At 43.9% G+C, this 144,179-nt stretch overlaps 4 protein-coding genes and 1 non-coding gene across 10 annotated transcripts in view; 3 read left to right on the top strand and 2 right to left on the bottom strand.

Moving 5' to 3' along the window:
• Window positions 1–3,978, top strand: part of pitx3 (paired-like homeodomain 3) — a 14,061-nt gene extending 10,083 nt beyond the window's left edge. The window contains exons 3-4 of the mRNA XM_060924712.1: window positions 570–775; window positions 3,412–3,978. Of these exons, the coding sequence (XP_060780695.1) occupies window positions 570–775; window positions 3,412–3,978 (773 nt within the window). The remainder of the gene's footprint in view (window positions 1–569; window positions 776–3,411) is intronic.
• Window positions 3,979–50,184: 46,206 nt separating this feature from the next.
• On the top strand, window positions 50,185–57,642 carry LOC132888649 (pancreatic triacylglycerol lipase-like). Its single transcript, XM_060924711.1, has 12 exons — window positions 50,185–50,239; window positions 50,429–50,583; window positions 51,140–51,262; window positions 51,405–51,539; window positions 52,496–52,604; window positions 52,688–52,807; window positions 53,580–53,699; window positions 53,828–53,946; window positions 54,667–54,799; window positions 56,826–56,937; window positions 57,106–57,273; window positions 57,576–57,642. Exons 1-12 carry the CDS (start codon window positions 50,185–50,187, stop codon window positions 57,640–57,642), a joined length of 1,416 nt encoding a protein of 471 aa, XP_060780694.1.
• Window positions 57,643–60,144: 2,502 nt separating this feature from the next.
• LOC132889824 (U1 spliceosomal RNA) lies at window positions 60,145–60,308 on the bottom strand. Its single transcript, XR_009655103.1, has one exon. It is a non-coding gene; the product is annotated as a U1 spliceosomal RNA (small nuclear RNA).
• A 6,331-nt stretch (window positions 60,309–66,639) lies between these two features.
• On the top strand, window positions 66,640–75,752 carry gins1 (GINS complex subunit 1 (Psf1 homolog)). 2 transcript variants are annotated; one of them, XM_060925859.1, is made up of 7 exons: window positions 66,640–66,745; window positions 71,643–71,707; window positions 71,845–71,943; window positions 72,018–72,108; window positions 75,026–75,142; window positions 75,262–75,336; window positions 75,429–75,752. In XM_060925859.1, the coding sequence occupies exons 2-7, from the start codon at window positions 71,673–71,675 to the stop codon at window positions 75,495–75,497; spliced, it is 486 nt and encodes a 161-aa protein (XP_060781842.1). In that variant the 5' UTR covers window positions 66,640–66,745; window positions 71,643–71,672; the 3' UTR covers window positions 75,498–75,752. The 2 variants fall into 2 exon arrangements, with proteins under 2 accessions (XP_060781842.1, XP_060781841.1); XM_060925858.1 differs by lacking the exon at window positions 66,640–66,745 and adding an exon at window positions 67,321–67,537.
• ninl (ninein-like) lies at window positions 74,953–138,171 on the bottom strand. Of its 5 annotated transcripts, none has more exons than XM_060925852.1 (28): window positions 137,983–138,171; window positions 135,298–135,509; window positions 134,870–134,966; window positions 134,147–134,319; window positions 113,045–113,138; window positions 106,882–107,072; window positions 102,054–102,209; window positions 100,803–100,970; window positions 99,936–100,072; window positions 99,125–99,265; window positions 98,876–99,050; window positions 97,405–97,515; window positions 96,960–97,046; window positions 96,498–96,645; window positions 96,291–96,350; window positions 95,844–95,965; window positions 95,331–95,689; window positions 91,076–92,704; window positions 90,490–90,594; window positions 89,850–89,919; window positions 89,475–89,759; window positions 88,608–88,721; window positions 88,373–88,519; window positions 88,119–88,268; window positions 86,955–87,080; window positions 80,081–80,290; window positions 76,585–76,698; window positions 74,953–76,483 (listed from the first exon to the last, which is right to left on the bottom strand). In XM_060925852.1, the coding sequence occupies exons 2-28, from the start codon at window positions 135,478–135,480 to the stop codon at window positions 76,292–76,294; spliced, it is 5,544 nt and encodes a 1,847-aa protein (XP_060781835.1). In that variant the 5' UTR covers window positions 135,481–135,509; window positions 137,983–138,171; the 3' UTR covers window positions 74,953–76,291. The 5 variants fall into 5 exon arrangements, with proteins under 5 accessions (XP_060781835.1, XP_060781837.1, XP_060781838.1 ...); XM_060925854.1 differs by having other exon boundaries at window positions 89,475–89,669; XM_060925855.1 differs by lacking the exon at window positions 86,955–87,080.
• Window positions 138,172–144,179: the final 6,008 nt, after the last annotated feature.

The following is a 144,179-nucleotide window of genomic DNA, read 5'->3' as shown; positions in this document are numbered from 1 at the left end:
GGTTGAAAAAGATGTGTGTGTGTGTGTCTAGGACTTTAAAATTATGTTTAGTAAAAACTTGTGAAAATTGTGGTTGTGAGTTGTCTGGAACAGATTTTTTTTCTATTTAAATTATATTGAAACGTTTCTATCTACAATAATGTACAAAAGTCATGCTGATTTATAGAGAACTCTGGTTGTGCTGGAAAGCTTGCTGATTTAGAAATGCTCCTGCAGTTAAGCCCATGCCAAACAGCTCCAAACCTGCCCTGTCACTAATGCCTGATCCAGGGATTATGTGGCCAGCTAATTTAGCTCCTTCTGTGAGGTCTTCAATTTGCAGAACTGCTCTGGTGAGGGAGGATTTTCCCCAGACATAACAAATGCTGTTTGGTCTTGCTGTTTACTTAGTTTTGTGTCACTATTTATTTCTTTGTGGGTAACTTTTCATGAAAAGCAATTTTCCCATGCACCTATTTTTATGCAGAAATTAATTTGTCTGGGGGCATTTATATAATTTTTTTTTTCAATAAGCAAATGGTGCACAGACAAGCTGAATTTCAGTATTTATTTATTTTTTTTAATTGCAGACACGGAGAAATCCCATCAGAATCAGACAGATGAATCAAACCCTGAGGACGGCTCTTTGAAGAAGAAGCAACGCAGGCAGAGGACGCATTTCACCAGCCAGCAACTACAGGAACTGGAGGCCACTTTCCAAAGAAACCGTTACCCAGACATGAGCACACGAGAGGAAATTGCCGTATGGACAAATCTCACAGAAGCAAGAGTGAGGGTATGTGATTAGTGACACTCTGAGCTGCAGAAACTGAGCACCACTCACTAACATTTACAACTGTTTGATGATGTAAAGAGGAAATTGTTTGTACCTTGTGATTAGAGATGTAGTGTATATTTACTCAGCAACTACTAGACCACTGAGAGAAGATTTGGAGGATTTTAGTCTAAATGCTTACTCTAGACTTGTCTGATATAGAGTCAATGATATGGAAGCACTCTTGTTTCACAATTTAGAATTTGCTAATTACGTATTAGTTAAATTTTGCAATGTTAAATTTTACACCATATACATTTACATACAATTACAAAATGATAAAACGCCAAAGTGATCAAGTATCAGTTCAGAGACAATGGTTCAGTTTATCAGAAATCACTATAGTAATAACACAATGTGTGATCTAATATAAACAGCATACAACATACAATTATGAGACACATATTACTCATATACAAATTCAGTGCTATTTCTCACAAATCTCAGCCAAGACTTTTAGTTATTGCAGCGTAGTAGAGAATAAAGCAGGTGGGCTGCTCGCCTGATGGATGACAGCACATTCACTGGCTTCATGCCTGCCTGACATCTAAAGGATCAAATTCATGCTGGACAGAGGAAAGGTCACATAGCATACATAGCATCTTGGCTATTTTGAAAGAACAACAGGGCTGGCGCTGTCCCTGTCCTAATGTCTATCAGTGGCCTCCTAAATGCTGTATGTATTCCATTAATCCTAGCAGGACATTCGCTCCTGCAACATATTCTGCATACTTCTTCTGTCATGTTGATTTATGCAATTGAATGACTATGTGTTCCTAATGCACTCTCCAAACCTAAATCATGACCCTGACCTGAAGCCAAGCTGACCCGGGCTACATTTAAAGCCATGCTGGACAAAGAGTTTTTTTTTTTTTTAATTTTTTTTTTTTTAGGAAAATCTCTGTCATGTTACTATTACTGCTCAATGGCTATTTTATGGAAGGCTTCATCATCATATAGTATTAAAAATAGCTGAACTGTACTATATAAAGATTGTTTTTCATGATCTTGCAGTTTCTTGCTATGTTTTAAGCTCCTGGTTATAAGAATATAGAAAATGATTGTTATGATAAATAGCTTTATGCAAATATAGTGTTGATTCAGTGAATCATGAAACAGCTGAGAATCTAAATTAAGACCAGAGAAACCCTAGCAATCATTTGATATTCAGTTATTTCTGTGAAGTCTTAAACACCATTGATATCATTGCAAACATGTTTCAAAGAGTGGGGGATTTCACATCCCTTAAAATAAAGTAGTAGAGTAATGAAAGTATGTGGTAGATTATGCTATTTGCTGTCCAAATGAGCTTCTCATTATTATGGCAAGACTTCCATAATGCCATTCAGACAAGGATTAAAGCATCATTTAAACAGATGTCAGTCACAGGCAATAGTTCACTTTTCTACTTGCTCTTTGTTGTATCTGACAGATCAAAGATAAAGCTGTAATGTCATCAATAGGCCGTCTATTAGCGAGAATTAGATGGATTTCCAAATACAGTATTCACTGTTTTATTATGAATAACAAATGGAGTTTTACCCATTAAATTTTCTCTGCAATCCAGCTCAATGTATGCTTAAGAAAACAGATTTTGAGGAGCTAAATTCAATATTATCCTTTAAAATTAGCAATTAAAACTTTAATCCACCTACAACCTCTAAAAATAGGACTTTAAATTTGACTAATGTACAGAGAGAGCTCTCCCGACATTTCTCTCAGACGTAGCTCATAATAGGGGGATAATTTAGTTTAATTAATCAGCCTTAATGTGGTTTGAAATGGCCTAATCGAACTTGTCCTTCTTTTACTTTTGTAATTTTCTTCTGAAATACAAAAAAAAGAAAATATTTCATCATTGATGTACTTATTCTTAGGATTGCCAGATCTACAGTTTTACTGTGGAACTGGGATTTTTTTTTGTCTTCCTGTTGCACATTAATTTTTGTGTCCATGATACAGGAGTTGAACATTTTACATGCATTAATTATATTAATGTAATTACAAGTGAAATAAACAAGGTGGGGTGTTTGAATGCAGTGCAGAAATGCACAGGCTGTTACACTTGTATGTGTATTTATGATTAGAACACAGTGAATTAACAGATGAAGTGGTGTATTACTATAAACCCATTGTAACCATGGCCATATGAAATTAAAATAGGAGGCTGCTTTTTAGTAAATGTGCTTGTTGTGTGAAAGAGAATTGTCTTTGTCATTCTGGTGTTCTTTATTTATGAAATATGACAATAGAAGACCATTTTAGGACCTTCATTTAAAAAAAAAAGGCCAGAAAGATTTTGATACAGTTTCACTGAAAACCAAATGAATCATATGTAACATAATATGTTACATTTAAAATATGCATTATAATTGGTGATGGTAATAATGATGATAATAATACAGGGTTTGCAAGGGTCAGGGCTGTGTTTTGGGCTGGTTTTTGGTTTTGTTATACATACCTTGCAAGAAAAAATGCAATGTACATTAAACAAGTCAATTTATTGATTTTGTATATATTTGATATTGTGAAACTAAAAACTGACTGTATATACCTTGTTCTTCTGACATTTTTTCTTTCTTTGTCTCTTAATGCAGGTATGGTTTAAAAACCGTCGTGCCAAGTGGAGAAAGAGAGAAAGGAACCAGCAGGCTGAGCTGTGTAAGAATGGCTTTGGTGCCCAGTTTAATGGACTCATGCAGCCATATGATGATATGTACTCTGGCTACTCATACAACAACTGGGCCACCAAGAGCTTGGCTAGCAGCCCCCTATCAGCCAAAAGCTTCCCTTTCTTTAACTCTATGAATGTTAGTCCCCTGTCTTCGCAGCCAATGTTCTCCCCACCCAACTCCATCCCCTCCATGAACATGGCCTCCTCCATGGTGCCCTCAGCCGTGACAGGGGTGCCGGGATCAGGCCTGAATAATCTGGGCAACTTGAACAATCTGAACAGCCCTACGCTCAACACAGTGGCAGTGTCAGCGGCCACCTGCCCCTACGCCACCACGGCCAGCCCCTACATGTACAGAGACACTTGTAACTCCAGCCTGGCTAGTCTCCGGCTCAAAGCCAAACAACACACCAATTTTGCGTACCCGGCTGTGCAAAACCCTGTATCTAACTTAAGCCCGTGTCAGTATGCAGTAGATCGGCCTGTATGAATCTCTTCTGCTCACATGAGAAAATCCCCATCCTGTCCTTAAACCCACTACTGATCTAATCTGCCATTTCATTCTAAGGCATCAACCAGCAATATGGACTGGCTACAAACATGCAACTTTTGAAAATGAGTGCGACCATAGGAATAAGGTTCATGAGGAAATTAAAGAGAAATGAACTCAAAATGGACCATGACTCAAAGGACTTGATAATGACACTTGGCTTTTGAACTGACCAAGTGGATCTCTAAACTTTTCTCTCCAGCATGACTAGAGTGAATGACAAAGAAGAAGATAGAATGCTTTTTACTGCATTGGTAGAAAAGCCTCACAAGGAAAAGTGTCCAAAAATTCATTCGCCACAAGCCCACACATGTCTGCAACACAGACAAAAGGATGTACATAATGGATTTCTGTTTTGTATGTGACAAAAATATCTATGAAATGTAGTATTTTAAAGAATGATTTAAGCATGTTCCTCAAGAGCAGAACCTGGATAAATGTGGATTTTAAAGGAATTTTAATCTTTGTTGTGAATTCCATTCACCTAGAATAAGAGGTTGTGTCAAAGGTTGCTGTCAGACAGAAGAAGTAGCAATGCGTAGTTTGAAAGACAAATAAGTTCAAGAGTAAATAAGTTCCAGCTCTGATGAAAGATAGACCAGTCAAGGGTTTTACAAAAGACAAGTAACTAAAAAGCCATTGAATATAGTTTTGTGTGGTGTTCTAAAAAGGGAGTCTATGACTGTAAAATAATGTATGTAAGAGTGCAGTTGTTGAAAAAAAATCTTTTTTTTTTTTTTTTGGTGTAGCCTGATTTGTCTCATTAAAATGAAAATAAAGAATTATTTGTTTTAATGAGTAACACCCTGAAAAAATATAGAGTTCAGTGGACCTATTAGCACTCTAAATGATTGCCGTCACATTAGGACAAAATCTGAGAGAGTGTTCTCTCCTTGTACTTGTCAGTCAATAGCAACGTTCCTTAAGTTCCATTACAACATCATACAGCATGGAACAAGGGCGAAATAGACTGGGAGATGGAAAGATATAGATGTTCCCAGTGACTCGTCACTGATCTGTTTGACCTACACGCTTGTAGAGACCTCCCGTAACTGCAAGCGGAACTTTATCATGAATACCCCATAATAGGAGGGTGGAGGGGATTCTTGGTGCTGCGCCTTGTTTCTCCGAGAGAACACAGCCAACATTACGTAAGCACCTAAGAGGCATTAGTTCAGAGTGCCACAGGGTCCAATCTCCCAGCCAACTCTGAACTAAACCTGAGAACCTTCAGCTGTCCACAGAAGCAGTTTGTGATTTCAGAACTTTAAATTCAGTTTCTCCATTTGTTGACAGGGAATACTTTTACAGAGAATACTTTTTGTTGGGAAAATTGTAGCTATATTATTCTATTGAATTGGAATATTGTTAATCATCAAACAAGATCTGTAATTATGCTCTGTGCATATACTAAAACCAAAACAACAACTCCTTACAAAATAGAAAGAGTGGATGTCAATTTATGTTTCTTTCTGCTATTTGATGTGTTATTTCTCTCAATGGTGTCTTATATTAAAAACAAAAGCACACCACACAACAATATTAGTTCAATATTAGCTCATCTTTAAGCTTTTCTGCATACTGAGTAATCATGTGAAAGTCACTTTTCCTACAAAATAACACTTATACCAGAATCACAACGGAATAACACAGAAGATGGGATCAAACACAATGGGGCCCAATATAATTAACAGTGACTAGTGTGTGCCATTGATAACACACTGAGTAGTGGAAATAAAATGACAACATTTTTATCCTCTCAGCAGTAACGGGAGCTCAAGAAGTCAAACTAATTTGTAGGGGGAAAAATGCAGCGTGTGTGTGTGTGTGTGTGTGTGTGTGTGTGTGTGTGTCTGTGTGTGAGAGAGAGAGAGAGAGAAAGAGAGAGAGAGAGAGAGATCTGTATTCTTAGACAAGGCTTGGTCACACTGATGATCCTCTCTCAGCACTCTGAATCAATATCTCACTGAAGTGTAAATATCCTTTCGTCTTCGATGTTTACTTCACACAGCAGACTGTGAACTAGAAAGAAAATGCATTTACAGTAGTCATGACCCCTGGCCCAAAAATCCCTGTGAACTGGTAAGAAGAGTAACGATCACCTCAGAGGTTTGAGTCACCTGTACAGCTATATTTATTTTTAAATTGGGCCAATGAGTATTACTTGTTTGGTAAATTATGTTTGGGAATTAACAGACTCATGCTGTATAGAAATAGTATATAATTTAAATGTTACCTGACAAATTATTTTAATTATATTATATAAAAAACATTATATGCAATCAGGCCCTGCACTAATGTTTATTATTTTCTATCCTTTATTGTTATCTTTATTTGTTTAACTTGCTTGTCTGAAAGAGGCAGATTAGGACGGGTACCATTAAAACTTACTCAAGGTTAAGTTACTTTAATTATAATAACACAATACTTTGATAATTTTAAATAACAGTTCACACACACACACACACACACACACACACACACACACACACACACACACACACACACACACACACACACATCTAGCTCAAAAAGACTACAAGAAGAGAATATTATGAAACTTATCACATGAAGTCTTGCAATCATGGAATAATGAAAACCTTTTATTAACAACTCCTAATCAAAAGTCAGATCTTACATAACACACTCAAAAAGATATGGGTGCTTCATATGAAGAGCTCGTGCCCTAATTCACTAATTGCATGCATAGTTGAAGGTTTCAGCCTAATTACATTTTTTTAATCAATGTTACAGTGAAATTGTGTCATGCACCCGGCACTAAGACAAAATTAATATGAAAATTTAGATAAAAGTTATTGAAGTCTGAACAGAGTGTCTTAATCATGATAATTAGTACTAATATATATATATATATATATATATATATATATATATATATATATATATATATATATATATATATAAACACTGTGGAGTGTGGAAATGCAATTTCTTTTTATACTAAGTTCTAAATGAGGATTAAAGAAATTAAAGTCTGCCAGGATGGTTCTCTAGAGTTATTACCAAGACAAATTGATCAAAGACAGATGAAACTGTCGGTTTCATCTGTCTTCAATCAATCACGCTCATGCAAACAGTTCATAAAACACCTATTATACTGAGCCACGGCTGTGTGTTTCCATCTATTTTTGATCAATCTGTCTTGTTAATAATTATAGACAGACGCTTTGGCTGACTTTAATTCATTTAATCATCAATTAGAACAGAATGGAAAAATAAAAAACTTTTCCTGCACAGCGTTTTAACATTTTTATTTTTAGCACTAAGTAGCATAATTATAAGACCATACCTCATAAACAATAAGTAACTTAAACATCATGTATGGACATTGTGCACGTAGTCTAGAATTTCTTCTATGTAAATCTGTCTTGCTCCCATTACCTCAGATCTCCTCTCGAAGGCCTTGGTCAGATCTCCTGGGACCATCCTCTGATTGTAACGCACTGGCAGGATTAAAATTCCAGAGGCAAAATCCCAAGGCAGAATGGATCTGTTTGAGCCAACAGGCTGCTGTATCTTGCTTGTACACACTCATAGAAAAAAAAATCAACCAACCAAGCAACCAACCAACCAAACTAACTCTTATGATAAATGTATAATTTTACTTTGCATTACAATGCTGAATGTACACTGCCGAATAAATAATCAAAAGCAGGCCTACAGTAGCATTCACAATATACAAATATTATACAGATATATAAATACATACGTACATGCATTTGCCTTGGTAGTTAATGTTAACTCTGATAGCCTAAAACTCAAGGCTTATGGTCAAATTCTCTGGGACTGAGCTTATTTATGATGGACTGAGGTGAAGTGAAAAACTGTCCTGTGGTCTCACAAATTGAAATTTGAAATTCTTTTTGGAAATCATGGACACTGCGTTCTCCAGGCTTAAGAGGAGAGGGGACATCAGCGTACAGTTCAAAAGCCAGCATCTGTGATGGTATAGGGGTGCATTAGTGCACATGGCATGGGTAGCTTACACATCTGGGAAGGCATCATTAATGCTGAATGATATATGCAGGTTTTGCAGCAACATGCTGCCATCCAGATGATATGATTTCAGGGAAGGCCTTCCTTCTTTCAGCAAGACAATGCCAAAATGCTTTCTGCACATATTACAACTGCATGGCTCTGGAATAAAATAGCCTGGCCGCTAAACTGGCCTGCCTGCAGTCCAGACCTGTTACCCATTGAAAAAAAGTGGTGCATTATAAAGCACAAAATATGACAAAGGAGACCCTGATCTGTTGAACAACTGGAATTGTATATCAGGCAAGAATGGGACAACATTTCACTTTCAAAACTACAGCAGTTGGGCTCGTCAGTTCCCAAACATTTACAGAGTGTTGTTAAAAGTAGAGGTGATGCAACACAATGGTAAACATGTCCCTGTCCCAACTTTTTTGAAATGTGTTGCTGGCACTAAATTCAAAATGAGCATATATTTTTCAAAAAACAAAAATTTCTCAGTTTCAACATTTGATATGTTGTCTTTGTACTATTTTCAATTAGAAACAGGGTTTCCATGACTTGCAAATCATTGCATTTTGTTTTTATTTACATTTTACACAGTGTCCCAACTTTTTTTGGAATTGGGGTTGTACATAAATTGCTTCCATACAGTATATCACCTCTGTGTTACAGTGACACATCAGTAATGCCTAGAATACCCTATGCAGGACTGCTCAGTGTAGCTTGGTGACGTTTATCCTGACCTGGGGAGAGGTCTGTTCTCAGCAGTGGTTCTCAAAGTGGAGCCTGAGGACACCCAGGGTTCTTTTAAGCACTGTCAGGGGGTCTGTGATTTTTAAGTTTATTTACAGTGATGGAAATCATAACTCACTGTTAGCAAAGTTATTATATTTATTACTGAGTTATTATAATTACAAGCCTTTTTGGCTTTTGGCTGGTCCCTTGAATTTAATACTTCAGTAACTCAAAAACATGTACTGTCGGCCTATAAATTATGTCATCTTGGGCGTAATGTGTTCACTGGATGAAAAATTCAGGAATAAAAAGATGCATTGCTTCAGTAAATAGAGAGAATAAGATTGCATACATTTAAATAATGTTCATGAAATAAATTTGTGCTTGGAGTCAGTGGAATATATATTTTACAGTTAAAGGGGTACATGGGTACAAAATGTTTAATATTTAATTACAAACCTGGTGTGCTTGTACCTCATTGTAAAGTGCTCTCCATGTGTTTCCCTCGATTTAAAGGAAATATCTGTGCAGGCATTTCCACACTCGACTTGGGTTATTCTCAAACAGGATTAGCCTGAACTTCAAAAGTCCCCACTGACTTCAGGATCAGCAGTACATGGCCATGTACAAAATGCAAGCAAACAGAAGTTTATGCATATTTCCCCCCATATATTAATAATGTTAATGATTAACTCCATGTTATGAGACAGCCTCATAAGAAATGGCTTCCCTGATCAAAATGTCCCTGTGCATTGCTCTAAAACCCTTTGCTGCTATCTGCTGTAGATAAAGTGTACTGCAGTTAGCAACCAAAGATGCCAAGGAGTTGGTCCTTTCCTGCAACTTCTCGACGACTGTGTGTGTGTGTGTGTGTGTGTGTGTGTAGTACTGTACAAAAGTCTTAGGCACCTGTGGCAGCAGGGGCGTGGCCAAGCGTCAGTCTGTGAATGGAGGGCGGAGTCAGGGAAGGTAAGTGGTGGAATCACTACACCTGATGGGAATTAACCTGTGTTTGTGTGTCTTCCCCAGTGACCACGCTCTTTAAAAGGAGAGGGAGAGAGAGAGAGCAGAGAAAGGGAGCTCTCTCCCCAACCAGAACACTTGTGTGTGTGCGGCTAGGAGAGTGTGAAAGACAAGCTGAAAAGCTAAAAATAAAAGAGTTTTTGAGAACTCAGTTCTGGCCTACCGTGCTTCTGTGCTCCACCCACCTGGTCAGATACTACAGTGGTGCCGAAACCCAGAACGGAGTGCAGAAGGGAACGGCCACATGGAGTCCTCCCCCTTCAAGGACCTGGTTCATGCCCTCGCCATGGCCCAACAGAGCCAGCACCAGGCGCTGATCGCCCTCTGGAAGGAGCAGGAACAACGGTTCGAAGCCCTGGTGCTGGTGCAACAGGAAGATCGCCAGGCGTTCTGGCACCTGCTCGTGTTGGCGGGGTCCATGATCACCACCACCGCGGACCCTCCCCACCTCACCCTAACGAAGATGGGTCCACATGATGACCCCGAAGCCTTCCTTGCTCTTTTTGAGCAGGCAACAGAGGCGTGGGGTTGGCCGGTGGAACAGCACATGGTGTGCCTCCTCCCCCTGCTAACGGGCGAGGCGCAGCTGGCCATGCTACAGCTCCCTGCCGACAGCCAGTTGGTCTATGTGGACCTCCACAGGGCCATCCTCCAACGTGTGGGTCGCACCCCGGAACAGCAGCAGCAGCGCTTCTGTGCACTGCGCCTGGAGAAGGTCGGCCGGCCGTTCGCGTTTGGCCAGGAACTCTGGGACGCCTGCCGGTGGTGGCTGAGAGCCGACAACCATGATGCCGAGGGAATCATCGATCTGGTGGCGCTGGAACAATTCATCGCCCGACTTCCGGAAGGAACAGCGGAGTGGGTCCAGTGCCATCGCCTGGCGTCGCTGGATCAGGCCATCGAGCTGGCGGAGGACCATATGGCGGCCATTCTGATGGCAGGACAGTGTGTCTCCCCTTCTCCCCTCTCTTCTCTCTCTCTCTCTCTCTCCCTCTGTTCCTTGTCCTCGCCCCATTCCCTCACCGAGGAGGCGGGGGCCGGCTCCACCCCAGCCGGCCCGCCACACCCACGTTGCCCCACCATTTCCTACTTCCTTGTCTGTGTCTTTCCCCCCTCAGGTGAGTGATCTCCGGAACACCGGTGCAGGGAGAGAGTCTGGGCTGGTATGCTGGTGCTGTGGGGAACTGGGGCACCTCCAGCATCAGTGCTCGGCGATGGAGGTGGGCGCGGTGGTCCGGATCCCCGACGCGCCGGGGACCACCCTCGATCGAGCCGGAGCATATCACATACTGGTGAGTATCCAAGGGGATACGTATCAGGCTTTGGTGGACTCCGGCTGTAATCAGACCTCAATCCACCAAAGCCTGGTGCAAGACGAGGCATTGGGGAGAGCACGATTGGTGAAGGTGTTGTGTGTGCACGAGGATGTTCACAACTACCCTTTAGTGTCGGTCCACATTCTATTTCGAGGGGAAAAACTTAGAGTAAAGGTGGCGGTTAATCCTCACCTTACCCACTTGATAATTTGGGGGACTGATTGGCCAGGATTTCGGGAATTAATGACACATTTAGTGAAGAGTGAGGCCTGCCATAGTTCAGCGGGGGGAGGTTCCGGAGTGGCACTGGTGGGAACAGCTGTCACAGAGCCATCTACGTCATCACCGCATCAGAGTGAGGATCAGCATGCTCCTCCTCCCTCTCTTGGGGATTCCCTCGCGGATTTCCCATTAGAGCAATCGCAAGACAAGACTCTGTGGCATGCGTTTGACCAAGTGAGAGTAATCGATGGTCAAACTCTCCAGCCAAACGCCACCCCATCCTTCCCCTATTTTTCCATTATTAAGGATAGATTATGTCGAGTGACGCAGGACACTCAGACCAAAGAACAAATAACACAGCTTTTAATCCCAAAGAGCCGCCGGGAATTTATATTCCAGGCGGTTCACTTTAATCCCATGGCCAGACACTTGGGGCAGGATAAGACACTAGCCTGAATAATGGACTGGTTCTATTGGCCAGGGATTTGCGACAATGTCCGTAGGTGGTGAACGGCATGCCGCGAATGCCAGTTAGTAAATCCTGCAGCCATTCCAAAAGCACCTATGTGCCCTCTGCCATTAATTGAGACCCCATTTGAAAGAATTGGGATGGATCTCGTTGGGCCATTAGATCGGTCAACATGAGGATATCGCTTTATTTTAGTTCTGGTGGACTATGCAACGTGATATCCGGAAACAGTGCCTCTTCGCAGTATCTCAGCACGTAGTATTCCAGAAGCACTCTTCCGTGTCATCTCCTGAGTTAGAATCCCCAAAGAGATTCTGACTGATCAAGGCACTACGTTTATGTCACGCACACTGCACGAACTGTATGGGTTACTGGGAATTAAGCCTATCCACACCAACGTTTATCACCCACAAACAGATGGCTTAGTCAAACAGTTTAATTGCACCATCAAAAACATAATTAGAAAATTTGTAAGCAAAGACACATGCAACTGGGATAAATGGCTCGAGCCCCTGTTATTTGCAGTGCAAGAGGTCCTGCAAGCCTCCACGGGGTTCTCCCCCCCGAATTGAATTATTATATGGGTGTAAGCCGTGTGGCATTCTGGATGTGCTACAGAAAAATTGGGAGGAGAGACCTTCAACCAGTAAAAACGAAATTCAATACGTTATCGACCTGCGCTCCAAACTCCACATACTCACGCACCTAACCCAGGAGAATTTGTGGCAGGCCCAAGAACATCAAGTCCATGTGTACGACAGGGGCACGTGCCTACTTGGATGACATTATTATTTACAGTACTGACAGGCTGTGGCACTTAGAACCAGGGCTTTGAACCGGAATTTTTTTCCTATTGGTTCGTTCCGAACAGAAACGGAATTTTAACGTTTCCGGTTTTGGGTTCCACCATTAAATAGACGTTCCCGAACCGGTTAGAACAAAAAAATTTCATTCCCGGAACGGTTAATTACGTTCCCTGTCAGCTGTTTAACAAATGGCTATAAAATTATGTCTCTGTCTCATCCAGCTTAAGCCAAATGTAGGCTAATTCTATTACAACCTTCATTAAATAAGACAAGAAATAATTCAAAACAATTATTATTTCAAATGTTGGCGATTTGGATTCTCAGTATGTCTTCCCATCTACACAAACAGAAAAAGTGCCAAAAATGAAAGAGAATTCGTTTAGTGTGTTACCAAAGGCTAGTCAGGCCCTATGGAGGGCTACCGCATGACGTCACCGGGCCGCGAGATTTTGTTAGGCGCCATATTGGAAGGCCAAGTACACATCTATGCAAGTACATACATACATAAAACAAACTACACCTGAAATGTAGCCAGGGCCGGTTCTGCCCTAATCTGGACCCGGGTGCAACATCGCGCAACCCCCCCCCCCCCCAAAAAAAAAACACCAGTCTAAATCAGGACAACCATCACATAACTATAACTATAAACATTTTATATCAACTATTTTAACTAAATGGGCTATAATCAATAAGCCTGCAGGCAGCCACGGCGGGCTGCCTCAGAAAAGTAACCATTCTGTTAGGGTTTTGCTGGGATTCGAACCTGGTTCGTTGGTGTGATAATCCAGCAAACCCCCACTAGGCCACCAGGGGGATGACTCAAATGCAGAGGCGTGAGGCGGAAGTAGAAAAAGAATCAAAAGGTTTATTTAAACTATATACACTATATACAGGGCAAAACAAAAGACAAAAAAAAAAAACAAAGAGTAAAATCCAAAAGAAAAGCAAAGTGCAAAAAATACAAAAGCTAAGAAGATCAAAAAACACAGTACAAAGGAAACTGGAGATAAACATAACAGCACAAAGACTCCGTGACAAGAGGACTGAACTCAGGGGTATAAATAGACAAACTAATTAAGGACACAGGTGAAGATAATTAGGCAATTAACACAAACACAAAACACAGGAACAGTGGCGGCCTCTAGAGGCCAAAATAAACACGACATGAAAAGGAAATAACAGCGGCCTCTAGAGGCCAAAACAGTCCTAGTCCTAACAGGACCCCCCCCTCTAGGAGCGTCTCCTGACGTTCCCAGGGCGATCCGGATGGGCCGAATGGAAGTCCCGACATAGTTCTTTATCAAGGACATCCCGAGCAGGAACCCAGCAGCGCTCCTCAGGACCATAGCCCTCCCAGTCCACCAGATATTGCAACCCGCCGCGGACCCGGCGGGAGTCAAGCAGGCGATTCACAGTGAACACAGTCTGCCCCTGGAAGATGCGGGGGGGTGGGGGGTTCCTAGGGGCAGGGGCATACGTAGACGTCAGTACGGGCCGTAACAGGGAAACATGGAAAGTGGGGTTGATCCTCAGAGTCCGGGGCAACTGGAGCCGGTAGGAGACAGGGTTCACCCTGCGCACCACCTTGAAGGGGCCAATGTAGCGAGGAGCAAGCTTGCGGTTCTCCACCCGCAGTGGAAGGTCCTTAGTGGACAGCCAAACACGCTGCCCAGGGCGGAAAGCGTGTGCAGGTCTTCTATGGCGGTTGGCCTGAGTCTGGTTGGTTCTGGAGGTCTGTATGAGGGTCTTCCTGACCTTGCTCCAGGTCTTGCGACACCGTCTCACATATTGGTTGACCGAGGGCACCCCCGCGTCCTCCTCCTGGTCCGGGAACAGAGGTGGCTGGAACCCGAATTGGCACTGGAATGGCGACAGCTTGGTGGCCGATGACTGCAGGGTGTTGTGGGCGTACTCCGCCCATGGCAGCCAGGTGCTCCACGATGTCGGGTTATCCATAGCCAGGCCTCGCAGGGTGGTTTCCAGGTCCTGGTTGAGCCTCTCCGTCTGACCATTGGACTGTGGGTGAAACCCAGAGGAGAGGCTGGCAGTGGCTCCGATGACCTTGCAGAACCCGTGCCACACTCGGGAGGAGAACTGGGGCCCTCGGTCTGAGACGATGTCCTGTGGAAGACCAAAGACTCGGAAGACATGATTAAACAAAAGTTTCGCAGTTTCAAGAGCAGAGGGGAGTTTGCACAGTGGTATGAAGCGGCAGGCCTTGGAGAATCTGTCAACTAAGACCAAAATGACCATGTTACCTTGTGACTCAGGGAGACCCGTGATAAAGTCGACTGCCACGTGGGACCAGGGACGCCGGGGAATGGTCAGAGGATGCAGGAGACCCTGGGGACGCTGTCGTGGGTTCTTGGTTCTGGTGCAAACCTCACAGGACAGGACAAATGACCTTACTTCCTTCTCCATGTTAGGCCACCAGAAGCGTCTTTTCAGGAAGTCCAGGGTCCTCCGAGCTCCCGGGTGGGCGGTGAGAGGGGAAGAGTGACCCCACTGGAGAACCTTAGCCCGGGCTTGATGTGGGACGTACAAGAGGCCTGGTGGCCCCGTCCCAGGACCGGGGTCCTGGCGTTGGGCTCGTCGGACAGCCTCCTCAATACCCCAGCGGACAGGGGCCACAATCCGGGACACAGGGATAATAGGCCCGACTTCATTTTCCCTGTTAGTGGCAGAGAACAGTCTGGACAGTGCGTCAGGTTTGGTGTTCTTGGAGCCGGGGCGGTATGAGAGGGTGAAGTCAAACCGACTGAAAAACAGGGCCCACCTAGCCTGTCGAGGGTTCAGTCTCTTGGCTTGCTGGAGGTACTCCAGGTTCTTGTGGTCAGTCCAAACCAGGAATGAATGTTGTGCTCCCTCCAGCCAGTGCCTCCACTCCTCAAGGGCCAGTTTGACCGCTAGCAATTCTCGATCCCCCACATCGTACCGGGACTCAGCAGGACTCAGGCGGTGGGAGAAGTAAGCGCAGGGGTGCAGCTTTCCTTCCGAACGTTGAGAGAGCACCGCGCCGACACCACTGTCCGAGGCGTCCACCTCCACGATGAATGGTTGGGAGGTGTCCGGGAGAACCAGAATGGGTGCCGTGCAGAAGCGGTCCTTGAGGTCTTTGAACGCCTTTTCTGCCTGAGGAGACCAGCCATAAGATCCACCTGTCCCTTTGGTGAGGTCTGACATGGGTGCTGCCACAGAACTGAAGTTCCTGATGAACTTGCGGTAGAAGTTAGCGAATCCTAAGAACCGCTGAACCTCCTTAACGGACTTGGGAGTAGGCCAATCCCGGACGGCCAGGGTCTTGGCAGGGTCCATTTGGAGTTGGCCTGTCCGTACAATAAATCCCAGAAAGGAGACCTCGGGAACATGAAATTCGCATTTCTGGGCCTTGGCGAACAGATTGTTCTGTAGCAGCCTCTGGAGAACCTGGCGGACATGGTGGCGGTGCTCCTGCACGGTCTTGGAAAAGATAAGGATGTCGTCGAGGTAGACAAAAACGTATAGGTTAATCATGTCCCTTAAGACGTCGTTGATTAGGGCCTGAAAAACAGCTGGTGCGTTGGTGAGTCCGAAGGGCATCACCTGGTATTCGTAGTGCCCAGACGGGGTGTTAAAGGCAGTCTTCCACTCGTCTCCCTGTCGGATACGGATGAGGTGGTATGCGTTCCGTAGGTCCAACTTGGTGAAGACGGTGGCGCCTTGGAGCAGGTCGAAAGCTGTGGACATCAGCGGAAGGGGATATCGGTTGCGCACAGTGATCTTATTCAGGCCCCTGTAATCAATACATGGTCGGAGCCCCCCATCCTTCTTGCCGACAAAGAAGAAGCCGGCTCCAGCAGGTGAAGTGGAGGGTCGAATAAACCCAGAGACCAGGGCATCTTTGAGGTATTCCTCCATGGCCTTGCGTTCTGGCTGAGAGAGTGAAAACAGTCTGCCACGAGGAGGGGTAGTCCCAGGGAGCAAGTCGATGGCACAGTCGTAGGCCCGGTGCGGAGGAAGAACGGCGGCCCTGCTCTTGCTGAATACCTCCTTGAGATCCCAGTACTCTGTGGGAACTTGAGATAACTCGGTGAGATCAGGGGGCTCGGCAGGAGACACAGGAGAGCTAGAGAGCAGACAAGAGGCATGGCATGCAGGGCCCCATTCCACAACCTGGCTTGTTACCCAGTCTATGCGAGGGTTGTGGCGAGTAAGCCAAGGAAGGCCTAGAATAACTGGGAACTCAGGTGAAGGAATCAGGTGCAGGGATATTTCTTCCTTGTGACCTTGAGACTGGAGGAAAACTGGAGAAGTAACTTGGGTGACTCTTCCATCACCTAACGCTTGGCCATCGAGGGCAGACACAGACAGTGGGACTTCAAGAGGTGCAGTCGGAATATTGATGCTTTGGGCGAAGTGAATATCCATAAAGTTCCCAGCCGCCCCTGAGTCTATCAAAGCTTGACAAGAGTGGACAGACTCACCCCAGGAGATGGAGACCGGGATGTAGATTCCTTGGCCAGGGAGTCCGGGAGAGAGGGTAGGCCCCGTCACAACCCTCCCTCGGCTGGACGGGGCGGTCCTTTTCCCAAGAGTTCGGGACATGATGCTCGGAAGTGACCAGGCTTGCCACAGTAGATGCAGCACTTGTCCCTCCTTCTGCGCTCCCTCTCAGATGCGGAGAGGCGAGTACGACCCACTTGCATGGGTTCTGGACAGTCACTGAAGGAGGTAGACGGTCTCCAGGTAGAGGTAGGGAGGCTGGGGGGGCTCAAGGCTTGGTGGCGTTCTCTCATCCTGTTGTCCAGACGAATAGCATGTGAGATGAGGGTTTCGAGGTCACTTGGGCATCCAATAGAGGCCAGACCGTCCTTGATGGGGTCAGACAGACCATGGTGGAAGGCTGACACCAGGGCAGTCTCGTTCCATCCACTTACTGCTGCGAGTGTTCGGAACGAGATGGCGTAATCTGCGACGCTTCCTCCTTGCCGGATGGACATGAGCTTTCGGGCTGCGTCGGTACTGATGTCTGCCTGATCGAAGACCCGAAGCATCTCTTCAGAAAACAGCTGGAAATCAAAGCACTCAGGTCCCTGTCTTTGCCAGATAGCAGTAGCCCAGGCTCGCGCCTTACCAGCTAATAAGGTGATCACAAAGGCAATCTTGCGGCGATCCGTAGTGTAGGTGGTAGGCTGAAGCTCAAAGGTGAGTTGACACTGGGTAAGGAACTCTCGGCACTCACTGTGCTTGCCGTCATACCTCTGTGGTGCAGGAAGGCTGGGTTCGCGAGGTGAAGAAGGCAGCATTGCAGGAGGCACTGGAGCAGGAGCTGGATCAGGAGCAGGAACTGGATCAGGAGCAGGAGATGCAGGCAGAGATGTCAGCTGTGCCAGGGTTTTCCCAATTTGCTGAAGCAGTTCCTCGTGGCGAGCGAGGGCCTCACGTTGGCTGGTGAGCGTACGTCCATGAGCGTCCATGGTCACTCCGAAGCGTGTCAAAGCTGCCATAATTCCCTGAAGGTTGGCCGGGTAGACAGTTGAAGCAGCCTCTGCTGAGTCGGTCATGACGGAGTCTTTCTGTTAGGGTTTTGCTGGGATTCGAACCTGGTTCGTTGGTGTGATAATCCAGCAAACCCCCACTAGGCCACCAGGGGGATGACTCAAATGCAGAGGCGTGAGGCGGAAGTAGAAAAAGAATCAAAAGGTTTATTTAAACTATATACACTATATACAGGGCAAAACAAAAGACAAAAAAAAAAACAAAGAGTAAAATCCAAAAGAAAAGCAAAGTGCAAAAAATACAAAAGCTAAGAAGATCAAAAAACACAGTACAAAGGAAACTGGAGATAAACATAACAGCACAAAGACTCCGTGACAAGAGGACTGAACTCAGGGGTATAAATAGACAAACTAATTAAGGACACAGGTGAAGATAATTAGGCAATTAACACAAACACAAAACACAGGAACAGTGGCGGCCTCTAGAGGCCAAAATAAACACGACATGAAAAGGAAATAACAGCGGCCTCTAGAGGCCAAAACAGTCCTAGTCCTAACACATTCAATGACAACTGAAAGCCTGCAGCCACGGCGGGCTGCCTCAGAAAAGTAACCATTCAATGACACAACTGAAAGCCTGCAGCCACGGCGGGCTGCCTTAAAATGTAACCATTTGTCCTACCTTAAAACTCGTTTTGCATTTTCTGCCTCCTTTTTTGTATTTTCGACCCTCCGTTTATTTTCTTTCCTTTTCTGAAAACCCGATTTGTGTCCAGACATTTTGTTCTGCTACCAACGAACTAACTCGTCAGGTCTCGTCTCTCGAGCCCGCGATGATTCCCGTGGGAAGGGCAACAACTGATACATTTTTACAAACAGCCAATAGGGAGGTTGCATCGTTCAGGCTCTTCTTTGCTCAGACACTCAGTAATTCACCTAGTATTCACTAGTAGTCCACCTTCCCGCTCTCTCCATTCAATCAGCGAACGTCACACAGGAAGTGAACCCCAGCGGGTCATAGAAACTTGCGCAGGAGAAGAATGACTATTTGTAGGCTACAGAAACTTTGAGGAACGAAATACAAACCGGTATTAACCGGTTACCATTATTTTTAATAAGCGTTTCTGTTCCGGAACATAAAAAATAATAAAGTTTCTGGTTTCGTTTCTGTTCCATGTGAAATAGAAAAAGTTCCCGGTTTTCGTTTTCGTTCCCTGAACCGGTTCAAAGCCCTGCTTAGAACACCTAATGGCCATCCTTAGGTCGCTGAGGTGAGCACATCTCACAGCCAACCCGCAGAAGTGTGCGATTGGGTGGGTGGAAGTATGGTATCTGGGTTTCCACTTGGGCAATGGACAGGTGCATCCCCAAATTAATAAGACAGCAGTGATTGCGGCCTGCCCGAGGCCCAAGACCAAAAAGGGGATGAGACAGTTCCTGGGGCTGGCTGGCTACTATCATAGGTTTATACCTAATTATTCGGACGTCACCAGCCCGCTGACTGATCTCACTAAAAAGGGGGCACCAGATCCGGTCCAGTGGACGGAGCAATGCCAGTGGGCTTTCTTGGAGGTAAAGGCTGCACTGTGTGTGGGGCCACTGTTACACTCCCCTGACTTTTCTCTCCCCTTTATTTTGCAGATGGACACGTCGGACAGAGGGCTGGGTGCTGTTCTGTCCCAGGAGGTGGAGGGGGAGGAATGTCCAGTGCTGTACATCAGCCGGAAGCTGTCGGTGCATGAGGGAAGGTACAGCACAATCGAAAAGGAGTGCCTCGCCATCAAGTGGGCAGTCCTCACCCTCCGCTACTACCTGCTGGGGTGCCCTTTCACCCTCTGTTTGGACCACACGCCCCTGCAGTGGCTCCACCACATGAAGGATGCCAACGTGCGGCTCACCCGTTGGTATCTGGCACTCCAGCTGTTTAAGTTCGAGGTGGTCCACAGGCCGGGGGCGCAGATGGTCGTGGCGGATTTCCTCTCCCGTCAAGGGGGGGAGTCGGCTACAGGCCAGACGGCTCCCCGGCCTGAGTCGGGTGGTGGGGTTATGTGGCAGCGGGGGCGTGGCCAAGTGTCGGTCTGTGAATGGAGGGCGGAGTCAGGGAAGGTAAGTGGTGGAATCACTGCACCTGATGGGAATTAACCTGTGTTTGTGTATCTTCTCCAGTGACCACGCCCTTTAAAAGGAGAGAGAGAGAGCAGAGAAAGGGAGTAGAGGTCTGCACGGGACAGAATTTTCAGTCCCGCTCCCGCCCGCTCCCGCATTGTGCAGTCCCGCTCCCGCCCGCTCCTGCAAAGAATTATGATTTTCAGTCCCGCTCCCGCCCGCGCCTGCCATATTTTGTCCCGCTCCCGCCCGCAAATCCTGCATGATGCAGACGTTCGCGTTATTTCTCACGAAAGTTCTTGTCATTGGCTTGGGGAATTAAACATGCTGAGCTTAGCTGAGCTCTCCACTGACCGATCCTTCACCTAGCGCACGTAGCGAGGGTGCGCGTTGCCAGGTGGCATGCGCAGCTGAGGCTTTACAGAGATACCTATTGTGAGCTTCACTAGAGGAGCTCTGCTCTTCTGCCATGATCGGAGATCTCAAACACGGAAGAGCGGAAAGGAATTGGAAACGTACACGAGATTAGACCACTGTGGCAGTGGGGGGCGTGGCCAAGCAGCAGTCTGTGAATGGAGGGCGGGGTTGGAGAAGGTAAGTGACTAGGTCATTACACCTGATGTCAATTTGTGTGTGTGTGTGTGTGTTTGTTTGTTGCAGGGATGGAGTATAAAGGGAGGGGGAGAGGAGAGAAGAGGGATTCGCTCCCCGACCACAACACGTGTGTGTGTGTGTGTGTGTGAGTGAACGAGTGAAAGAAAGAAAGCTGAAAAGCTCAATAAAGTGAGTGGGTGTGAACACGAACTCTCACCTGCCGTGCTTCTGTGCTCCACCCACATCGGGGATTACTACAGTGGTGCTGAAACCCGGGACGCACACCACTCACTTTATTGAGCTTTTCAGCTTTCTTTCGTTCACTCACTCACTCACTCACTCACTCACTCACGTGTTGTGGTCGGGGAGTGAATCCCTCTTCTCTCCTCTCCCCCTCCCTTTATACTCCATCCCTGCAACAAACACACACACAAATTGACATCAGGTGTCATGACCTAGCCACTTACCTTCCCCGACCCCGCCCTCCATTCACAGACTGCTGCTTGGCCACGCCCCCGCTGCCACAACCACATCCGCAAATTTAGGCATCTTAAAATGTTTTTATTAATGCCAAATAAAATATCCAGCACAAATTATATATGATAGACATAAATTAATAATTTATAAATTTTATTTTAAACACGTTTTTAGTTAGCGGGACTGCAGCTTATCGCCTCTCCCGCCCGTGCCCACATTGTGCACTCCCCCTCCTGCCCGCGCCCACAATGAGCTTTCAAAATTTGTCCCGCGCCCCACTGCTTTGCGTCGGGTCCCGCGGGAGTGCAGGGCTCTAAAAGGGAGCTCTCTCCCCAACCAGAACACTTGTGTGTGTGCGTGTGTGACTGGGAGAGTGTGAAAGACAAGCTGAAAAGCTAAAAATAAAAGAGTTTTTAAGAACTCAGTTCTGGCCTGCCATGCTTCTGTGCGCCACCCACCTGGTTAGATACTACAGCACCCTATATCTTTTTACTATAAACCTTGTTATGGATTTTTTATTTTTATCTTATGACTTACTGAGTCAGTATAAAAACATTTTATATTTCCAAACATTCGTTTTCCAGCACAAAATTAAATGTTGCAGAAAAATGTTTGTATGTCAGTCAAGAAAGCAGCATATTATGTAAGCAACCACTTTTCAAACCAGAAACATGATGAAGGCTGCTGTGTTTAATTGCTACAAAAATAAGAAGCAACTGTGACAGTCAAAGAAGAACTGTGGCTGTTTCTGCAAGAAGCTCAGTAAAACTTACAGTTAATTTCTGTATAAAACTGCACAATTTGTACCTCAGACTATTATTTTTCATTGCTGGGAAGTAACATAGTACAAATACTTCATTACTGTACTTAAGTAGAGTTTTCAGGTATCTGTATCTGAGTATTTATTTTTCAGATAACTTTTTACTTTTACTCCCGATATTTTAAAACAAATATTTGTAGTTTTTACTCCTCACATTTTCATAAAACTTTTTTTTTCATGGAATATGCCTGATATTTTCTTTCCTTTGCAGACGCCAGTTCTGGTCCATTACAATGGGATAACCATTTGAAAATGGAATGGATCAGTCGAAAAATTTTTAAATATAACTACTTTGACAAATTACTTTCAGTTTCATATTACTGAGAGGAACAGCTCGTCGGCGGCAGAGGGCGACATTCGTAGATCATATTGTGGCAGCGGGGGCGTGGCCAAGCGAAGGTTTACGTATGGAGGGCGGGGCCAGGGAAGGTGAGTAGGAAGGTCAGTACACCTGTTGTCGATTAGTGGTGTGTGCATGTGTGTTTTACAGTGACAAGGGAGGATAGAAAAGGAGGGAGAGAGCAAAGGGGATCTCTCCCGACCAGAGCACGTGTGTGTGTGAGAGAGAGAGAGAGAGAGAGAGCGAACGAACGAACGAACGAACGAAAGTAGTAAGCTGAAAAGCAAGCATGATATTAAAAAATAAAGTCTCTGTTAACATCAGTCCCTGCCTGCCGCGCTTCAGTATTCCACCCGCATCAGGAACATACTACGGTGATGCCGAAACCTGGAATACTGAAGGGAACCACTCCATGGAGTCCTCCCCGCTTAAAGACCTAACCCATGTCCTCACTGCAGCTCAACAGAGCCAGCACCAAGCACTGATCGCCCTCCGGAAGGAGCAGGAACGATGGTTCAAAGCCTTGGTGCTGGCCAGATTGCCAGAGGTTCTGTCACCTGGTCATGTTAGCAGGGTTCTCAACTGCCACCACAGCGGAACCACCCCACGTCACGCTAACAAAGATGGAGCTGCATGACAATCCGGAGGCATTTATCATGCTCTTCAAGTAGGCAGCCAAAGCATGGGGGTGGCTGGTCGCGTAACATGCAGCCTGTCTATGACCGCTGCTGACGGGAAAGGCACAGCTTGCCGCGCAACAGCTCCCCACTGGCATCCAGCTTGTCTACACCGAATTGAAACGAGCCATCCTGCAGCATGTTGGCCGCTCCCCAGAACAACACCGCCAGCGCTTTTGCACGTTGACACTGGAGGAAGTCAGCTAGCCATTCACGTTTGGCCAACAGCTTTGGAACACCTGCCAGCGGTGGCTGAAGGCAGACGACCGTGACGCCGAAGGGATCATCGACATGGTGACACTGGAACAGTTCATCGCGCACCTTCCAGAAGGAACAGCAGAGTGGGTCCAGTGCCATCACCCAGCATGGCTGGATCAAGCCATCAAGTTGGCGGAGGACCATTTGGCAGCGGTTTCGGTGGCAGGCGGTCATTCCACCTCTTCTCTTTTTCTCTGTCCTTCTCCTTCCTCCTCTCTCACCTTTTTCCGTCCCCACCCTGTTCCCCCACCATGGAGGCATGGGCCAGCCCCCCCAGCTGGTTCGCCACACCTATGGTGTCCCCCTCCCATCTTCCCTTTCTGTGTCTGTGTCTTCTCCCCCCCCCAGGTGAGTGACTCCCATATCGCCAGTGCAGAGGTCAAGCCTGGGCCAGTATGCTGGTGCTGTGGGAAACCTGGCCATCTCCAGGGTCAGTGCTTTGTGATGGAGGTGGGAGCTGTGGTCCGGATCCCTGATGTGCCAGAAACTGCCCTCAATCAGGCCAGAACACATCGTATACCGGTGAGTATTCAAGGGGATACGTACCACACATTGGTGGATTCCGACTGTAATCAGACCCCAATTCACCAAAGCTTGGTGCAAGGTGAGGCATTGGGGAGAGCACAAGTGGTGAAGGTTTTGTGTGTGCATGGGGATGTTCACAAATATCCACTAGTGTCCATCCACATCCTATATCGGGGGGAAAAGCATAGTGTAAAGGCGGCAATTAGTCCATGTCTCATCCGCCCACTGATTCTGGGAATCGATTGGCCAGGGTTTAGAGGCTTAATGGAGCATGTAGTAGTGGGCAGGTCCTGCAGTAATACATCACGGGGGGATCCTGGTGTGGTATTGACTGGGGAAGCTGTCTCAGAGCTGTCTACATCAGCACCACATCAGGGTGATACTAGGAGTGGGGAGCAGTCCGCCCCTCCTCCCTCTCTCAGGGATTCCCTCGAGGATTTCCCATTAGAGCAGATGCGAGACGAGACTCTACGTCATGCATTGGACCAAATGATAGTAATCAACAGTCAACCCCTCAAGCCAAATGTGACACCCTCCTTCCCATACTTCGCAATAATGAAAGATAGGCTGTACTGAGTGACGCAAGACACTCAAACCGGCAAAAAGATAACCCAGTTGTTAATTCCAACGAGCCGTAGTTAACTCATTCCACATGGCTCAGTTTAATCTGGTGGCCAGACATTTAGGTCAGGATAAAACACTAGCCCAAATAATGGCTCAGCTCTATTGGCCAGGGATTTGTGGGGATGTCCATCAGTGGTGTGCGGCATGCCGCAAATCCCAACTAGTAAATCTAGTGGCCACCCCAAAAGCACCTTTGTGCCCTCTCCCTCTAATTGAGACCCACTTTGAGAGAACTGGCATGGATCTCGTCGGACCATTAGATCGGTCAGCACAAGGACATCGCTTTATTTAATCCTGGTGGAATATGAAATGCAATATCCGGAAGTGGTGCCTCTCCGCAATATTTCAGCATGCATTATTGTGGAGGCACTCTTCCCTGTTATCTCCCGAGTTGGGATTCCCAAAGAAATCCTGACTGACTAAGGCACTACATTTATGTCATGCACACTTAGCGAACTGTATGAGTTATTGGGGATTAAATCCATCCACACCAGCATCTATCATCCACAGACAGATGGCTTGGTAGAATGGTTCAATTAACCACTGTGGCAGCGGGGGCGTGGTCAAGCGCCGGTCTGTGACCAGAGGGCGGAGTCAGGGAAGGTAAGTGGCAGAATCACTACACCAGATGGCCATCCTTAGGTTGCTGAGGTGAGCGGGTCTCACAGCCAACCAGAAGAAGTGTGTGATTGGGCGGGTGGAAGTACGGTATCTGGGCTTCCACTTGGGCAACAGGGAGGTGCGTCCCCAAATTAACAAGACAGCAGTAATTGTGGCCTGCCCGAGACCCAAGACCAAAAAGGGGGTGAGACAGTTCCTGGGGCTGGCTGGCTACTATCGTAGGTTTATACCTAATTATTCGGATGTCACCAGCCCGCTGACTGATCTCACTAAAAAGGGGGCACCAGATCCGGTCCAGTGGACGGAGCAATGCCAACAGGCTTTCTCTGAGGTGAAGGCTGCACTGTGCGGGGGGCCAGTGTTACACTCCCCTGACTTTTCTCTCCCTTTTATGTTACAGACGGATGCGTCGGACAGAGGGCTGAGGGCCGTTTTGTCCCAGGAGGTGGAGGGGGAGGACCGTCCAGTGCTGTACATCAGCAGAAAGCTGTCGGTACGCGAGGGGTGCTACAGCACCATCGAAAAGGAGTGCCTCGCGATCAAGTGGGCAGTCCTCGCCCTCCGCTACTACCTGCTGGGATGCCCTTTCACCCTCTGTTCGGACCACGCGCCCCTCCAGTGGCTCCACCGCATGAAGGATGCCAACGCGTGGATCACCCATTGGTATCTTGCACTCCAACTTTTTAACTTCAAGGTGATCCACAGGCCAGGGGTGCAGATGGTTGTGGCGGACTTTCTCTCCCGTCGGGGGGAGGGGAGTCGGCTGCAGGCCGGACAGCTGCCCGGCCTGAGTCGGGCGGTGGGGTATGTGGCAGCGGGGGTGTGGTCAAGTGTCGGTCTGTGACCGGAGGGCGGAGTCAGGGAAGGTAAGTGGCAGAATCACTACACCTGATGTCAATTAAGCTGTGTCTTCCCAGTGACCGCACCCTATATAAAGAGAGAGAGAGAGCAGAGGAAGTGAGCTCTCTCCCCAACCAGACAACTTGTGTGTGTGCGTGCGTGCATGGCTGGGAGAGTGAAGTTTGCATCTGAAAAGAGCAAAAATAAACAAGTTACTGAATGTTATTCTGGCCTGCCATCTTTCTGTGCTCCTCCCCCTCCTACGAACTGCCACAGTGGTGCCGAAACCCGGGACCAAGCACAGGAAAAGAACAGCCCCATGGAGTCCTCCCCCTTCGCAAACCTGGTCCACGCCCTCGCCACGGCCCAGCAGAGCCAGCACCAGGCGCTAGTCACCCTCCAGAAGGAGCAAGAGCACCGGTTCGAGGCCCTGGTGCTGGCACAGCAGGAAGATCAACAGGCGTTCCGGCACCTCTTCGCGTCGGTGGGGTCCACCATCTCCACCGCCGCGGGCCCTTCTTCCCTCACTCTAACTAAGATGGGCCCGCATGACGACCCCGAGGCCTTCCTCACTCTCTTCGAGCAGGCAGCAGAGGCCTCGGGCTGGCCGGTGGAGCAGCGCGCGGCACGCCTCCTCCCCCTGCTAACGGGTGAGGCGCAGCTGGCCGCGCTACAGCTCCCCACTGACCGCTGGCTGGCCTACGTGGACCTTCGTCGGGCCATCCTCCAGCAGGTGGGGTGCACCCCCGAACAACAGCAACAGCGCTTCCATGCTCTGTGTCTGGAGGAAGTCGGCCAGCCGTTCGCGTTTGGCCAGCAGCTCCGGGATGCCTGCTGGCGGTGGTTGAGGGCCGACAACCGCGATGCCGAGGGAATCATTAGTCAGGTGGTGCTGGAGCAGTTCATCGCCCGCCTACCAGAGGGAACCGCGGAGTGGGTCCAGTGCCACCGCCCGGCGTCGCTGGATCAGGCCATTGAGTTGGCAGAGGACCATTTGGCGGCTGTTCCGACGGCAGGACAGCGGACATCCTCTTCTCTTCTCTCCTCTCGGTCTCTCCCCCTCTCTCCTCCTGTGTCTCGTCCTCGCCCCGTTTCCCCACCGCAGAGGCGGGGGCCGGCCCCACCCCAGCCGGCTCGTCGCACCCGCGGTGCCCTCCCGTTTTCCCCTTCTGTGTCTGTCTCTTCCCCCCCTCAGGTGAGTGAGCCCCAGATTGCCGGTGCAGAGAGGAAGCCTGGGCCGGTTTGCTGGCACTGCGGGGAGCCGGGCCACCTCCAGCAGCAGTGCTCGGCAATGGAAGTGGGCACAGTGGTTCGGATCCCCGATGTGCCAGGAGCCGCCCTTGATCAGGCCGGAGTGTATTGCATACCGGTGAGTATCCAAGGGGATACATATCAGGCATTGGTGGACTCTGGCTGTAATCAGACCTCAATTCACCAAAGCCTGGTGCAAGACGAGGCATTGGGGGGAGCACAGGGGGTGAAGGTGTAGTGATTCTGCCACTTACCTTCCCTGACTCTGCCCTCCGGTCACAGACTGGTGCTTGACCACGCCCCCGCTGCCACAAACACTAAAAAATTTAATTTGGAAGTGAAGATGCTTGCGTTTTGCTGGGACTCGAACCCGGGTTGCTGGTGTAATGATCCAGCAAACCCCCACTAGGCCACCAGGGGAACAACTCAAGTGCAGAGGCGTGAGGTGAAAGTAGAAAGTAGCAAAAAACAGTTTATTTACAATATATACACTATATACAATCCAGGGCAAGAAGCAAAAAGTATAATCCAAAGGTTCAGGGGCAAAAAACAAGAAGTATAATCCAAAAATGAAAAAAGAAGAGGCAAAATGCAAAACGCTCAGAAGATCCAGAAGGTAGTACAAAGTACAAAGAAAAGAAAAGGCAAAATGCAAAACGCTCAGAAGATTCAAAAGGGTAGAACAAATCCAAAGAAAACAAAATACCAAAAAACTCAAGAGCACAGGCAAGGTACATGGGAGAGAGGGAACTAACACTAACAGCATAGCATAAAGACTCCATGACTAGGGAACAGAGGAGTATTTATACACAAAATAAATTGAACACAGGTGACGATAATGAAGACAAACAGGCAATCAACACAAACACAAAACACAGGAACAGTGGCAGCCTCTAGAGGCCAAAACAAACATGACAAGAAAAGGAAATAACAACGACCTCTAGAGGCCAAAACAGTCCCAGTCCTAACAGGACCCCCCCCCCAGGAGCGTCTCCTGACGTTCCCAGGGCGATCCAGATGGGCCGAATGGAAGTCCCAACAAAGTTCCTTATCTAATATGTCCCGAGCTGGGACCCAGCAGTGCTCCTCAGGGCCATAGCCCTCCCAGTCCACTAAATATTGGAGCCCACCGCGGACCCAGCGGGAGTTAAGCAGGTGATGCACAGTGAACACAGTCTGACCCTGGAAGATGTGGGGGGGCGGGGGATTCCTAGGGGCAGGGGCATACGTGGATGACAATACGGGCCGCAACAGGGAAACATGGAATGTGGGGTTGATCCTTAGAGTTCGTGGTAACTGGAGCCGGTAGGAGACAGGGTTCACCCTGCGCACAACTTTGAAGGGGCCAATGTAGCGAGGAGCAAGCTTGCGGTTCTCCACCCATAGCGGAAGGTCCTTGGCGGACAGCCAAACCCGCTGCCCAGGGCAGAAAACGTGGGCAGGCCTTCTATGGCGGTTGGCCTGAGTCTGGTTGGTTCTGGAGGTCTGGATGAGGGTCCTCCTGACCTTGCTCCAGGTCTTGTGACACCGTCTCACATATTGGTTGACCAAGGGCACCCCAGCGTCCTCCTCCTGGTCCGGGAACAGAGGTGGCTGGAACCCGAATTGGCACTGGAACGGCTTGGTGGCCGATGACTGCAGGGTGTTGTGGGCGTACTCTGCCCATGATAGCCAGGTGCTCCACGATGTCGGGTTATCCATAGCCAGGCCTCGCAGGGTGGTTTCCAGGTCCTGGTTGAGCCTCTCCATCTGGCCATTGGACTGGGGGTGGAACCCAGAGGAGAGGCTGGCAGTGGCTCCGATGAGCTTGCAAAACCCATGCCACACTCGGGAGGAGAACTGGGGCCCCCGGTCTGAGACGATGTCCTGTGGGAGACCAAAGACTCGGAAGACATGATTAAACATTAATTTAGCTGTTTCCAGAGCAGAAGGGAGTTTGCACAGTGGTATGAAGTGGCAGGCCTTCGAGAATCTGTCGACTATAACCAAAATGACAGTGTTACCTTGAGAGTCTGGCAGGCCCGTGATGAAGTCGACCGCCACATGGGACCAGGGACGCCAGGGAATAGGCAGAGGATGCAGGAGACCCTGGGGATGCTGTCGAAGATTCTTGGTTCTGGTGCAGATATCACAGGACAGGATGAATGACCTCACTTCCTTCTCCATGTTCGGCCACCAGAATCATCTTTTCAAGAAGTCCAGGGTCCTCCGAGCTCCCGGGTGGGCGGTGAGAGGGGAAGAGTGACCCCACTGGAGAACCTTGGCCCAGGCTTGACAAGGGATGTACAGGAGGCCCGGTGGCCCCGTCCCAGGACCAGGGTCCTGGCGTTGAGCTTGTCGGACGGCCTCCTCAACACCCCAGCGGACAGGGGCCACAATCCGGGACACAGGGATAATAGGTCCAACTTCACTCTCCCTGTTGTTGGGCAAGAACAGCCTGGAGAGCGCGTCTGGTTTGGTGTTCTTAGAGCCCGGGCAGTATGAAAGGGTGAAATTGAATCGGCTGAAAAACAAGGCCCACCTAGCCTGTCGTGGGTTCAGCCTCTTAGCTTGCTGGAGGTACTCCAGGTTCTTGTGGTCTGTCCAAACCAGGAATGGATGTTGAGCTCCTTCCAGCCAGTACCTCCACTCCTCAAGGGCCAGTTTCACCGCAAGCAGTTCCCGATCCCCCACATCATACCGGGACTCCGCAGGGCTCAGGCGGTGGGAGAAGTATGTGCAGGGGTGCAGCTTACCCTCCGAGCGTTGGGACAGAACCGCGCTGACACCGTTGTCCGAGGCGTCCACCTCGACGATGAATGGTTGAGAATTGTCCGGGAGGACCAGGATGGGTGCCATGCAGAAGTGGTGTTTGAGGTCTTTAAACGCCTTTTCCGCCTGAGGAGACCAGACATAAGATCCACCAGTCCTTTTGGTGAGATCTGACATGGGTGCTGCTACGGAACTGAAGTTCCTGACGAACTTGCGGTAAAAGTTAGTGAATCCTAAGAACCGCTTCACCTCCTTGACGGACTTGGGAGTGGGCCAGTCCCGGATGGCCAGGGTCTTGGCTGGGTCCATTTGGAGTTGACCCGTCCGTACAATAAATCCCAGGAAGGAGACCTCAGGAACATGAAACTCGCACTTCTGGGCCTTCGCAAACAGATTGTTCCGTAGCAGCCTCTGGAGAACCTGGCGGACATGGTGGCGGTGCTCCTGCAAGGTCTTAGAGAATATTAAAGGGGTACAGAATATAATATATATGGTTGCTGATGTGACAAAGTAACGTATTCTTAAGTATTCTATCAAATTTATGTACTAGAAAACAACAAAATATCTTGGTAATTGTAAATATAATAGTCGGTACGCTAAACCGCACAAGGGTCGCCATTTTTAAAAGACCGTGACGTCAGCCCTACCCACTGCACTAGGAGAGAGAGAGAGGGCGCGCGGACAGAGAGAGAGAGAGAGAGAGGGCGCGCGGACTGAGAGAGAGAGAGAGAGAGAGGGAGTGCGCGGACTGAGAGAGAGAGAGAGAGAGAGAGGGGGGTGCGTGGACTGAGAGAGAGAGAGAGAGAGAGAGAGCGCGCAGACTGAGAGAGAGAGAGAGAAAGAGAGGGGGCGCACGGCCAGAGAGAGAGAGAGAGAGAGGGGGCGCGCGGCCAGAAAGAGAGAGAGGGAGAACACTTTTGGAAAGGGCCAGGAAAAATAAAATCATGCACTTGCTGCCCTTTTTCTGACTTTGAGCCCCTGCCCCTCTATAATCCTGTGCACGTCCCTGACTGTGGCATTGTGTAGCCGATCACTTACAATTCATCCTACTTTCCGATTCACACGTGCTATTCCCAACCTCAATGAGCCAACACAACTGGGCACATACATATGTCATGAGTGTTACGTAGAGAAAATGAACGTGCATTCTGATTGGATAAAATTAATATCATGGCGGGCTGTTCAAACTGCGGAAATAGTTTGCTCGAGCTACTTTCAAAACACTATAACTTTCCAACCTTAGAACAAAAAACTTTTGTAAGTCTTGAATAAGTTTCATCAATGTGTGTTTTATTGTTATATTTACTCTATATATTGCCCTCTGTTCCCCTTTAAGATGTCATTGAGGTAGACAAAAACATGCTGATTGATCATGTCCCTCAAGACGTCGTTGATAAGGGCCTGAAAAACTGCATCTCATTGTATTTTGGACGTTTTGTGGCAAAATTGGGAGGAGGGACATTCAACTAGTAAAAATTAAATTCAGTATGTTCTCAACCTGCATGCAAAGCTCCACACCCTCCCACACTTAACCCAGGAAAATTTACAGCAAGCACAAGAACGTCAAGCCCAGCTGTACAACAGGGGTGCACTCTTTAGAGAGTTCACCCCAGGAGATAAATTACTCATGTTTTTGCCCACTTTGAGCTCCAAATTAGTCACCAAGTGGCAAGGGCCCTTTGAAGTCGCACGGCGAATGGGGGACGTTACTAACTATGAGATGAGGTGAATGGATAGGGGTGGGGCACTACAAATATACCACCTCAACCTGTTAAAACATTGGAATGAGGGGGTCCCCGTGACATTGGCGTCAGTAGTTCCGGAGAAGGCGGAGCTGGGGCTGGTGGTAAAAACAAAAATAACCACTCAAACTGCTCCGGCTCCCTGTGGAGACCACCTCTCACCAGCCCAACTCATGGAGGTAGCCAGGTTGCAAACAGAATTTTTCTGACGTGTTCTCACCCCTTTTCAGCTGCACCCACCTCATAGAACACCACATTGAGACACCCCATTACTCCCAAAGTACTGAACAGATCTTAATGAGATCAATTTATTTGGAAAGCAGAGATTATAAGCTTTTTAATGATAATATTCATGATAGAAAATATTCAAGAGTTAAGCAATGACAGGTTTGGAAACTTAGATGAGCATCTGCATGCACAATTTTCACAGCACGGCCAGCGAGCATCTGATTTGCCTACTAAAAGCAGAGAAGGTTTGTCGTTTCCTGATTTCTTTGGTTCACAGCCATACTCGATCACCTGGGTTATTCTGGGGGGTTTCCCCTTTGTGCCACTTTCTCTAAATGCTGGTGGACACTCTCCTACACTTGTTCATTGCATTTGAACCACTTGTCAACAACTGGAACACCAGTGAGAGAATCAGCCCATGGGAAAAGGACAGGTTGATAGCCAAGTACACATTTGGAAAAGCGTAAGTTGGGTGGCAGAATGACACAGAGAGTTCTGGGCACATTCAGTCCCTGATAAGAACTGCACCCAACCCCCTCCCAGTTGGCCCTTTCCACCTATCAGTTTGATTGTGGGTGGCAACCAGATATCAGGCTCAGTGATACTCCCAGTTTATCCATGAACCAGAGTCATGATGTAAACTGAAGACTGTGATTGTTGACTATCTTCTGGGATAACATAGTATCGGAACACGTGGGTGAATATTAGTTCAGCTGTTTTGAACGCTGTGGGAAGGCCTGGTAGAGGGGTGAGTCTTAGAGAAATGATCAATGATGACCATGATTACAGTATTGCCTTGTGAATTAGGAAAATATGTGATAAAGTCTATGGCTATATGTAACCAGGGATGCTGAGGTATGGGAAGTGGCATGGGTTTACCTACCGAGAGCATGCAGGTAACCTTAGACTGTGCACACACTGAACATGAGGAGATAAAGAGAGTGAAATCTATCAAATGTTGGGCTACCAGTATTTGATCCTTAGCAGTTGGTAGGTGTGCTGACTACCTGGATACCTAGTGGTAGCAATAGTATGTACCCAGGTGATCAGATGGCCTCTGAGGCAAAGATGAACATTGGTACGGTTGGTGGGGCAATTTGCAAGAACATTGTATAGCAAGGTTTGAGAAAGCTCTTGGCCTATCTCCCAAGACAGGGCTTTCACAAAGCAGGCTAGAGGGATAATGGATTCTGGATCATGGTATGGAGCTGCAGATGGGTGGATACAGGACAGAGAGCCAATATGGTTTCTCATCATAATGTTGTGACAGCACTGCTCCAACTCCAGACACAGACGCATCAATTTCTATGATGAAAGGTTTAGGAGAATCAGGGTGTTTCAGAATGGCAACAGATGTGAAGGCCATTTTGAGTTGGGAAAAGGCTTTTTCAGCCTCTTGGTTCCATTGTAGATACTTGGGACCCTTTTTGAGCAGGGCTGTGAGCAGAGTGGCAATGGAGCTGAATTCTCTGATGAATCACCTGTAGAAGTTAGAGAATCCTTGGAAACATTGAAGTTCCTGTGGTAAGAGTTAGCCATTTAGTTACTGCTGAGACCTTGTTCTCAATCATGGCCACTCCCTCAGTATTGTTGATACAGTGGTGCTTGAAAGTTTGTGAACCCTTTAGAATTTTCTATATTTCTGCATAAATATGACCTAAACATCATCAGATTTTCACACAAGTCCTAAAAGTAGACAAAGAGAAACCAGTTAAACAAATGAGACAAAAATATTTTACTTGGTCATTTATTTATTACATATCTGTGAGTGGCAAAAGTATGTGAACCTCTAGGATTAGCAGTTAATTTGAAGGTGAAATTAGAGTCAGGTGTTTTCAATCAATGGGATGACAATCAGGTGTGCATGGGCACCCTTCCTCAGCCTCCTCAGACCCCAGGTACAACATGCCCATGACTGTCTGCAGTTTGTGTACCAGGCAGGTGTTGGTGTGGAACACGCCATCCTCTACCTGCTACACCGAGCCCACTCGCATCTGGATAAGAGAAATGGCACAGTGAGGATCCTCTTCTTGGATTTCTCGAGTGCCTTCAACACCATCCAGCCCCTATTGCTTCAGGACAAACTGAACAGGATGCGAGTGGACCCCTGCCTGGTCACCTGGACCTCCAGCTACCTCACTGACAGGCCGCAGTACGTCAGGCTGAAGGACATCACGTCTGACACTGTGATTAGCAGCACCGGAGCACCCCAGGGCACGGTGCTGGCCCCTCTTCTCTTCACTCTGTACACTGCGGACTTCTGCTACAACTTGGAGCTGTGTCACATCCAGAAGTTTGCCGATGACACAGCCATCATTGGGTGTATCAGTGACGACAGAGAGGAGGAGTATAGGAGCCTGGTGAGGGACTTTCCTGTGTGGTGGAACAGGAACCATCTGCAGCTCAACACCTCGAAGACCAAGGAGCTGGTCATTGACTTTGGGAGGTCCAGACCAAGGTCACGACCAGTTCTGATCGAGGGAGTTGAAGTGGAGGCTGTGGATTCCTACAAGTACCTCAGGCTGTGGCTGGACAGCAAGCTGGACTGGACTTGCAACACCAAACACTTATACAGGAAGGGACAGAGCAGGCTATACTTCCTTAGGAGGCTGCAGTCCTTTAACATCTGCAGGAAACTCCTGTGGATGTTCTATCAGTCTGTGGTCGCCAGTGTCCTGTTTTACACTGTGGTGTGCTGGGGGGGCAGCACATCCAAGAAGGAGACATCCAGGCTGGACAAACTGATTAGGCGGGCCGGCTCTGTGGTCGGCATGAAGCTGGACTCTCTGGTGACAGTGGCAGAGAAGAGGTCTATGGACAAACTATTGAACATCATGGATGATGCCAGTCACCGTCTGCACACCATCATCAGCAACCAGCAGAGCCTGTTCAGTGACAGAATGCTCCCTCCCAAGTGCAGGACTAACAGACTCAAAAACTCCTTTGTCTCTCATGCCATCAGACTGTACAACTCCTCTCTGGGGGGGAGGAGGCGTAACAGGAGGACAGAGGATGGGAAGGAGCAGTAGCCTAGCCTAACAATAAGCAATACTGGACAATGTGCAATATAATGTGCAATATAAAGTGCAATATCTCTCCTGCCTCCCCCCTTCCTCTCTTCCCCATATCTTATTCTTTTTATATTTGTATATGTAAATAATTTATTTTCATTTATCTAGAAGTTTTCCTCTATTTCTTTTCTCTGTTTATCTGTAATGATGCTGCTGGAATCTTAATTTCCCTGAGGGAACCCTCCCAAAGGGATCAATAAAGTTTTATCTAATCTAATCTAATCTAATCTAATCTAATCTAATCTAATCTAATCTAATCTAATCTAATCTAATCTAAAGAACAGGGATCTATCAAAGTCTGATCTTCACAACACATTTGTGGAAGTGTATCATGGCACAAACAAAGGAGATTTCTAAGGACCTCAGAAAAAGCGTTGTTGATGCTCATCAGGCTGGAAAAGGTTACAAAACCATCTCTAAAGAGTTTGGACTCCACCAATCCACAGTCAGATAGATTGTGTACAAATGGAGGAAATTCAAGACCATTGTTACCCTCCCCAGGGGTGGTTGACCAACAAAGATCACTCCAAGGCGAGGCGTGTAATAGTCGGCGAGGTCACAAAGGACCCCAGGGTAACTTCTAAGCAACTGAAGTCCTCTCTCACATTGGCTAATGTTAATGTTCATGAGTCCACCATCAGGAGAACACTGAACAACAATGGTGTGCATGGCAGGGTCGCAAGGAGAAAGCCACTGCTCTCCCAAAAGAACATTGCTGTTTGTCTGCAGTTTGCTAAAGATCACGTGGACAAGCCAGAAGGCTATTGGAAAAATGTTTTGTGGACGGATGAGACCAAAATAGAATTTTTTGGTTTAAATGAGAAGCATTATGTTTGGAGAACCGGAACACTGCATTCCAGCATAAGAACCTTATCCCATCTGTGAAACATGGTGGTTGTAGTATCATGGTTTGGGCCTGTTTTGCTGCATCTGGGCCAGGACGGCTTGCCATCATTGATGGAACAATGAATTCTGAATTATACCAGTAAATTCTAAAGGAAAATGTCAGTGTTATGGGTCCCGTGAACAGGGACCATGGCGACAAATAAATTACCTGTAAAAGCAGGTGAAAAGCAGAATAAGGAAGACAGGATGCGTCTCCATTTTCCTCCAGAATGTGTCTGAGTCTGATTTATTTTCCACAAAATAAAAGCTTTGTAAACAACAAACATCAGTCTTTGCCATACAATTCAGCCAATTCTTTGTTCACATCATGTACTCTCCTTTACTATTACGTTTCTCCTGCAATAAATAAATAAATAAATATTCCACATCTGTTCTCTATAGACTCCTTCAGTTTCTCTAATCTTCACATTTCTCTTTACAGTTATATTCAATAATCAAAATAAGTAAATATATTATATGTTTGTCTTTTTCAGTAATTTACTGGTAGAAATCACTATTCACAGTGCATTATGAAAATCCAGCATGTTGGACGCATTGGCCCTTTAAGCGCGTCTCTCGGCTGCACAGAATTGCTAATCGAATGCTTGTGCTACATCAGCTAATCAACTCAGTCACTTTTAAATATAACATGAATTATTCACATCTTAACAAAAAATACATTAAAGGAAAGATACAAATAATAACTCGCCGTTTGTAAGTGTGTAAAGTGTACAGGCTCACGTTAGCAAGTGCTAAACTAAGATGAGCTCGACCTGTAATGGCGGCCATGCGGGAAATTTCTCCCTTTACTATTACGTTTCTCCTGCAATAACTTTGGTGAACCATCTGAACCTCTCTTGTTTATGTTAGCGGTGATAAAAAGCAGTAAAATAAAACATTTTTTTAAGTTAACACACCGTTTACCGACCTGTAAAAGCAGGTGAAAAGTAGAATAAGGAAGACAGGATGCGTCTCCGTTTTCCTCCAGAATGTGTCTGAGGGAGCGGCGGGAGGTGGGGCTCCCTTACTGTACCCCCGAACACCTGAAGCAACAACAAATGTTCCGCCCCACTGCTTTTAAATTAAAATTACCCCTTTAACTGGTTCTTTACTTTTAAACTGAAACTGAAATTGAAACACATACATTAATGAAATTGTCCCATTAATTTGCATAAAATAACATTAATGTGGCCATTCCTTCCCAAGGGTGCCACATCAGGACATCTGTCCATGAACTGAATCTCAAGAGAAGGTGGGTCATGCAGCAAGACAACGACCCTAAGCACACAAGTTGTTCTACTAAAGAATGGTTAAAGAAGAATAAAGTTAATGTTTTGGAATGGCCAAGTCAAAGTCCTGACCTTAATCCAATGGAAATGTTGTGGAAGGACCTGAAGCGAGCAGTTCATGTGAGGAAACCCACCAACATCCCAGAGTTGAAGCTATTCTGTACAGAGGAATGGGCTAAAATTCCTCCAAGCCGGTGTGCAGGACTGATCAACAGTTACCGGAAATGTTTAGTTGCAGTTATTGCTGCACAAGGGGGTCACACCAGATGCTGAAAGCAAAGGTTCACATACCGTACTTTTGCCACTCACAGATATGTAATATTGGATAATTTTCCTCAATAAATAAATGACCAAGTATAATATTTTTGTCTCATTTGTTTAACTGGGTTCTCTTTATCTACTTTTAGGCCTTGTGTGAAAACCTGATGATGTTTTAAATCATATTTATGCAGAAATATAGAAAATTCTAAAGGGTTCACAAACTTTCAAGCACCATTGTATATCCCAGGAATGATATCTGGGAGACATGAAATTCACATTTCTCTGCTTTGACAAACAGTTGGTCCTCAAGGAGTTGAGACAGGACCTTTTTAACATGGTGCACATGACTTGGGTAAGAGAATAGATCAGGATGTCATCACTGTAGGCAATGATGACTTTCTCAAGCATGTCCCTCAGTACATCATGAATTAGGAATTGGAAGACACTTAGTGTGCAAGATAGCCCATACAGCACCACGCAGTACTCGTAGTGGTCGGAGGTAGTGAGTCCTTTAGAATCAATGGCCTAAGGCCCCCTCCATTCTGCTCCACAAAAAAACCCCCACAGAAGCAAACGATGCGAAGAGAGGGATATATCCATGTTGTAGAGCCTCCTGCACAAAATCCTCCAGCGATAGATAGAGGGTAGATGTGGCAGCAAGGAGGCATGGTGCCAGGAAGTAGCTCAATGGCACCATCATAGGTTCTGTTGGGAGGGAGCAGTTATGGTCAGCTTCTGAGCAGATTGTTAAGTTGAATGGACACATCGATGACAGAGTCGAGACAGGCTTGATCGTCTCGACATGCCAGTTCGGTGAGTATCTCAGTCTTTAGACCTTGGCAAAAAACAGCTTTTAAAGCAGCCTCATTCCAGCTGCTTCCTGCTGTGAACATGCAAAATTCAAGAACATACGATGCAAGTCATCTCCTCCCTTGTTTATTGGTGAGTAGTTCTTCACCAACTTCCACCCCTTTGGGGCTGTGATCAAAAACTCCGTGAAACAGCTTAATGAATTGGGCATATGAAGATGTAGACTCGCCACCCTTTTCCCATACTGCAGTCACTCACTTGAAGGTTTTCCTGGTAAGAAGTTTGATAATCTGAGCAATTCTCTGTTGGTTTGTGGTTCCCATCTGAGTGGTGAAAAACAGGGAGCATTGCAGCAGAAATCGTTTGTACTCAGCTACTTCTCCTGAGAACTTGTCAGGACATTTCTCTGCTTTGACAAACAATTGGTCCTCAAGGAGTTGAGACAGGACCTTTTTAACATGGTGCACATGATAAGTATGATGGAGTTCATAAACAACACAAGATGGGCTAGGAGTGCCTGCAACACAGCGCTGGTGAGTTGGGTAGTGTGGGCTTCAAATTAACCCAGACGTTGCTGCTGTTCTCCTAGGAGATGACCCTGTGTGAACAAGGTAGCAGGCTGCTCTCTTCTGCTACATCCATGATGATGGGGAAGTAATCTCTCAAGAATGCAGGTGACAGATGGATGTATTACATTATGCTACATGGCATTTGGCAGACACTATTATCCAGAGTGACGTACAACAAATTCAAAAGTCAGGTACAAGAAGTGCTGAACTTCAAGACAAAGTTCTAGTGCCACCTGAACAAGTGACAGAATAACATTAAGTGTAACATGGGGTCTAGGGTGGGTTTTTTCAGCAGAGGGGTGATGTGGGCCCATTTGAAGTTGGAAGGAAAGTATCTGGAGGACAAGATGTTGACAAGGGAGGTAGGTGATAAAAGGGGGGATGTCAGAAGTGATAGTCTGGAGGAGAGATGAGAGGATAGGCTCAAGGGCACAGGTGGTAGGACAATGAACGTGGAGGAGTTGGGAAACAGCTGTGGAAAAAGGGGGAAAAGCAGAGAGCAAGGGGGATGAGACAGGGAGGAGGAGGTACGGGTGGTGAAGCAGTTGCAGATGGCCATGATCTTTTCCTCAAGGAAGACTGTAAAGTCCTCTGCAGTGATGGAGGACTGAGGTGCAGCTGGTGGAGAGCTGAGGAGAGAAGAGAAAACAGAAAACAGTTGATGAGGGTTAGAGATGGAGTTGTGAATTTTGAAATTATAAAACGATAAATATTTTTGTTTGATCAAAAATAATAAAATTTTTGATGTAAAGGCTGAGAGTTTATTCAAACAAACAAATCCAAAATGTGAGAGAAAATGTAATTCAGTAATCAGGAAAGGATCAGGCAAAAACATACAAAAATTGTGCTCACTGATCTCATCAGAAAGTGTGTTGCCTTTTTTTCTGCTGTTGGAACCATATGTTATGTTCCCACATCACCGAAGCAGTAATCAACTGCTGGGCTAATGTTTTACAGGAGGCTTATTTGATTGTCCTCGAGCTGTTTGGAAACTGACATGCTATAAAAGAAGCCCATGTCTGGGCACAAGTCAGTTCTCTAGATAAACTTTTCTGGATCTTAAAATAGACTTTATTCTTTAACATACTGACTGTCTGTCAGGTCTGCATGCATGTCATGACAAGGTCTGTCATGCATGCAGTTTGAAGATAGGTTTTTCTTCTACAAACCCCATTTCCAGAAAAGTTGGGATATTTTCCAAAATGCAAACAAACAAACAAACAAACAAACAAACCCTGTGATTTGTTAATTCACATGAAGCACACTCAAAAAAGTTGGTAGAGAAGCATTATTACCATTGTCTTACATCACCTTTCCTTTTAATAACACTTTATAATCAAATGGGAACTGAAGATATTAATTGCTGTAGTTTTGCAATTGGAATTTTTGTTCATTCTTGCTTGATACAAGACTTCAGCTTCTGTACAGTCTGTGGTCACCACTGTCTGATTCGCATCTTCATGATGCATGATGCATTCTCAATAGAAGACAGATCTGGACTGGCAGCAGGTCAGTCAAGCACACACACTCTGTGTCTATGAAGCCACTCTGTTATAGCCCATGCAGAATGAGGCCTAAGAGACAATTATGATATATAATAAAATGAGCCTTTGCTATCTATCTATCTATCTATCTATCTATCTATCTATCTATCTATCTATCTATCTATGTTAGGACTAGGACTGTTTTGGCCTCTAGAGGCCGCTGTTATTTCCTTTTCATGTCGTGTTTATTTTGGCCTCTAGAGGCCGCCACTGTTCCTGTGTTTTGTGTTTGTGTTAATTGCCTAATTATCTTCACCTGTGTCCTTAATTAGTTTGTCTATTTATACCCCTGAGTTCAGTCCTCTTGTCACGGAGTCTTTGTGCTGTTATGTTTATCTCCAGTTTCCTTTGTACTGTGTTTTTTGATCTTCTTAGCTTTTGTATTTTTGCACTTTGCTTTTCTTTTGGATTTTACTCTTTGGTTTTTTTTTTTGTCTTTTGTTTTGCCCTGTATATAGTGTATATAGTTTAAATAAACCTTTTGATTCTTTTTCTACTTCCGCCTCACGCCTCTGCATTTGAGTCATCCCCCTGGTGGCCTAGTGGGGGTTTGCTGGATTATCACACCAACGAACCAGGTTCGAATCCCAGCAAAACCCTAACAGAAAGACTCCGTCATGACCGACTCAGCAGAGGCTGCTTCAACTGTCTACCCGGCCAACCTTCAGGGAATTATGGCAGCTTTGACACGCTTCGGAGCGACCATGGACGCTCATGGACGTACGCTCACCAGCCAACGTGAGGCCCTCGCTCGCCACGAGGAACTGCTTCAGCAAATTGGGAAAACCCTGGCACAGCTGACATCTCTGCCTGCATCTCCTGCTCCTGATCCAGTTCCTGCTCCTGATCCAGTTCCTGCTCCTGATCCAGTTCCTGCTCCTGATCCAGTTCCTGCTCCTGATCCAGCTCCCACTCCTGCTCCAGTGCCTCCTGCAATGCTGCCTTCTTCACCTCGCGAACCCAGCCTTCCTGCACCACAGAGGTATGACGGCAAGCACAGTGAGTGCCGAGAGTTCCTTACCCAGTGTCAACTCACCTTTGAGCTTCAGCCTACCACCTACACTACGGATCGCCGCAAGATTGCCTTTGTGATCACCTTATTAGCTGGTAAGGCGCGAGCCTGGGCTACTGCTATCTGGCAAAGACAGGGACCTGAGTGCTTTGATTTCCAGCTGTTTTCTGAAGAGATGCTTCGGGTCTTCGATCAGGCAGACATCAGTACCGACGCAGCCCGAAAGCTCATGTCCATCCGGCAAGGAGGAAGCGTCGCAGATTACGCCATCTCGTTCCGAACACTCGCAGCAGTAAGTGGATGGAACGAGACTGCCCTGGTGTCAGCCTTCCACCATGGTCTGTCTGACCCCATCAAGGACGGTCTGGCCTCTATTGGATGCCCAAGTGACCTCGAAACCCTCATCTCACATGCTATTCGTCTGGACAACAGGATGAGAGAACGCCACCAAGCCTTGAGCCCCCCCAGCCTCCCTACCTCTACCTGGAGACCGTCTACCTCCTTCAGTGACTGTCCAGAACCCATGCAAGTGGGTCGTACTCGCCTCTCCGCATCTGAGAGGGAGCGCAGAAGGAGGGACAAGTGCTGCATCTACTGTGGCAAGCCTGGTCACTTCCGAGCATCATGTCCCGAACTCTTGGGAAAAGGACCGCCCCGTCCAGCCGAGGGAGGGTTGTGACGGGGCCTACCCTCTCTCCCGGACTCCCTGGCCAAGGAATATACATCCCGGTCTCCATCTCCTGGGGTGAGTCTGTCCACTCTTGTCAAGCTTTGATAGACTCAGGGGCGGCTGGGAACTTTATGGATATTCACTTCGCCCAAAGCATCAATATTCCGACTGCACCTCTTGAAGTCCCACTGTCTGTGTCTGCCCTCGATGGCCAAGCGTTAGGTGATGGAAGAGTCACCCAAGTTACTTCTCCAGTTTTCCTCCAGTCTCAAGGTCACAAGGAAGAAATATCCCTGCACCTGATTCCTTCACCTGAGTTCCCAGTTATTCTAGGCCTTCCTTGGCTTACTCGCCACAACCCTCGCATAGACTGGGTAACAAGCCAGGTTGTGGAATGGGGCCCTGCATGCCATGCCTCTTGTCTGCTCTCTAGCTCTCCTGTGTCTCCTGCCGAGCCCCCTGATCTCACCGAGTTATCTCAAGTTCCCACAGAGTACTGGGATCTCAAGGAGGTATTCAGCAAGAGCAGGGCCGCCGTTCTTCCTCCGCACCGGGCCTACGACTGTGCCATCGACTTGCTCCCTGGGACTACCCCTCCTCGTGGCAGACTGTTTTCACTCTCTCAGCCAGAACGCAAGGCCATGGAGGAATACCTCAAAGATGCCCTGGTCTCTGGGTTTATTCGACCCTCCACTTCACCTGCTGGAGCCGGCTTCTTCTTTGTCGGCAAGAAGGATGGGGGGCTCCGACCATGTATTGATTACAGGGGCCTGAATAAGATCACTGTGCGCAACCGATATCCCCTTCCGCTGATGTCCACAGCTTTCGACCTGCTCCAAGGCGCCACCGTCTTCACCAAGTTGGACCTACGGAACGCATACCACCTCATCCGTATCCGACAGGGAGACGAGTGGAAGACTGCCTTTAACACCCCGTCTGGGCACTACGAATACCAGGTGATGCCCTTCGGACTCACCAACGCACCAGCTGTTTTTCAGGCCCTAATCAATGACGTCTTAAGGGACATGATTAACCTATACGTTTTTGTCTACCTCGACGACATCCTTATCTTTTCCAAGACCGTGCAGGAGCACCGCCACCATGTCCGCCAGGTTCTCCAGAGGCTGCTACAGAACAATCTGTTCGCCAAGGCCCAGAAATGCGAATTTCATGTTCCCGAGGTCTCCTTTCTGGGATTTATTGTACGGACAGGCCAACTCCAAATGGACCCTGCCAAGACCCTGGCCGTCCGGGATTGGCCTACTCCCAAGTCCGTTAAGGAGGTTCAGCGGTTCTTAGGATTCGCTAACTTCTACCGCAAGTTCATCAGGAACTTCAGTTCTGTGGCAGCACCCATGTCAGACCTCACCAAAGGGACAGGTGGATCTTATGGCTGGTCTCCTCAGGCAGAAAAGGCGTTCAAAGACCTCAAGGACCGCTTCTGCACGGCACCCATTCTGGTTCTCCCGGACACCTCCCAACCATTCATCGTGGAGGTGGACGCCTCGGACAGTGGTGTCGGCGCGGTGCTCTCTCAACGTTCGGAAGGAAAGCTGCACCCCTGCGCTTACTTCTCCCACCGCCTGAGTCCTGCTGAGTCCCGGTACGATGTGGGGGATCGAGAACTGCTAGCGGTCAAACTGGCCCTTGAGGAGTGGAGGCACTGGCTGGAGGGAGCACAACATCCATTCCTGGTTTGGACTGACCACAAGAACCTGGAGTACCTCCAGCAAGCCAAGAGACTGAACCCTCGACAGGCTAGGTGGGCCCTGTTTTTCAGTCGGTTTGACTTCACCCTCTCGTACCGTCCCGGCTCCAAGAACACCAAACCTGACGCACTGTCCAGGCTGTTCTCTGCCACTAACAGGGAGAATGAAGTCGGGCCTATTATCCCGGTGTCCCGGATTGTGGCCCCTGTCCGCTGGGGTATTGAGGAGGCTGTTCGACGAGCCCAACGCCAGGACCCCGGTCCTGGGACGGGGCCACCGGGCCTCTTGTACGTCCCACATCAAGCCCGGGCCAAGGTTCTCCAGTGGGGTCACTCTTCCCCTCTCACCGCCCACCCGGGAGCTCGGAGGACCCTGGACTTCCTGAAAAGACGCTTCTGGTGGCCTAACATGGAGAAGGAAGTAAGGTCATTTGTCCTGTCCTGTGAGGTTTGCACCAGAACCAAGAACCCACGACAGCGTCCCCAGGGTCTCCTGCATCCTCTGACCATTCCCCGGCGTCCCTGGTCCCACGTGGCAGTCGACTTTATCACGGGTCTCCCTGAGTCACAAGGTAACACGGTCATTTTGGTCTTAGTTGACAGATTCTCCAAGGCCTGCCGCTTCATACCACTGTGCAAACTCCCCTCTGCTCTTGAAACTGCGAAACTTTTGTTTAATCATGTCTTCCGAGTCTTTGGTCTTCCACAGGACATCGTCTCAGACTGAGGGCCCCAGTTCTCCTCCCGAGTGTGGCACGGGTTCTGCAAGGTCATCGGAGCCACTGCCAGCCTCTCCTCTGGGTTTCACCCACAGTCCAATGGTCAGACGGAGAGGCTCAACCAGGACCTGGAAACCACCCTGCGAGGCCTGGCTATGGATAACCCGACATCGTGGAGCACCTGGCTGCCATGGGCGGAGTACGCCCACAACACCCTGCAGTCATCGGCCACCAAGCTGTCGCCATTCCAGTGCCAATTCGGGTTCCAGCCACCTCTGTTCCCGGACCAGGAGGAGGACGCGGGGGTGCCCTCGGTCAACCAATATGTGAGACGGTGTCGCAAGACCTGGAGCAAGGTCAGGAAGACCCTCATACAGACCTCCAGAACCAACCAGACTCAGGCCAACCGCCATAGAAGACCTGCACACGCTTTCCGCCCTGGGCAGCGTGTTTGGCTGTCCACTAAGGACCTTCCACTGCGGGTGGAGAACCGCAAGCTTGCTCCTCGCTACATTGGCCCCTTCAAGGTGGTGCGCAGGGTGAACCCTGTCTCCTACCGGCTCCAGTTGCCCCGGACTCTGAGGATCAACCCCACTTTCCATGTTTCCCTGTTACGGCCCGTACTGACGTCTACGTATGCCCCTGCCCCTAGGAACCCCCCACCCCCCCGCATCTTCCAGGGGCAGACTGTGTTCACTGTGAATCGCCTGCTTGACTCCCGCCGGGTCCGCGGCGGGTTGCAATATCTGGTGGACTGGGAGGGCTATGGTCCTGAGGAGCGCTGCTGGGTTCCTGCTCGGGATGTCCTTGATAAAGAACTATGTCGGGACTTCCATTCGGCCCATCCGGATCGCCCTGGGAACGTCAGGAGACGCTCCTAGAGGGGGGGTCCTGTTAGGACTAGGACTGTTTTGGCCTCTAGAGGCCGCTGTTATTTCCTTTTCATGTCGTGTTTATTTTGGCCTCTAGAGGCCGCCACTGTTCCTGTGTTTTGTGTTTGTGTTAATTGCCTAATTATCTTCACCTGTGTCCTTAATTAGTTTGTCTATTTATACCCCTGAGTTCAGTCCTCTTGTCACGGAGTCTTTGTGCTGTTATGTTTATCTCCAGTTTCCTTTGTACTGTGTTTTTTGATCTTCTTAGCTTTTGTATTTTTGCACTTTGCTTTTCTTTTGGATTTTACTCTTTGGTTTTTTTTTTTGTCTTTTGTTTTGCCCTGTATATAGTGTATATAGTTTAAATAAACCTTTTGATTCTTTTTCTACTTCCGCCTCACGCCTCTGCATTTGAGTCATCCCCCTGGTGGCCTAGTGGGGGTTTGCTGGATTATCACACCAACGAACCAGGTTCGAATCCCAGCAAAACCCTAACAATCTATCTATCTATCTATCTACTGTATATATATAAAATAAAATGACCCTTAGCTATTATACAGTGCTCAGCGTAAATGAGTACACCCCCTTTGAAAAATAACATTTTAAACAATATCTCAATGAACACAAACAATTTCCAAAATGTTGACAAGACAAAGTTTAATATAACATCTGTTTAACTTATAACAGGAAAAAGTAAGGTTAATAATATAACTTAGATTACACATTTTTCAATTTTACTCAAATTAGGGTGGTGCAAAAATGAGTACACCCCACAACAAAAACTACTACTGTACATCTTGTATTTTGTATGGCCTCCATGATTTTTAATGACAGCACCTAGTCTTCTAGGCATGGAATGAACAAGTTGGCAATATTTTGCAACATCAATCTTTTTCCATTCTTCACAATGACCTCTTTTAGTGACTGGATGCTGGATGGAGAGTGATGCTCAACTTGTCTCTTCAGAATTCCCCATAGGTGTTCGATTAAGTTCAGATCGGGAGACATACTTGGCCACTGAATCACTTTCACCCTGTTCTTCTTCAGAAATCCAACAGTGGGCTTAGATGTGTGTTTAGTCATGTTGAAAAAGTGCACGATGACCAAGGGCACAGAGTGATGCACAGCAAAATCCCCAGTGTTGAATTAACACCCAGAGTGTTGATTTAACACCCTACTGTGTAACACCCTACATATAAACACAGTAGGGTGTTAAATCAACACTCTGGGTGTTAATTCAACACTGGGGATTTTGCTGTGTGGTAGCATCTTCTCTTTCAGTATAGAGCAATACATCTGTGAATTCATGACGCCATCAATGAAATGCAGCTCCCCGACACCAGCAGCACTCATGCAGCCCCACATAAGGACACTGCCACCACCATGTTTCACTGTAGGCACCATGCATTTTTCTTTGTATTCCTCACCTTTGCAACGCCATACAGTTTTGAAGCCATCAGTTCCAGAAACATTTATCTTGGTCTCATCACTCCAGAGTATAGAGTCCCAGTAGGCTTCATCTTTGTTAGCATGGGCCCTGGCAAACTCTAGATGTTTTTTTGTGCCTGGGCTTTAGGAGAGGCTTCTTTCGTGGACAGCATCCATGCATGCCATTCCTCTGCAGTGTACGCCGTATTGTGTCACGGGAAATAGTCACCCCAGTTTGGCTTTCTACTTCTTTAGATAACTGCAGTGAACTTGCATGCTGATTTTCTTCAATCCTTCTCATCAGAAGACACTCCTGTCGAGGCGTTAACTTCCGTGGATGACCTGGACGTCTCTGTGAGATAGTTGCAGTTCCATCTTTCTTAAATTTTTGTACCACTTCTGCAACAGTATTCTGACTGATAAGTAAAGCTTTGCTGATCTTCTTGTAACCTTCACCATTGTGGTGGAAAGAAATTATTTTCTTTGGGGAATTCTGAAGAGACAAGTTGAGCATCACTCTCCATCCAGCATCCAGTCACTAAAAGAGGTCATTGTTGAAGAATGGAAAAAGATTGATGTTGCAAAATGTCGCCAACTTGTTCATTCCATGCCTAGAAGACTTGGTGCTGTCATTAAAAATCATGGAGGCCAGACAAAGTACTAGATGTAGTAGTTTTTGTTGTGGGGTGTACTCATTTTTGCACCACCCTAATTTGAGTAAAACTGAAAAATGTGTAATCTAAGTTATATTATTAACCTTACTTTTTCCCATTATAAGTTAAACAGATGTTATATTAAACTTTGTCTTGTCAACATTTTAGAAATTGTTTGTGTTCATTGAGATATTGTTTAAACGCCCGGTCACACAGCACTCCGCGTCTATATCATGTACAAAAAGATACAAAAATCTGGTGGACGTGGTCGTAAGTGGTAATTTTTGGTCAATTTTGGCTTTGCCGTGCTTTGTACGGGGTATGGCCGTCGGCGGCTGTTTCACTGCTGCAGCACTGCCTAAGCACAGCTAACCAAGTCCAGCCACGTGTAAGGCTAAAAATAGGTTCGCACGTGTTCGAACGCAGGGAAAAAAGTGACAAGTTACCACGGATAACCACGGCCTCATCGCGTCTGTAGCACTGCCGATCACGTGTTGAGCGCGGACGTAAAACGGGCACTCCACTGCCATAGCACTGCCAAATCACGGGTAACCGCGGCTCAGCGTCGTTGGAAGAGCGGCTTGCTGCGCATATAAATTTGTAGTCAGAAGACACGACTGCTAGGAGGATAACACTGAAGAAGCCTTTATAGTTGAAGTAGTCGGACCCAGTATTGGCAGGAGCTTTACACGCAATATGCTTCCCATCTATAGCCCCAACGACATGTGGAAAATTCCATCTGTGGTACCAATCATCAGCTACCTAGCACCACTGGGCTTCAGAGTCTGGCGGGGAGAGCATCTCATGAGCATACTCGTGGACGATGACCTCACAGACTTCACGCACCAATAGACTTATGGTGTTGTGGGGGACCCTCCAGACATATTCCATCTCACGGTACTTGGAGCCAGAAGCAAGGTGCCTCAGGGTGATAGCAATCTTCAGGCCTGGTTCAAGGGGTGCTCTCCAGTTGGTGGTCTCCTTGGTAAGGGCTGGTGTCAGTCTCTGCACAATTTCATCGTACATCGCAGGAGGCATCCTCATAAAGTTCTGAAAGGCTCTTGGATCTTCGTTACACAGCTCGACCATGAGACGGTCGTAAAGCCCAAGCTGAGGTCTCCTCGCAATCCAGTCACGCACCCAGATGTTCCGTACCACCCTCCTCCTCCTCCTCCTTCTTCTTCTTCTCTCAGCAAGGATATGTTGAGCCTGTATCAGTTGGTTCTGTTGGTGCTGGAGCATTAAGATGAGGACATCACAGCGTTGAGGGTTCATGTTCACCCCTTGACATCTAGACTGCAAGTGCCGAGGTCTCAGAAAATTACGGTATTTATACATGCCGCAAATCAGAAGTGATGCAGAAGTGATTAGACAGTGATCAATCGAATTTAGAACTTGTTTGAGACGTCGTTTAACGGGCTTAGACAGTGCTATGTACGCGGAAAAATCCATTTCTCAGTGATAAGCCGCTAAACACACGCTATATCCCGTGATACCAACGCGTAACACCCGTCCGATGACCGTGCTCTGCCCGTGATAGACCGCCAAACTTTCGCGTCTTACCACATCTCCCCAAGTTTTAATAACGTCCGGGACACTGATTATCACGTGTTTTTCACGTGTGTTGCATGTCTTTACCACGTGTGCCGGCCGTGGTTGTCCGCGGTCTAAAGTTTTGAGCAGTCCAAAACTTTTTGCCGCGTCCGACGCCGTTCCGATTTTCCCCTGCGTCCTGTCACGTCTGTATATCGACTGTAACACGTCTTAACTTCGACATCAACACGAACAACATCGTCTGCTTCACGGGAGAGCACTTTTTGACGGGTTTTGGCCGTGATAAAGCCGTAAAGCGCTGTGTGACCGGGCCTTAAAATCTTACTTTTCAAAGGGGGTGTACTCATTTACGCTGAGCACTGTATATCATAAATGCCTGTTCACTTTTTGCTAAATTATCTGTGTTTTCATTAGAGCACTCAATCATTCTAAAAGTTTGTCCACTGCTTTCTTTACAGAGAGTGTAAGCACTCTTCTTTGTTTGGATGCTGTTGTGACAGTGCAGGAGTATTCCAGACAATTTGACTACAAACTGAGTTGATCAGGCTTATATGACATTTCACTATAGGACATTGATCACAGCCTAAAATTCACTGCTTGAAGAAAGCACAATAAACTACCTAGGATTTACTAGCAAGGCTTACTACCATATTATTATCCATAATTATCTTTACAGGCAGACAGTCTAGGCAAGGTTTAAAACAGAATGAAAACATTTTGTCATTTTACTGAAATATGCATGTATATAGTTTTATAAAGTAGAGATTTCAATGTATGTTATAAACAGGTGGAAAAAAACAATTTTGCCAGACAAAAGGAATGAAGATTATTTCACTGTATCCTTCAGTCAGTCAGTATCTCAAAACAGGACTTTAATCACATTTAGAATCCATTTGACCCTATAAATAATATGATATAAAATCTTTTCTCTTCAGCATTAACTCAAATATTCTGAGCATAATAAAGGTCAGGTGCAGCAGAAAGCTTCAGAGCTGGTGTTTATTTGTGCAACAATGTGTGTGAATTCTTCACCTGGACTTTTCCCATTTTCACATCTGATAACACATACAAATATATAAGGAGCTGGGGAATAAATCTCAGGTTGCGGTCATCATTAAAGTACGTTTGTGAATAGGTTAGATGTTAAATAGATCGGGTTTGATTTGTATTCTGCTGAAATATGTTTTATGATTTCAGATGTGGTTTTTGTGGATTGGAGGACTTTTACACTGCCTTGTAGGGGCTGTATATGGTAAGAACTAAACCAATTTAATTGACTGTCAATAAAGAATTACCACATTGATGCCAAATGAAAAACAGTATGTACCTATAAATATTTTGCAAAAGAGACACTAACTTTATGAATCATTAAAACTGGTATTAATCTCCTGCATACTGAAGCAATGTCTTACATTTTTAATCTGTATGAATTGATTGGCAGGTGTGGAGGTATGCTACGACAAGCTTGGCTGCTTTTCTGATGAAAAGCCATGGAGTGGCACTACTGAAAGACCCATTGCACGCCTACCATGGAGTCCTGAGAAGATCAATGCCCGCTTTCTTCTTTTCACACGACAGAACCTTGATTTCTACCAGGTAAGTCTGGGTATTTATGCAAATATTCATTGTGCCTTTGTGTATTCTGCTTATAGTCTCAGTTGAGGTAAAAGGTACAAAATTGTATTCTGTGTATAAGCACAAGTTTGTTTGGCTGTCTAGAGCACGTTAACAATACATTGAAATGGTTGAGTTGACATGAGTGTGTTAAAGCAGAGAAAACAATAAAATGTGTAGGACTAGGGTTGTGAACCTGTGGTCTAGAATATGAACTCATCAATACATCATCAGATTGGGCATCTTCAGGGTTGTTTACAACAATTGCATGAAATGACTTTATGCGAAATGACTTTAGATTTGTGCAAAAAGACTTTTGTGCAAAATGACTGGATACCCATCACATCACTGATAAATATCATTTATGTTTGAATACTGAAGTGATGTAATTTTAATTAACTGTCTCTCAAGACTAATACCAACAGAGTATGAAGAATAAGTTTCATAATGTCAGGTAACTTCCTTATACAATTGTTAAACGAGTAGCAAAAGTATACCTCTTTTGAGATAACATTTTGTTTATTGTTGTTGTTTTCAGGAAATCAGTACAAATGCAGATGTAATTGCAAGGTCTAATTATCAATCAAACAGAAAGACCCATTTTATAACCCATGGTTTTATCGACAAAGGAGATGAGAATTGGCTTTTTGACATGTGCAAGGTAAAGCAGTAATTGGTGCATTAAAGTTTGATATTTAGTATTTTTATTTCAGCATATGCTCATAGGTACTTTATCAATGCATTGTTTATTTGGTTCCAAGTCTATGCTTTTACCATTATTCTGTATAATATCTGTCTGTTAGCTTATGCTGAGCACTGAGGATTTGAACTGTATTTGTGTGGACTGGAAATCTGGAGCAAGGACATTGTACACACAGGCAGCAAACAACATCCGAGTGGTTGGAGCTCAGATAGCGTATATGATTTCCATCTTTAAGGTAAGTTCAAAAGAAATAACATACAAATGCCTTATGTACTGTATGTCTGTGATGTTATTTTTTTCAGAGTAGACAAACTTGATTCATGTTTAATCAACTTTATAATGCCATAAATTATCAAATATTATTTTACTGGTAGATTCTCATATTTCTATAAGTCAAGTCAAGTCACTTTATTTATACCCGAAGGTAAACTTGTTTTGCAGTGAAATGAGTCAGCTTTCTCTTCCACACACACCAAACAACACTTAAAACATCAAACATAAAACACAGTGTAATAAACATCTCATCTCATCTCATCTCATCTCATTATCTCTAGCCACTTTATCCTGTTCTACAGGGTCGCAGGCAAGCTGGAGCCTATCCCAGCTGACTACAGGCGAAAGGCGGGGTACACCCTGGACAAGTCGCCAGGTCATCACAGGGCTGACACATAGACACAGACAACCATTCACACCTATGGTCAATTTAGAGTCACCAGTTAACCTAACCTGCATGTCTTTGGACTGTGGGGGAAACTGGAGCACCCGGAGGAAACCCATGCGGACACAGGGAGAACATGCAAACTCCGCACAGAAAGGCCCTCGCCGGCCACGGGGCTCGAACCCGGACCTTCTTGCTGTGAGGCGACAGCGCTAACCACTACACCACCGTGTCGCCCTGTAATAAACATATAACTTAAAAAACCCATGATAAAAAACATGACATAAAACACAACTTTAAAACATAAAACATAAACACATAAACCCCCACATGAAGCTAAGACTTATTGCCTTAGCTTGCCTTACATTGTGTTTTTCTTATTTTTCTTGAGTATTGCCTTCTGTGTTCTTTTATTTATTCCTTTATTATGTATTGAGCTGAGCTTTAGCACTTTGGTGAACCACTGCTTTTTTTTATTTTTTATTTATTTATTTTTTAAAATATCCCTCATAAATATACCGATATGACTGCAGGAAAGTTTCCAGCAGGGACCTGAAAGTGTGCATATTATTGGGCACAGCCTGGGTGCACATATAGCTGCAGAGGCTGGTCGAAGGACGCCGGGGCTGAGAAGAATTACAGGTACAGTATTACATTGTGCAGTAAGTTGTGTAATGTGTTGGTCTTTGCAGGAATCTTGTAAAATACTTTTGTTTTATTTTAAGGTTTGGACCCAGCTGAACCTTATTTCCAGAGTTGTTCTCCTCTGGTAAGACTGGACCCCAGTGATGCCCTGTTTGTTGATGTCATTCACTCAGATGCCCTTCCCATGATTCCCCACCTTGGTGAGATTATAGACAGGATTCTCAATCTCAGATAATTTGCTTACTGCTTGTACAAGATTTGCTTAGGTCTTAAGATTTTTAGCTCACAGTAAGGAAAACTGACTTGAATTCTAAATGTAAATTGTCCCACTGCAATCTTTAATATTTGTATGTTCGCATTTGTTCTGAATAACTGTAGTAATCTGTTGTGAAAAGTTATCCACCAACTTCTAATAATAAAAAAACATACATTTTGTTGTACATTTGACCAGAAGTTATTGCAACCCTGATTTTAATTTATTGCGTTTATCATTTTTTACCTCCTTTATGTCAAGTTACTGTCATCTTTTATAGCAGCTTTGAGTGGAAATAATTGGGGTGTCAAGTACGCGAGAGAGGCGGACGTACGTGCAGAAGTGTTTAAGTGTATAAACACACAAAGGCAAACAGTCCAAATCGGCAGGCAAGGTCATAAACGAGAAAACAGGCAAAGGGTTGATCGAGGCGCAAACAGTATGTCGGAGGCAAAATGAGAACTAGAAACAGGAACAGGAGTTGAGAAACCAGGAAAACCACAAACACGGGAAGAATGGCTTGGTAATGTGCACTGAACGTAGCGTAATACTTCGCATCAGCGCAGTCCTTAAATAGCCCAACACATAGTTCTCTAAATATATATGCTTTATATATATATATATATATATATATATATATATATATATATATATATATATATATATATATATAAAATGCAGTCTGCACCCATATTGCTGAATATTCCATTTTCTTTTAGGATTTGGAATGTCTCAAGCTGTTGGACACCTTGACTTTTATCCAAATGGAGGAGAACACATGCCTGGTTGTGAAAAGAATGTAATCTCACAAATTGTGGACATTGATGGCATTTGGGAAGGTGAGGCACCATATTAATAATAGGGGGTGTCCATTTGTACCCAGGTGAGAATCATATGGCAGCTATTTGGCTATTTACACCCAAATTATTATTATTATTGGTGAGTTTCTTTTCTGCTCCTTTGTTAGGTACCCGTGACTTTGTTGCCTGCAATCATCTGAGAGCGTACAAGTACTACAGTGATAGCATCCTAAACCCTGAGGGCTTTTTAGGCTACCCCTGTACCAACCAGGTCATGTTTGAGTCTGTAAGTACACAGTCTGGACAAGATGAACAAATGCACGAATGCTACACTGTTCAGTAGAATTACACATAGAGATAATTCCTGATTTAAATAAGACAAGTGGTCCAGCAGTTAATGTCTGTACATGTGACTGAAAGGCTATGCATGTAAATCCCAGGGCTGCCAGTGCTGGAGTTTTCAGCAAGGACCTTAAGCTGCTGAGCCACTGTGTCTATATCATTCTTTTCTGTCTCAATTTTGTGTCACTTAAAATTGCTAACCTAGAGAATACCTGTAAATATTACTCAGACTTTCATAACAATGTCTGAATATCACAGGCTTTAGAGTGTGTTAATGTGGTAATGAAAAGGTGCAGAGCCTTCCACCACACAATGCATTGATCTGGTTGTGAACTGTTTCTATCTGTTTAGAAATTGATTTAGGCAGATCCTCAATTGATAGTCTCTGTTTCTGCAGCTGTCCCTGCTAATAATACTTTATCCAAGGTTGGGATAAGCAACACAGTCCAGCAGACACGGCAGGATCTCACGTGACTGTATCTCCTGAGGGACAGCTGGTTGTTCTGTGTGTAAACTGTAGTTATAAATTTGCTTGTTCCACACTAAAAAAAAACAAAAAACCTTCTAATTTATAGAGGGGCAATTGAAGACAATTGAAAGAGGCTTTTTCAAAGAGTACTTTCTTTTTTGAAGATAAATGGTTTGTGCTAAATTTCTCTTTTAGGGGCATTGCTTTCCATGTACATCCAACAGTTCATGTCCTTTCATGGGTTACCATGCTGACAAATTTAAAGTACCCAATGGAGCAGAGCTGATGAAGTTCCACTTGAACACAGCCGATGCTCGGCCCTTCTCACGTACGTATTTGCACATGCCACCCTCACTATACACTGGCTTACATGTGAAACTCAATGCGTAACTCATCGCTAACCTGGGTGCGATTTGCTGGGGGGGATGGTGGGGATCATCCCCCCCTCTGGTTTTTATCTCTGCTGAAAAAAATCCTCGGGGACAACCCCGTCAATAAAACAAACAAACCAAAAAAAAAAGTTGACATGACAGGCATGTTGTGACACAGTTTTCTATGGTCTACATTGCACTCACTTTCAAAATGACCCGAAGTGGCAGCTTTGATGTTCACGAACGTCCCCAGCAAATAGATACATTGTAGATAATAACCAGAGTGTGAACATGGATTTAGCGCCATGAATCACATCCTTATTGATGAGCGCAACAGAATGAATGTATCCACACTGACAGCCTTCTTTTCCTCGCTGTCAATGGGCCAGACATGCGTTCCTTCCCTGCTGAGAAATTCACAGAAATGTGGATTAAAGAAGGGCGAAACGCGGCGGATAGCGCACCGACGGGAAAGCAGAAAAGGCCACATGAACTGCGCCATCAGAGCAAACTGTTCATTTAGTATTCATGTATTTTAGTGATTTTCGAGTCACTGTCCATTTAATCCGGAGGGAGAGAAACATCACAGCAACGCGACAAGCAATGTGAACTTTGTTGTGTTAGTGTTCGTGTATTTAGTCAGAGAGATAGGAAGATGAATTTACTATCTCTGGTTTAGTGTTCGTTTTCATTTAGTGTTATTCATTTGATATCATCGGATGTTATTGAGCTGTTAGCCTATTGTTACCTTAATTTTGTGACGTTTCATGATTAAAAAAAAAACCCCATCCCCCCTTCTGGTTTTTTGACAAATCGCACCCTGTCGCTAACCATTTTTTCCTGACTACAAACTAGTTTTTTGAGAGGTTTTTCACCCACTGTTTGCATTGTTTGCCCACTGGTTGATGTTTGCATTCGGTTTATGTTTCTGTTTATATATGAAACCTTCTTCTCTTCTTCAAGGACCTTAAGCTGCTTAGCCACTATATATGTGTCTATATCATTCTTTTCTGCCTCAATTTTCACATCACATCACATTATCTCTAGCCGCTTTATCCTTCTACAGGGTCGCAGGCAAGCTGGAGCCTATCCCAGCTGACTACGGGCGAAAGGCGGGGTACACCCTGGACAAGTCGCCAGGTCATCACAGGGCTGACACATAGACACAGACAACCATTCACACTCACACCTACAGTCAATTTAGAGTCACCAGTTAACCTAACCTGCATGTCTTTGGACTGTGGGGGAAACCGGAGCACCCGGAGGAAACCCACGCGGACACGGGGAGAACATGCAAACTCCACACAGAAAGGCCCTCGCCGGCCCCGGGGCTCGAACCCAGGACCTTCTTGCTGTGAGGCGACAGCGCTAACCACTACACCACCGTGCTGCCTGCCTCAATTTTATGTCACTTAAAATTGCTAACCTAGAGAATACCTGTAAATGAATGCTCAGACTTTTATAACAATGTCTGGACATCGCAGGCTTTAGAGTGTGTTAATGTGGTAGTGAAGAGGTGCAGAACCTTCCACCACACAATGCACTGATATGGTTGTGAACTGAGTGGAAAAGATGGAAAAGTGGGCACTTCATGAGCCTCTGTGCTAACAACACAGCTCATAAACTTAGGCACCTAAATGTTGTAACATAATTCAAAAATATGAACTTACGATACAGATATGGCCTGCTTGCCAGTTTTCACAAAAACAAATGAATCCATGTTCACAATTTGCTATTTCCCACCTTGCTTGTTGCTCAGTATATTTTGTAAATTTCATTCTTCTTACTGTTCGATGGTAGACAAAGTGAACTCGCATCAGCACTACTTTTAAACCATCATTTAAAATGCACCAAAATAATGTTATCATTTATTTTGCTATAAGGCATGCTATAATGGATGTAACTAGTAATTCCTTTTTGATTGCATTTCAAGAACAATACTTGATAGATGTCTGTTGATGTTAAAATTCTGCTTCTTTTTAGGTTATCGCTATAGGGTGACTGTCACTATTGATGGATCTCGAACCAATACTGGATACTTCAAAGTGGCATTATATGGTGTTAATGGAAATACTCGCCAGTATCAGATTCACAAGTATGCATCAGACACCCTGGAACATGCTCTATTCTGTTTTATATGTAAAACAAATTATAACATTTACAGAATTAACATCGCCAAACAAACCATAGTTTTAAATCTTTGAGATCTCATCTCATCATTTTGAGAAATAAGAGATAGACAGCTCTGACTTATTTCTTTCAGAGGCATGCTGTCACCTGGTAGTACCTACGAGCTCCTCATCGATGTTGAAACGGAAGTTGATGAATTGACTTCTGTAAAGTTTATATGGAACAACAGTATAATAAACCCTTTACTGCCCAAGTTTGGTGCCACTCACATAGCAGTACAGAGAGGAAGGGACGGGAAAAAGTGAGTCCTTTTTTTTTTTTTTTAAATCTTCCTACTGGTTAGCCAACACAGAACAGGGGTTTAGAGTAAAGCAATGGCAAGAACAGATAGTAACTGATGATACCTGATGAGCATGATGTATGGTTAAAAATGAGCAGATTGGCCCAAACACAATACAAGCTCAGCACAATAATAAGGATAAATGAATTTTTTTTATAGCACTCAAACCCTGAAAATCCAGCAGATTACAGCATTTAGTATGTGAGTTCTGAGGACAATCAAAGGCAGCACAGAACCCTCATATTTGTGTTTCTCTGTGACAGGTTCAGGTTCTGTGGAAGTGAGCGTGTGCGAGAGAATGTTCTTCAGACCCTGTCTCCGTGCCAGTGATGTAAATTCAGATAATCACAATTTTAAGGTTCAGACATACCATCTTAATAAAGCATCCATTGTGATCTTGTATTCCTTTTTTTAAATTTCATTTTAATAAAAATACTGTCTGACTTTATACACAAATAAAGGGAGTGGCACGATGGTGCAGTGAGTAGCATTGCTACCTCACCGTTCCTGTATGCCTGGGTCAGTCTTGAGCTTGACTTACTGTTTGTAACCCAGGTTTGCTCCATGTTCTCCAGTTTCCTCTCACCTTCCAAAGGTGCAGGTCACAGGAAAAATACATATATGTTATTTACCAGCTGGGAGGTTCATATCGTGAAATACCGTGACCGAGGTCTTGAAAGTACTGAGCGAGGCCCTCTGGGCTGAGGTCAGTATTCAAGGCCGAGGTCACGGCATTTCACCATATGGACCGACCTTAAGCTGGTAAATAATGTATTTATTTTTTTCCTTACCAAATTCTAACAGAAAACGAGAGCGCCCGAAAGGGAAAACCGAGCCTCCATTTTGAATCCTCATACACAGCTGTAATGCAAATTACTTCCTCCTCGGTATACAAGTACACTTCCATGGCAGGAAAAAAACTACATTTTGCCGCCTATGTAGTCCCCTATTTATACAAATAGGAGTCATTCAGGATTCAGCCATGTTTTTGCTTGGCGTTAGCAAGTTAGAGGTTTTTAGCTTTCTCCTGAAATGTTTTATTTTATTTTGTCTTCCTCAGGGTAGTAAAACTAGCTTTCGCTGTGAACACTGTCATTATCGCTATCCATGCTGTAAAATTAATGCTATTTTGAATTCTCATTCACGGCTGTAATGCAAATGGCTTCCTCCTCGGTATACAAGTGCACTTCCATGGCAGGAAAAAAACTACATTTTGCCGCCTATGTAGTCCCCTATTTATACAAATAGGAGTCATTCAGGATTCAGCCATGTTTTTGCTCGGTGTTAGCAAATTACAGGTTTTAGCTTTCTCCTGAAATGTTTTATTTTATTTCTTCGCTTTCGCTGTGAAGACTGTCGTTATCACTATCCATGCTGTAAAATTAATGCTATTTTCCTGAGAAATGCTGGCAAAAATTTACAAGATTTTTGATAATCTTATAAATAAATCTTATAAAAAAAGATAAATGTTGACAAAAATGCTACTATGTTTGTTGTTGCTGTGAACGAGCGAGTCGCAGGAGGTCCGTAACCGGGATCCGTAACGGAGGTCTGTACCGTAGGATTCTGACCCGCTCGCCAATCAGAGCGCAGGATTTGGACAGTGAAAAAAATAATATATAGTATCTCATCTCATTATCTCTAGCCGCTTTATCCTTCTACAGGGTCGCAGGCAAGCTGGAGCCTATCCCAGCTGACTATGGGCAAAAGGCGGGGTACACCCTGGACAAGTCGCCAGGTCATCATAGGGCTGACACATAGACAACCATTCACACTCACGGTCAATTTAGAGTCACCAGTTAACCTAACCTGCATTTCTTTGGACTGTGGGGGAAACCGGAGCACCCGGAGAAAACCCACGCGGACAACATGCAAACTCCACACAGAAAGGCCCTCGCCGGCCCCGGGGCTCGAACGCAGGACCTTCTTGCTGTGAGGCGACAGCGCTAACCACTACACCACCGTGCCGCCATATATAGTATCTACTTAATAAAATTAAGGCAACAGATTACAAGAAATATTATGAAATAAATATAATCATGCTTGCTTTTGTGTTAATAACAGTTGTAAATTTAAGTTAAATGTTCATTCAACATGTGTAGATATAAACACAAAACATTAACAGATTAATCAAAACTTAAACAAAAAAATAAAAGAGTTGATAGGAAACAAAATATTGCAAGTTTGTACATAGTACCAATACAAATTAATGTAATAACGTGCACATATTTGACTCAATTACTTGTATGTTTATTATAACCTAATTTATAGTAATGTCTGATTGTCTCACTTAAGAATAATACACAGGTCATTTTGTAAACATTTTAATAGTCAGTTTTTCAAACAAAAATATTTTAATTCTTAATACTCACACAAGAAAAGTTCATCCACTCCTAAACTGATAGTACAGAACCTCTTAAGGCAATTTATCATAACTAGAAAGAAGAAAAGAAATCTTTATTTGTCACACACACTTCAAGCACAGTGAAATTCATCCTCTGCATTTAACCCATCTGAAGCAGTGAACACACATATGCACACACACACTCAGAGCAGTGGGCAGCCACACCAGAGCGCCCGGGGAGCAGTCAGGGGTCACGTACCTTGCTCAAGGGCACCTCAGCCCAAGGCCGCCCCACGTCAACCTAACCTGCATGTCCTTGGATTGTGGGGGAAACCGGAGCACCCGGAGGAAACCCACGCAGACACGGGGAGAACATGCAAACTCCACACAGAAAGGCCCTCACTGGCCACTGGGTTCAAACCCAGAACCTTCTTGCTGTGAGACGACCGTACTAACCACTACACCACCATGCCACCCAAATTATGTGAAAGGGCAGAGAGCAAATGCAGTCCCCCACTACCAGAAATTATGCAGCTGAGATTCCTGCATTTGAGGAATTCACAAAGGTCAGCACAGCCTGAGTGCAATGGCTGGGCCTCACCTTGGGCAAACCACCTTCTTGATCATGGTGTTGCCCCTGCCAGGTAAGTATTAAGTATCAACTTTGAAGTATGTGTCTAAAGACATTGTCATTCTGTGTGAAACATACCAACACAAAATATCTACTGACAGCAAAATTAAGGGTCTACTCAACATTTATTCTCTAAAATGACTCACTGAACCTAATGTCTAACAGTTGAGGAAATACAGAATCTGTCATGAACATGAACATGGCACTGCCAGTGTACCAGTCAAAAGTTTGGACACATCTTCTAATTCAATGTTTTTTCTTTATTTTTGTTAATTAAAAGACACTTCAAGTCTTAAAGTAATGATGGATGTTGTTTCTCTTTACTTACAGTAGTTGAGCAGTTCTTGATATAATATGGATTACTACAGTTGTGGAATAGGGTTATTTGCTGTATTTTTTAATATTTACAATTTACTGTTTGATCTCAAACGCATTAAGAAGGCAAGAAATTGCACTAATTAACTTTTGACAAGCCACACCTGTTCACTGAAAAGTATTCCAGGTGACTACCTCATGAAGCTGGTTAAGATAACGCCAATAGGGGCATGGTGGTGTAGTGGTTAGCACAGTTGCCTCACAGCAAGAAGATTCTGGGCTCGAACCCAACGGCCGGCAAGGGCCTTTCTGTGTGGAGTTTGCATGTTGTCTGTGTGGGTTTCCTCCACAATCCGAAGACATGTGATTAGGTTAATATGGGACAGCCTTGGGCTGAGGTGCCCTTGAGTGAGGCACCCAACTGCTCCCTGGGTGCTGTTAGTATGGCTGCCTACTGCTCTGGGTATGTGTGTGTTCACTGTTTCAGATGGGTTAAATGCAGAGATGAAATTTCACAAGTGTGTGATGAATAAAGTTGTGCTTTCTTTCTTTGCTTTGCTTTCTTAGTGTGCAAAGCGTCATTAAGGTAAACAGTGCTACTTTGAAGAATCTAAAATATGAAACATATATTTAATACTTTGTTTACCCAGATATTATATTACAGAGTGTTCCAGATGCTATTTCATAGTTTTGATGTCTTCAGTATTGTTCTACAATGTAGACAAAGTACAGAAAAACCTATGAATGTGTAGGTGTATCCAAACTTTTGATTGGTACTAATATATATTTACAGCTATGGAAAATTTTATCAGGTTTAAAAAAAATTGTTTATACTGTGAATATAATTACTTTCATTCATTCATTCATTTTCTGTCCCAAAATGTCCATTGCATGTGGACTGGAGCTAATCCTAACTGACTTTGGGTGAGAGGAGGAGTACATCCTGGGTAGGTACCGCCTATAAAAATAATAGAAATGTAGAAAATAGTCAAAATACAGAAAAATCTTTTGACTGGTACCACACACACACACACACTGCCCTCCATTATTATTGGCACCCCTGGAAATTATAGTGATAACAATGTAACTGAAGCATGTTTCCCATTCAAATTGTACATTTCTAAGATGACTGGAGTGTGTAGGAACTGTCAAGTTGGAATCCATGACTTCCTGATTAACTGGGGAACAAATATAAGGGGGGTGGCACGGTGGTGTAGTGGTTAGCACTGTCGCCTCACAGCAAGAAGGTCCTGGGTTCGAGCCCCGGGGCCGGCGAGGGCCTTTCTGTGTGGAGTTTGCATGTTCTCCCCGTGTCCGTGTGGGTTTCCCCCACAGTCCAAAGACATGCAGGTGAGGTTAACTGGTGACTCTAAATTGACCGTAGGTGTGAGTGTGAATGGTTGTCTGTGTCTATGTGTCAGCCCTGTGATGACCTGGCGACTTGTCCAGGGCGTACCCCGCCTTTCGCCCGTAGTCAGCTGGGATAGGCTCCAGCTTGCCTGCGACCCTGCAGAACAGGATAAAGCGGCTAGAGATAATGAGAAGAGAAGATATATTTTGCTGTCAGTGTTGTGTTATGTCTTTCCCTATGTATGGAAACTTTTGGGACACTCTATTGCTAGAATTTTGGTGGACCGTTGTACAGAGTGCGAATTACCCCACCATAATTGGGGGGTACCATCATGGTCCACTATCATATCAATCCCCCCTGGTCCCGTCCCGTCTCCTCTATGGAAGTCGGTGTCACTAACTCAACACAATAACTCTGAACAATAATTTTTAATGTCATTAAGAAGCATGACAAACCATACAGTACTACCACAGAAGAAAAACAGCAGTACAACCTGATAACCTTCTTTGTCAGAACAACCTGGGTATCAACACTACTAATGAGTCACATACAGTATATAGACACGTGCAGAACAGTCCTGCTGAATGTCTTACTCTCTTTCACCCTGCTGTGCCTCTCCTGTCTGCTGGGAACCCATTTTCTTTATTCACATGAATAGTGTATAAAACCTAACTGCACCTACACTTGTACTGTAATTGTCTGTAGATCTTAGTGCTAATATTTACTACTTACTCTTTTAGCACCAAAAAAAAAAAAAATGCCTGATGTCTGGCCCTTTTCTTTTCCTCATGTTTGGCCTACTGTCTCTGTGAATAAAATCAAACAGGGTACTCATTTGAAACTATGAATATCTTAAAAATAATACAAAAGGAATGTAAGTAAAAACAATAGAAAACAAATTCAAATACTAGCAAATGCACTAGGCTATTTTCAGGGGCGCAGATAGGATTTTTGAACTGGGGGAGACTGAGCTGTCAGCAAATGATTCCATTTTGTGTATGCATGTATGTGTGCGTGTGTGTATATGTGTGTATATATATACAAAAATAAGGACATTTCAAAGTGACCCCAAACTTTTGAACGGTAGTGTGTGTATATATATATATATATATATATATATATATATATATATATATATACACTACCGTTCAAAAGTTTGGGGTCACTTTGAAATGTCCTTATTTTTGAAAGAAAAGCACTGTTCTTTTCAATGAAGATCACTTTAAACTAATCAGAAATCCACTCTATACATTGCTAATGTGGTAAATGACTATTCTAGCTGCAAATGTCTGGTTTTTAGTGCAATATCTCCATAGGTGTATAGAGGCCCATTTCCAGCAACTCTCACTCCAGTGTTCTAATGGTACAATGTGTTTACTTGTTGCCTCAGAAGGCTAATGGATGATTAGAAAACCCTTGTACAATCATGTTAGCACAGCTGAAAACAGTTGAGCTCTTTAGAGAAGCTATAAAACTGACCTTCCTTTGAGCAGATTGAGTTTCTGGAGCATCACATTTGTGGGGTCGATTAAATGCTCAAAATGGCCAGAAAACTGTCTTGACTATATTTTCTATTCATTTTACAACTTATGGTGGTAAATAAAAGTGTGACTTTTCATGGAAAACACAAAATTGTCTGGGTGACCCCAAACTTTTGAACGGTAGTGTGTATACATGTCATTTCACCTCCCTCACTGCCATCACCAGGAACTACCTGCAGGCCAGGACAATGATAACATTTTAACATAGCCTATGGAAATCCAAAGTTTACACATTATCATCACGCACAGAAATTGCAAAACTGCAAAACTAGTTTTAAAACCGCTAAGTTCCAACTTAACCATAGCGAGAGGCTGGGCTACGTGTGTGTGTGTAAAGTGTAAACCAGTGCATCCTGACTTTCTAACTATGCCTGTGTGTTGCGTGAGCGGCGGTCAGTCAACAACTCTTCGCAAAGTTTCCTTATGAAACAATATGCTCGCTGAAATTATGGCAGGGAACGCCAGATTAAACATTAAAACTGCCTTCTGAGCACTGTATCTACAGGCTGCCACCGAAAGAAGGAGGCTACCAGAAAGGCTTCTCTACTCCGTACGATTTTACTTTCACTACGACATTACTTTGAACAGACTATCAAAAAATTGCAAGGTGATGTGATAAAGTAAGGCACAGTTTACTTACAGTCGTTTTTTTTTTTTAAAACGATGCAATCGTTTTCTGCCTTTTGGCACCCTTCATCATGCCGTGTTGGGGTCCTGAACTAGGAGGAGCTGTCCCCGATATGCCTGTCAAACTCGTTGTGGGTAACCATAGCAACCAAGCTCGAGCTCGCAACCTGTGCAGTCTGCGCAGTTGCAACTATAATGTCTGTACTGCTGCGCACCTCAATAAACCGAATGGTAATTAGTCTTTTGATTTTTCCGTGAGGTTTGCCTTATGCAAAGAAAGACAGCATAGACGTTTTTTCCTCCCTATAAGTGGGGGGGACCGAACGAGGTGAATTTAAATCTGGGTGGGATGAATCCCCCCCGTCCCCCCCCCTATCTGCGCCCGTGGCTATTTTGCCTAGGCTAGCCTACTACCTGGCTCTTTTTATGTTGTCCCAGTCCCCAGAGGTTCTGATTGTAATTTTACATAGGCTTAGCTAGGCCTACATCAGAACTTCTTGTGCCTAATCACACACACACAGGATGGGCCTATGTGCCAAATGAATTTCAGAAGGGCACAATTTATTCATAATAAAATGAGAATGGAAACATATGGAGTTCTTCTCCTTTGGAACGAGAATCGTTTCTATACCACACTGTAATAAGCTTGATTTAAATAGAGACTTATGCCGCTTTTCCACTACAAACGCGGCTGAGCCGTGCCGTGCCGAGTCGAGCTGAGTCGAGCTGAGCGGGGCTGTTGGAGTTGCATTTCGACTACAACCGCGCTGAACCGTGCTGGCTGGAAGTGGGTGGACACATTGGGTGGAGTTAGCGAAAGTGGGTGGACGTCACGTGATGTCGTTAAGCAGCGCAAACAGTGACATCAGTGACAGTGGCGGAACAAGTCAGAGCCGGGCCGGGGGCGGGGCAAATGACCGGGCCCTTTATTAAAGCTTATCATAACATCATTTTAGGCTACAAAATGTCCGCAACTGCGGTGTTTACCAATTTCAACACTACCGGGTGCAACTATGTTATTTAGTACATCAAGTCCTTCAAACGAACATGTAACTCAGAAACAAAAAACATTAGGATACTGTACATGGCTCATAATAAAACATCATCAATAGCCTATACTGCGCACATTATTTGAAGGGCATACGAATGAGCGCTCAGAGGTTGCAACGGTGACAGGAAGAGTCAGAAATAAAAGGAGGGCGGTGCAAACCTCACTGAATGCACTGTGTTTACCAATTTCAACACTACGGGGTGCAACTATGTTATTTTGTACATTAAGTCCTTCAAACGAACATGTAACTCAGAAACAAAAAAACATTAGGCGACATACTGTACATGGCTCATAATAAAACATCAATAGCCTACTGCGCGCATTATTTGAAGGGCATACGACGAGCCTTGCGCTCCGCGAACTCGTGCACGATGCTCTGTATGTCACTGATTCAGTGATGTTTTAAGCGGTAGTCTCACGACCCGAATAGTAAACAATAAACATGGAGGACATGGAGTCGTTAGTGTTGCTGGTCTTGGTGCTGTGGCTTGTTGTCACCGACAACGCCAACAGATACTGGCAAGAGCGTATAGATGAGGCGAGGCGCATAAGGCTTCAGAAATTCTCGTAATTCGTAATTCTCCTTCTTCCGGGTTTGCGGTGTTTACAGATCCCAGCGTGCTCGCGGGGCGTGTGTGGGCATGTGAGGACACTCCTCCTCACCAATCAGTGCACAGGGGAGTGTCTGCTCACGCCCCCAACCTCACTCGGCTCGGCTTGGCTCGCTTCAGCCCCACTCCAAAACGGTGCGAGTTTTAGGGGCTAAGCAGGGCTGAAACGAGCTGAGTCGTGCTGTTTTTTGGTAGTCGAAACGCGAGCCGTGTCGGGCTGAAGTGAGCTGAAAAAGGGTAGTGGAAAAGGGCCATTAGCTTATCTTGCTAACTAATGCCGCTTTTCCACTACCAACGCGGCTGAGTCGGGCTGAGCGGGGCTGTTGGAGTTGCATTTCGACTACAACCGCGCTGAACCGTGCTGGCTGGAAGTGGGTGGACACATTGGGTGGAGTTAGCGAAAGTGGGTGGACGTCACGTGATGTCGTTACGTGGCGCAAACAGTGACATCAGTGATGTTTTAAGCGGTAGTCTCACAACCCGAATAGTAAACAATAAACATGGAGGACATGGAGTCGTTAGTGTTGCTGGTCTTGGTGCTGTGGCTTGTTGTCACCGACAACGCCAACAGATACTGGCAAGAGCGTATAGATGAGGCGAGGCGCATAAGGCTTCAGAAATTCTCGTAATTCTTCTCCTTCCGGGTTTACAGATCCCAGCGTGCTCGTGGGGCGTGTGTGGGCATGTGAGGACACTCCTCCTCACCAATCAGTGCACAGGGGAGTGTCTGCTCACGCCCCCAGCCTCACTCGGCTCGGTTTGGCTCGCTTCAGCCCCACTCCAAAACCGTGCGAGTTTTAGGGGCTAAGCAGGGCTGAAGCAAGCTGAGTCGTGCTGGTTTTTGGTAGTCGAAACGCGAGCCGTGTCGGGCTGAAGTGAGCTGAAAAAGGGTAGTGGAAAAGGGCCATAACGTTGGTAACTAACGTTAACGTCTGTCCAGTGCAGCCTACTGGCCTCAGTGGGTAAGTAATTCAACGTATAAAGACGTGAGATGAGCTGAAAGAAGAGCAAATCACTTTAATAAATGAAAGTTGTAAAATAACACATTTTCAAGAGGCTAAAAGTTGGTTAGCAACTAACATTACCAATGCACATCTTCTGCTGCAAACCCACGGACTGTATCTGATGAATCCACTGAATACAGTGTGGAGTAGAAGCTGGTGCTTCAAGCGCGTTCGAGCGCTGCGGTGACTAAAAATGGTACGGTCCACAATAGGGGTGTCTGTCTGAAATCGATTTACATTAAAATGTTCCTACAATAAGAATGCCGAATGGGAGTTGGTTTGAATTATATATTCCTTTTCACAATGTCAGAAAAAATATCGGACCCCCCAAAAACTTATATTTTTGTCTCTTTGGGGGGTACTGGGTCTTCATTGGGGGGTATAGTACCCCCCAGTAATTCGAACTATGCGTTGTATAAACAAGCTTGTTGAATACACATGCCTGGGCTAACGTGTTCTGTTCCCTCCGACAGCAACGCGGTCACGTGTGTTATTTTTGTCCCATTGGGCTTTCCGTACGTCTAGCTGCGGTCACGTGGTGCAAACAATACACGCTCCCGCGAAAACTGTATGTTGTCGCGCGCGCGCTGTCCGCGTGGAGGGTTTATAGAAGGGGAAGAGGAGCCGAGCGGAGACCCTGCTGAGTTACTCGGTCGGGTAAACAGCTGCTGAATAATGTTTTGCGAAAAGGCAGTTGAACTTGTCAGAGCTCTTCACCGGATGAGTGATGGCCAGTTGCCTGCTTTTAACGTATGTACCGCACTTCTGTTTTTATTTCACTTTATCATTACCAGATTGAGCTCATGCTCACTAAACACTGACTAATCTGCTGCTAATATAGTTACTGGTGTAGCTTATACAGTCTGTTTTTAAGTTTTGCCCCACTGTATCCTCCTGAGAACCAAGACTTGTGTCCTCTGTAGTTGACATTTGTTTTACGTCACACTCTCTTACTCTTTCAAGCTATTCACTTGAATCCTGGTGTGTTGTAAAGAGTACATCCTGGCTTTCCAATGATGTATCACGTGACTAGGAGTGTTGCTGGGAAATTCCTAGTAAGGAAATCACAACACAAGAGAAATTGAGAGGCACATTTTCTTCTTGGTTCCCAGGAGGATATTACAATTCAACCTAATTAAAAAAAAATTGTGCAGCCTTGGGTTAAATGCTCATCATAACCAACTATTTATAACCATTTCTCACTCACGGCTCATGGAAACAAGCCTTAGGGGGAGTAACTGCACAGGGAGAGCAAGAGAGAGACGAAACGCAACATTCAACACCAGAAATTCACCTGATGACATCACACACATCCATCTATCCATCATCTGTGGCCGCTTATCCTGTTCTACAGGGTCGCAGGCAAGCTGGAGCCTATCCCAACTGACTACAGGCGAAAGGCAGGGTACACCCTGGATAAGTCGCCAGGTCATCACAGGGCTGACACATAGACACAGACAACCATTCACACTCACATTCAATTTAGAGCCACCAATTAGCCTAACCTTTGGACTGTAGGGGAAACCGGAGCACACCCACGTGGACACGGGGAGAACATGCAAACTACACACAGAAAGGCCCTCGCCGGCCCCGGGGCTTGAACCCAGGACCTTCTTGCTGTGAGGCGACAGCGCTAACCACTATACTACCGTGCCACCCACACACTTGCATATGTATTGAATCACCCACCTGGAGACAAAAGACTCGTACGTCAGAATGCTGTTCATAGACTTTAGCTCAGCATTCAACACAATCATTCCTCAGCAGCTCATTCATAAAGTGGACCAGCTGGGACTCAACACCTCCCTGTGCAACTGGCTGCTGAACTTCCTGACGGGGAGACCACAGGCTGTACGGGTCGGCAGCAACTCCTCCAGCACCATCACATTGAATACAGGGGCCCACCAAGGATGTGTGCTGAGCCCCCTCCTCTTCACTCTGCTGACCCACGACTGCACATCAGCATCCAGCTCCAACCCCTTCATTAAGTTTGCGGACGACACGACTGTGGTGGGTCTCATCAACAATGGCGATGAGACAATCTACAGGAGTGAGGTGAGCAGCTTGGCCATGTGGTGCAAGGACAACAATCTCCGCCTGAACGTGGAGAAGACGAAGGAGATTGTTGTGGACTTCAGGAGAGCGCACACCTAGCATGCTCCACTATCTATCGACGGTGCTGCAGTGGAGAGGGTGAGCAGCACCAAGTTTCTGGGTGTGCACATCTCTGAAGACCTGTCCTGGAGCAACAACACCGTATCACTGGCCAAAAAAGCCCAACAGCGTCTGTACTTCCTCCGCAAACTGAGGAGAGCAAAAGCCCTGGCCCCCATCATGCACACATTCTACAGAGGCACTATCGAGAACATCCTGACCAGCTGCATCACCGTGTGGTATGGCGCCTGCACCGTGTCCTGCTGCAAGTCTCTGCAGCGCATCGTGAGAGCAGCTGAGAGGATCATTGGTGTCTCTGTCCCTTCTCTTATGGATATCTATAACTCCCGCCTCACCTGCAAAGCCATCGGGATTGCAGGTGACCCCACCCACCCATCTCACAGCCTCTTCAGCCTGCTGCCGTCGGGGAGGAGACTGCGGAGTCTCCAGGCCAAAACCAGCAGGCTCAAGGACAGTTTCTTTCACCAGGCAGTCAGGAGGCTCAACCCCCCCCCACCACAGATTCCACCCCCTGCCCCCCCCTTCAGCATCTGACATCATGTCACCCTCACAGGTCCCCCCCCCCCCCCCCCCCCCCCCCCCCCCAACATACACACACACACACACACACTCAACATTCATTCGCACACTGAACTCAGGGACTGCACATTTCACTTTACCTCGCTCATTTGCACTATTCTGTACTACCTCACCTTAACAGCTATTAGTTTATTGTTTATACTGCTTATTTCATGTTTACCTGCTATACCTCAAGTGCCCTTGACTGTTTATTTTATGTCCTTATGCTCCAATTTATGTGTATGTGTGTGTGTGTGTGTATATATATACACACACATGCACATATACACATATTTTTTATATATATATATATACACACACACACACACACACACACATAAAATGTGTGTGTGTATGTATGTATGTATGTGTGTGTGTGTATATATATATATATATATATATATATATATATATATATATATAAAAAAGTGTTTAGCCTATGTCTATTTCTTATCTAGAGTGTTTATATTGTTTATTTCAATTATTCTATTTTTATTTATTGCATTGCCTGTTTGCATCGTGGGTCAGAGAGGACTGATTTCATCTGTGCTGTATGTCGAGCATGTATAGCATATTTGACAATAAACTTGACTTGACTTGAATAGTTATGATCACGTGTTACAATAGGAAGAAGATTTTTGTAAACAGTTAGGCCCTGTTTCTTCTTTTGGCTTTTCCTGTTAGGACTCGCCACAGTGGATCTGTTCTGCATATTTTATTTGGCATAGGTTTTACCGGATGCCGTTCCTGACACAACCCTCCCTAATCTTGTGACCAGCAGTAAATATGTACTGGCTTGTGCAACCCCAATGGCTGGGTATTTTTACCTAATCTACATGCCTTTGAACTGTGGGGAAAACCGGAGCACCCAGAGGAAACCCACACAGACACGGGGAGAACATGCAAACTCCACACAGAAAGGCCCCTGTCAGCTGTGAGGTTATGTCAGGAAGGGCATCCGATGTAAATCCATCCATCCGTTATCCGTAACTACTTATCCTGTGCAGGGTCGCGGGCAAGCTGGCGCCTATCCCAGCTAACTATGGGCGAGAGGCGGGGTACACCCTGGACAAATCACCAGATCGTCACAGGGCTGATACATACAGGCAAGCAACCATTCACACTCACATTCACACTCAGTCAATTTAGAGCCACCGATTAACCTAACCTGCATGTCTGGACTGTGGAGGAAACCCACACAGACACGGGGAGAACATGCAAACTCCACACAGAAAGGCCCCCGTCAGTCACTGGGCTCGAACCCAGAACCTTCTTGCTGTGAGGCGACAGCGCTAACCACTACACCATCCGGTATAAAACCTATGCCAAATCAAATATCCAGAACAGATCCTCAATTCAACAGTGTCAGTTCACCCATGTTTAATTTCTTTTTGTTCAAAGATAGTACAGTTCATTCATCAAAGCCATAACTTTTTCTGGTTTCTGTAACAGTTTGTCTGGTAAGTTAATAGTTGAGATATCTAATGAGCACAATGGCTGGCTATATCACTTGCCTTGCAGCAAGATTCTTCCTTTCAAAAATCAAATGACTGGCTGAACGTTTCACCAAAATAATAAATCAGAAGTTTTGGCGCTACACCAATGAGACAGCAGTGATGAGCTGCTCCTCCATTTTGATGTAGGAGGCGAAGTCATGGATGTTGTCTCGTAATGGTAAACATTTGTTTACTCAGTGTTTGCGTCATCTGTCAGTCAGTGGTATCCTTTCTCTCCTGTTGGTAGTCGTCTCAAAATTGAGAGCAGTTTAACTTGGTACCCGGCTCCTTTGCATTGGCAGCTATCGTTTCACCTGTCATCACTACAAGTCAATGAATTTCACTGATGTTACACAGTCACCCGTTGCCACGTCACCACAAATCACTTCCTGTGTGAAAAGCCCTTCAGGCTCGAGAGTGGCACAACATAAAGGTCTCAAACAATTGTGGGACAAACAATCAGTAATAGGTCATTGGGAACACCGGTTCTTGCAGGTGCAGCTCAGTCAGGCTTTACACACTGGGGACAAGTTAAGCAAACCAGCACTCTTAACTCATGGTACCAGCTCTGATGTGCAGCTTGTCTCAGTGCACAGTTACTCAACTTAAAGGTTGTGTCTCAACAGGAGGATGGCATTCGACAAGTGCTTGAAGAAATGAAAGCTTTATACGAGCAAAACCAAAGTGACGTGTAAGATTTTAAGCATATCCTCATATTATAGCAACTGTACTTCTCACTCCAGCAAACAGTTTCTCATTATCTAAAAAGCACCACAGTGCTGAGTCTGAAATTGCTTCTGTTTTTGGCCTTTTTTTTTTTTTTTAAAGGAATGAAGCCAAGACTGAGGGCAAAACTGAACTCATACCAACCATCAAGTTTCGTCACTGCTGCTTGTTGAGGAACCAGCGCTGTATTGCAGCCTACCTGTAAGCCGTTTACCTTAATATCCAGTATCTCCAAACTCATGAGTTCCTCTTACCTATCTCTCCTGTTTCTCCAGTTACGACCGCCTCCTGAGGATCCGTGCTCTCAGATGGGAGTATGGAAGTGTGCTGCCCACAACAATCCAGTTCCACATGTGTGCAGAGGAGGTGTGATTTTGATTTTTCATTCTAGGAATATCAGGGGTTTATCCTAACACTGTAGTGTCTCTTTATTTCATCGATCCTACATCCTTTAACTCGCAGGTTTCCAACCATGGTCCTGGAATACCTCCTGCCTTACACATATTGATCTTTCTTTGCTCCCAGCATACGTGAGATAATTAATCAGCTCATTAACAGCCCTTTCCTAGCAAAGAAAACATTAAAACATGCTGGACAGGGAGTACTCCATGAGCAAGATTGGGAACCTGCGTGTTAACTCATTAGCTGAAACTTGAACTAAGGGGATGTATCAGTTCTTCAAATGTGATCAGAGGAATCAAGAAAAGAGGCGATACGAGGTTCCTGAGTGACGATATGCAGGTGCTTCCTACATAGAAGTGTGAAGTAATGCAACAGTACACAGTTTTTGCCCTCTCATTCAGAGATTGAGAGTGTGAATCTCGATGATGACACAGCCTTTGTTGCCAAGGGAACAAAATTGCCCAAGCTGGCTGGGTGGGCGGGATGGCATACTCTCGGGCGGCACGGTGGTGTAGTGGTTAGCACGGTCGCCTCACAGCAAGAAGGTTCTGGGTTCAAACCCAGCGGCCGGCGAGGGCCTTTCTGTGTGGAGTTTGCATGTTCTCCCCGTGCCTGCGTGGGTTTCCTCCGGGTGCTCCGGTTGCCCCCACAGTCCAAAGACATGTGGTTAGGTTAATATGGGACGGCCTTGGGCTGACGTGCCCTTGAGCGAGGCACCTAACTCCCAACTGCTCCCTGGGCGCTGTTAGCATGGCTGCCCACTGCTCTGGGTATGTGTGTGCACTCATTGCTCACGTGTGTGTGTGTGTTCACTGCTTCAGATGGGTTAAATGCAGAGGAAATTTCACAAGTGTGTGATGAATAAAGTTGTGCTTTCTTTCTTTTTCTTTCTCTCCCCTGTCAGTCATAGCAATCCTAAACAGTAAGGGTGTCTGTGAGCTCAGGTATGTAGAAGAGGGTAGATAACACTTTCCCCAGAGTGCATAAGCAGTGCTTAAGCAGTAGTTTGAAAACTGGCTTCATGTGTTTTGGAGGAAGCATGTGTTCACTTCACCCTCGCTGGTTGGTAGCTGTTATATCATAGGAGAGAGATGGCTAGTGGTTGGGAATTGGCTAAGACCAAATTAGGGAGAAAATGGGTGGAAAATACAAAAAAAAAAAGTATACACACACTAATGAGTACTATCCTGGAGGGGGAAAAAAAGAATACTACATTCATAATATTAAATAAAAACAAGGGCTATAAATGAGATCTTTGCTCTCAGATGTGTTTGTATATTCAAGTTATTCCACGAAAGTGAGTCATACATGAGCTGATAGCCGACGAGGCGTAGCTATAAGCCATGTAAGATGAGAGATTGGGTGGAATAACTGTTTTATTCTATCCACAGTCACTGGATTTTGAGAAACAGCGTTTTTATTTTTTGCAGATTCAATAAATAAAAACTTTTTACAAAACGTCCAACAAAATAATTTCCGCTTAGAATGTAAACAAACTGGCAAAATGACAGGAGTAATTTGTGAAAATGCTATAATAATTCTTGAAAAATTAAGATACGTTCTTACCATCAGAGAGATATATTTTTTTTGGGGGGGGGGGGGTGCACCTTCTCCTTCTTTATAGTTATTTGGTGATTGGCAAACCAACTTAAAGGTGCATTACCACCACCAGCTGGGCTGGAGTGTGGAACAGGAGATATTGGGAAAACACTAATATTTTTGCTATTTCTGTTTCTTTTAAATACTTGATTTCTGCAGGTTTGTTTTCGAATAGAGTTTTTATTTCATCCTTGGTTGGTTCAGCAACGCGTGTCGCCATTGTGTTTTTCTTTACGTTTGTGAGTACACTGTGCACGTTTTGGCTGCCGCTTCTCATTTTTCTTTTTTTCCCCTTTTTGTTTTTCTTTTTTGTTTGTGTAGTTTGATGTTTGTTTTTTGTGTGTTTTGTCCACCGGTTGTGGTGTAGCTCCGGACCCAGTTTTAGCATCAGTTTTCTTCAGGCCTTGGTTTGCTGTGGGTGATGCCTGTGCTCCTCACTATGGACTGCAATGAATTCGTTGCTCTTTTGAACATCAGGGTTGTCCAGCGCTCTGTGCGGCGGCACTTTTGTGCTTGGCGCTGTGTTCCGAGCAATGTTGCCCGGTGGCGTCGCGTTGGCTGTGCACGTACCAGCGCTCTGCATGGCAGTGCTTCTGTGCTTGCTTTGTGGATCCATGGCACAGTGTTCCACGCGATGTTGCCCGGTGGCGGTGCAGGTTTTATTTTCATGTGCCTGGTGGGACTGTGGTAGCTACGCCATTGGAGCTACATCCTGACCCTCTCTTGGTGGACACTTTTCCCCCCCTTAATTGTAAAGTGACCTTGGGTGTGAGAAAGGTGCTATATAAATTGAACTAATTATTATACTCCTGGTATATGAGCTGATATCCTAGTAGTAGAGTAGCCAATCAGAGTGTGCGATTGCTCATATCCAGTGAATGTGGATAGAATAATAAAATATGCTCAGGTGTGTAGAGTGGTGTAAAGACTAGAACATCAGCTTACACATGGATTTAGACACAGGATGTCCAAGTACAAGAGCATTCTGATTGAGGGTAAGTTAATCATACTTTATCTTCAGATCCATTATGGTCAGTGACAGGCAATATAGTTGTGCAACAAATTACCACTAAATTGACCACTTTAAGGTAACACTTTAGTGAGCAGGGATGTCCCCCCCCCCCATTGTTGCATTTCTTTCTCACATCTTAAGAGGAATGAATAAAAACACAAGGTAGAGATGCAAGGAAAAGAGATGAAGAGGCACAATTAAAGCAAAGAGGAGCACCTTTATTCCTTATTTTCCTGCTTTGAACAATTGCTTTTTCAATCATCTGTTTAGTTGGAGTGGTTTAATCAGTACAAGAAGTCACTGGCCACATATATGAGGTCACTTGGAGGAGACGAGGGTTTGGACATAACACAAGACATGAAACCCCCTAAGAGCCTGTATATTGAGGTGAGTTATGACTCAAATGTGAGTCGTGGCTGCAATAAATAATCATCTAATGTAAAACACGTTCCAAATTAACGTCTTAATAATTAATTTCTGGACACTGCTATTGTTCCTCTTTTTAGGTGCGCTGCCTGAAAGATCACGGAGAGTTTGAAATTGATGATGGAACGGTTATTCTCTTGAAGAAGAATAGCCAGGTATCAAAACTGATATACTACTGTTAATGCATATACTTAGTCAGATTACGTGTTGCCCATTGCCTTTACACAGAGCTCTTTTGTTTTCATAGCATTTTCTTCCCCGCTGGAAATGTGAGCAGCTGATTCGGCAGGGAGTGCTGGAGCACGTCATTTCTTAACATGTGATGCCCTCTCACGGGTTTCAATAGTTACAATAATTTAACACTTGTCAGTTACTTGTATGTTGCTCAATAATTCAAAAGAAAGAATTTATCAAGTCAGTGTCTAGGTGTTTTGCCGTGTGAAATTTTACTGTCAAACTCTCACACTGCTGCCGTGTCTTAAACACAAATGTTTTTCCTATTAAAAATAAAATGCAGTGGAGGTGATGCAATTACATTTTAGATAAATCAATAAAATTACAGCGTTTGCAAGACTGTCGACACAATTTATGAACATCACAGTGGACTAGTGCATTGTGATTGTACAAGTTTAAGGATAGCCTGTGTATCACAATTCTACATATGAAGAATACTGTGCTTCGAGTTGATACTTCTAAATAGTCAAATACCTTTCAAACATTATTTATATTGAACATGGTAAAATATACAGTCAATGTTTAATTTATCAGTGAATTAAAATAAAAAATTAAGATGCCATTATATTTGGCCTTTTACATTTCAAACTTCCCCTTGATATTTTACTCTGAAAATTGTCAAGAGAGAACATTTCTATAGCCCTTTAAAAAAAAAAGTCACACTGTATAGTCATAATGGTACAACACCATTTATAGCAAAATACCCTGTCAGTATTGTACTTACAGTATTGATTTAAAAAAAAAACAGGGGCTTAAATGATTGTCTTTTAAAAGTATCACTCTCTGGGTTTTCACTTTCTTACTACAAACATGTAACAAAAAATTTCGGTAGTTTACACTTCATTCCTGTTAAAGGACATTTGCGGTGGACACGTTTTAAGCCGAAAGAGAGGCAGGAGCGATTTTACGCAGGAGTTTGTTGAGAGCGGTCACCTTCTCCTCCAAAAGGAAAGACTTCTTCTCTGCACTTTTCTGTCGCTGCTCAGTTATCTGTAGAGCCTTCATGAGCTCAGAGTTCTCTACGTAGAGTTCTTTTAGCAGCAGATCTGACTTAACATTCTTAGACAGCTAATAAGGAGAAACATTGGACAGAGCATGAGACAATTTCACCACTATAGCCATGATGTAACAATGTCACAACTGTATACTTCTTAACGTTATAGACCCACCTGCTCCTTCAGCTGGTTAACCTTCTCTTGTAGCATCAGGCGTACTGCCTTTAGCTTGGCTTCCACATCATCCATCCGCTCTTGCATGTTCTCCATCACTTTCTCATACTGCTCCTGTTTATAGATTAAAGAAAGAGTCTGAAGTGATAACTGCTAATGTTTATAGTTTTCCAGCTGATCACGTCTTAAAGCTCAAGAATCATCTTTTCTAGGCAGAACCTATAATATATTACCAATATTTTCTTTACTTGGGGGGGGGGGGGGGGGGGAACTGTACATTTACAAACAGTATGACTAACATGCAGTTTCATTTTTAGTCTATACTCATCTCATCTCATTATCTCTAGCCGCTTTATCCTTCTACAGGGTCGCAGGCAAGCTGGAGCCTATCCCAGCTGACTACGGGCGAAAGGCAGGGTACACCCTGGACAAGTCGCCAGGTCATCACAGGGCTGACACATAGACAACCATTCACACTCACATTCACACCTACGGTCAATTTAGAGTCACCAGTTAACCTAACCTGCATGTCTTTGGACTGTGGGGGAAACCGGAGCACCCGGAGGAAACCCACGCAGACACGGGGAGAACATGCAAACTCCACACAGAAAGGCCCCCGCCGGCCCCGGGGCTCGAACCCGGACCTTCTTGCTGTGAGGTGACAGCGCTAACCACTACACCACCGTGCCGCCCAGTCTATACTATATTCACATTACTTAAAAATTTACTTCAGTGTACTGTTTAAGTTTTATCTACTGTAAACACAGTGTTCTGCTGAGATGCACCACCATAATCTTTCCAAATATCTGAACTTCTAACAAAAGACAGTTTGTAATTCCATTAAAGCAAAATAAGATGACTGTACCCTTCTAAATCAGTGAGTCATAATAACTGATGATACAAGTTGCAATATTTCTCCACAGTAAATAAACTTAATTTTGCCTTAATAGGCTGTTTAGTAAGCAAATGAACCATCCAAAATGCAAGTACTGGAGCTTGATACTTCAGGAGTTAAGATTTTAAATGTAAACTAAACAAGCTAGTTTCTCTGGTTATTTATGAGCACTTCCTCTGAAAGAAAGAAAAAAGGAGACCAGTCACTTAAAGTGTAACTTCACCCCCAGCTCTGATCCTAACTTTACCCACTGCATAATTTTGAAAAATGCCAAAGAAGTGGGCGTGTGAGGCAGGAGATGCTCAAGGAGTCTCAAATCAGCATACATTTGAAAACGAGCGCGGTTTGAGAGACTCAACGACGGGCTAGGGGAGGTGGGTCACCCACTTTCGGTTAGAGGCCATTAACTCCTGTGTAACGCGTCCTTGGGTTTGTGAAAGGCACTATATAAATTGAACTTATAATAATAAATTATTAACATTCTTAAACTACAGAGATTTACCAAATAGTTGACGCTACATCAATATGGGCGTTGCAAGGTTCAGGAGGATTTAACCAGTAGATGGCGTTTTGAGGCATTTTATGGAAATGTCAATGTTAAATGTATTTCAACTCAGTACAGTCATATTTAGTTGCAGGGGCGGTTCTAGCCATTCTGGGGCCCTAGGCGAAATACAGACATGGGGCCCTCAAAAGTCAGTCTTGAAACACACATACAGAATAATGGTCATCCCTACTTGGCACATGCCATATCTCCTTGCTGTAAATTCAGGGAAAAAAAAAAAGATAGCAAACTGCCACTAACAATGTGCCCCAAGTAAGCTCCACAGTGAAACAGGTTTGAGATTACTCCAGCATTTGCCAAAATTCTGAGTGTTTATTTGTTGATCAAGCCAGAAAGAGAGAGAGCGACAAGGCAAACAGAAGAGATAGTAGAGAGAGAGACAATTTTAAGAGTCAATCTCCATATTTTAATAAAACAAGGATATCTGAAATCCAATTATTTTTACTCCACAGATACATATTCCAGGCGGCACGGTGGTGTAGTGGTTAGCGCTGTCGCCTCACAGCAAGAAGGTCCTGGGTTCAAGCCCCGGGGCCGGCGAGGGCCTTTCTGTGCGGAGTTTGCATGTTCTCCCCGTGTCCGCGTGGGTTTCCTCCGGGTGCTCCGGTTTCCCCCACAGTCCAAAGACATGCAGGTTAGGTTAACTGGTGACTCTAAATTGACCGTAGGTGTGAGTGTGAATGGTTGTCTGTGTCTATGTGTCAGCCCTGTGATGACCTGGCGACTTGTCCAGGGTGTACCCCGCCTTTCGCCCGTAGTCAGCTGGGATAGGCTCCAGCTTGCCTGCGACCCTGTAGAACAGGATAAAGCGGCTAGAGATAATGAGATGAGATACATATTCCCAGATATAAAATGATCTTATTCTTATCAGAAGTAGAACACAAATGGATACATATTACCAGATACACATTACCAGAGATACAAAATGATCTTACTGTTATCAGAACTACAACACAAATGGATATTACTCTATCGAAACCTCTACATTTCAATGGGATAAGACTGATGCCAAGATAAATGTACGAGAGAGTGAGAGAGCCATTTAGTGACAGGCAATACAGTGGTTGAGAGACAGATACAGAGGGATTGTGAGTTTGTAAAGGATGCAGCCAGTACATTATTGAAATGTCCTTAATCTTCAAAATTCCATTGTTCATGTATTCCATCACCATTCCATAATGGGGTGTAGGTGTGTGCGCGCGCGTGAGAGAGAGAGAGAGAGCGCGCGCGCGCGGGGGGGGGGGGGGGGGGGGGGGGGGGGGTAGAGAAAGAGAGAGGTATGAGTTTTTAAAGGTTGCAGCCAGTACATTACTGAAAAGTCCTTAAATCGCCAAATGTCCATTGTTCATCATAATCATATGAGAAAGAAAGTCCTACTTGTTGCTGGCTTCTCCAAAGTCTTTTGGAGCACAAGGAACTCATTCCTCAACAGCGGAGGTTGAGGCTGTAGCAGACTCGGACGATTTGAAAAATGTAGTTAGTTTCAGAAGTGCAGCTGCATTCTTTTTGCTTTGTGCCCTTTTTTTTTCGTTTAGCACAACCACTCTCATAACTGCGCTTCATCTCGTTTACAGTTCCCTCTGCTTTGGTTTGAATTTCTGTCGCGCACCTGTCTACGTCATCAGATCATGGACTAGTCCAATGTAAAACAACCAGGGTGTGTGTGTGTGTGTGTGTGTGTGTGTGTGCTGGGACAAATACTATACACACACATGAATTCGATATTCTGATGCTATTTTGGTGTGTTTTTCCATTTATATCGTTGACTACTTAATATCAGAGACAAATTAAGATGACGTATATATTGTTTGTTTACCGTGACGGGGCTGACTGTTGGGGGCCCCCAAATTTTGGGGGCCCTAGGCAACTGCCTTGGTTTGCCTGCCCCTGTTTAGTTGACAGCGAAAAAAGAAACCCACACTTAGGTGTGCAATACTAATCCCCCCCCATTCACAGCAAATGTATACGACTGCAATAAAAGACTTCCTTACTGTAAGACATTTGATACACACACACACACACACACACACACACACCTGTTGAAGGTTCAGTTGCATCGTGGCCTGCTGAGCCTGAGAATGGAGCTGCACCTTCAGCTGCTGTATTTGATTCTGCTCCTCAGCCAGTTGACCTTGTAGGTTAGAAAGCTGTTCCTGGGTATTGAGGCCAATCCGTTCCTTTAACTGCTGTACCTCACGAACATGCTGCGCCTGGCTCAGTGATAGAGCAGTGTTTGCCCTTAATGCCTATGAAAGAAAAAATACTGACTTTGAATTCATTTTTTTTTTATTTCAAGAGTTTTATGTAAGGCTTGTCCCATCAAAGTTTTAAATCATTAAACTCAACCACTGCCATCTTGTCATTTAAAATATAGCATGTTTTAGAAAGCTATCAAAACCAACATCTAAAAAAGAGACGACACACAGCTTGCATCAGTATATGCATACACCATTAAAATGCTAGTTTATATGGTGCAGGTAGAAATATATGGATCAGTGATGGTGAGGGTCAGGTTTTACTGCATACCTGCCAACCTGTACGCATCTTGCGTAGCTGCTATGAATTTTGACCTCATTGTACGACTGTACGTTTTCACATTAAAAAGTACGCATATCGTCCGAACTCGCATTTCAGTCAAGTTCTCGCTGAAGTTGATACCGCTGACCTGTGAGAAAACTCAAAGCCAGAATGGAACGCTTTGCCCAATCCCCCCGCCCCTCTTCCAGAGCGTGTGGCTCCGCCCTCTTCACCCCCTCCCCTTCCTCCTTCACGTCTCTGACCTGAGTGCAGGGGTGCAGCCAGGTGGCTAGAGCGAGTCAGGGATTGAAACGTCGGTTGCGCTACGTTCAGACTGCAACCTGAAACGACCCATATCCGATTTGTTGTGAAATCCGATTTTTTTGTTAGGCCGTTCACATTACCAATTATATGAGACTTGTATGCGATCTCCAATATGAACGGAAAACGACCCAAAAGTGTCCCGCATGCGCAAATTGACACGTAATAAGCACATCTACGTAATACGTAAACAAAAAAAAAAAACGCACTCTTCAAGTTTGCAAGTAAAGCATGGAGATGAGGCGAGACCTGGCGATGTGGTTTTTGTGGCGGCGGCGGAACTCACACAATAATCTGATTAATGTGGGCAGCAGACTAATGAGACCGAAGGTGTCAAATTACTGGAAATTTCCAGAACAATCTTAAACCATCCTGTATTACAAGATTATAAAAGTTATAAATCAGTTATAGAAACTGTTTTATTTAATCAGGCTAACAGATCAACATCCAGGTCCCTACCAAATCCACCATTAGCTTGATCAATTCTATAAAAGTCTATTTAAATTCTGAAAGCTGTACAAATGTTGTTTTCCACCAAAGAGGCGGGATTAGCCAACACAGAATAGTGACGTTTGTCTCTTGTTGATGACGTGTAGGTCGCATGAATGCGACCTGTCCGGTCAGACTACAGTCGCATGTGAAAATAACGGATATGCATCGGAATTAGGACCACATATCCAAGCGGCCTGGGTCGCATGTGAAAAAAAAATCGGATCTGTGTCGTTCAGATTGTCAATAAATCAGATACAGGTCGCATATGGGCAAAAAAAATCGGATATGGGTCGTTTCAGGGTGCAGTCTGAACGTAGTCGACGTCGTTTTTATATTTGTAACAGAAACGGTTGTGTTTCACGTGTACTCAAGAGCTTCCTAGCCGTTATTTTGTGCATTTACAACACCAACAGTACAGGCTAGTTCCTCATTTAACTTCGAAGCAGTCACTCGCACTGCAAAAACCTGGCTTACAAAAACAAGAAAAAAGTAATAAAATTAGGAATATTTTACTTAAAATAAGCAAAATTATCTGCCAACAGAACAAGAAAATTTGACTTGGCAAGATTTTTAAAAACAAGTAAATATATCTAGCTTTAGAAACCCCACAGATGTCTTAAAACTAGTGTATTTATACTAAAAACAAGTAAAGTTGTACTACTCATTTTAACATGCTAGATACTTTGTCCCCCAACCAACAGTTTGACTATTTCATCTGGGCGTATTGGTGTGCTCTGTTTAAGTGTTTATACCAACTGAGACCGCCAAATAAATCAAAACAACAAACCAATCCATTTTGTAGCCTATTTTTGTTGCCAGATTGACAATACAACAATTCATTTAATTTAGTTATCTGTTTTGTGTTAAGAGATTAAAAGAAAGGATAAGATGCTTGAAATAAGAAATTCTGACTTTGACAAACTTATCATTGTTAATATAACACCGATGAAATTATGGTAATTCTCATTTTAAGACAGAACTTACTCATAACCAGTAATAAAATCTCAATAACAAGTTATAATACCTTAAGATAATTGAGGGAAAAAATGCTTAAAGTAAGTGAAATACTCTTACACAAAACCTGCCTGGAAAGGAGAACTGTCTTGGCAGACAAATAACAAGCATATTTTGTCTTGATTTAAGACATTTAATCTTGGTTAGATTTTACTTTTTGCAGTGCGAGGTTGCATATTTGATGCGGTAACCAACAAAACCTGATTACAATTCCTCTCGCGCTCTCATTCAATCACTATGATAAGTACCAGGGCTTTGAACCAGCATTTTTTTCCTATTGGTTCGTTCCGAACAGAAATGGAATTTTAACGTTTCCGGTTTTGGGTTCCACCATTAAATAGATGTTCCCGAACCGGTTAGAACAAAAAAAAAATTTCGTTCCCGGAACGGTTAATTACGTTCCCTGTCAGCTGTTTAACAAATGGCTATAAAATTATGTCTCTGTCTCATCCAGCTTAAGCCAAATGTAGGCTAATTCTATTACAACCTTCATTAAATAAGACAAGAAATAATTCAAAACAATTATTATTTCAAATGTTGGCGATTTGGATTCTCAGTATGTCTTCCCATCTACACAAACAGAAAAAGTGCCAAAAATGAAAGATAATTCGTTTAGTGTGTTACCAAAGGCTAGTCAGGCCCTATAGAGGGCTACCGCATGACGTCATCGCGCCGCGAGATTTTGTTAGGTGCCATATTGGAAGACCAAGTACACATCTATGCAAGTACATACATACATAAAACAAACTACACCTGAAATGTAGCCAGGGCCGGTTCTGCCCTAATCTGGACCCGGGTGCAACATCGTGCAACCCCCCCCCCCCAAAAAAACAAAACAAAACACCAGTCTAAATCAGGACAACCATCACATAACTATAAACATTTTATATCAACTATTTGAACTAAATGGGCTATAATAAATAAGCCTGCAGGCAGCCACGGCGGGCTGCCTCAGAAAAGTAACCATTCAATGACAACTGAAAGCCTGCAGCCACGGCGGGCTGCCTCAGAAAAGTAACCATTTGTCCTACCTTAAAACTCGCTTTGCATTTTCTGCCTCCTTTTTTGTATCTGCGACCCTCCGTTTATTTTCTTTCCTTTTCTGAAAACCCGATTTGTGTCTAGACATTTTGTTCTGCTACCAACGAACTAACTCGTCAGGTCTCGTCTCTCGAGCCCGTGATGATTCCCGTGGGAAGGGCAACAATTGATACATTTTTACAAACAGCCAATAGGGAGGTTGCAACGTTCAGGCTCTTCTTTGCTCAGACACTCAGTAATGCACTTACTCACTTATTATCACGTGGAGACGTGATAGTAGTCCACCTTCCCGCTCTCTCCATTCAGTCAGCGAACGTCAGACAGGAAGTGAACCCCAGCGGGTCATAGAAACTTGCGCAGGAGAAGAATGACTTATTTGTAGGCTACGGAAACTTTGAGGAACGAAATAAAAACCGGTATTAACCCGTTACCATTATTTTTAATAAGCGTTTCTGTTCCGGAACATAAAAAATAATAAAGTTTCTGGTTTCGTTTCTGTTCCATGTGAAATAGAAAAAGTTCCCGGTTTTCGTTTTCGTTCCTTGAACCGGTTCAAAGCCCTGATAAGTACCACTTTATTGATGTGCTCAACAAAACGTAGCGTGTTGTATATCTTAAGGGCAGTCGGTAACTTCTGTCAATGGTAGCCTAGAATGTTTGCAGATGATGTGAAGTCGAAAATTGGTCATCCCTCTTATGAAAAAACCTGCGTGGTACTGCAGTATCAAATGCTTTTTATACAGTGTTACTGCAGTAAATGCAATATTTCGAATGCAAATGCAAAAGTTTGCACATGAAAAAGGCATACTACAAAATACTGCAATGTACTGTATAATGCATAGGTGGCCAACCCGCGGCTCGCGAGCCGCATGCGGCTCTTTGCCTGGTGTCATGCGGCTCTCACCTTCACGTCCAAGTTGGTGTTCGTTTGTGGTTTTATGTGCGTTTTCGCTTCACTGCAGTTAATTACGGTTATTTTATTAAAGCAGGGATGTGATTTTTCCGCGAATTCGCGGAATTCTGCTTTTTTCACCTCAAAACTTGAAAAAAAAAATGCTTCCGATTTTTCCCTCAAATCCACATTCGTATCCTATTCGTTCCGACTTTGTTTGAAAGATGGCAGCCTCGGATTTGCATCTTTACGCCTCGATCACGGAGGCTGCCATCTTTCAACTCTTTGTTCGAAGCAAGCGCATTCATTGGTTGTTACAGAGCGATGGGCCAATCATGTACCTCGTTTCATCTCATTGACGTAATTACGTCATTTACGCAATTCCGTCATTGAGATGAAACGAGGTACGTGATTGGCCCATCGCTCTGTAACAACCAATGAACGCGCTTGTTAGATAGCTGTACGTAAGCTCGCTTCAAACAGAGTTGAAAGATGGCAGCCTCCGTGATTGAGCGTAAAGATGCAAAGCGAGTGAGAGAGAGAGAGCGAGTGAGAGAGCGAGCGAGCGAGCGAGCGAGAGAGAGCGAGAGAGAGAGAGAGTGAGTGAGAGAGCGAGTGAGTGAGTGAGTGAGTGAGCGAGCGAGTGAGAGAGCGAGCGAGCGAGTGTGTGTGTCAGAGTTGCATGTTGACCATTAAATTGGCTTGAATTTGTTAATCATGACAAGTTTTTTCTTGTGTGTTTGCTTGCCATTTTAGTACAATTTTTAAGTCAGAAAACCCAGGAGCTTCGGGGGGCTTCCCCCCTTGTCCCCTCACCAGGGTGCTGCCCTGGACCAGCTGGGGGCCTGCAGCCCCCAGACCCCCGCTTAAAATTTTCAGATAATTTCACCAGCCCAAAATCACATCCCTGTTAAAGGTGCTTCGCTTAGTTTCATTACGGTATTTTCACATCATGACAAATGCGCAGGTGCGTGAGATGATACGCTAAATTTCAGATCTCAAAATGGCAGGGAAAAAATGCACTTCAAAAAGAAAATATGAAGATGAAAATAGGACGTTTTTAACAGAGTGGGAGGATTTATATTTTTTCGTTGAACGTTATGGCAAGCCATTCTGCCTTCTATGTCAGTCGTCATTGTCGCATTTCAAGGCTTCAAATCTTCAGCGTCACTTCAGCTCACTACATGCTAAAATCGACCAGGACTTTCCGAAAGGGAGTGAACTTCGTAAACACAAGTTAATCACGTTAAAAAGTCAATCACAAAAGCAGGTACAGCTCTTCAAAAAATTTACAAAACAATCAGAGACAGTAACACATACTGTTTGAGGAAATTAAATTAGCACTTTGTAATTTCCATTTTCCGACTGACTGTATTTATTTGAATACTTATTTATTTGGATGCAGGTCTTGTGCAGGTCATGCAATTGAGAATTCAAGCTGAATCAAAATGGCTTTTGCATTTTCGATGTTAAACAGGTAACTCCAAAATGCACTAGAATACAGGAAATTGCATCTAAGAAATCCAAAATTTTTCGGGGGAGGCCCCCCGGAACCCCCCCAATGGGGGGAATCCCCACATGTAAACAATGTCTGCCTTTGTGCCCCACCTACAATTTTCTTCACCAGTCGCCACTGTTGAAAATGACTGGCCTGTGGTCTTGGTACTGCAGTAAATGTATCATTATCATGTTGGTGTGGGGCATTGGTTAAGTTGGAGTGTGACATCAATGTGGCTGTGTGTGTGTGTCCGCGCACGCAGAAGGAAGGGTAATATTTGTGTGCCCATGTTCATGTGCTGATGTGGCTCTTTGCCGTAACACAGTAAGAATTGTGGCTCTTGGGCTCCGACTGGTTGGCCACCCCTGGTATAATGCATTATTTTTATTGTATAATGCAATATACTTCCAACATATTAAAAAATGCAAAAAAGTCTAAACCTATTGCATGGGAAATTTGTGCATACCATGTTTTGTGTTGAAAGTGCCTTTTTTACATACTGTATTATAATTTAATGTATTTATTTTGAAAGCGTGGCTCTGGTTTAATTTCATTTGCACATGTATTTAATGTTTGTTGTGCTTTTCAAAACGGAAGGAAGTTCCCAAGAGCCATCAATAACAGTTTCCCAAAGTCTATCAATAGGAATGTTTTACAAAACTGGACTATGTTCCCAAGGTCAATCAATAAAACTGGATTGAAAGTGTGTTTTTGGTCTGCTGGTTGTGGTCTGTGGGGGCGCATGCGTGCCGGGTTGGGGTGAGGTTGGCGCGCGCGGGGGGGGGGGGGGGGGGGGGCACTCATGAAATTGTACTCAAAGTTTTTTCAAGGTTGGCAGGTATGTTACTGTAAAAACCTTCACTTTTTTGGGCTGATTAGACACTAAAAATTTGTTGATACTTATGGGGATGATGGAAGATAACCAGGAGAATTAGTCAGCAAGAATAAGAAGAAAGTGATTAGTGGGATGATAAGGTTGGAAGATTATTCTTTTTTTTTTTTACACTCCTTCAGGTCAACATTATCCATTTTTGTCTTTAAATACCACCTCATAAAAACTCTTCTTGCCTGACCTGTTCATTCAGTAAAATGGACTGACTAATCTGTCATGCAATTCCATCAAGGAGCTCCTTACCTGCTCTTCTGCCTCCTGCTTGGTGGTCTCCAGGTCAGCCTGTGTGTTTCTTAATGTGAGACTTTCATGCTTTAACCTCTGAAGTTCTAACTCCTGAGCATGCAGCTTAGACTCAGAATCTTTCAGCTACAAATAAATGAAACAAACCCTTATTACATGGCCTTCCTGGATTGTATTTAGTTAGTTAAAGCCAAGATCTCAGGTTGCCTTGAAGAACCAGCTTCAATAACGCACCAAAAAAAAAAGAAAAAGAAACTGGCATCATATAGAAACTGGCATCATATATCGTATTTACATTTCAGTTTTGAAAATATCCCAGACCAGAACATCAAGGACATAGCTCATCCAGCCTGCCATCAAAAACAACCATGACTACCAAAACAAACAGAACTGAAATGTGACAATGTGAGAGAGGGTCAGCATCCACAACAAATTGTTTACAACAGGAAAATCAATAAAAGGACTAAATTTTGTTCCCCATGGGAAGCTCTATCCAAAACATCAATCAGAACTGAAATTGGATGAGAAATGAGAGAGAAGATACAATTCTAGTGAAAAGTCTGAAAAATTAAAGGTGACCCAATTACCAGTTTGTTAGCAAAAATTTCACAATACAATGACCAAGTTTAGTGAGTGATGAGTTCTTTCAAACAAAACAACTGGAATGGAAATCCATGGAGGTATGATTTAAGTGAATTGTGGATGGCGGATGATGGACACCATCCATCCATTATCCGTAGCCACTTATCCTGTGCAAGGTTGCGGGCAAGCTGGAGCCTATTCCAGCTGACTATGGGCGAGAGGCAGGGTACACCCTGGACAAATCACCAGGTCAGACACAAAACCATTTTACACACACCTACAGTCAATTTACAGCCACCAATTAACCTAACCTGCATGTATTTTGACTGTGGGGGAAACCAGAGCAAACCCACACAGACACGAGGAGAACATGCAAACTCCACACAAAAAGGCCCCCGTCGGCCACTGGGCTCAAACACAGAACCTTCTTGCTGTGAGGTGACAGTGCTAACCACTACACCGCCCCTACGACAACACCATGCCATGGAAATAACTCATCAGCCTTATGACCAGATGAGCTAATAATAAATATATTGTATAGACCATAATCGAGTCTGTACATTTCAGGTGAAGTTGACCAACCTTGTCAAGGAGCTCTTGACACTGTGCTTGTACACTCCTCAGTTTTTCCTGTAGACTACTGGTTGCTGTCTCTTCCTGCATCCTGAGAACAAGCTGCATTTGTTCCTTCTCCTTAACAAGTTCATGCATCCTACTTTCAAGCTCCAGAACCTGCAAAACAAAAGCAGCAGAATTTCATGAAAAGTACAGTAAAGCTTCCTGTTACAGATACTACAACAGGAAACAACTCAAGCTGTTTGTCCTCCAGTCCCCACCTTGTTTTGGGATTCCTTCAACAGCATGTGTTGTGTGGACATCTCATGTACATGAGCCTCCTTTTCCTTGCACATTGAAGAAATCTGAGAATGAAGCTGTGCTGACTGGCCTTCAAGAGTATTAATACAATCCTGAAGTTTTTCAACCTGGTGCAAGAATATGGTTTGTTTTAGGACAAAAATCTCAGCTAACAAATTCTGAAAGGGAAACGTACTTTTTGACCAGGCTTCCCACCTTCTTGTTTCTTTCTTCTGCTTCTTTCAACAAATTCTCCTTGTCCTGATGAAGTGACTGGGTTTTCAGGGTGAGGCTTGTCAGGACAGACTCAACCTCTGTTAAGTGTTGAAGCTATCAAGCAAAAATGTATAAAAGGGAAAATATTACATTTCCAGTTGACATTCATTTGTGCTTTTAAATCAGTTGCTTCAAGATTTATTACATTTAAAGGAAAACTTCAGTATTTTTAAAGTGGGCCCTACCCCCCCATTTATTTGGGTCCAAATATTTACTAGGAACAAACATTTGGTCCAGTATCGAGTTAGAATGTTATAATTGTATAGCTGTTTTGCAATTGCTAATGTAATCCTACTGAATATCTAGTGAATGACGACAATATGAGTGAGTGTATGACAACATGGTCCTGATGGTCTGAGCCTTTTTGTAAACGTCACAAAACAGCCCGTGTCCAATAATCAATCAATTACAGGCACAGAGTCAGAGACTAGAAGAGAAAGGTAAAACAATAACTACAAAATGATCACTTGTTTTATAATTGAGGTAAACCAACACAGCTGTATCTCTCTAGGGGTCCTTTCCATGTTGTCAGACACATTACGAACCTGTAAGTGACAAAAACAAGCAGTTTACTGTGACACGGATGATGCGTAGAATTACACTGTATAGCCATTTCGCAGTTGCCAGTTATAGCATTCTAACCAACACTGGACCAATCTCCTTTTTTTTGTCCCTAGTAAATATTTAGACCTAAAGAGTTGGGGAAAATAAGGCCCAGTTAGCAACACCATAGTCTTCCTTTAAATACAGCAACACAAAAAACAAAATATAAACCCATTATGTTTATTCTAGTTAATGTAAAAATACTTTGTCTTTGGCTTCTTTTAGCTCTCTCTCTAGGAGGTTCTTTTCATCCTGCTTGCCAACTTGTAGCTGTAGCTTTTCTTTCTCTAGACTTCGGTTTGTCTCTTGGAGCTGTTTGATGAAGACCGTCGTCTCTTTTTGTTCTTGACACACCTGGGACAGCTTTTCAGTCAACATCTGCACGGTCCCTTGATCAGACTGGAGGCGAGAATTTAAATCAGCATTCTCATTGCTAAGCTGCAAGTTTCGTGCACTTAACTCCAACACCTCTTCTCGAACCTGAGAGTTCTGTTTTTAAAAAGGGAGCACAGCTGAATGACCAGGGATTTCACACAATTTGTGTTTATGTAAGAAACTTAATTGAGGAATTTGTCTTGCCTCTTTGTATAACCTCTCCTCTTGTTCCTGAATTTTTACATAATCCCTTTCGATCTCCTGGAGTTTCTTTCTGAAAGGACAGTTCACGGTTATGTATTAAAAATAAATAAATAAATAATATTCCCCCCCCCCCGGACACACACACACACACACACACACCAAGATCCCCATCTTGATATAGTTGGGCCAATCTAATGTCATAATGTCTAATGTCACAAGAGCTGAATGTGGAATGCAGAGTGAGAAAGGAAACAATGAGTGGGGAAAGAGTAAAGGAAATTTGGATACTTGTGTCGCATATTTATTTCAGTACCCGTGCTAAACAGAATGAAGAAGCAGGCAATTTAATCTTCTGCTTTGCACCCATTCACCAGTTCTCTTCAAAAGGTCTATTATGTTTCCATAACATACATATTACACGTTATACAATAGATTAGGTTAAAAAAAAAATTGTAATTAAAAAGCGCCATTTAACAGACATTAAAATCAAATAATAAGGAAAGATGTTAAAAAAAAAAAGTTATATATAAAAGGGTTATATTTATTTATTTAAATGTCATGTCAAAAAGTAGTCATGTTGTCCAAAGGTTTCACTTTTAGATAGACGTCATGTAATAAATATAAAACAGGAAGATCATACTTCTTTTTGCTGACCTCCTCCTCCAACCTCATTACATCCTGATGTAAAACAGCCAACCTGTCTTTCAGTGCACTGTTTTCAGAATTAACCTCGTCAAGTTTGGCCCTAGAAGCAGGAAGAAAACGTTTCACAGACAGTTAATATTGTATGCGGTTTTTATATAAATGGTTTAGTCATGGCCATTGTTCAAAATCAGTTCACTAATCTAAAGCATATTGGGGGGGGAGCGAAGAATCAGAAAAGATTAGTTATGAGGATGCAACACTGTACATTTTGACACTAAATCGTGTTATGGTCACATTCATGGAAAATTAAAACATGCAGCAATTCAACAATAATTAGCAGTTAGTAAAATGCAAGTGAAATGAGGACACTCATTATAGATTTATGAAAGATTAATGCAAATGTGAAGGGTTAAATGGAATTTCATTCCATGACACAATCCAGGGTGAGAAGTGCTCTTGCAACTACATCACTGGATCCTTCACATCCATAATTGTAGAAGCAAAACAAAAAAAAATCAAACACAGAGTGGATTAATTGGTTTTCTGCCTCACGGTCATCTACCGGGCCGAACGTGACAAACCTGTGTGGACTTGATGGGTCCATCACTGTTTCCAGAGCAATGACCAGTCTCTCCATCTCTAGTAACTGCCCCTTCATCTGGCCCTTCTCCAACTCAAACGCTTCCTCCACCTGCTGAACTTCTGCTTGGGAGTCCATCAGAGACTGCTGTAGCTGATTAGTGGTGTTATCGGCATCTTCTCTCAGGGAGCACAGCTCCTTTTCCTTCTCCTCCAAACGCTGGGTCAGAAGTTGTACCTCATCAGAGAGACAGTTGACATTTTGAAACATCTCCATCTTCTGGTGTACCTCATTCCAGAGCAGGTCCATCTCTTTGGATTTGGTATCCAGCTGGGTCCGGAGTTCTAGTAATTGTTTGTCCCTGTGCTGTAATTCTACTCTCAGTTTGCTGAGTTCTTCTGTAAGCTCAGTTGATTCATTTTCTATTTCGACGATCTGGGATGAGAGTTGATTTGAGAGTTTTCTATAACTGGAGTTCTCTTGCAGAAGGTGGCTCTTCTCTTCATGTTCTAAGTTTAGTAGGGTTTGGAGCCGAGTAGCTGTGTCTCGCTCCTGGATTAGAGCATTCTGTAAGTTTATGACAATATCGTTCAACTGATCCCAGTCCTCAGAGAGACTCTGAAATTTTGCCTGAAGGTCCTTCACGATATTGCTTTGATTCCTCAGTTCTGCCATAAGTCTGTCTCTGTCCATCTCCACACTCCACAACTCAGAAGCCTGTCTTGTCAAATCTTCATCTCGGCTTTTCAATGCCTCGTGGGTTTTCTCCAAGTTTTCTTTAAGTTCCTCAAGTTCCTTCTCTTGCTCCTCAAGCTGTGTTTGTTGCTGTACAAGTGCAGATGACAGATGACTGCAGTTTCCCTGCATTCTTTCCTTTTCTTTTTGCACCATCTCTAATTCAGTTTTCATGTTGTCCCATTCCTGTCCAAACTGGCAAAGTTTATCAAGAAGCTCCTCTTCTTGCTTTTTGTCCTCTGCATGTCTCTGTTCGAACCAAGACACCTTGCCAAGAAGCTCTTCCTCTTTGTTTTTCTCCACCTTTTGTTGAGAAAGCTTTCTTTCACGTTCAAAATTAAGTTTGCGCTCTAGCTGAGACACCTTACCAAGAAGATTTTGCTCTCCCTCCTTCTTAATGTCCATCTCCCTCTCTTTGGCATGCAGTTCTGAGGTCAGACTCTGGATGAGGGCATCCTGGGCTTTCATTGATCTCGTGTTGTCCTCCAGTTGAACACACATCTCCTCCAGCTTTTCCTCCAACTGCCTCTGCAACATGAGCGATTCCTCCTCTGCTCTACACTGTAGCTCAGCCTGATCTTGCATCTTGCAAATGCATTCTCTCAGCTGCCGAACCTCTTCCTGGTGCTTTTCCTCCAGTTTCTTCCTTTCCTGAGCAGCACTGCTGCAGATCTGAGCCTGCTCCTCCCCTAAGCGCCCAGCGCTGTGAAGGCGTTCCTTGCGCACCTCCTGCTCAAGCTCCTCCACTCTAGACTCCCATGCACCCATTTCCCTGCAGTGTCGCTCAGCCTGTTCCTGCAGCCGAACTTGCTCACCATGCAGCTGATGCAGCAAATTGTGCTGAGTCTCGCCAAACTGAGCCTGGATTTGTGATAATTGTTGCTCCAGCTCCTCCCTGGTACAGAGGAAGGTGCTAACTTTTTATATATGCATATATCTACCATGGTGGAACTGCCATGGATACAAACTGAAATATAAAATGTCTAAAGTGGGGAAGCATGCATAAATGTAGGTGAACTACATAAAAGGGGGAAGAATTTGGTTTATTTTCACACACACACACACACACACACACACACACACACACACACACACACACACACACGTGCAAAAGTTTGGGCACCCTTATTGAAAAAAATCTGTTACTGTGAATAGTTAAGTGAATAGAAGATGAACTGATCACCCAAAAGGCATAAAGGTAAAGATGACATTTCTTTTCAGCGTTTTCTGCAAGATTTGTGTATTATTTTTGTTCTGTACAATTGGAGTGTGAAAAAAGAAAAGGAACACCATGCAAAAGTTTGGGTATCCCAATACATTTGAGTTCTCAGGTAACTTTTACCAAGGTTCCAGACCTTAATTAGCTTATTGAGCTGTGGCTTGTTCAAATTCTTCATTAGGAAAGGTCAGATGATGTAGATTTCAAAGCTGTATAAATTCTCTAACTCCTCAAACTTGTCCCTAAAATCAACAGCCATGGGCTCCTCAAAGCAACTCCCTCGCATTCTGAAAAATAAAATAATTGATGCTCGCAAAGCAGAAGGCTACAAGAACGTAGCAAAGTGTTTTCAGGTAGCTGTTTCCTCAGATTGTAATGTTATTAAGAAATGGCAGTTAACAGAAACAATGGAGATCAAGGTGAGGTCTGGAAGATGAAGACAACTTTCTGGAAGAACTGCTCGTTGAATTGCTAGAAAGGCAAATCAAAACCCTGCTTGACTGCAAAAGGCCTTCAGAAAGATTTAGCAGACCCTGGAGTGGTGGTGCACTGTTCTACTATGCAGCGACACCTGAACAAATATGACCTTCATGGGAGAGTCATCAGAAGAAAACCTTTCCTGCGTCCTAGCCACAAAATTCAGCATCTGAAGTTTGCAAATTAACATCTAAGCAAGCCTGATGCATTTTGAAAACAAGTCCTGTGGACTGATGAAATCAAAATAGAACTTTTTGGCCACAATGTGCAAAAGGTATGTTTGGAGAAAAAAAGGTGCCAAATTCCAGGAAAAGAACACCTCTCCAACTCTGAAGCATGGGGGTGGATCGATCATGCTTTGGGGTTGTGTTGCAGCCAGTAGCACAGGGCACATTTCATTGGTCGAGGGAAGAATATATTCAAATAAATACCAGCAAACATCACACCATCTGTAAAAAAAAAAAAGGTAAAAAGAGGATGGGTCCTACAATAAGATGATGATCCAAAAACACACCTCAAAACCTACAATGGAATACCTCAAGAGGCACAAGCTGAAGGTTTTGCCCTGGCCCTCAAAGTCCCCTGACCTAATCATCATTGAAAATCTGTGGATAGATCTCAAAAGAGCAGTGCATGCAAGACAGCCCAAGAAACTTGTAGAACTGGAAGCCTTTTGCAAGGACGAATGTGTGAAAATCCCCCAGGTAAGAACTGAAAGATTATTAGCCGGCTACAAAAAGTGTTTACAAACTGTGATACTTGCCAACAGGGGCGTTACTAAGTACTGACCATGTCAAGTGCCCAAACTTTTGCTTCAGATCCTTTTCAATTTTTGGTATTTTATGCCTGTAAATGATGGAAATAAAAATGTAATCTTGCAGAAAATATTAAAGAAAATGTGCCATCTTTACCCTTATGCCTTTTGGTGATCAGTTCATCTTCTGCTCACTTAACTATTCACAGTAACAGACATTTTCAGTAAGGGTGCCCAAACTTTTGCATGCCACTGGACGGACACACACACACACACACACACACACACATTAAAAAATTCTGAAATACAAACTACTTGAATATCAGACCAGTAAATGAAATGGTCTATTCAAACAGTGAAATAATGCAGTTTTCTTGACTCGAGTAAGGAAATCACCAGGGAGAGCAGGGATATGAATACTTCATTGAGTCATATAGATAGCTAGCAAACAAAGCTGGCTAGCCTAATTTGTATCGCCAAAATAATTTTTCACCTCTGCTAGCTAAATAAAACAGTAGGGTTATTTTATCCCCTTCGGACATAACGTGTACAATTGTACACATGAAGTTCCATAGCATTTTTCCTTGTGTCCGAAGGGGTTATGAGAAGAGATTTTTATTAAAACGTGCAATTATTATGGTTACTGTTTAGCAAAGAGTCTGTTGCTAAATGCACTCTAAAAAGGCACATCTGCCACCTAATTAATTAGCTAGAAAATGGTCATCTTCAGCAACCACTTTACCTTGGTCAAGGTCAAGATGGATCCCGACCCTATCCCAGGAACACTGAGCTACTGGAATACACCCTGAATGAAAGAGCTAGATAACAGTGTAGATTAAAACTGCTAATCAGATCCTCATTTAAACTCGATGGTTGTGTGATGGCCTGAGGAAGTTACTATTTACTGACTCCTCCCCTCCAAAAAAAAAAAAGAGGCATGAAAATGCTTTATTCTATTCCATCCATTGCGGTCATACCTCAAATATGTCCCAGTGTAATTTAAAACATTTGAATTCAACTTCTACCTTTCTTTAGATTCACCTGCAGATTCTGAGACCACAGAACACCCACCTAACAAGTAGCACTTCCTGGTCCATTTTCAGCTTAAGCTCTGCCTCCAGCTGGTCTTTCTCCGAGGTGAGGCGATGCACAATGTTACTAATCTCACGGGCATAGTTCTGCTCCAGTTCTGCCTGTTCCCGCTGAACTCGTCGCTCCTGTTCAGGTCCCCAAGCAACTACTTCACTCTTAACCTTTAGCTCCCCTTCCAACCTCTCCACACTCTGACGTAGCTGCTCAAGCCGCTCCTCTGCCAGAGCCTTCTGCTCCTCGAGTTCACTAATTTCCATCTTGAAGCCCTGAGCAATCTCCTTACGCTCAACCTCCATGTTGTTCTTCATCAGCTCCAAGGTGCGTTCATAGAAATTTACCTGCAAAGCATCAAGTGTTGCTCTAGGTAGACAACTTGAATATTCCAAGCAAGATTTAAATTAGTTAATAGATTATTCTGCTTGCTTCATGCACAGGCATGTATTCAAGTTTATGAAGCAAGAAGTTTTAATGCATAGATTTTTGTATCTTTACCTTGGTCTCCAACTGGATCTTCAGATCTTGGATCTCTTGTTCATATCTTTCTTTGAGTTGCTCCATTGCTAGCTCTGTCTCAATGCTCACAGTGGGGGCTAGACTTTCCAACGAACCCAAAGCTGTCAACATATGAAAGTTACACTCAGAAAATAAAAGTACATTATTGTATCTTTAAGGGTACAATGGCTCGTCACTGGGGCAGTATCCTCTAAGGTACTTATTTGCAACTTTTAAATACTACTAGGGAACATACATGTACCTTTTTGTCCTAAAAAGGTACACATCGTTACCTTAAGGTCCAATAATGAGCCCTAGGGGGTATATTAGTGTAGATTGTACCTTGGGGGACAGAAATGGATTCCTACTGTACCCTTATTTCAGACAATGTAGTGTACTTAATCTTCCCACCTTAATTTGATAAAATTAATTTCCACACTAGCTTACCATTCTTGTTAGTAGATTTCTTGATTTTGAGAGAAGGGCCTCTTTTTATTTCAGGGTCATCTAGAAGGCAAACATTAAAAAAAAAAAAAGTTTATTTTGATTGAAACATTCCTCAGTGTCTGGAATTTACTGCTGATAAAAGGTCCTAGAAGTCAGTGGTTTTACAAAAAATCATGAAAGCACTCAAACATTTTAAACAGAATTTACCAGAATCAGACTCCGTGGTTAATCCTTTGCGGCTAGACCAGGTGTAAATGGAAAGTCGGTCCCTTGATTGTCTGGTTTTCCTTCCTGAACCATGATTTTTCAGTACTTCCAGCTCAGAGCTCAACTCGTCATTCCTGTCCTGCAACTCCTGTTGCATACAGTGCATCATTCAGTGGCATGCAAACACCAGAATATAGAGTGAAACCAACTTAAACTCAGAACTGAATAAGAAAACATTCCCCCCCCCACACACTAAAATAAATAAATAAATAAATAAATAAATGTCATCTTGCCATCATTACACTTTAAGCTAAGATGTACAAAACTTTAATGGAACCATCAAATCCAAGGCATTTAAACCTGCATTTTCTACTTGGAAAACATGATTCAAATTGCCAAAACAAGACACCACTACTTAAGTATGCATCAAAAAGCCATAGAAGAGCACACAAACAGACTTGCCCTGCACTGGAGTTCATACTCCTTTATGATCCCTGAGAGATGCTCCTCTCGACTTAGTCCTGCATTGTTTGGATCTAAACCACCATACTGTCAAATCATAGCAAGCACAATTAGAGATTAGATTAGATAAAACTTTATTGATCCCTTTGGGCAGGTGCCCTCAGGGAAATTAAGATTCCAACAGCATCATTACAGATAAACAGAGAAAATAAATAGAGAAAACTTCTAGATAAATTAAAACAAGTTATATACATATACAAATATAAAAAGAATAAGATATGGGGAAGGGGGAGGAAGGAGGGGAGGAAAAAAGGGGGGGGGGGGGGGGCGGCGGCAGAAGAGATATTGCACATTGTCCAATTGTATCTCTAATCACAACCACTACCAATATTTAAGACAAAACAAGATCAAACATTTGAGAGAAACAAGAGAGAAAATTGCTGACCTTGTCCTGCAGCACATGGTCTAGATCCTTCTTTAATTTAGAGATGGTACTTTCTGATTCAGACAGCTTCCCTTTCAGAGCACAATTCTCCTCTTCTAGACGACTGTTCTCCTATAAAGTCAAATTGCCAAATACTTAACCCGACACCACACAGCACAGAAATGTACACCACTCACCATGAGTGAACAGCTTCTAAATGAAGGAAGCCAGAACAGTATGCAAAGAGTCAGAGAGTGAGGATTATATAGCAACACCTTGAGAAATACTGACAGGTTATTTAACCCTTTGATCCAAAACATGGGTCAAAAGTGACCCGGCTGAGTTTTTATTTTCTATATCTTTGCAATAAATTAATTCCATCATTCAGTATTCAAGGTCTTCCTCAATTAACTTGTTTTTGATCATCATACATCCTTATTTTATTTTTTCCTTTCTTACTTTTTGAATAAAAACCCTTTTTGTATCACTACCCTTCTAATGCACAACATGGGTCAAAAACGACCTGCATTAATTTTCCAGGTTATTTCATGTATGGCTGAGTGTTTCTGTGATATACTTTTGAAATAAATTCATTTTGTCATTTACTTTTCCAAATATGCAGTAAATATCTTGTTTTTGTTTAGCACAAATCATCATTTTTATTTTTCCTTTCTTAAGTTATGAACAAGCACAGCTTTTGTAATTCTACATCAAGTTTACACACATGGGTGAGAAACGACCCGCATGCATTTACTACAGCGTTTGGTGGGAACTGTGAATTGTGCTTGTGTCAGACATTTCACAGCTCAGCACAGCGCCCTTTGCCCATCTCATACATGGAAGTAGTGTTTTTCAATTGTTCTAACATTATCTTAGAAAAAAATTGATTATGTTTAGGTTACCTTGAGAGTGAGTAGACTACTTGTCAGAAAGTTACAAGTAATTACTATTAGCTACCTAGCTGTTGACATATTCTACTTTAGTTAGCTAATTTTATTGTAGTTGGCTTAGCTAACTACATAGTTAATAAATAAATAACTGGCCCCATTCACTGCTAAAGTAATTACTTGAAACAAGTTATTATTATTATTATTATTATTATTATTATTATTATATATTAAGACATTTAATTTTAAAATCACACTTGGATGACCCATGTGTAGTAATATAAAAAGTATTTTTGTTCATAAAGTAGGAAAGAAAAAATTAAATTAATGATTTGTGGGAATTAAAAACAAGATATTTAAAGAATACTTGGAATATTCAATCATAAAATAAATTGATTTCAAAAGATAGCGCAAAGAAAAACTCAGTCAGCATGAAATAACCTGGAAAATGAATGCGGGTCATTTTTGACCCATATTGTGCATTAGAAGGGGTGTGCATGTGTTTTGCATCAAAGGGTTAAAAACAAACAAACAAAAACAAACAAACAAACCCAGGACTAAAACCAGCGATTTACAGACCAAATTTAGCTATAATCTTTGTTCACCTTAACAGCAGTAATGGCTTCTTCCTGCAAATTGGCTTCTTGGCTTTGAAGGAGCTCTACTTCCTCCTTCAACTTGTCCCTCTCCTTCTCCACCTGCTGAAGCAGCACCTCATTCTCTTGCTCTGCCTCACTTCTCAAGGCACTTAGCTTTTCACGAAACTCCTGCTCCAGATTCCTAAACCAAACAAGTTTGTTTTTTTTTAATTAAAATGATTTTAAGCTTATATATCATGTATAGAAGCAGCTTACTTGATCTTAGACTCATTAAGTGACTCCATGGTGGCATGGCGGTCATCAATTTCTCTGACCAGCTGTAGGTTACGGCGATCAGTCAATTCCAATTGTGCCTTGGCCTTGTCTCGCTCCTGGCATGCCTGATTTGCCAGTGCTCTAAACAATGGACAGATATAAGAAAAACATTCCATGAGAAAACACCACACTCCTTTATGATGATAAACTTTAATTTATCATCATCTTTATATTGTTCTTGGGTTAGGATGTAGCAGATATTGTCTTCCTGTATTTGGAAGAACAATGTGAAGACAAAGCACTTCATAAAATGTAATGCACTACATGGCCAAAAGTATATGGAGATCTGACCAACCACATCTACTGTATATGTGCTTATTGGGCTTTCCATTAGATTTTGGCTGTGGGAATTTGCCCATTCAGCCAAAGAGTACTGGTGAAGTTGGACAGTCAGCGTACTAATTCATCCAAAACATGTTAAGTGGATTTGAGGTCACAGTTTTGTGCAGGTCATTAGAGTTCTTCCAAACTACCTTAGCATGCCATGTCTTCATGGGGCTCAGTTTGTGCACAGTGGCATTGTCAAGATGGAATAGGTTTGGGCCTCTTGGTTCCAGTGAAGGAAAGTTTAATGCAACAGGACACAAAGACATTCTAGACAAGTCTGGACTTCCAGCTTTGTGACAACAGTTTGGGGAAGGCTCACGGGTGTGATGGTCAAGCATCCACATACTTTTGATGTATATAGTCAGTAATTTTGTTGACCATTGATATAAACGGTCAAATATAGACACAAGTATCAGAAACCTACTGAAGGAACTGGATCTCATCCTTGTAGGAAATAAGTGCAGCCTGGTGGATGCCATTGCCACTGACCAGCAGCTCATTGTCCAAGGCAAGCGCGAGATCAGTCAAGCTCAGCCGGTCTTCCAAAGAGAAATCCAAAGCCTGCATGGGGTTTAAGAAAGCAATGCACTGGAATTACTCTCATAAATGCGTGAAAATTTGTTTTAAAAGTTTTATATGATATTGACCGCATCGCAAATATTGCAGTTACCAATAACAACTGTAACCAAATAGTGAAGGACATTTGACTTAAAACCAAATATTTACTATGAAAATAAAAGATCATGAAAAAACACACACACACACACACACACACACACACACACACACACACACTTGCCCAGTATTTCAGGAAATACAGTGGATAATCAACATCATATTAGCATGCATCAAACAAACAGATCTAATTCCAACTGTCAGGCAAAAATAGAATAGAATGCCTTTATTGTCACTATACCCATGTACAATGAGATTAAAAGCAACTCCAATAACAGTGCAAAATGACCAGGGTTAGTCAAAATTATGTTAATACTAATGGATTATTTTTCTCCTGCAGATAGACGTATGGCATGGGTGACAGATTAAATGGTACTGTTGCTCGCTGGTTTGTGTGTTGAACACAATGGCGAACAGGTTGAGACCGTCCTGTAAATCATCTTGTACATATGATGTATGTTTTGTGAATAAATGGTTTCTACCATTTAAGCGTTAACATAATTTTGACTAACCCTATATAGCCTCATGCTAGTACATAAATATTTAGTAGTCTAGTATAATGAGTTTTTTTGTTTGAACACATACAAAGAAATATCTAGACAAATCCAGTTCTGACCTGAAGGATGTGTCTGCTGTTACGAATTCCTTCCTCAGTCCACAAGGTGATGACACTCTCAGGACTAGTGTAGCCTGAGCCATCGTCCAGCCGAGTGAGCAGTCGCTGACCCACTGTGGCAGAGAGCAACGAGGGTGAGGTGGAGCCCAGAACTCGCTCTTCAAGGTCCTGAGATACAACAGGTAACGACATTATAAAACAGCACAGTTTCACTGGTTCTCACAAAGAATGCAAAGTAAAAACCAGACCACTTAAAAAGAAAAAAAAATGAAATGGAAAAACAGTTTAGTGTATAATTTGTCCCATGTCTCCAAAGAACACTGGACCACTGTCAAGTGTGAGCTGTGGAGTCTCAAATATGAATAACATTGTTTTACATAATCTAAAACATGCTTGGGATGTAAGCTGTAAGCTCTTTAAAATGGCTTGACCTACTTTTTGAACAAATCAAATCAATCATTCATATTACATCCACACCATGAGTGAGTCACACTTTTTTTTTAGTCTTTTCTATCATTTTTTCCATTCGTTTCTAGCTTCATAATTTATTTGGATTCTTATACAAGTTCTGCTTTTAGAAGGATGTTAGATTAAAAATCATTTGCTGCTGATGCCTGGATTAACAAAATCACCTCAGGAAAGCCCAGAATGCTGTCACTGAAAGATTCAGAATCATCTTGAAGTCCCCACGTTATTAAATGCAGTCCAGATACGATCTCTGAAGTGTGATACATTTTACTCATGCTCCACATAACTGTGGTTGCAAAAATCCATTCTTTGTTATGTTCAGAGGGCTACAATCCAGAGAAAGCTCCACCTTCCCATTTAACCTAATTACTTCCAGCATCTGTTAGCCTCAGTTATTTGGCCTGGTGTTGGAGCTGTCTAAACAGTCCTATTTGGCACAGGTAAGTATTTAGCTGCCTATGTTTTCTGCCTGCCTGAAAATTGATCCAAAGTACTGAAAGCATAGAAATAATGCACATTTGTGGCGTTTTAATCACAGATTAATAACATTAAAAGAGCATGTAGAAGTAATTGAAGACCCCCCTGCTGCTGTCAGCACTTCTGCAGTTTAAATATGATCATTTGAAAGCTATATTTACTTAACTAACTCCTAAAGTAAACAGCTTTATGAAATAAGCATGCCGAATGAGGACACGTAACCATTCTCTCAAATTATACATCTAGGACATTGGGTAAAACTGCACTACATAACACAGGCTTTTGCAGGTTGGCTGTTGTACTGACCTGTGGGAAAGAGCACTGGGCAATGAGACGGGCAGGGGTGGATGCAGCTTTGGGTTCAGGCAAGTCTCCATGTATAAACAAACCACTCTGGAACTCAGTAAGACTCACTCTCCCATCCTGGTCCTTATCCAGTTTCCTGAAGAGATTATCTAACTCCTGTATACAAACACAAGCATTAACTCGGCCTAAAAAAGCTAATAGGGAACATTTAAAAACACCGTCTACTTCTTGTAGATATACCAGCCATTACGTTCTTAAGACAGGTGTCATTTTTTTTATATCTGCATTACTCTGACTGTAGCATTGTGAATGGCTTCACATTATAAGACAAACATCATTTGAAGCAAAACTTTTTCATTTCATTATCTCTAGCCGCTTTATCCTGTTCTACAGGGTCGCAGGCAAGCTGGAGCCTATCCCAGCTGACTACGGGCGAAAGGCGGGGTACACCCTGGACAAGTCGCCAGGTCATCACAGGGCTGACACATAGACACAGACGACCATTCACACTCACATTCACACCTACGGTCAATTTAGAGTCACCAGTTGCAAAACTTTTTGCTTTTTTAAAAGCAATATTTCTAGCCAGTTACCAGTTTACACCCAATAGCATGACCACCACTATTCATCATAGGGTGGTCAAGGCTTTTGTATTGTCATTTCAACCATATACAGTTGGTACAGTACACAGTTAAAACAAAACGTTTCTCCAGTACCATGATGCTACATTAAACATCACAAGACTACAAATCTACATAAAACATCAAGTGCATGAGTGCAGCGAGTACAGACATTGCAGACAATAAACTACACACAACATAAAGTGCAAACAACAAGGACAGTGCAAAAACAACAACTAGCACAAACAGATAGTACAGTGCCGACCAGTACCTGTTACTGATAATGTGTGGAAAGTTTGAATGTGCATTTTGAGGTAGCATATGTAAACAAAATAAATAAATATAAACATTGTATATGGGAGAAGCATTGTAAACATTGTAAAAAAAAAAAAAAAGGGATACTGCATTGTTCTTCACTGTGCAAAGACTGCAGTGGGAGTGCTTTGATCAACAGTCTGTGTCTATCAGTCCAGTCCCTTAGAGTTGAAGAGTCTGATGGCATGTGGAAAAAAAATGTTACAAAACCTGGTGGTGAAGGCCCAAATGCTTTGGTTCCTTTTTCCAGATGGCAGAAGGGTGAAGAGATTGTGTGAGGGGTGCTTGGGGAAATACACTTGGGGGAATGCATGAAATGTATTCTGTATACACAAGCTAATAAATACCTGGCATTGGCTCATTTTAGTCTGAACAACGAGGGAACATGGAATCCTACACGTTCATAGAGAAGGGCTATGCTCTTTTGGACTCTTTGCCACAGATTCTTGTGATACTGTAAGGGATTATTCTTGTAAACTCAGAATAACAATGGGGCGAACACACTATTACCTGCATTGAGACCTGGAGCAAGGCCTTTTATGAAGAAGTGACAGGAATATACAGTGGTGCTTGAAAGGTTGTGAACCCTTTAGAATTTTCTATATTTCTGCATAAATATGACCTAAAACAACATCAGATTTTCACACAAGTCCTAAAAGTAGATAAAGAGAACCCAGTTAAATAAATGAGACAAAAATATTATACTTGGTCATATATTTATTGAGGAAAATTATCCAATATTACATATCTGTGAGTGGCAAAAGTATGTGAACCTTTGCTTTTAGTATCTGGTGTGACCCCCTTGTGCAGCAATAACTGCAACTAAACGTTTCCGGTAACTGATGATCAGTCCTGAACACTGGCTTGGAGGAATTTTAGCCCATTCCTCCGTACAGAGCAGCTTCAACTCTGGGATGCTGGTGGGTTTCCTCACATGAACTGCTCGCTTCAGGTCCTTCCACAACATTTCCATTGGATTAAGGTCAGGACTTTGACTTGGCCATTCCAAAACATTAACTTTATTCTTCTTTAACCATTCTTTAATAGAACAACTTGTGTGTTTAGGGTCGTTGTCTTGCTGCATGACCCATCTTCTCTGGAGATTCAGTTCATGGACAGATGTCCTGACATTTTCCTTTAGAATTCGCTGATATAATTCAGAATTCATTGTTCCATCAATGATGGCAAGCCATCCTGGCCCAGATGCAGCAAAACAGGCCCAAACCGTGATACTACCACCACCATGTTTCACAGATGGGATAAGGTTCTTATGCTGGAATGCAGTGATTTCCTTTCTCCAAACATAACGCTTCTCATTTAAACCAAAAAGTTCTATTTTGGTCTCATCCGTCCACAAAACATTTTTCCAATAGCCTTCTGGCTTGTCCACATGATCTTTAGCAAACTGCAGACGAGCAGCAATGTTCTTTTTGGAGAGCAGTGGCTTTCTCCTTGCAACCCTGCCATGCACACCATTGTTGTTCAGTGTTCTTCTGATGGTGGACACATGAACATTAGCCAATGTGAGAGAGGCCTTCAGTTGCTTAGAAGTTACCCTGGGGTCCTTTGTGACCTTGCTGACTTGCTCTTGGAGTGATCTTTGCTGGTCGACCACTCCTGGGGAGGGTAACAATGGTCTTGAATTTCCTCCATTTGTACACAATCTGTCTGACTGTGGATTGGTGGAGTCCAAACTCTTTAGAGATGGTTTTGTAACCTTTTCCAGCCTGATGAGCATCAACAACGCTTTTTCTGAGATCCTCAGAAATCTCCTTTGTTCATGCCACGATACATTTCCACAGACGTGTTGTGAAGATCAGACTTTGATAGGTCCCTGTTCTTTAAATAAAACAGGGTGCCCACTCACACCTGATTGTCATCCCATTGATTGAAAACACCTGACTAATTTCACCTTCAAATTAACTGCTTAATCCTAGAGGTTCACATACTTTTTGCCACTCACAGATATTTAATATTGGATCATTTTCCTCAATAAATAAATGACCAAGTATAATATTTTTGTCTCATTTGTTTAATGGGGTTTTCTTTATCTTCTTTTAGGACTTGTGTGAAAATCTGATAATGTTTTAGGTTATATTTATGTATAAATCTAGAAAATCCTAAAGGGTTCACAAACTTTCAAGCGCCACTGTAATGGCCTTATATGTTGTATGTGATATGGGCAACAATGGCTGGAATCTCAATTTGAGGTATTTTCACTAAGAAATAGGGACAGACCAATATATCAAGAGGCTGATCAGATCGGCTGATAGCAGTGCTTAAAAACCTCATCGGTATCAGCCAAAATGAGGCCGATCAAGGGCCTATAAGGCACCTTTGCTCTGAGTTACACAGCAGGCTAATTAGCCTGAAGGATTCACAACACACATGGCTTTGATGAGCACTGAGCAGAAACGTGTCGCATCTGTCAGCAGGTTTGTGAACCTCAAGTGAAGTTAAATGGTGTTTTATTTATAAACATAAAAGGTTATAATAGATTGGCATTTTGTGCTTATCAAAGAAATACATGAAATGCATGTTTACGAAGAAAACCGAGTGTTTGATGTCTGAGTTAGTAAGCTAGCTGGCATGCTATGGTGTCAGATTTAGGTATGTTGTTACTGTGATAAAAATGCTCACAAGCAAATTATATTATTTCACATGTGTAGATATTAACTGCACTCATGCGACACAAGTCCTCGTGCACCAATTCAACAACAGAGTGTGCAAGCTAAAGCATCATTTGAAGTAGCATGCTAAGCTAGTTGCAATCAAACGACGATGCAAGCTAACCTTAGAGAGCAGGTTCAACAGTGACCTTTATCAGCTCACCAAAGTAGGCAATGTGTTTACACATGTACGTTTACACAACAAAACCAAAACAGCACAAACGGGTTCCATCCCCGACTCGCAACTTTTCCTTTGTCAAGTTCAAGTATATGCACCGCAGCATATTTGTGTGTATGTGTATTCATGTTTCCATGTCTCGCAAGTTCCAACAGATATCTCTCTCTTTATTGGAGTCACTGAAAGCATAATGACCCTGTTTACATTTGGTGTCTCGGGTGATCAGATCACAAGTGGACAGCGCTAAATACAAGTGTAAACGACCACCACGACGCATTCACTCAAACCCCTTGCCGGGGTGGTGTGGAACACATTTGACCAGATATCTTCTGTAGCTAATGGAAACGTGACATTGGCATTAATGCAATCTGAACACAACTGGATATCTTCAAGTTGCATAATAGACACAGGTGGAAATGGCAATGTCTCTTGGCTGTCCACTTGTGATCCAATCGCCCAAGACACATTTTGTTTTTTGTTTTTTGTTCGAACATTGCCATTGAAAGTATTTACGTATGTGAGAATAGTTATGTCTATATGCCTAATTCAGCCAAGTCTGTTGTGTGCATAGGTCAAAATATTTTTTAATGTACATTTAGGCCTGCTTGAGTATTTTTTCCTATCTCACAATATTTCAAGATATTTCTATTTGAATGAATTTTTTTTCAAGGGGTGAGCATCAGCTGATAATATCGGTTGTCGGAAATCACAGACCTATTTTATCATTATCTGTATCTGTGCCAAAAAAATCCTTATTGGTCATGCCCTACTAAGAAGGTAGATCCTGCTTCTCCAAAAAATGAAATCTCTTCCAAGTCAAGGTGTGGCCTGGCCTGGGAATTTCCCCAAAACATAGTGGAAGGAGTGCACACAAACACTTTCTACTGTGATGAAACAAAACCCTTTTTTGAACCAGACAGATTATGCATCCTGGAAATCAGCAGGGTGCATGTAGCCCAAAACATTTTTCCTTTTACAATCACAAGTGGCTGGGTCATCCACTACATTTTAGATTGCTCTGGTTCTGTACTTTCGTATGACTGTACCTCAGATTGTAGATCCTTGAGGCCAATGTGGTCGCATACTAACAACAACTCTTGCTTGTTCAGCGAGCCTCCAGCGCCAACCCCCAGCTCCTTCCAAACCGCTCTCACCTGCCCATCTGTTACTTCTTGGCATGGATCAATGGAGTGCTTCTGACTTCCTGAGCTGTCTGGCTTCCAGCGCTTTAACTGGCCTGAAAAGTTTTAGAAATTTGCAATATTTAATCCCAAGAATATTGGATGAAAATTTTATATTCAATATTCTGCATTAAGTCCCTATTTAATGTTAGCAAATTTCTGATAGTGAACGTGTCAACAGCTTTGTACAAAAGGTCAGATTTTCCACATACTTAATCTTTTGTATTTAAGCATGTGTTCAGATGACACTCTAAATGGATTTCATCTAAAATGGATCATACGGTTTTGCACAAACTTGTAGAGTCCATGCCAGCCTGAGTGCACAGTAACAGTAAATCAAATGAAGTACATCCATCCATTATCTGTAGCTGCTTATCCTGTACAGGGTCGCAGGCAAGCTGGAGCCTATCCCAGCTGACTATGGGTGAGAGGTGGGGTACACCCTGTACAAGTCACCAGGTCATCGCAGGGCTAACACATAGAGACAAACAACCATTCATACACACATTCACACCCACCGTCAATTTAGAGCCACCAATTAGCCGACCCTGCATGTCTTTGGACTGTGGGGGAAACTGGAACACCTGGAGGAAACCCATGCAGACCTGGGGAGAACATGCAAACTCCACACAAAAAGGCCCTCATCAGCCGCTGGGCTCGAACCCAGGACCTTCTTGCTGTGAGGCAACAGTGCTAACCACTACACCACTGTGCCGCCCTCAAAGGAAGTTCTATTTTAGGACTAGTTGGTACAATCCCTTGCAGAGTGCGTCTACCTGAGCTAACACTGGTGGGGACGGGTGTGCAAACTGAGGGTCTCCAGGTGGGTGCTGTAATAGTATTTGGGTGGAGTGTGGAGGAATAAAGCACCCTCCTTCTTAGGTGTGTCAATGATAGGCCCACAACACTTCCATAGTGCTCATTGGCAACATCTGGCATCCCAGGTGTGCCCCCCTCTGCTTTAACTCTCACTATTCACCCTAATGGAGCAGCTGTTATTTGGGGGCCCAGGTGATGTCTCTCCTCTTAATCCAGGCTGGCCTGTTCGGTGGCACTGGAAAGGGCTTTGATGGCTTGCCATTGGGCTTGACCTCTGACTCCCATGTCCTTAAGCAGCCTGGTGGTTGACTTACCAACAAAACCTCTGCAGCCAACCTCAACTGGGCAAACCCTAGCCTTCCAGCCACATTGCTCAGCATTGACTGCCAGCTCGGCATGCTTCAAGCTTTTGTGCTCATATGCCTCCTCCACAGCATCCTCCCAGGGCACGGTCAGCTCTGTTATGTAAACTGAGCAAAGTGAAGAGGACCAAAGCACAAGGTCTGGTCTGAGATTTGTTGTGGTGATCTCAGCTGGGAAGCAGAGCTGCTGGTTCAAGTCCACCGATAGCTTCCAGTCTCGCATCCCACCTAGCTGGCCAATGTGTGGCTTGGATGTATGGGCTTTGTTATGCTTCGCTCCTGCACTGACAAATTTTATTGCAGATGAGTGATAGGCTGATGAAGGAGGAGGCAGGGCATTGATGGATGTCCGCCTGGTCTCCAGTATTGATGCAAGGCACTTCAGCACCTGGTTGTGTCACCAGGTGTCACGGCCTTGCTTCAGGCTTGTTTTGCAGCGCACCAGGATGTGCTTCAACTTGGCCGGAGACTGACAGAGAGGGCACGTAGGGTCTTCTCCGTACCACTGGTTGAGGTTGATTGAAGATGGCAGGACATCATAGGTGGCTTGTATGACAAAGCTGGTTTGATGTGCTTCCATGTTCCACAGATCCCGCCAAGAGAATTTTTTCTTCTCAACCCCCTCCCATCGCATCCACTGCCCCTGCTTTGCTTAAGAAGTGGCCTTTGCGCACCTCATTGCTTGTTTTTAGCAGCATACCTCCTCGACTACGAGACCTCGGCACTGTGATGGTGTTGCTTTGTGCCAGAATAGATTGCTCTCTCCAATGCCTCCTCTCCCTTGCTGCATATGACCAATGATGTCCTGATGCTTAAGGAATGACTTTGCCTGCTGTGTAGCTAGTGATGGGGTCCACTTTCTTCCAGTTGCCAGAATGGGAACTGTTCGGGTGACACATGGATCATGGGATTCTGTCCGTGTCATTTCCAGCCTAATTTTGGAGCACTTGTATTCCTCTGTTAGACTAGACACTGGAAGTTCAAGAATACCTTTCCCATACAGGCCTGTGCTGGCAATGCACCTGGGGAGACCAAGCCATTTTTTTCGCAAATGAACTAACCAGCCTCTCCAGTTTTCCAACCTTGGAGATTGAGATCTCATAGATGGTCAAGGGCCACATCAGCTGGGGGAGGAGACTGAACTGAAAGCACCAGAGCTTCAACCTGCCCCGTAGGAAGGACCTGTCGATGCTCTCCAGGCCACTGATGGTGTCCTGCCTAATCTGGTCTGCTTGGTCTATATCTTTGAGGGTTGCGTCGTACCAGCATCCAAGACTCTTAACAGGTTTCTCTAACACCACTGGTATGGGCTCCTTGCCAATGTAAAAACGTTGCTCGAACAACTTCCCTTTGATGACTGATATGCTCTTGGATTTGCTTGGATTTATTTTCATTATAGCCCACTTCATGTTCTCTTGGAGCTTCCTCAGTAGTCGCCTAGTACAGGGCTTGGTTGTTGTAAGTATGGTCATATCATCCATATATGCCTTGATAGGAGGGAGTCGGAGACCAGGTTTGAGCTGCTCTCCTCCTACCACCCACCGAGAGGCCCAGATGATGGCCTCCATGGCCATGGTGAAAGCTAGCGGGGAGATGGTGCATTCTACCATGTTGCCAATTTCCAGACGCTGCCATACTGTAGTGAGTTCATCAGTTATAAGGCAAAGCTGTATGTTCTGGAAATAGGATTTTACTAGGGCTGTGATGGGCTCTGGGACACTAAAGTAACTGAAAGCAGACCAAAGGAGATTGTGAGGGACTGAGCCAAAGGCATTGGCGAGGTCCAGGAACACAACATGGAGGTCTCTTCCATCCTTCTTGGTGGCTTGGATTTGATGCCAGATCATGTTTGCATGCTCCAAACACCCAGAGAAGCCTGGGATCCCCACCTTCTGAACAGACATGTCGATGTAGCGGTTCTTCTCTAGGTAGGCTGTCAGCCTGTGAGCCAAAATGCTGAAGAAAACCTTCCCTTCAATGTTCAAAAGACTGATGTGGCAAAACTGGCTGATATCAGCAGAGTCCTTTTCCTTTGGATTTAGGACACCCCCTGCCCTCCTCCAGGCTGTTGGTATTACGTGTTTCTGCCACACCATCCTCATCACTCTCCACAGGAACCGTAAAACATCTGAAGCATTCTTGTAAAGCCTGTATGGAACTCCATTGGGCCTAGGGGAGGATGCAGCTCTTGACCGACGTACAGTTGTTACCACCTCACTCCACTTGGGAGGGCTGATGTCTAGCTGATGTTCAGGGGAAGGTATTGGTGGCATGTCGGGTGGGAGGATGGTCTGCTCGCAATGCTGGCTGTCCATGTGGATTTCTTTAAGGTGAGCCTCGAGGTCTTTTTTTTGATGTTGCAAGTTTGCCACTTTTCTCCTTTGTGAACAGACTTTTCACAAACCTGAATGGGTCTCTGAAGAAGTTTGATCTGGCCTGATTCTTCTTTCTATGCCTCTTTCTCAGGTTCTCTGCTCTCCTCAAGGATGACAACCGGTTCTTGATTTCTGCCTGCAGCAGGCTTATTCCCTCCTTCTCCTCTTCTGCAGCTTTCCTCCACTGTTTCTTTACCCGTCTTCTCTCTTTGATCAGCTGCTCTATTTCTTGCTGTCTCCTGGATTTGACTGGGATGGGTGTTGGTATATTCCTCTTTTCTACAACTCCAAAACACTCAGCTCCATAGCTGTAGATGACTTCTCCCATTCTCTCCAGCTTTTTTGTTGACGTACCCCTCAGCTGTCCCAGCAATTTGCTGAGGTCTTTGTTAATCGTCTCCCACTCATTCTTTTCACGGGATTTGGGCCACTTGACTAGCGGCCTTCGCCCCTGGGTCTTAGTTTTGATTGCAGGCTGTGGTGGGCCAGGCTCGCAACTCTCTGTTGTGCTTGATTCCACCTCTTCCTTGAGGACAGGGGTATTGATGTCCTGCAGACTTTGGTTTTCCTCCTGCTGCTGAACTTCACTTGACTGTTGCTTCATAAGAAGTAACGGTCAATGCAAGGTCCCTGACCCACTGCCTTCAAACACCTTTTCCTGCCTAGGTGGATTCTCAGGCCTATAGAGGATGTTACTTTGGCCCAACCACAGCTGTAAATCTGGAGCTTGATTCCTGGAGCTGGTGTTGTAGTCTCATGTATAGCGCTGGTCATCATTCTCGTTGTCTGTTTCATTCCAGGGTCAGTTGCCATGCTGTCTGCCGAAGAGTCATCTTTCGCCCCTGCTCTCGCTGACTCTGGGGGTATCTTCTTCTTTGAATTTTCCGTAGCCATGGGTGGGTGGAACCTATACGCTTATAGCACCAGGTTCCTCCTACCATAGGTAGCTAGCCTACGGCAGGCCCATTGGGGTCTTTCCCTCCTGCCAGCTGTCTTTCCAGGCTGTCACCAGGTCTTTCCCTAGTTGCCAGTTGCTCTTTTCACAACAGTCATCGGGTGAATCCAGATTATCAGTTCTATTTTAGGACTAGTTGGTACAATCCCTTGCAGAGTGTGTCTACCTGAGCTAACACTGGTGGGGACAGGCGTGCAAACTGAGGGTCTCCAGATGGGTGCCCTAATGGTATTTGGGTGGAGTGTGGAGGAATAAAGCTTAATTGGGTCATCAGGTGGGCACCCTCCTTCTTAGGTGTTTCAATGATAGGCCCACAACACCTCCATCTAATTGGTACATACTGTACCAAATAGATGACTTGAAACCACGTGATCAAAATGTGCTACATCATGAGCGTCCGCCATGATGGTGGATATACAAAGCAACTAGGATGGCAGCTGCTGAAAGCGTGTCTGTAAACAATGCTGAATTTTCTCAGTATTACCAAGATTCGAACGGTCGAGCAAAGATTTGATACAAAGAGAAGACAGATATGTGTGGTTTTGACCCATATTATTTAAAAAAGTCAGACTTTTCTGAAGATAAGATGTGTCTACCGACCATCGAGTACCCAGATATCGCATTCTATCTGGTTTGGCTGCCGAAGAATCAAGTCCGACCATAGACAAAACATAGCCCATTTTCTGAGTGGGTGCCCAGTCTGGATTGTTTCTATTATATAATTTTGTTGGTGCTCCTAGAAGCGAAATGGTAATACACGTGTTAAATTATAACAACGACTGAGTGAACCATGACAAGTGAACGCTCATTTTATAGCAAAATTCTAGCAAGACGAAATAAAATTTTTCCATGATATTATCGAGAAAGCTTTTGAATCTCACCTGTGAGAAAATGATTACTGCAAACATGAGCTGTTTTGGTTTTAGCCTCTGTTAGATCAGCCCTGCTGATGTTGTTCAGCTGTGCTCGTCTCCTCTCTGTACTAAGCCTCAGAGTTTCCTCACCCTCTTTCGGAATCACGTACGGAATTCTAAAAAATCGGAATGTGCAATGGTCACGAGTACTGTTGTGACCACAACCATATACAGCACAAAGATATGGCATAGCTAAAAGAATACTTAAAGCAGTGGAAAAACAAAGAGAGTTGCGCAAGCGTGACTATGTTTTGTATGGAATGTCGCTTGACCCTGCATTTGTATATCCACCAACATGGCTGACATCCGGGTTTCTATTTTGTTTTGTCATTTGCAAGTCAAGGATACTAAAAAACTCTGAAATTCATGTAAATATTTCAAAGAGTCTACTTTTCACTCAAGTTGTTGTCAATAATATAATTTGTAATAAAAATTGTTGTATTAATTTAAAAAAATACAAAATAAAAGCATTTTCACTTGTGGCCTCAGACCTTTGGACCTCACTGTACACAGTGATTTAAATTTCGAATTTGGTTCACAGATAAAAATAGACGAATATACTGAGACAGTTGTACAAGCCTACAGAGTAACCACAAAAATTACCTTGTGCCTCAAAATGAAGTGAGTGTTGATTGGCATTTTGTTGTTCCCTGCTTGTTTCCTTGTTGTTCCCTGTGTCTTCATCAGACTTCAGACTCTAAAAATATGTATGTAACAGTTCAGTAGCCATTCTCTCATACTAAAGTTTATCAAAATCATCACTGCTGTATTAAACAAACATGTTGGTGGCACTACATCTATATGTGTCTCTTCTGAATATAAAAAGTTAAGAAATGTTTCTATAATATAAAAATAGGAAAGATAGCAGCAGCATGGATTAATCCTGTCATGGCAGAGTGAAATATGGCCATGAGGAATTCCAAACTGCCAACATTACTTGTGCTACAGTGAGCAGGAATAACTCTGAGACGGCAGAATTGAGACGTGTCTCTTGTCTTTATCATGCAGTCCCAGCAACCTCACTTATAGTTTTGTTCCTGACTATGGATCCAGTGGAATTAGTGGATTCGTGTCCAAATAATGTAGGCCTTTCTCTTAACATGGAGAACATTTCAGTGTGTCGTACGCTTTATGTTACATACACTATATGGCCAAAAGTTTGCAAATACACGACCATCACATTCATACAGTAGCAGTCAAAAGTTTGGACACACCTAATCATTCATCGGCTTTTCTGTATTTTGATTATTTTCTCCATTGTAGAACAATATTGAAGACATCAAAACAACGTATGGAACATTGTAACACTCTTGCAGGTTATGGAATTAGGAACTGAGAGACAGGCTTGACAACTCAAGGTGCGTTTTATTTGTTCTTTGATTTCACTTTTCAGTGACTTTAGTTTTGTTTATTTCTCAGACACGCATGCACAAACACATCCCCCCCCCCCAAATTTGTCCCTCTGAGTTACATGTCAGTCCTGGGATCGAGATGCTGACCTCTTCTGCTCCTCGGACCTGCCTGATCCATCCTGGTGCCCTGTGTCTGGTTGGAGTCCCATCGCATCGCTCCTGTGGAGGGCAGCCCCATGTGGACAGTTGGGGGTCGCGCCTGGAGGAGCTGACTTAAACGTAAAGCTGACTTTATGTTAGGACTGTTAATGTTATAGTCATGTTGTCTGTTGTTGCCCGAATGGGGATGGGTTCCTCTCTTGGGTCTGGTTCCTCTCGAGGTTTCTTCCTCGTGTCGGCTGGGGGGGGGGTTCCTTGCCGCCGTCGCCACAGGCGTGCTCATTGGGGATAGATTAGGGATAAAATTAGCTCATATTTTAAGTCGTTCAAATTCTGTAAAGCTGCTTTGCGACAATGTTTATTGTTAAAAGCGCTATACAAATAAACTTGACTGACTGACTGACTGACTAGCTCAGCTCTCTCTTTCTGATTACTGGCTTCTCTCTCTCTGAAAGTACACAAAAAACACACAAACGTAACTTGCCAGTAATCAAACACAGGTGAAACTCATCACGTGTTACCTGCCGGTTCTACCTGACTCCTCACTACCCACAGCTGATGCTCAGCCACGCCCCCAATACCACAAGCGTATATGGAATTATGTGGTCAACAAAAAGTGTTAGGTAGTCACCTGGAATGCTTTTCAATGAACATGTGTGCCTCATCAAAAGTTAATTAATAGAATTTCTTGCCTTCTTAAATGCATTTAAGATCAAACAGAAAATAGTAAACAATAAAAATACAGTAAATAGCTCTAATCCACAACAGTAGTAATCCATATTATGTCAAGAACTGCTCAACTAAGTAAAGAGAAATGACAGTCCATCATTAAGACATGAAGTGTCTTAATTAATAAAAATAAAGAAAAAACATTGAATTAGAAGGTGTGTCCAAACTTTTGACTGGTACTGTATGTGCTTTTTGTACATCTTTTTGGAATATGAATTCCATTAAGGATCAAGTCCCCCTTTGCTCCTCTTCTGGGAAGGCTTTCCACTAGATTTTGGAGCATGGCTGTGGGGACTTGCACAATCAGCCACAAGAGCATTAGTGAGATAAAGCACTGATATAGGGTGAGGAGGCCTGGGGGTGCAGACTGTCAGGGCTCTGTGCAGGCCACTCAAGCTCTTCCAGTCCAATCATGGCAAACCATTTCTTCCTGGAACTCACTTTGTGGACAAGGGCATTATCATGCTGGAAAAGGCTTGGGCCTCTTAGTTCCACTGAAGGAAAACTGTAATGCTATGGCACACAAAAGAATCCCATCCATTTATGTTCTTCCACCTTTGTGGCAACAGTTTGGTGAAGAACCACATATGTGTGATGGTCAGACGTCTGCAACCTTTTGACTGCAAACATTTGGCCAAGTAAATATACTGTACACGCAACCCCAGTAACAAACAATTCAGCACATTTTCTGAGACAGTAAATAAGATAGCGGCACGTATGGACGCAGCGGCCCCTCTCTCTCTGTGTTTAGTGTTTAAAAGTGCATGCTCTAGTGTATGTCTGCGTGCTTTATGTCTACATACATGTGCGAGTAGTGCACTGATAATGTCGGTCACAAGATATTGTCGCCACTGCCTTGTAGCTATAGGAAATATGACCAAACATCTCGTCTTGAACCAGAAAGTCATTGAGGAACTTCGAGGCCTGGATCTTCTCCGCTGGACTACAACATCACCGGACTCGCCTGCTGTGTCTCACCCAGAGAGGAGGCGCCGGAAGCGGTGTGAGAGGAAACAGAAGCATGGCAAGCACGGAGGTATTTGTGCTAGGCTAGCTGCTAGCCCACACAGACCCGCGATACCATCCCTCATTCTGGCCAATGTACGCTCACTAGACAACAAAATAGATCACACAGAACTCATGCGATCTGTGCTACGTGATGCGAGGGATTGCTGTATTTTCATCTTTACAGAATCCTGGCTGAATAACAACATCCTGGACTCTGCTATCCAGCTAGCTGGGCTAACATGCTACCGCACTGACTGAGCCTTTATGGAAGGAGGCAAGACTCACGGCGGGGGAGTGTGTATTTACATCAGCAATGCTTGGTGTCGGAATGCTACTGTTGTGCACAAACACTGTTCTCCGCTGATGGAGTTTATCATCAAGTGCCGACCCTTCTACCTACCGAGGGAGTTTACATCGATTCTGCTTATCACTGTTTACATCCCTCCCACCGCTAACACCATTAGGAGCGAGGCACTCAATGAACTCTACCAGGCCATCAGTAAACAACAGACAGCACATCCAGACGGATTCCTCATCACAGCAGGCGACTTCAATCACGCAGATTTAAAGGTTTTACTGCCCAAATTACATCAGCATGTGGACTTTCCAACAAGAGGTACAACTTACTGGACTTGGTGTACACAACTCGCAAAGGAGCTTACAAGGCCTCCCCCACCTGGGTCTCTCTGATCACATTACCATCATGCTGAGACCTGCGAGTCTGCGACCCAGAGTGAGAGCCATCAGACCAACACAAAAGGAGGTACATGTGTGGGCAGAGGGGGCCTCCGATGCTCTGAAAGACTGTTTTAGCACTACACACTGAGACATTTTCAAAGAAGCAGCCACTTACAACAACCACATAGACAGAGGAATACACTGAGGCCGTCACATTATACATCGCAAAATGCACTGATGATGTCACTCACTGCAAAACCATCACTGTTCGTGCTAACCAGAAGCCTTGGCTGACAGGAGAGGTTCGCAGGCTCCTGCGGGCTCGAGACGCAGCCTTTAGGGCCGGTGACACCACAGGTCTAACAACAGCCAGAGCCAACCTGTCCCGTGGCATCATGGAGGCAAAACATCAGTACAGCAATAAAATATCTGGACACTTCAGCAACACCAGAGATGCACAGTCTCTCTGGCATGGCATTCAAACTCTCACAAACTACAAACCCCCACCACGGACTTGTGAGAGTGACATCACATTGCCTAAATGACTTCTTTGGACGCTTTGAAACACAAAACAACACACCAGCACAGAAGACCACTCCTCCCCCGGATGAACAGGCCGTATGTCTGGATCCAGCCAACGTGGAGAGGACCCTCTCCAGGATCAACCCACGTAAGGCAGCTGGACCAGACAACATACCTGGTCGTGTTCTGAAGGACTGTGCCATGAAGCTCAGGGATGTCCTCGCTGACATCTTTAACATCTCCCTGAACCAAGCTGTTGTCCCCACGTGTTTCAAAGCTACAACCATAATACCAGTGCCAAAGAAGCACCTCCCATCTAACTATAACGACTATCGGCCCATAGCACTGACTTCCATCATCATGAAGTGCTTTGAGCGACTGGTCATGCAGAACATCAAGTCCAGAAAAAAAAAAAAAACGGAAAAAGGAAAGTGAAAAGTACAAAAAGGAAAGCGACAGTACAATAAAAATGAAGAGGATACTGGAAAATTATTTGTAGAAAAAAGTTTAAAAAGATTAGTAATTAACGCCAACACTCGTGGAAAAAAAGGACTTGGCGCAAACAACTCAGGAACCAGGAAGTGCGTAGCACAGAACGCGCAAACAACTCAGGAACACTCATGCCTGTTCATTGTGAATTGAGAATATCCGACAAAAAATTCAAACTACTAATTTAAGGTCAGACAATGAAAGTGACATTGTAGTTAACCATATAACTCTATCAGATCATCAATTAGAATGTTTTACTCCCCTTAAAGAAACTGAATTACTTTCATTAATCTCGGCATCAAAAGCCTCAACTTGTGTACTAGATCCCTTACCTACACATCTATTCAAACAGATAATACCTGAAGTAATTGAACCGCTTCTAAAAATAATAAATTCTTGTCTCACGATTGGCTATGTACCCAAATCCTTTAAACTAGCAGTTATCAAACCCCTGATTAAAAAACCTGACCTTGATCCCTGTCAGCTGTCCAATTATAGGCCAATATCAAACCTCCCCTTTATCTCCAAGATCCTTGAAAAAGCTGTGGCACAGCAGTTATACTCATATTTATGTAGGAATAACATCCATGAAATGTATCAGTCAGGATTTAGACCTAATCACAGCACAGAAACAGCTTTGGTTAAAGTAGTAAACGACCTACTGTTGGCGTCTGATCAGGGCTGTGTCTCGCTGCTTGTGTTGCTTGACCTTAGTGCAGCATTTGATACCATTGATCATTCCATTCTTCTGGATAGACTAGAAAATGTTGTGGGAGTTAAGGGAACGGCCCTCTCCTGGCTCAGCTCTTATTTAACTGATCGTTATCAGTATGTTGATATAAATGGTGATATTTCTAGACATACTGAGGTAAAGTTTGGTGTTCCACAAGGTTCTGTCTTGGGTCCACTGCTTTTTTCTCTATATACGTTACCTCTGGGTGATATTATTCGTAAACATTGTATTAGTTTCCACTGTTATGCTGATAACACACAGTTGTATGTTTCTGCAAAATCTGATGAGAGACACCAGCTTTATAGAATTGAGGAATGTGTTAAGGACATTAGACACTGGATGCTTATTAATTTCCTTCTGCTTAACTCTGACAAGACTGAAGTACTTGTACTAGGACCACATACAGCTAGAAGTAAGTTTTCTGATTACACAGTGACTCTGGATGGCCTTTCTGTTTCTTCACGTGCAGCAGTAAAAGACCTCGGGGTGATTATTGACCCCAGTCTTTCATTCGAAACTCACACTGATAACATTACCCGGATAGCTTTCTTTCATCTCAGAAACATTGGTAAGATAAGAAATTTAATGTCACGACATGATGCGGAAAAACTAGTTCATGCTTTTGTTACCTCCAGGTTGGATTATTGTAATGCCTTACTGTCTGGATGTTCCAATAAGTGCATAAACAAGCTCCAGTTACAACCCCGATTCCAAAAAAGTTGGGACAAAGTACAAATTGTAAATAAAAACGGAATGCAATGATGTGGAAGTTTCAAAATTCCATATTTTATTCAGAATAGAACATAGATGGCATATCAAATGTTTAAACTGAGAAAATTTATCATTTAAAGAGAAAAATTAGGTGATTTTAAATTTCATGACATCACATCTCAAAAAAGTTGGGACAAGGCCATGTTTACCACTGTGAGACATCCCCTTTTCTCTTTACAACAGTCTGTAAACGTCTGGGGACTGAGGAGACAAGTTGCTCAAGTTTAGGGATAGGAATGTTAACCCATTCTTATCTAATGTAGGATTCTAGTTGCTCAACTGTCTTAGGTCTTTTTTGTCCTATCTTCCATTTTATGATACGCCAAATGTTTTCTATGGGTGAAAGATCTGGACTGCAGGCTGGCCAGTTCAGTACCCAGACCCTTCTTCTACGCAGCCATGATGCTGTAATTGATGCAGTATGTGGTTTGGCATTGTCATGTTGGAAAATGCAAGGTCTTCCCTGAAAGAGACGTCGTCTGGATGGGAGCATATGTTGCTCTAGAACCTGGATATACCTTTCAGCATTGATGGTGTCTTTCCAGATGTGTAAACTGCCCATGCCACACGCACTAATGCAACTCCATACCATCAAAGATGCAGGCTTCTGAACTGAGCGCTGATAACAACTTGGGTCATCCTTCTCCTCTTTAGTCCGAATGACACGGCGTCCCTGATTTCCATAAAGAACTTCAAATTTTGATTCGTCTGACCACAGAACAGTTTTCCACTTTGCCACAGTCCATTTTAAATGAGCCTTGGCCCAGAGAAGACATCTGCGCTTCTGGATCATGTTTAGATACAGTTTCTCCTTTGAACTATAGAGTTTTAGCTGGCAACGGCGGATGGCACGGTGAATTGTGTTCACCGATAATGTTCTCTGGAATTATTCCTGAGCCCATTTTGTGATTTCCAATACAGAAGCGTGCCTGTATGTGATGCAGTGCCATCTAAGGGCCCGAAGATCACGGGCACCCAGTATGGTTTTCCGGCCTTGACCCTTACACACACAGATTCTTCCAGATTCTCTGAATCTTTTGATGATATTATGCACTGTAGATGATGATATGTTCAAACTCTTTGCAATTTTACACTGTCGAACTCCTTTCTGATATTGCTCCACTATTTGTCGGCACAGAATTAGGGGGATTGGTGATCCTCTTCCCATCTTTACTCCTGAGAGCCACTGCCACTCCAAGATGCTCTTTTTATACCCAGTCATGTTAATGACCTATTGCGTTGCAATTTGGTCCTCCAGCTGTTCCTTTTTTGTACCTTTAACTTTTCCAGCCTCTTATTGCCCCTGTCCCAACTTTTTTGAGATGTGTTGCTGTCATGAAATTTCAAATGAGCCAATATTTGGCATGAAATTTCAAAATGTCTCACTTTCGACATTGGATATGTTGTCTATGTTCTATTGTGAATACAATATCAGTTTTTGAGATTTGTAAATTATTGCATTCCGTTTTTATTTACAATTTGTACTTTGTCCCAACTTTTTTGGAATTGGGGTTGTAGTTCAAAATGCAGCAGCAAGAGTCCTTACTAGAACTAGAAAATATGACCACATCACCCCTGCCTTATCCACACTGCATTGGCTCCCAATCAAATTTTGTATTGATTATAAAATACTACTATTGACCTTTAAAGCACTAAATGGTCTTGCACCACAGTACCTGAGTGAACTTCTGGTCCTCTATGACCCGCCACGCCTACTTAGATCAAAAGGTGCAGGCTATCTGCTGGTACCGCGTATAGTGAAGGCTACATCAGGGGGCAGAGCCTTTTCTTACAAAGCCCCACAGTTATGGAACAGCCTTCCAAGTAATGTTCGTGAATCAGACACAGTCTCAGTGAGTGCGTTTACATGCACATCCAAATCGAGCTGCTGTCGGTAATCGAGCTAAGGGTCCCAGCAGGGGTGCCAGAGAAATCCAATCCTACATGCACACAAGGAAATCGAGCTATTGTGTGAGGTACATTTTGCACCCGAGCCACAGGTGGCGCTACACGCCCCATCGTGTTGGTACACTTCCGGTTGTCGTCATGAAGAAGAGCTATTCAAGAGTATAAACAAAGTTATCAGTTCCGTGTTCACAAGAAGAGTGTTTGTATGTACGAACAGAAGTGTTCCTAATAAAATGGCCACTAAGTTGAAGTTGATCTGTAACGGTGAACATATTAACTGTTAGCCTGCTAACATGCTAATAACTTACCAACTAATTGGAAATGGGTGCGTACATGCCCAGACATAAGTGTTCCTAATAAAGTGGCGGCTAAGGTGAAGTGTCATGCTGACCGAGGCTGTTGTGTTTCCCGCTTGTGGTCTCGTCACTCGTCACTTCCGGAAGGGGCAGTGCTGAAGTAAGCAGCTCGACTACGTAGCTCGATAGGGTTTACATGCACTAAGTAGCTCGGCTAAAATCGCATAATCTAGGTCGTGTAGCTCGATTACGAGAAATCAAGTTCGGTTCAATTTCAGCCTAGCTAAGGTGTTTCCATGGCATTTAGAACTTCGATTTCAGTCGAGCAACGGCAGAAATTCGATTTTCTCTATGTGCATGTAAACGCACTGAGTGTTTAAGTCTAGGCTGAAAACATATCTGTTTAGTCAAGCCTTTTGTTAATGGTGTTTATGAGGTAAAGGTGTAGATCTGGAGGGTCCTCAGACATAGTGTGTTTTGGTAAACTGGGATGTATGGATGCTGTCAGTCCCCACTCGCTTGCTCACTCGAGTTTGTTGACGGTGTAGTGGCTGGCTGCTTTATGTCCCGGGGCTCCCTCATGCCTGTGTTACCTTCTGGCTCTCCCCTTTTATGCCGCTTTTCCACTACCAACGCGGCTGAGCCGGGCTGAGCCGTGCCGTGCTGAGTCGGGCTGAGCGGGGCTGTTGGAGTTGCATTTCGACTACAACTGCGCTGAACCGTGCTGGCTGGAAGTGGGTGGACACATTGGGTGGAGTTAGCGAAAGTGGGTGGACGTCAGGTGATGTCGTTAAGCAGCGCAAACAGTGACATCAGTGAGCTTTTAAGCGGTAGTCTCACAACCCGAATAGTAAACAATAAACATGGAGGACATGGAGTCGTTAGTGTTGCTGGTCTTGGTGCTGTGGCTTGTTGTCACCGACAACGCCAACAGATACTGGCAAGAGCGTATAGATGAGGCGAGGCGCATAAGGCTTCAGAAATTCTCGTAATTCGTAATTCTTCTCCTTCCGGGTTTACAGTGTTTACAGATCCCAGCGTGCTCGCAGGGCGTGTGTGGGCATGTGAGGACACTCCTCCTCACCAATCAGTGCACAGGGGAGTGTCTGCTCACGCCCCCAGCCTCACTTGGCTCGGTTTGGCTCGCTTCAGCCCCACTCCAGAATGGTGCGAGTTTTAGGGGCTAAGCAGGGCTGAAGCGAGCTGAGTCGTGCTGTTTTTTGGTAGTCAAAATGCGAGCCGTGTCGGGCTGAAGCGAGCTGAAGTGAGCTGAAAAAGGGTAGTGGAAAAGGGCCATTAGTTATGCTGTCATAGTTAGTTGCCTGAGTCCCTGCTTGTACTCAGTGCAATATGTATACTGTTCCTACTTATTCAGGTGACAATGGGCATACCTAACAACCTGTGTTTTCTTTCCCTCTCTCTCTCTCTCCCCCCCTCCCCCCAAATCTGTCCCTCTGAGTTATATGGAGTCAACAGGAAATCTTTTGGTGGAGAGGGTGTAGACCTCGACTGGCTATCGTAGCCTGCAGGGAATCGACTGTCAGACATTCTGTCGCATGTCCCAGACCCGGTGAAATGTAACTGAATTGTCTTGGCCAGCCCTAAGGGACCCATCTGCATCTCATCATTGCTGAGGAGTGTGCTCCCATCACCCAATCAAGCATCCAGCCAGAGCAGGTCATGATATTTTTTAACCATATTAACATGCCATTGTTGTGTATTATGCCTGATGTCAAGACTCTCGTCTCTGCGAGCCTACCACACAGACTTAATAATTGTGTCATTTTTAGGGCATACTTAACAACCTGTGTTTTCTCTCCCGCCCCCCATCTGTCCCTCTGAGTTACATGTCGGTCCTGCGATCGAGATGCTGACCTCTTCTGCCCCTCGGACCTGTTTGATCCATCCTGGTGCCCTGTGTCTGGTTGGAGTCTTATCGCATCGCTCCTATGGAGGATGGCCCCATGAGGACAGTTGAAAGCTACACCTGGAGGACGCTCTGGACTCTTACAGTAATGCTTTTATGGCTGAGGACTACAGTTGACTTGCTAACTTTAGGACTGCAGTTGTCATGAACAGTTTTGCACTCAAGTTTCCATCAATGAAGAGTTACAATATCAACAAAACTGTCTTCATGTTAAAACTGTTAATGTTATAGTCATGCTGTCTGTTGTTGCCCAAATGAGGATGGGTTCCCTTTTGAGTCTGGTTCCTCTCGAGATTTCTTCCTCATGTCGTCTGAGGGAGTTTTTCCTTGCCACCGTCGCCGCAGGCTTGCTCATTGGGGATAGATTAGGGATAAAATTAGCTCATATTTTAAGTCGTTCAAATTCTGTAAAGCTGCTTTGCGACAATGTTTATTGTTAAAAGCGGTATACAAATAAACTTGACTTGACATTCTCCCTCCCTCTCATGACCCATTCCAGTTTGCATATGGGTCAAACAGGTCCATAGAGGACGCTATCTCCGCTGATCTACACCCAGCCCTCACTCACCTGGACTCAAAGAACACCTATGTGCGAATGCTGTTCTTGGATTACAGTTCGGCATTCAACACAATCATTCCCCAGCAGCTAATACAAAAACTCGGATATTTGGGACTCAACACCTCTCTTTGTAACTGGGTGCTGGACTTTCTTACAGGGAGGCCACAGAACGTGCAGTTCGGCAGTAACACCTCCAGGACCATCATGCTGAGCACAGGGGCCCCACAAGGGTGTGTGCTCATCCCGCTGCTCTTCACCCTGCTGACCCATGACTGTGTACCATTCTACAGCACCAACCACATCATCAAGTTTGCGGATGACATAACTGTGATGGGCCTCATCACTAACAACGATGAAGCCAACTACAGGAATGAGGTGAGCCAACTGGTCGAGTGTAGTAAAGACAACAATCTCTTCCTGAATGTGGAGAAGACCAAAGAGATTGTAGTTGACTTCAGGAGAGGTCACTCACAGCATCCCCCTCTGACCATCGATGGTGCTGCAGTGGAGAGGGTGAGCAGCACCAAATTCCTAGGGGTGCACATCACTGAGGACCTCTCCTGGTCCAACAACACCGCATTGCTGGCCAAGAAGGCTCAAACTCGCCTCTACTTCCTCCGCAAAATGAGAAGTGCACGAGTCCCACCCCCCATCATGTGCTCATTCTACAGGGGCACCATTGAGAGTGTCCTCACTGGCTGCATCACTGTGTGGTACGGAGGCTGCAGTGCCTCCTGCCGGAAGACTCTGCAACGCATAGTGAACACGGCCAGCAAGATCATCGGTACCCCTCAGCCCTCCCTTACGGACATCTATCACTCCCGTCTCACCCACAGAGCCATCAGAATCACTGGTGACATCTCCCACCCTTCACATTCACTCTTCAGCCTCCTGCCCTCAGGGAAAAGCTACCGGAGCCTCCGGGCCTGCTCCACAAGACTGCTAAACAGCTTCATCCACCAAGCTGTCAGGATGCTGAACTCTGTCCACTACCTACCCCCTATCCCTGGTCTGTAACACATTCATTCACATAAGAAAACTACCTCATTAATTCGCACATCACACCACAAACATCAGTATTACTCATCTGTTTGCACATCATACCACAAACATTAGCATTACTCATCTGTTTGCACATCATACCACAAACATTAGCATTACTCATCTGTTTGCACATCACACCACAAACATTAGCATTACTGCTGTATCTGCTGCTATTGCTCATTTGCACTTCTGTCATATACACCTCATAAGCTGCTCTTCTAGCACCTTCTCCATTATTGTACTGTATTGCACTACTGCTATTTTGTGCATTGTTTGATTTTAGAGTGTATGTTTAACTATATTATCTATATTTATATATATATTGTTTTTCTTAATTTTTTTATCTATATTATCTATATTTATAAATATATATATATATATATATATATATATATATATATATATATATATATATTTTTTTTTTGTGTGTGTGTGTGTGTGTAAGTAATCTTTATCTGTTTTTTACAAGTAAGGTGAGAGAGAAACGGCATTTCGATTCGCCTATATGCCCTGGATATATAGTGAATTGACAATAAAGGATCTTTGAATCTTTGAACTATACAGCTTAATCACTGTGTTAGTGCAGTACATATAGAAGAAACACTCACAGCACACATCAATCCAATCACTCTGGAAAAACAGGGGTCACTGTTCAGCTTCCAACAATGTGTGATAAAAAACATGCAAGTCACAATCAATTTTCATCAGCTTGGGGTATTGAACAGCATTACATAACTGTTCACAAACAGTTTTCCAGCAGAGAGCACAGAGTGTTTGTCTTTTCTGTCCCCCTCATATAGTATCTTGCTTTCTTCAACATCTCTTTTCACTCATTCCTAAACAGTCTCTCTCTTCTCTCTCACATTCACTCTCGCTTAACTTTTGCTTTTGTGGGAAATTCACAAAACTTCTCACTGTACAAACTAAAGTCTCTGCATTAAAATAGTGCTGATGAAAACCTTTTAGTCTGTAGTCGTGGCCAAAAGTTTTGAGACTGACACAAATTTTGGTTTTCACAAAGTTTGCTCCTTCAGTTTTTATGGTGGCAATTTGCATTGACTCTAGATTGTTATGAAGAATGATCAGATGAATTGCAATTAATTGCAAAATCCTTCCTTTCCATGAAAATTAACTTAATCACAAAACCCCCATTTCCACTGCATTTTAGCCCTGCCACAAAATACCTGCTAACATCATTTCAGTGATGATCTCGTTAGCTCAGGAGACAGTGTTAAGGAGGACAAGGCAGCTGATATCACCCTGTCATGCTGATTGAATTAGAAGAGCAGACTGGTTGCTTTAAAAGGGGGGTGGTGCTTGAACTCAGTCAGTGCGTTTACATGCACATAGAGAAAATCGAATTTCTGCCGTAGCTTGACTGAAATCGAAGTTCTAAATGGCATGGAAACACCTTAGCTCGGCTGAAATCGAACCGAACTGGATTTCTCGTAATCGAGCTACGTGACCTAGATTATGCGATTGTAGCCGAGCTACTTAGTGCATGTAAACCCTATCGAGCTACGTAGTCGAGCTACTTACTTCAGCACTGCCCCTTCCGGAAGTGACGAGTGACGAGACCACAAGCGGGAAACACAACAGCCTCGGTCGGCATGACAACAGTAGTAGTAGCGAGCAGCAGAAGAGGTCAGGAGGAACAACATCTCTCGATGTTGCTGTCCTCGTCGTCGTTCTTCTTGTGAACACGGAACTGATAACTTTGTTTATACTCTTGAATAGCTCTTCTTCATGACGACAACCGGAAGTGTACCAACACGATGAGGCGTGTAGCGCCACCTGTGGCTCGGGTGGACAATGTACCTCACACAATAGCTCGATTTCCTTGTGTGCATGTAGGATTGGATTTCTCTGGCACCCCTGCTGGGACCCTTAGCTCGATTACCGACAGTAGCTCGATTTGGATGTGCATGTAAACGCACTGACTGTCTTCTTTTGTTAACCATGGTTACCTCCAAGGAAACACATGCAGTCATCATTGCTTTGCATCAAAAGGGCTTCACGGGCAAAGATATTGCTGCTAGTAAGATTGCACCTAAATCAACCATTTATCAGATCATCAAGAACTTCAATTGCTGTGAAGAAGGCTTCAGGGCACCCAAGAAAGTCCAGCAAGTGCATGGACCATCTCCTAACGAGGATTCAGCTACGGGATCGGGTCACCACCAGTGCAGAGCTTGCTCAGGAATGGCAGCAGGCAGGTGTGAGTGCATCTGCATGCACAGTGAGGCAGAGACTTTTGGAGAATGGCCTGGTGTCAAGAAGGACAGCAAAGAAGAAGAAGAAACCTTTGTCATATGCACATTTCAAGCACAGTGAAATTCATCCTCTGCTTTTAACCCATCTGAAGCAGTGAACACACGCACACACACCCAGAGCAGTGGGCAGCCACACCAGAGCGCCCGGGGAGCAGTCAGGGGTTAAGTACCTTGCTCAAGGGCACTTCAGCCCAAGGCCGCCCCACGTTAACCTAAGCCACTTCTCTCCAAGAAAAACATCAAGGACAGACTGACATTCTGCAGGAAGTATAGGGATTGGACTGCAGAGGACTGGGGTAAAGTTATTTTCTCCGATGAAGCCCCCTTCAGACTGTTTGGAAGAGGAACCTGGAAAAATGACTGTCCGGAGAAGGAAAGGTGAGCACTACCATGAGTCTTGTGTCATGCCAACAGTAAAGCATCCTGAGACTATTCATGTGTGGGGTTGCTTCTCATCCAAGGGAGTGGGCTCACTCACAATTTTGCCTAAGAACACTGCCATGAATAAAGAATGGTGTCAAAACATCCTCCAAGAGCAACTTCTCCCAACAATCCAGGAGCAATCTGGTGAAGAACAATGCTTTTTCCAGCATGATGGAGCACTATGTCACAAGGCAAAAGTGATAACTAAGCGGCTCAGGGAACAAAATGTTGAAATTTTGGGTCCATGGCCAGGAAACTCCCCAGATCTTAATCCCATCAAGAACCTGTGGTCAATCCTCAAAAAGCGGGTGGACAAACAAAAACCCAAAAATTGTGATAAACTCCAAGCACTGATTATGCAAGAATGGATTGCCATCAGTCAGAATTTGGCCCAAAAGCTGATATCCAGCATGCCAGGGCGAATCGCAGGAGTCTTGAAAAAGAAGGGTCAACACTGTAAATATTGACTCTTTGAATAAACTTGATGTATTTGTCAGTAAAAGCCTTTGGAACTTATGAAATGCTTATAATTGTGCTTCAGTATACCATAGAAACATCTGACAAAAAGATCTAAAAACAGTGAAGCAGCAAACTTTGTGAAAACCAAAATTTGTGTCAGTCTCAAAATTTTTGGCCATGACTGTACATAATGTATGCCATATTAAATGTATTATTCAGTTTTCTCTACTGACCAGTCATATCCACTGAACAAAGAGAAACCTAAGAAGAATATGCAACTGTAAATGCACTTGCTAATGAGGATCCTCTTTAAACCATCCTATAAAACAAACAGTATTTAATTACTTCTGGCATCTGCTGGTTTCAGTTATTTGCCCTGGTATTAAAGCTATCCTGTTTGGCACAAGTCAGTGTGGCAGCGGGGGTGTGGCCAAGTATCAGTTTGTGAATGGAGGGCAAGGTCGTTACACCTGTTGTCAATTAATCTGTGTGTGTGTTTGTTGCAGTGATGGGAGAGCATAAAAGGAGTAGGAGAGCAGAGAAGAGCGCCGGGGACCAGAACATGACTCTGTGTGTGCACATCCTAGAATGAAGCTGAAAAGCTGTCAATAAATGTGCGTGAACATTATCTCCTGCCTGCCATACTTCTGTACTCCACCCACATCATGGAAATTATTACAGTGATGCTGAAACGCCTGGTGATCTTCCTGCTGGGCCAGCACCAAGGCTTCGAAGCATTGTTCCTCCTCCTTCCGGAGGGCGGTCAGCGCTTGATGCTGGTTCTGCTGAGCGGTAGCAAGGGCATGGATGAGGTCCTTGAATGGCAAGGACTCCATGGGTTGGCTCCCTTCGGTACTCCCGGGTTTCGGCACCACTGTAATAATTTCCATGATGTGGGCAGAGTACAGAAGTACAGCAGGCGGGAGATAATGTTCACACACGTTTATTGACAGCTTTTCAGCTTCACTCTAGGACACGCACATACGTACACACACAGTCGTGTTCTGGTCCCTGGTGCTCTTCTCTGTTCTCCTACTCCTTTTATGCTCCGCCATCGCTGCAACAAACACACACACACACAGATTAATTGACAACAGGTGTAACGACTTGGCCACTCACCTTCCCCGACCTCCATTCACAAACTGACACTTGGCCACGCCCCTGCTGCCACAATAAGTATTTAGCTGCCCATGTTTATGACATGTTTGATGATATATATCCAACATGTTAAAACTGTATTAATACTAAAGTCTGAGGGTTTATCCATCCATCCATAGCCGCTTATCCAGTCCAACAGGGTCGCAGGCAAGCTGGAGCTTATCCCAGCTGACTATGGGCGAGAGGCAGGGTACACCCTGGACAAGTCACCAGGTCATCGCAGGGCTAACACATCGACACAGACAACCATTCACACCTACAGTCAATTTAGAGCCACCAATTAGCCTAACCTGCATGTCTTTGGGGGAAACCGGAGCACCCGGAGGAAACCCACGCAGACACGGGGAGAGCATGCAAACTCCACGCAGAAAGGCCCTCGTTGGCCACTGGGCTTGAACCCAGAACCTTCTTGCTGTGAGGCGACAGCGCTAACCACTACACCACCGTGCTGCCCCTCTGAGGGTTTAATCACACAATAATTTCTTTAAAGAATGTGTAGAGGTGGGCGGCACGGTGGTGTAGTGGTTAGCGCTGTCGCCTCACAGCAAGAAGGTCCTGGGTTCGAGCCCCGGGGCCGGCGAGGGCCTTTCTGTGTGGAGTTTGCATGTTCTCCCCGTGTCCGCGTGGGTTTCCTCCGGGTGCTCCGGTTTCCCCCACAGTCCAAAGACATGCGGGTTAGGTTAACTGGTGACTCTAAATTGACCATAGGTGTGAATGTGAGTGTGAATGGTTGTCTGTGTCTATGTGTTCAGCCCTGTGATGACCTGGCGACTTGTCCAGGGTGTACCCCGCCTTTCGCCCGTAGTCAGCTGGGATAGGCTCCAGCTTGGCTGCGACCCTGTAGAAGGATAAAGCGGCTAGAGATAATGAGATGAGAGATGTGTAGAGGTCACTAACACTACGTTCACACTGCAAGGCTTAATGCTCAATTCCGATTTTTTTGTGAAATCCGATTTTTTTGTGAGGTCGTTCACATTAACAAATATATGCGACTTGTATGTGATCCTCAGTATGAACGAAAAGCGACCTAAAAGTGTTCCGCATGCGCATTGCAGGATACGACGACGTCACACGCAGTGAGCATGGCCAGTGTTTACGGAAGTAAAACCGCCCGGTTGCGGTATGACCCATCCAATCTAGCTTGAATAGCTGCATCCCCCCAAATGGAAATCAGCTCCCTAACCTCTGCGTCCTTCCATTGAGAAGATTCAGAACCTTCACAGCCCGAAGCGTCCCTCGCATTGATGTCATGATCAGGGGCGCAGATACGTTTTTTGAACTGTGAGGGACAAAAAACTGGGGGGGACAAAGCTGCCAGCAAACCAACCCCAACCCCGATATGCCTGTCAAACTTGTTGTTAGTAACCATAGCAACCAAGCTCGAGCTCGCAACCTGTGCAGTCTGCGCAGCTCAACCAACCGAATATCAGTCTTTGTTTTATGTGAGTTGTTGCAACTATGTATACACTGCTGTGCACCTCAATAAACCGAATGGTAATTAGTCTTTTGATTTTTCCGTGAGGTTTGCCTTATACAAAGAAAGACAGCATAGACGTTTTTTCCTCCCTATAAGTGGGGGGGACCGAACGAGGTGAATTTAAATCTGGGTGGGACGAGTCACCCCCTCTATCTGCGCCTGTGATTATGCGCCATGTTGTTGTAACTTTTTTTGAGAGACCCGCCGCCTACTTCAGCGCAGAATAGTGACGTTTGTGGCTTGTTGATGACGTGTAAGTCGGATGAATGCGACCTGGCGGTTCAGACTGAAGTCGCATATGAAAAGAGCGGATAGGAATCGGAATTAGGACCACATATCCAAACGGCCTGGGTCGGATTTGAAAAAATCGGATCTGTGTCGTTCATATTGTCAATAAAAGATCGGATACAGGTCACATATGGGCGAAAAGATCGGATTTGAGTCACTTCAGCCTGCAGTGTGAACGTAGCCTAAGAATGTCCTGACTACTATCAGCATGTTTGCAGTATTTTTAGGTTTTGATCTGTCTGTAGTGAAGGAGGTTAAATTGACAAAGTATGATCTAGGAATGTAGACCTCTGTCGCCTAAGAGATTCTGTCTGACGCTCACAGATATCCAGGAGCAAAGAGTCACTGACAGACACAGCTGTTCAGAGATGTTTCTCAATTTATTGTAGGACAAACATGAGTATATATTCACATTCAAGAATGTGTTGTAGCTATGTGATTGGATGATGATGTGATTGACGAAGCTAAGTTATCTATGTATGACAGGGTAACGTAAATAGATGATAAAGCATTACATCACTGGTTTAGACTACACTACTGTATGAAAGAAGAGATACATTATGTACCATTACATCACCTGTCAGGTTCATAGTCTTATGAAAAGAAGAAAGACATTACTGATCAACATAACCTTCATCAAGCAGAGAGCAGAATGTGCGAGCAAAGATAAATCTCAAGGATTTAACTAACCAAAACAAGTAGCAATCAGAACAGCCTGTTCCAGTTTCAAGCATGCCAAACATACATTTCTATCAAGTATAAATATAATTAGCTGAAAACTATTACTTTACCTTAACTTACCTGCTTAAACCCCCCTAAAATTAACAATATAAGATGATGTAATCTTGAACAGCTAATAAAAAATGTCAGACAAACATATGGTAAAAAATGTCTGTGTATACCTGTAACATAAAATCACACTTATATCAAATAATATGATGTAAAAGACTATAAATGTCTTTGAAAAATATTTACCACTTCAGTTATTTACAGAAGAAGAGCAGCTCCAATGAACATTCCAAAACGATGTGAAATCTCTGATTACTGATCCCCTTCCTCCACACAAACTCACAATAACTCACAGTCTTTACCCATTTCACGTGTTTCTGATTCCTGTTTAAGTTAAACTCAAATTTGGCCATGTAGGTGTAAAGCTTTTTAGATTATGGTTAAACAAACTTGTTAGCTATTTAAATTATCATATTGTTTGAGGAAACATGGTCTTGAATTCTCCTCTTTACCACACTGCAATGCAATGCTATGAAATATATTACTCCAAAGAAAGTGACTTAAAAACCATGTAGTGCCTCAGGCTGTGAGAACAGACTGTGCCTGCTAGGTTACATATTTCAAAAATGCAGAGACAGGGAAAGAGAGAAAATTTGGTATGCGTTTCTAAAATGAGAGACCAGCAGACCCGATTACAGTGTATCGCAAGGCTAGTTACTCACTCAAGAGTGTGTCTTCGCTCTGGTCTCCACCCAAACCAAGACTTCTAATCTAAACATTTCAAGCAAATCACTATAACTAACAGCACTAAAATTACACTGGCTCAAATGAAGCCTGTTGTATAAACAACAGACAACTGGTGTTCCCTGCCAACAAAAATTGCAATGTGATTGAACATTCTGCCAGAGACACCTCACACTTTATCCATAAGACAAGAGGTTCCTAACAACCACTGTTGGGTTAAGAATGTGTCTTAACACCCCGAACAATCCTGGTCTGAGCCACCCTCCCCCTTCAAACACTGACTCAAACCAATGTGCTTTTTACATGGGCAGCAGGAACAAGTTGCACCTACTTTCCTTTGTGTTTACACGCTCACTCTCTAGCGGTGGCAAACTGAAGGTTAGGCAGGCAAACACAAAAGTACGCGTGTGCAAATCAGTGATCAGAAGCTTGTTTTTAACTTGCTTTATTGTCCTCTCGCTGCTGATTTCTGTTTAAACACTCTGTGATTCTGCAGTAAATCCAACTTTCATTTCCAGAAAACCGATTCACTCTGAGTAATGTGTTGTTCAGGGAACGAATCGACTCTTTCAATTGGCTCTTTTAAGCCTAGGTCACAACCGGACGTATGATTTTTTGGCCATGCGATTTTTGGCGTTTCCCAAATCGCTGCGTTTTTTTTTTGTTCATGGAGAAAGACGCATGTTGGCTGTAAGTTTGTCTTGCAACCTGAAAAAAACGTAAGCGCCCGTAGAGTTTGTTTGACGCGACAAAGAACCTCTGCAGCCGGTCTACGGCCAGTCTATGGCTCGAAAATCAGCATGTCACACGCGCGCCCTCCGTGCGTTTTTTGCACGTAGACCGGCCGTAGGAGCACGTACGGCCGGTTGTGACCGAGGCTTTAGATTAAATTTAAATTGTAAAAGCAAACAATGATCTGCATCTCCCCACAACTGGATGAGGGTAAGAACGTCTTCTTTAGCCCAGTTATCATTGCGATTAGCTTGGGAATTTTTTTTTTTATTCCATTGTTTAAAGGCGGACAAGTTTGATAAGGAAAAGCACTCGAGAAGAACTGAATTTGTCATGAAACGGTCTTATCCGGATGATAAATGATCTGGATGAACGCTACCATGCACTCATAAGCCCTCCTACTTGCCACCGACTGTGTTTAGACGCTAAGCAGCAACAAGATTGCACCTGGAACAAGATGCACCACCTCTTAAAGTGGAGCAAGTTGCACCCACTTTAAGTTGTAACAAATCACATTTAGATAGGCAGTTGCGCCAGGGCAACTTGTTCTGGGAACAACTTATTCCAGCGGAAGTGCCCGTGCAAAAGCAGCCAAAGAGGTTGTTACAGTTAGCTTTTACTCTAGCAAACTCAAACCACACCTTTTGTATTTAGGGAATTGCTAATACGATGCCTTGGAAATAAAATAGAAAGATAACAGAGCCAGATCACTGAAGGACTTCCACCACACATTTTGTTTCTCTCCACAATGCAGACTGAGAATAAATAAAATATTTCCAGAAAGAAAAAGTGAGCAATACAAAGGCCCCATTTAACCAGCACTCCTGCACTGTAGACTGTAGAGTAGGAAAGTGCATTGAACCATTCTTTGATCCTAAGCCAACAGTAACATTGAGAGTTGGTGAAGGTGGAGGTTGAAGAAAAGGCAGCCACTTGCACATTCCGCATAACCACACTTCCTGAGTGGTGAACAGCTGTGCTCACACTCCCATAGTGCTGAAGTCAGTCAGTAATTCAGGTACGCAGTGCTCTAACTCTGCTACTGAACTATAAACACTTCTAAAAGCAACCTTGAGCATTATCCAAGACAGACTCTGACATTTAAATGTGTTTAAAAATCTGTACTAATACAGATACATACACTGTCCCATTGAAAGACACAGAGAACAATAAATATTTACGCAGTCTCTGATAAAGTAAGAATAACATCTTTAAACCAGACTGAGTGTGAGAGTGAACCTTCTTACCTCTACACTCTCTAGTGAGGTGGAGCGTCTGAGCTTGGCCCTCCTCACGCCTGTGGAGGGGGTCTCGTCCTTCTCTGTCTTGTCTGTCAGCACAGAGGTGGTTTTATCAGGGCGTGATCTGCGTCCATAGCGTTTGGTCCCCTTCACAAACTTTGGACTCACCTCCTCTGGGACTGCTCAGGATATTGTTAATAAACAACATGCAGTAGAAATCATACAAGCCAAGTTTTATCATTCTGACTATAAAAGCAGATGCTATGTAAAACGAGCCCATCTGTAATTTCAAATGATGGTAATATCTCAAGAAGCTCATTATGGCTAACATCAACTGTACCTGAAAGAAAGTGAAAATTTTGGGGAAACACTTCACTGGTTTGACATTTAAATTCATTTTATATCACAAGTGACATAATAAAAGGCTGTTTTTATTGGAAAATTCTTCCAAAAGAGCAATTACAGTAAATAAAATGGGAAAAAAAAATCTGGTAACACAACAGTACTGCTGTGACGCAACTTTGCCAAAAAGATATTTTCTGTTTCTAAATATTAACTGTTATAACTTTAACTGAATAACCCTTTTTTTCTTAATGACAACATGTAAACTACGAATAAGTGTTTTTGTGGAAGAAAAACATTTTCATAAAGTATTACAATGATATTTTATACTGTACAGACCAACACGCAGACACTTTTACACTGTAATTAGGTCTAAAAAAGGTATACCTGGCTCAAGGTAACTGCTGTCCTCTTCAGATGTAGAAAAGTCTAATGATCTGGAGAGCACAGCTACAAATCCCTCCTTGAACTCTTCAAAATTCACCTGAAACCATAAATGTGAGATCAATCATATAATTATAAAACATTTATATGGACATTGTACACATTGTAATTGTAACGACTCGATCTATAATCAGGGCTATTATAGTAAACTGAAACTATAATCAAAGCCCCCCCACAAGCTTCATGCTTTACATAAAGTATTTTTTCTTTCAGGACTTTTTATAATGCAAAAGTGTTTTCAGAGTTGTCTTAAGACATTGCAGAGCAAAATAGAAAATAACATGGTAATAAAATCTACGTTATGTAAACCCATTGTAACATTGGCTGGCACAGTCAGCTGGTTTCAGAAGAGAGCGGTCATGCATCATCACCCTTGCATAATGCCGTGGCCCGAGCAGTATGTCCAGCAGTAGCGGTAGATGAGCATCCAAACTCAGCTTGTGACACAGTGCAGTGAGTTCTTCTTTATCCAGGTAACCCGTGCCTGTAGTGTCACAGCTGTCAAACTCCTCTTTCAGCTGAGTCACATAACGGTTCTGCTCATCCTCATCCATTCCACCACATACTGGACAGCCTGCTTAACCTATGGAGCAAGATGTACAAAAATCACAGATTCTTGTTTAATTTAAAATGTTTGTACCTACACAGAGTGTATAGGACCACCATGATCAGTAGACAATTTAGTTTCTCACATGTCTGGCTACAGACAGACAGACAGGTACTAAAGACAATCAACAATGATGACATTATATACACTATTGTGCTATGAGTTTTTGGTTATTTTAATGTAAACATAATAATCGTAAAGGTTTTTTTACAGTGTTATTGGTTGTATAGCGTACCACCTATTCTCTTTATTTATTATCGTTATGGACTTTTGCGTTGTCTGTCACTGTGTTATTGATCATCTTGTCTGACAGCATGCTATTGTGATTTTCTCTGTATGTGATGAGAGGATTGAATGAGGCAATAAAAGCCAAACTGACTACTTGATATCACTAATTATTCTATCCACATTCACTGGATATGAGCAATCACACGCTCTGATTGCCTACTCTACTACTATTAGCTTGTATACCATGAGCAGAGAAAAACAAAATGGTGGAGCATTTTGCTGAATCAACCAAGGATGAAATAAAAACTTTACTCGAAAACAAACCCCCCCAAAAATACAAAAAAGCAACAAAATATGGAATAAAAGTATTTGATGGTAAGAACGTATCTTTTTTTAATTTTTCAAGAATTATTATTATTATAGGGGCGGCACGGTGGTGTAGTGGTTAGCACTGTTGCCTCACAACAAGAAAGTCCTGGGTTCGAGCCCAGTGGCCAGTGAGGGCCTGTGTGGAGTTTGTATGTTCTTCCCGTGTCTGCGTAGGTTTCCTCCACAGTTCAAAGACATGCAGGTTAGGCTAATTGGTGGCTCTAAATTGACTGTAGGTGTGAATGGTTGTTTGTCTCTATGTGTCAGCCCTGTGATAACCTGGCGACTTGTCCAGGGTGTACCCCGCCTCTCACCCATAGTCAGCTGGCATAGGCTCCAGCTTGCCTGCAACCCTGTAGAACAGGATAAGCAGCTACAGGTAGTGGATGGATATTATTATTGTAATAGCATATTTCACAAATTGCTACTGTCATTTCGCCAGTTTGTTTACATTCTAAGCAGAAATTATTTTATCAGACGTTTTGTATAAAGTTTTTATCAAATTTGCTAAAAATAAAAATGCTCTGTTTCTCAAACTCCAGTGAATGTGTATAGAATAAAACAGTTATTCCACTCAATCTCGTTGTACATGGCTTATCGCCAACTCGGTGCTACGCGCCTCATCAGCTATCAGCTCATGTCCGACTCGATTTTGTGAAATGACTATTAAAAAATAAAAATGCTCTGTTTCTCAAAATCCAGTGAATGAGTGGAATAACTCTTTTATTCTATACACAATCTCATCGTACATGGCTTATCGCCGACTCGGTGCTACGCGCCTCATCAGCTATCAGCTCATGTCCGACTCGATTTCATGGAATAACTATTAAAAAATAAAAATGCTCTGTTTCTCAAAATCCAGTGAATGAGCGGAATAACTGTTTTATTCTATACACAATCTCATCGTACATGGCTTATCGCCGACTTGGTGCTATGCACCTCATCAGCTATCAGCTCATGTCCGACTCGATTTCGTGGAATAACTATTAAAAAATAAAAATGCTCTGTTTCTCAAAATCCAGTGAATTAGTGGAATAACTGTTTTATTCTATACACAATCTCATCGTACATGGCTTATCGCCGACTCGGTGCTACGCGCCTCATCAGCTCATGTCCGACTCGATTTCGTGGAATAACTATTAAATACATAAACTGGAGATATCTTGTGACTAATCATTTAAAAATGGTAGTCTTTTGTAATTGCAAAGTTAATGTGGTTGCTGATTTAATTAATAAAATACCGTATGTTCAGGCTAATATGTCTTTACTAGCAGTATAAACTCAGCCCTGTCTTACTGCACTTGTGAGGACCTTCCACTGATATAATTTGCCTATTAAGGTTTCTAATTACTGTAATACAACCATGCCTACACCTAAATCTAAGCCTCAGTAAGGAAACGTTTCAAAAGGAAATATTTTGGTTCTTTTAGTTTTTCAGGTTTGTTAAAAAGCAGCTTTCCTTGTGGGGACCAGCTAAGTGTCCTCATAACGTTATTTGGTCGCCAACACACACACACACACACACACACACACACACACACAGTCACCATGAGTGAGAATTTAAACACGTTTATAAAAAACATTCACTATTAGAGTTCAATATGTTTACACACAGTATATGTGTGCGTTTCCCATGATGAACTGCGCGAAGTCTGAACGCTTCACCATGGGAACGAGACTCGACTGTACCGAAAACAAAAGCCTGATCAGCCAGGAAAACTTCTTCCTTTTTGAAACCATACAGTTTCATGAGCAACACTGGACTACTAACAACTCGGAGCAGATGTGCAGGCGATCTGGACTCGAAAATATGCACACGGAACTGAAACAGTGAAACCTGAGTCCGTCTTACCGTTTTTACAGCACCGTGCCGTTATTTTCGATAAAATCCTCTCCGGCTTGTCCCACCGCATCACCACAAGGCATAAAGAACTAAAGTGACAAACTCCCCATTTAATCCACAGAGAAGTGAACAGGACAGTGTCTGAGTTACCGGCACACACACACACACACACACACTGTACTGAGGCACTGTGACTCCAGCCCGAGTTAGTTAGTGAGTAGTTATTGCTCATTCAGTGATGCTGTGTGTAAAGCGCACAGAAAACAGGCAGGCCGCTCAGCAGCCCCTACCGGCCAGGCGGGGGATAGCGTGGACTGACTGCCCGGAATCACTGGCATTACATCACACAGAGCAGGGGGTCTCAACCTTTTCTGCTTTAAAGTGCATATCCTGGCACGGGCGCAGATAGAGGGGGGGACGGGGGGGATTCATCCCACCCAGATTTAAATTCACCTCGTTCGGTCCCCCCCACTTATAGGGAGGAAAAAACGTCTATGCTGTCTTTCTTTGCATAAGGCAAACCTCACGGAAAAATCAAAAGACTAATTACCATTCGGTTTATTGAGGTGCGCAGCAGTACACACATAGTTGCAACTGCGCAAACTGCACAGGTTGCGAGCTCGAGTTTGGTTGCTATGGTTACCCACAACGAGTTTGACAGGCATATCGGGGACAGCTCCTCCTAGTTCAGGACCCCAACACGGCATGATGAAGGGTGCCAAAAGGCAGAAAACGACTGCATCGTTTAAAAAAAAAAAACGACTGTAAGTAAACTGTGCCTTACTTTATCACATCACCTTGCAATTTTTTGATAGTCTGTTCAAAGTAATGTCGTAGTGAAAGTAAAATCGTACGGAGTAGAGATGCCTTTCTGGTAGCCTCCTTCTTTCGGTGGCAGCCTGTAGATACAGTGCTCAGAAGGCAGTTTTAATGTTTAATCTGGCGTTCCCTGCCATAATTTCAGCGAGCATATTGTTTCATAAGGAAACTTTGCGAAGAGTTGTTGACTGACTGCCGCTCACGCAACACACAGGCACAGTTAGAAAGTCAGGATGCACTGGTTTACACTTTACACACACACACGTAGCCCAGCCTCTCGCTATGGTTAACAGTTGGAATTTAGCGGTTTTAAAACTAGTTTTGCAGTTTTGCAATTTCTGTGCGTGATGATAATGTGTAAACTTTGGATTTCCATAGGCTATGTTAAAATGCTATCATTGTCCTGGCCTGCAGGTAGTTCCTGGTGATGGCAGTGAGGGAGGTGAAATAACATGTATACACACTACCGTTCAAAAGTTTGGGGTCACCCAGACAATTTTGTGTTTTCCATGAAAAGTGACACTTTTATTTACCACCATAAGTTGTAAAATGAATAGAAAATATAGTCAAGACATTTTTCTGGCCATTTTGAGCATTTAATCGACCCCACAAATGTGATGCTCCAGAAACTCAATCTGCTCAAAGGAAGGTCAGTTTTATAGCTTCTCTAAAGAGCTCAACTGTTTTCAGCTGTGCTAACATGATTGTACAAGGGTTTTCTAATCATCCATTAGCCTTCTGAGGCAATGAGCAAACACATTGTACCATTAGAACACTGGAGTGAGAGTTGCTGGAAATGGGCCTCTATACACCTATGGAGATATTGCACCAAAAACCAGACATTTGCAGCTAGAATAGACATTTACCACATTAGCAATGTATAGAGTGGATTTCTGATTAGTTTAAAGTGATCTTCATTGAAAAGAACAGTGCTTTTCTTTCAAAAATAAGGACATTTCAAAGTGACCCCAAACTTTTGAATGGTAGTATATATATATATATATATATATATATATGCACACATACATGCATACACAAAATGGAATCATTTGCTGACAGCTCAGTCCCCCCCAGTTCAAAAATCCTATCTGCGCCCCTGTATCCTGGACCAATTTCGTTTTGTTTTTTTTTATATGAAAGTATGTCCCTTTACATACATTTATGGAGCAGCACGGTGGTGTGGTGTAGTGGTTAGCACGGTCACCTCACAGCAAGAAGGTTCTGGGTTCGAACCCAGCAGCCGGCGAGGGCCTTTCTGTGTGGAGTTCGCATGTTGTCTGTGTGGGTTTCCTCCGGGTGCTCTGGTTTCCCCCACAATCCAAAGACATGCAGTTAGGTTGATGTGGGGTGCCCTTGAGCAAGGTACCTGACCAGTGGCGGGTCCTGAAAATTTTCTCAGGAGGGGCAAATTATCCAATAATGTCATAAGGTGACTCATTCAACAGGGAGCCAGACATTATTGACTCTTTTTTGTTTTCTCTCTGCATATCACAGTTCCATGCCACTTCTGTCCACTAGATGGCAGCACATTACAGAAATCTTTTCCCTGTAGCTACCTAAGCTATAGGCTGTGGTGTAAAGTTGCAAACAACATTCACAATCGAAGAATAGTTTGGCTCCACAATGACCAATTCCAATTATGCCCTATTCACTATTCACATTATTTCAATATTGTATGATGTGAAATAGCCAAGAATGATATCTTTCCAAAAGATATGTCCAACTACTAAATAAGAAAGGAAACCATATTTTTTAAAAATAATACATATTTATTTGCCAATCTTGAAAGTACTGTTCTACAGAATGTTCTGTAAATAGATTTTGTACTTCAAACTCCATGACCAGCAAGAATTTTACAGACTGTGCAACTTAAAGACAAACAGGAAAGTGCACTTACTGTAACAAAACATTGTAAATAGTTGGCTAACATAGCAATAGCAGTTGAATAAATAGATGAGTGGATCTTTAGATCTTGCAATTACTGGTATTTACCAAGGATATTACCAAAGTGCTAACTCTCAGAGCAAAGTGTGGCAAATATAAAAATGCACATTGAAAACATCAAAAGTGAACTGATTCTGTGACTGTGTGTGTGTGAGTGAGTGAGGGGGGAGGATTGAAGAGTGGTAGGCTATTACATTGTCTTTGCCTCGTAGAGCTAACTCGAACACCATAGCAAGGCGGACTGCTAGCCTGTAGCCCTCATCCGGTTGTGTAGCGATGTTCACTCTCCCAAAAGCCGAAAATTTCAGGCAGCTGCCCATGTGAATCTTTGATGACTCATGGTTTTTTATTTTCTCCGACAAATGATGCATGTCCGAAACTCCAGTGACAGTCCAAGCAGTGTTGTCTGTGGAGCCACCTCCAGGGTGGAAAAGTAAGCAGGGGTAGCAGAAAACCGCTGAGGCGTCCTTGCAGCCAGCTCGCCAGGATTTGCGCTGGGACCATTTTGAAGTAAAACCTCGAGTATATGATTTCCCCCCCTTGTCGAAATTTGTTTTATGTTTAGATTTGGTCGAGGGGGTCCAGCTTGTTTTGTTGCCAATTTACCTCGATTTGATCGCTGACTAAATGGAACTTCTTTTAAGGACCGCACTGAATTGCTTTCCACATCCATCTCACCTCAGAAACTGAGCGGATCGAACGCAACTTTGCCGTGCTTTGCAGTGATGTAAGCACGTTAGGGCAAGCCCCCCTGGAACCCATAGAGATTGCATTGAAGTGTCAGTCAGGAGAAAAAAAATATTTTAACATGAGACTCTATCAGTGAACTCTTGGGCGATTTTCAACGTGATTGAAATCGCCCCAAAAGGGGCAGCACTCTAGAAGCAAGACCACCCTGATTGGACAATGATACCCAGAGACAGATTAAAACGGCCTAGAGCAGCACTGGTGAAAAAAAATTTAAAACTTTTTTTTTTTTTTGTTTAAAAAAAATAAAAAACTTTTTTTTTCATTTTGGCAGTGCGTCGCCCAGTCACCCTTATGCACCACCCGCCCTTGCCCCTGACTGCTCTCTGGGTGCTTTGGTGTGGCTGCCCACTGCTCTGAGTGTGTGTGCGTGTGTTCACTGCTTCAGATGGCTTAAATGCAGAGGATGAATTTCACTGTGCTTGAAGTGTGCATGTGACGAATAATAAAAGTTTTTTTTTCTTTCTTTTCTTTACACAATCATCCAGAAGGGTAATTTTGCACAAAGCCATCTGTCTACAGCAGAAAAAAAATAAAATAACAAAACGCGTCTGGAAAAATCCCAAGGGAGTCTGGAGCCAGATTCATGACGTCACCTGCGGAAGCACCAGCAGGCTGCGAGAGCTTGCACGGTTTCAGTGCACAGCCTGTGTAGACCAAGTTTAGCATCTAGTGATTTTGCATTGAAATATGGAATTGTCACTTGAGAGCTGGATGGAACTGCATCTTTTTTCAGATCAAGTTGCCTCGCGAAGCCCATTTCCCACTGCAAATAGTTCTCAAAGTCATTGGGCCTTGTGAAGTGAGCACCGCAAATAATGCTGTAGTCTGTAACACGTAGCCAATTTTTCTGGGTGCCTCGCACGAAGCGCTCCCATTTCTCTCTCATTGTCCGGTCTTTTGGAAAATGATGAGTACTAATCCCATCAAGATTGGTGTTGCTACACCCTCCTACGATACATCTGTTAACCATTTTAATAATTACATGATAATGTTGAAGAAATTTGCAGAAAACCACCAGGTCGTTTTCTCATAAACAAACCAGCGCTGACGTAGGATTCAGAGGGAGGCGTCCCGCACGTGACGTCATGAAAATCGATGTTTGCCGGGAAGCCCAAATGCCAAGTTTTTTCAGAGGCAGACCAATTCGCCTCAAATGGCTTGATTTCAACTGAATTTTTCTGGTATTGCGCAAGGTAAAAAAATTGCACAAAATGCAAAATGTGACAGATATTTGACCAAAGTTTAATATAAAATAGGAGAATTACATTGATCTTGCTCCTGAATTTACCCATGATATGCACTTTAAGGCCCACCTATTCATACTTGTAACGAGTCGAGGCCCATTAAAAACGACCCCAAATTATTTTGGCTCATCTATTCTATTAGAATCTAATAATCTATTGTAAAGTGTATTAATGGGATGCAGCGTCACTCCCTGTTACAGATGGGAGCCCAGGAGTTAAATAAATGCAATTAAAACAAACTCGTTTTAATTGTAGGTGTTGTATTTAAAACTGTATGGTTGTGCCAGAAGCCAAACCATGCATGCACGGCATTCTCAGTCAAAAGGGATTAATGATCCAAAAGTGGAGTCTGGTCCATTAACACAAGAACTGATTGCCATGTTTGTGTCCAGTAAACAAGCAAGCTGAATGAATTAATTTAATTAAATTTACAACCAGTGTAGATACATTACATTATTTACACATTACCATGATATCTAAGGCATAATTAACAATTTACAACAATAAAAAATAGAATTAAAGTTCATTATGTATAAATGATACCACGAGTTGGCCTAGTGGTTAGCGAGTCCACCTCGAGATCGGGAGTTCTATTCATGGTTGGGTCATACCAAAGACCATCATAAAAATGGTACCTACTGTCATCTGGCAAGGCACGCTGCAATACAGATGCGAGTGGGGAGTCAAACTCTCGTGGTTACCAGAGGACTAGCCCCCCTAGCTATGTAATGGCCGAGGCCTACAGAAACGGAGATTGGTGCCACCCTATGCGCCACATGGCGTGGGAAGGGAATAAAAAATAAATAATGTCTAAATGATAATGCAAATATAACATATATATGTACATAAATAAAAGAAAGAAAGAAAGAAAGGAAAAAGGGATAAAACTCCCCCTCTGTCTCCCTTCGAAAAAATATTAAATTTTTTACATATATCTATAATTTCTAATATTAATCAATGAATCGGTAATTTTAATTAAAATTAAATGTAATTCAAATGCAATGCATCTCTAATGGTGAGACAGTATTCAAAAAGAAGCCACAGGCTTATACTTTTGTACTGTCTCAAATTATATTCAAGACATAAGATTAGTTGCAACTACAGAAAAATATAAGGAAAGATGCCGAAAATAAGTAATCCTCAGATAACTGAGTAACAATTGTTAATGAAACTGTAAACAGTAAAACAACAATTTCAGTAACATTTGACACTTTAAATACAAACTTCCTAGGGTTTTGCTAAACTGAGTAAATATTGCTTAAAATGTTTTTATTTTAATGTAATGAGAGTTGACTCAGATGTAAGTTCCTAAAACCAAGAAGTACACTCAGAAGAAGTGGATATAGAAACCACTCAATGGGATAGATCCTTACACGTTAAGAAAGAAGGATTTTTCCTCCGAGTTGGAAAATTATCCATCCGTTGAGTTCCCTGACATCTCGAACTACC

Source organism: Neoarius graeffei, chromosome 7 (assembly GCF_027579695.1).
Source record: "Neoarius graeffei isolate fNeoGra1 chromosome 7, fNeoGra1.pri, whole genome shotgun sequence".
NCBI classification, from domain to species: domain Eukaryota; kingdom Metazoa; phylum Chordata; class Actinopteri; order Siluriformes; family Ariidae; genus Neoarius; species Neoarius graeffei.
Note: the sequence above shows the minus strand (reverse complement) of the source record. Positions and strands in the feature narration are given on the sequence as shown.

Excerpts from the sequence above, each read along its gene's own strand:
- gins1 (XM_060925858.1), top strand. The coding sequence starts at position 67,463 with ATGTTTTGCGAAAAGGCAGTTGAACTTGTCAGAGCTCTTCACCGGATG. Across the intron at positions 71,708-71,844 it reads GAGCAAAACCAAAGTGACGT|GAATGAAGCCAAGACTGAGG; the intron begins GTAAGATTTTAA and ends TTTTTTTTAAAG. Across the intron at positions 71,944-72,017 it reads CGCTGTATTGCAGCCTACCT|TTACGACCGCCTCCTGAGGA; the intron begins GTAAGCCGTTTA and ends CTGTTTCTCCAG.
- ninl (XM_060925852.1), bottom strand. The coding sequence starts at position 135,480 with ATGGATGAGGATGAGCAGAACCGTTATGTGACTCAGCTGAAAGAGGAG. Across the intron at positions 102,210-106,881 it reads TCAAGGATCTACAATCTGAG|GAGTTAGATAATCTCTTCAG; the intron begins GTACAGTCATAC and ends GTTTGTATACAG. Across the intron at positions 76,484-76,584 it reads TTAACCAGCTGAAGGAGCAG|CTGTCTAAGAATGTTAAGTC; the intron begins GTGGGTCTATAA and ends TCTCCTTATTAG.
- LOC132888649 (XM_060924711.1), top strand. The coding sequence starts at position 50,185 with ATGTGGTTTTTGTGGATTGGAGGACTTTTACACTGCCTTGTAGGGGCT. Across the intron at positions 52,808-53,579 it reads TCCCATGATTCCCCACCTTG|GATTTGGAATGTCTCAAGCT; the intron begins GTGAGATTATAG and ends ATTTTCTTTTAG. Across the intron at positions 56,938-57,105 it reads CGCCAGTATCAGATTCACAA|AGGCATGCTGTCACCTGGTA; the intron begins GTATGCATCAGA and ends TATTTCTTTCAG.